The sequence below is a fragment of the Molothrus aeneus genome, chromosome 9, assembly GCF_037042795.1.
Source record: "Molothrus aeneus isolate 106 chromosome 9, BPBGC_Maene_1.0, whole genome shotgun sequence".
NCBI lineage: Eukaryota > Metazoa > Chordata > Aves > Passeriformes > Icteridae > Molothrus > Molothrus aeneus.
Window position 1 is genome coordinate 2,113,885 of NC_089654.1, and position 144,179 is coordinate 2,258,063.

At 46.1% G+C, this 144,179-nt stretch overlaps 1 protein-coding gene across 1 annotated transcript; it reads right to left on the reverse strand.

The window, feature by feature from the left end:
• Positions 1–6,249: 6,249 nt before the first annotated feature.
• On the reverse strand, positions 6,250–64,635 carry ROR1 (receptor tyrosine kinase like orphan receptor 1). Its single transcript, XM_066555973.1, has 9 exons — positions 64,611–64,635; positions 58,580–58,651; positions 44,957–45,244; positions 43,507–43,537; positions 20,075–20,202; positions 18,732–19,049; positions 17,107–17,352; positions 12,089–12,300; positions 6,250–9,246 (listed from the first exon to the last, which is right to left on the reverse strand). The coding sequence occupies exons 1-9, from the start codon at positions 64,633–64,635 to the stop codon at positions 7,822–7,824; spliced, it is 2,745 nt and encodes a 914-aa protein (XP_066412070.1). The 3' UTR covers positions 6,250–7,821.
• Positions 64,636–144,179: the final 79,544 nt, after the last annotated feature.

A 144,179-nucleotide genomic window follows, 5' to 3' on the forward strand; every position in this document is an offset into this window, starting at 1 on the left:
CAGCACTTCCCAAATCCCTGTTTTACCTCAGCCCTGACCTCCAGGACCCTGGGTCTGGTTCCCCACTACAACTTTTGCTTCCCAAACTCAACTTCTTGTTCTTGTTCATTCCAATAAACCCAACATTCAAATGTACAGGTTCAGCAGAATTCTGTGAATTGTACAGGTTCAGCAGGTTTAGAATGGTTTGGGAAGTCTGAATAATTCTTAACATTGATTTATGAATAATTGAATGTGTTGATTTTGTTTCTGAAAATATTTTAAATAATTTTAAAATATTAGTATTTAATAATAAATTTGTTAATAATTTTAAAACCAGACACTGTTACCTTCTGGGTGCAGACTCTTTCCAACACACTGCAAAGCTATTTCCCTAAATTAAATTATGGGGTTTTTTCCCCCCTTTCTGCTCTGCCTGTTTGCTGTATTTTCTGCCAATGTGTTTGAAATCACCCCCTGGAGAAACCAGAACACCCAAGGCTCTACAGACCCTCAAAGCCCTGATTTAATTCTTAATTAGTACAATTACACAGCCCTGGTGTGCTGCACTGGCTGCTTTCTGCCCACAGTAATCACAGTGAGCTCTTCATTTGGACCTGGATCTTCTTGCTCCTTTAATTTCCCCCTCACCCTGTTCTGATTCCCAAGAAAAAGCCAGGAATGGCAGAAAACTCCACAATTTCTTTTACTCATCATTAAAATGAAGTTGTTTGGAAAAATCCTGCAGACCTGGAGGGGAGAGGATCATTTCACGTGGTGGGAATGAGGGCAGGAAGAAAGGCCAAGAGTGTTCAGAGAAACAAATCTGGACCTTTTTGTCCTAAAACCCTCCAAACCCCACAAAACCAGAGGACAGGAAAGAACAGAGACCACGTGGCAAATTAAAACACTTTATCCCCCATCTTAAACCTCATCCCCATGCTCCTGATCAAGACTGACAATAGGAGAGGCCAGAAAAGTTGAAAGTGAAATTATCAGCTGCCTTAAAGCCCTTTCTGAAGTGCAGAGAGCTGGGGAGCAGCTGAGTCCCAGGAGATAATGGAGTGTAAATCCAGGGATCAAAGGAAGCCCTGGGTGTATCTGGGCCACGATGAGTCCTGGCCACAGCTCCAGCCCAGCCACTGCTGCATCCTCTGCTGTCCCTGGGCTCAGGAGGGAATGGGAATGGTTCCTGTGTGCACAGAGAATGGGAATGATTCCTGTGTGTACAGGGAATGGGAATGGTTCCTATCTGCACAGGGAATGGGAATGGTTCCTGTCTGCACAGAGAATGGGAATGGTTCCTGTGTGTACAGGAAATGGGAATGGTTCCTGTGTGCACAGGGAATGGGAATGGTTCTGTGTGCACAGGGAATGGGAATGATTCCTGTGTGTACAGGGAATGGGAATGGTTCCTGTCTGCACAGGGAATGGGAATGATTCCTGTCTGCAGATGGAAATGGGAATGGTTCCTGTGTGCACAGAGAATGGGAATGGTTCCTGTGTGTACAGGGAATGGGAATGATTCCTGTGTGTACAGGGAATGGGAATGGTTCCTATCTGCACAGGGAATGGGAATGATTCCTGTGTGCACAGAGAATGGGAATGATTCCTGTCTGTACAGGGAATGGGAATGATTGAATGATTCCTGTGTGCACAGGGAATGGGAATGGTTCCTGTCTGCAGATGGAAATGGGAATGATTCCTGTGTGTACAGGGAACACAGGGATGATTCCTGTCTGTACAGGGAACACAGGGATGATTCCTGTCTGCACAGGGAATGGGAATGATTCCTGTGTGCAAAGGGAACACAGGGATGATTCCTGTCTGCACAGGGAATGGGAATGATTCCTGTCTGCACAGGGAACACAGGGATGATTCCTGTCTGCACAGGGAACACAGGGATGATTCCTGTCTGCACAGGGAATGGGAATGATTCCTGTCTGTACAGGGAACACAGGGATGATTCCTGTCTGCACAGGGAACAGCCCAGACCCTGCTCATCCCAGCTCAGCAGTGTGGGTTTTTACAGCAATGTTGTGCAGCAATTGTTTTTACAGCAATGGTTTTTACACCCACAGCCACTACAGAAAACAAATCTCAATATTTTCCACTAGAGAAGACACAAATCTCCATCTGTTTCCTCACCTGGTCACAAGTGAAATATTGATTTTCTTCCTGCTTCTCAGAGCTGCTGAGGAAGTCAATCCATGGCTTCCCAAACTGATCCATGGTGTGAGGGGAAAACATCCAGCCCTCTGTGACTCCCAGATGGAGCAGCTTTGTCACCAGGCACCAAAGGGACCAGAGTTTGTTTGCTGTGCATATCTTGTATTTTTAAACAACTCAAACTTTCTACCTCTGGCGTGTTTGCCTGGTTTCCCAGATAAATCCCAGTTTTTCTGTGCAGAATAAATCTCTCCTGGCAGGAGCTGTTAAAATGTCTCACTTTATCCAAGCCTTTTGGACATTTAATGGCTCTGCAGGCCCCTGTTGTATTTCAGCAAATGCCGATGACAAATTCCCTGATAAAACAAACAGAAACATGGAACAAATCCTACCTGGAAGGTATCCCTGGGTCCTTATCCTGGATGGAGACACAGCAGCACCACCAGGGTTTGTTATTCCCAGGAATTCTTATTCCCATGGCTCTTTCCTACCCTGTTCTCCTCTGCTCTGGTTCTTCAGAAATTCCCAAATTCCTCCCTGAGGTTCCAGCTCAGCCTGGAGCAAAGGAGGCTCAGGGGGGCCCTTCTGGCTCTGCACAGCTCCTGACAGGAGGGGTTTGGGATCTGCTCCCAGGAACAGGAACAGGGACAGGAGGAGAGGGAACGGCCCCAGGCTGGGCCAGGGCAGCTCAGGGTGGAGATTTTGGAATTTGCTTTACAGAAAGGGTGGTCAGACATGGGCACAGTGGTGCTGATGCCTTGTGCAGGCTGCCCTGGAGCAGAGGCTGGGCAGAGCTCTAGAATAAAGCAGGGATTTATTCAAAGCATCTCCTCCATGGATGCACCTTGGGCAGCACCAGAGCCCAGCCAGGGCTGCACCCAAGATGAACCAAAATGGCCCCAAAATGCACGGCCGGGCACGGGCTCTGTCCCTGGGATCAGTTCTGCTCCATTTGCACCTTGCAGTTCATTGTCCCGTTCCAGCTTTAGCCCCTGCAGTCCCACCCTGCTTGTTTTTCTCTCTCCAGCCCACGGGGTTTGTGCTCTGGGGCTGAGATTTGGATCATTTGTCCTTGGTGCCCAGCTGGAGCAGGAATTGTTTTGTGTCCCTGCTCTGTGCACAGAGCTCAGCATCCCCTGGTGTGAGCCCAGCCCCACACACTAAAGCAGCACAGAATGGGAAAATAGAAAAGCCAAACCTGAGACATCAGTGGAGTCCCCATCTCTGCAGGGGTTTTAAATGCCTGTGGATGTGGCATTTGGGGACACGGGGCAGTGCTGCTGGGGCAGTGCAGGTGGAGCAGCTGGACTCGATGACCCCAGAGGACTTCACCCATCCCACCCACACCCTCCTCCCAGGGCTCTCTCCACCCCTTTGTGCTGGGGCTGCCCCCTCCCAGGGGCAGGAATTGGTGAGCACAGGCAGCTGAGCTCCCATTACAGGGTATTTTTTCCATGGATGGGATGTTCTGCCCATTCCCCAGTGGCCCCAACCACCTGGAGCCAGGGGCTGACCCACCCCAAAATCCAAATCCCAGACTCCAGCACTGCCCCTTCCATGGGGACCCCTCCCGTGGCTCTGCCTTGCACAGCTCTGGATGGACCCAGCACCCACTGAGGGGGATTGGGAATCCTCGTTGTCCCTGCTGCTCCAAAATGTGATTGGGGTTTTGATAAACTCTGGAAGTGCCCATAAAAACCCCACTGGATTGACACAGATATTCCCCAACAGATCCTGCTCCCAGCGCCACTCGTGGTTCATAAACCCACGTGTTCCTCATAAATCTAACAGAGGTTTCTGCTTTTAAATTCCATTAAAAGAACCCAAATCCTCCACACAGCTGAAGGTTACAGCGCTGCAGAATCCTCCTTTGTGTCTCAAGGTCAAAATTAATTTACCAAGAGCTGCTGTTCCCTCTGCAGGAGCAGATAAACCACAGGGTTTAGGGTAAAACTCAGCAAATTAGGGCCCAGCACCAGCCCAACACCATTCCCAAATGTGTTGCACTGTTAAATGGGAAATAAAGGACACCACAGATGCTTCCAATAATTCCAGTTTTGAGTCAATTTTCCCTCCTTTGTCTTAAAGAGCTTTTGATGTGCAGCCCCAATATTGTGTCTCTCTCTGTTTTTAATAATTTTCTATTACCTCAGCAATATAAACTGTCCTGCAATGGGCTGAACTTTAATCTGGGGGAGATCAAACAGGCAGAAATACCGTGGGCTGGAGAGTGACCAACTGGGGGGCAATATTCCCTCTCCTCCTATAAAAGATAGACCACATCAAGATAAAAAATTGCTGCTTGGATTGCACAGACATCACATCTTTGAGAGGCTCCAGGCCCATGGAAAGGGAATTTTCCCTTTTTTTCCATGGATGTTCTGCAGCAGAACCAGCTGCTCATTCCACCCCCTGACCACAGAACCATGAATTCATAAAGAAACACTGGTTAAAATATTGAAATACACAAGAAAGATGCTGTCAAATTTTTCTGCAAATGAAAAATTGACTCTTTTTTTTGTCTAGCGGTTTTGAAAAAATATTATTGTGCTGTTGTGCAAAAAATGTTCTTTAGAGCAACTCTATCCCAATGTTTCTTTTTGCTGGCTTAGGACTCTGCTTTATGGCCCCTGTGCTCACAGCAGAACCACCTGGGAGCTTGGGCTGCACCAGCAAATCCCTGAAATCCAACGGGATTTGGGGAAGGAATTGTTCCCTGGGAGGGGCTGGGATGGAATTCCCAGAGCAGCTGTGGCTGCCCCTGGATCCCTGCAGTGCCCAAGGCCAGGCTGGACACCCTGGGACAGTGGGAGGTGTCCCTGCCATGGAATGGGGTGGGATTGAAGGTCCCTCCCAAGCCAAAGCCTCTCCTTTGCATCCCTGACCCCGTGTGGAGGAGGCAAAGCCAAAGCTCAGGCACCCCAAAGAGGCTGAATCCCACCCAAAAGCCAAATTCCTCCTGCTGAGTGTGCAGGAATGAGAGCCAATGGATGTGGGAGGTAAGGCCACATTGCAGAGCCTTGGATCCAGCAGGGGTTTGTGCTTGGAGTGTTCTCCTGGCAGGCTGGAGCTGGGGGTGTTTCAGGGCTCTCCTGGTGAGCACAGACCACAGGACAAGGAAATGGGATCGAGGATTTCCAAACCTTCCTGGGAATCCTTGTTCCTACAAAGCAAGGCACAGATTCCCTCCTGACCTGATCCTTGAGTAAACACAAATCCTGGTGAGTTCTGAGCTTTCCAGCCCTCATTTCTGCACAGGCAGCTCTGGCCTTTTCCTCTCAACTCAGGGAATGCAGAATTCCAGCCCAGCCTCTCCTCTGTGGGAACAAAGGATCCAAATCCCCATTTCAGGCTCTGCCTCAGTGGTCTTTACATCAGCAAATATTTATTCTCTTTCACAGCAGCACAAGCAGCCTGGAGGGGGTGAGCTTGTCCAGACTGGAGGCTCAGTGAACGCCGTTTATCCAGAGTTTTATTCCCACTCCTCCAGAGCTCCTCCATCCAGCCAAGGCTGCTGCATTTCCAACAGCCCTGGCTCTGCTCTCTCCTTGAAGAAGGAAGGGATGATGGTTTAGCATCTGGAATATCCCCTCTCCTTTTGTTCGCCACAAAGCCAGCTTTCATCCCCTGTCTGCATTCCCACCTGAGGAGTGACTCCTCCATTTCTGGCAGCATTTCTTTTCCATAATGACCTCACCAGTTCCTGCCTCCCTGTGTCACCTCCCTGTGCATCAGGTGTGAGCCAGACTATGATTTCAGCCTCAGAATTCCCAGATCTCCCAGCTGAGAGGGAGGGAGGGCAGGGAGAGGTCCTCCCAAGGCTTTCCAGGTGTGCTGCTCAGAGCTGCTCCATACCCAAAAATACTCTGACCTCAAGGACCCAGCTTTGAAATAAAGGAGAAACCTCAAACTGAGCCTGAGCTGTTTGAACATAAAACCACAAAGTGTGTGAGGGATCATTTTATGATCCCACCGCTGCTCCTGAAGGATTTGGTTATTCCAAATTCCTGGTTAAAGCCAAGGATGCTTGGCTGATAGCAGCTCAGCTTCCCTGGAAACTGGGAGCCAGGGATCCTTCAGGATGGAGGAAATGCCGACGTGTTCGTGGTAAAACAATGTTTTAATAAACAGCAGCATAAAATAATCAGTGTTTAATATCATCTCTGGCACGTGAAATACAAAATGCACATATCTCAATTATAAAATAGCCTTTGTTATTACATTTTTTTTTTCATGCTTGCCTAATTGAAATGCCCGTAATTAATAACTCAATCATCAAGTAATACAGTGATTAAACGCATGCAGTGAAAACAAAGAAAGATATTTGTATAAGGTAGTGGCTGAGTATCACCATAATATATTTCAGGAACATCTACATCAGGGTAAAAATCAAAAGAAACAGCCCCAAGATATAAAATGCAGAGATGTATTTTCACTTCTGCTGTACAAAAACATCATCACACTTTTGTGCAAAAAAAGATAAAAATAGTCCTTTTATACAACATTGTCAACTGAGCAAAAAGATTGGGTTTTGTGGACAATAAAAATATTATTCAGTACAAAAAAAGAGTCTGTGGAAAATGTACCGTACACAGCACGTGTGTAACTCATTAAAGTGGTTTCAAATGAAGAATCTCGATTGGTTCTACCTGAATGGGTTTTTTAATGACACAAATGGTGCATTTCTAAGTGGAAAATCAGCACTAATTCACATTATTAGACACAATTGCTATCGATGGATTTGCTGCCTGATGGAATGTGAGCCTCCCTTTTTCCAGGGTTACTGGAGTCAGAGTCACTGAAATGACACAATAAATATTCCTGGGAAAGCTGATTGTCACTCTAAAATTGTGGTTTGGCGCTTTTCCATTACACAGTTGCATAGCAACAAAAGGATATAAAATTCCTGCTTGAGCGAATAGATCATGAAATGTTATCTTTGAAGAAGTTGATTCAGGTTCTGAAATTAAAGCCCTTTAATTTCATTTCCTTTAAGGCAATTCCTTAAGAGCTCCAGCTGTCCTCAGCAGCCAGCAGCAGATGAGGTTTGTAGACTGCAAGCTGATAACTCCAGCATTTGTGCTGTCACATAAATGACATTTTTTGGTACGAATCTGAGCTCAGACTCCCAACCAAACCAAAGACCAAAATCCCACCTGAAGTAACTGATTCAGCTCTCAGATCACACATTTGAAACACAATCCTCGACCGCAACATTTACAAATATTTTCCCTATTGGCACTGAAATTGCACACCCAGATCTCCGAATCTTTGCATCTCCTAAAAAAAGAGACAAATATTAAAATATGGTTTTCAGTATTACAAAAAAGTTCCCGTGATTCAAACCACGCTTCAAAAAGCTGTGAAAAAGCATCGGATAAAACGTTTTTATTTTAAAAAAACCCCTCAGATTCCCTCCGCCCCTCTTTGAGTTGTTGGTGGCACCTGGGGAATCGTGGCCAAGGCTGGGGATTCCCACCGTGAGGATCTGTCTGGCTGTGCCTGCCCATCCTGGCGAGCAGTGAAACTTCACAGAAGACACTTTGCTGCGACATCTGTCCAACAACCAGAAAAGGACCTCCAATAAAATATCTGAATAGGAAAAAAACCCCATCTCTCCTGCCCCCGCCGAGTCTGCGTCCGAAGGGTTCTCTGTACAAAGGCCTCGCGTATTTACAACTCCGCCGAGATCACCGAGTCGTTGGGTCCGTGCACGCTGGAGTCCCCCAGCAGGGAAGACTGCTTGGAGTCCATTTTGTAGGGTTTTTGAGTTTTGTTGCCAAACACCGTCATGCCCATGCCCGCCGGGTGGCTGGGGATGGCCATGTGGGACAGCAGGGGAATGTTGGCCTCCTGGTTGGAGCCCGACGAGGGCAGGCTGGTGACGTGGCCCGTGCTGGTGGAGCCGCTGGCGCTGCTGGGCGAGCGGCTCTTGGGAGGGGGGCAGTGCTGGATCACCCTGGGGGCGGCCTGCGGGGCGTAGTGGGGCGCGGGGAAGGCGGCGTAGCCCGGCGGGATGGGGAACCCGTTGATGGGGATGTAGCGCTGGTTCTGCGCCAGTGGCGGCCCCATGAACCCCGCCAGCTGGCCCTGGGGGATGCCCTGCGCCGGGAACATGTAGTTGGGGTACCGGGGGTTGCTGAGGTTGCTGACGGGGCTGGCGCTCAGCGAGGTGGTCTGGGTGGTGGCGTTGCCGCCCGAGGGGGTGGTGGAGCTGGTGTGGCTGGAGAGGCCCTCCCAGGAGCGCAGGCGCGCGTGGATCTCCTTGAAGCGCGGCCTGCGGGAGGGCAGGTCGTGCCAGCACTCCGTCATCAGGCTGTACATCCTGGGGGGACAGTCCTCGGAGCACGGCAGCAGCTGGCGCTTCCGGATCATCTCGATCACCTCCTGGTTGCTGAACCCATAGTAGGGCTGGAGGCCGAAGCTGAATATTTCCCACAAAACCACCCCGAAGGACCAGATGTCGGAGTCGGAGGAGAACTTGCCGTACATGATGGCCTCGGGGGGCATCCAGCGGATGGGCAGCAGGGACTTGTTCTGCACCCTGTAGTAATCGGCCGAGTAGATCTCCCTGGAGAGCCCCAGGTCGGAGATCTTCACGTGGAGCTGCTCCCCGATCAGGATGTTGCGGGCGGCCAGGTCCTTGTGCACGAAGAAGTGCCCGGCCAGGTACTCCATGCCGGCGGCGATCTGCACGGCGATGTGCAGGAAGTCCCCGTGGTCCAGGCTGGACTTGACCGTGCCGTCCTCATCGCTGCTGCAGCCCACGTCCGAGTGGGGCGAGCGCATCACCAGGAACTCGTGCAGGTCGCCCTGGTTGGTGTACTCGAACAGGAGGCACACGGGCTGCTCCTGCGTCACGCAGCCCAGCAGGCACACAATGTTGGGGTGGTGCAGCTCGGCCATCAGCGACGCCTCCTGCTGGAATTCCGCCCACTGCTGAGGGTTGTTGAAGTCTTTGAGGGTCTTGATGGCCACCAGCTGGGCGTGGTCCATGCCCGGCAGGTAGAGGTGGCCCTTGTAGATCTTCCCAAAAGCGCACTCGCCCAGCTCCTCCATGAAGCGGACGGCGGAGAGGGGCAGCTCCTTGGCTTTGCTCTGTGAGAGAAACACCAAGAACAGGTCAGGACTGAAAATGGCCTTTTTAAAGGGAAATCTCTTGGTGCAGGATGTGTGGGAGCCAAGGAGGAGGACACAGGAGCAGTGATCCCCCTGGTGGCAGGCACAGCCCGAGGGGCATCGGGAACCAAACAGGATCACCGGGATCCAAACGGGATCACCGGGATCCAAATGGGATCAGCATGCTCCCAAAGGTAACAAAAAGAATTCCCTTCCATCCTCTCCACAAGGTCAGATACAACAAGAATTGGATCCAAATATACCCAGGAACCATCAGCATCTCAGCATTTGGCCTTGGGCATTCCTGTACTTCCAATTGAATGTGACTAATTTCAGGAACTGAGGCAATTCCCATGCTCTAAGAGGTCCATGCTGAAGTGTTTTCTGGGCCAGGGCCTGGAGTTTTAGCAGGAAAAAATGATTTTGTTTTAAAAACCATGTTCTTGTAGCCAATTTTCCCTTGACTTTGCTGTTAACCCTTCCAGGTACAGCAGAGTCTGTGTCTGTTGCCACTTTTCTGTTCCATCCTGAAACGCTGACAGTGAGTTTCTCAAAGGAGAAAGGCAAACCTTTTAAACATTTATTGCCCTTTGGTGTGCAGATATTCACTCCTGGGCCATAAAGAACCTGCATTATTCCCAACTTCCACTTGTGCTTGTAACACCCAAACCCACTCATTTAGGGCCCTCAGTAAATCCACAGGTAGTAATTTAAGGTTAATGAGTTTGGGATCTAGGTTCTGTAAATTAGTGCAAACATTGGCGTTTGCATTCCTGAAATCATGCAAGGCCAGCTTTCCAGTGGCAATGTGGGAAAAAAACCTGACGTTTCAAATAATCATAGAAAAAAGCAGTTTTTGCATGAATTAATTCTAATTGTATTGATCACTTATGACTTTATACAAACACTGCATTAATAATCATAATAATGATGATAATAATAATAATAATAGTAAAGCCATTTAAGGAGGCAGCCCAGTAGACTGCACAGTGATGGCAGGAAATTAGCTATATTGTTGAGGAACAGATGGTTTATATTACCCAAATCCTTTAGGCTAAAACTTGTTTAGGTCTGGCATATTGTAAATTATATTTTAGTAATGAAAGTGAAATGACCTCTGTCTGACCTGAGCCTGGGTCCGTCTGTTTGAACCAACAGAGTGGAAAACTGGGGGAAGAAAATGAAGTCATAAAGTTTTGGCAGGAAGGGCTCATTTGGAGTGGAGCAGTTGTAAATCTGCTCAGCTTTTGTTTGACAAGTATTTGTCACACACGGGTGTCCAAAATGTAGGGAAGTGTAAAATACACAAGAGGCAGCAGGTCAGGGGAAAGGGAGAAGGAAACCCACCCCTTCCACCTCTTCTTCAGCTCCAGGACAAGATGTCCCTAATTTATTATATTTTTGAAGGCAATTAAAGTCCCTTAAAACTGGAGGAAATGCTAACATTCCTATTTATCCAAGCAAACAACTGCCTCAGTGGGAGCTCGAAGCTTAAATGTGTTTTCACCCAAAGCTGACATCAATTTTCAAAATAAGATTCCATTTCCTTTCCTTGAAAATATTGTTTGAAAGGCAATCAAAACACTGGAGACAAGGAGAGCTGGCTTTCCCAGTGGGAAAATCCTGAATTAGCATAAATAAATGAAAATACTCCTGCAGCACATGATTTGAAAATTGAAAGGAAAGAGAATGGTCAATATTTGCAAACATCTCCAGGAATTTCTGCTTTCCTGTGCTGTGAGTGCCAGCAGGAAAAGTGGGAATTGCATCCTCAAGAAAAGGATGCTGGCATTCCTATTATCTTCAGGCCTGAACCCCCAATTCCCAGCAGAACAAGGAGCAAGAGGCAACCCCAAATTTAACAAAATATTCCAGGAGGTTGGATGCAAGATACAGTTTGGACACTGACTTTATTAAATGCTTTTTTACTGCTACCAACATTTTGAGCTAAAACCACTCCAAGCTGTACAGGAAAGCTGGAATTGGGAACTTCCAAGGAAAATGAGGATAAATTCACCAGGCCAGTGTGTGTGGGATTGAGATACAGGTTTTCACTCTAAAAGAAATTCCACCAAATTCCAAAGGAGCAAAGCCCATCAAGTTCTTGAAGAACCATAAAATATCCCGAGTTGGAAGGGACTCCTGAGGATCAGGAGCCTTGGCATGGTGTGGGACACAGGGGAAATGCTCTTCCAGGGCATTCCTGTGCCTGTGGATGGCAGGAGGCACCTCCAGCCCTGCCCTGCCTGCACGTCCCACCAGGAGAAAGGAACACAAGGTTGGTCACACTTCCATCAAGATGATTTTTAAAATTCTTCCTGGATGTGGGGCTGTGCTGAAGCCAAACAGCAGCAGCAGGAGCTGTGCTGCAGGCAGAGCTTTGAGGCTGTTTTGGACATTTCTGCTTTTAGCTGAGGGAATGGGGAAGCCTGAAAACCCAAGGAACAAATCTTTCCCAAGGTGATTTGAGCTGAGTGAAAGGTGACAGATGAACTGAGCACAGCCATGAAAAGCTCTCCTGAGGAAATGCTGAACCACATCTTTACCTGCATTACCCTCTCACTTAAATGAGGTGTTTTGGAGATGCTTCAGGAAGGGCTTTCTTGCTTTATCCCACAAAAACTCCATTATTTCTCCAGAGACGCTGACACACAGGAATCCCCCCCTTGGTCCAGCACACGCTGCTGCTGCTGCTGCTGAGAAAACCCTCACAGAAATCACACAAATCCCAGGCTGGAAACCCCCTGAATGCCTCAGTGCTGGGTTGTTTGAAGCATTTCCCTCCCTGGCTGCAGGTGTGGGAGCAGAAACGAGGGTTCACCTTTGGTTTGTAGGCGTTGAGCATGGACATCTCCACGTTCTGCCCCCGGACGTGCTTGGGCTGCCTCTGCACCGGAGGGGACGAGGATTTCTGGTTGTTGCGACAGATGCAGATGAAGAAGAACAGCAAGGCTATGGCCAGGGGGATGGTGACACTTGGCACCAGGATGTACAGGATTTCCATTTTGTTCTTCTCCTTGGAATCCTTGTAATCTGGTTCAGAAAGGAAAAAAAAGAACCCAGAAGGAATGAAGCATCCCACGGAGTCAAACATATCCCTGGGTCAACTACAGTGTTAAAAATAATAAAACATCCTTTTAATCTTGCTGAAATCCACCTTGAATGCTGTTTTATTCAATTAATATTAAAAGGAGAAATTATTTTGTGGAGGAACAGTTCTGTGAGAACACACAGGAGCAGTCCCTGCCAGGTCAAACCTACTGATAGGCAGGAAAGACGTGGCCTTGGCTTGGGCTGAAATGAAGTCATGGCCTGACACAGACCCACAGAAAATGGAATTTCTAAAACATCTTATGGAAGAAGCTTGTGGGATGTGCCCCTTCCCCTGGCAGGGAGTTGGAGCTAAATGATTTTTAAGGTCCTTTCCAAGCATTCTGTGATTCCAGGAAAAGCTCTGGTGGGAATACAATCTCCTTATTTTGTGTCTTGGTTTGAGACAATTTAAAGGAGAACAGTCTGGATTGAGCTGTCTCCCTTTAAAGGTTCAACCAACCCCTTTCCACCAAAAAGGAATGGATGCAAGCAGATGGAGGTGAAAAAAGAACAGCTCAGTACAAGCAGAACCAGGCAAGCAGTGTGAGGTGTCAGGAGAGCTGGGATAAAAGGGAGGAATCCAGAAGAGCTGGGAAGGAGGATGGTGTAACACAGCCCAAAGGCTCCCTGCAACCCCTGCTCCCTCTCAGGGCTCTTCCCAGGGCATTTTGGAAATATTCTGGATCCCTCTTTGCCACTGCCCAGGACACCCAGCCCTGCATCCCTGGGCTGGGAGATGTGGGAGAGGGGAGAGGCTTTGGGAGGAGCTCAGGCAGCCCCACGGGGGGACAGGGACAGATCCCAAATCCGAGAGCCCCAGGGACAGGGACAGATCCCCCATCCTGAGAGCCCCAGGGACAGGGACAGATCCCAAATCTGAGAGCCCCAGGGACAGGAATACATCCCTCTCCTGAATACCCTGGGCACAGGGACAAGGACAGGGACAGATCCTCCATCCCAAGATCCCTGGGCACAGGGACAAGGACAGGGACAGATCCTCCATCCCAAGATCCCTGGGCACAGGGACAAGGACAGGGACAGATCCTCCATCCCAAGATCCTCAGGCACAGGGACAAGGACAGATCCCAAATCCCTAGAGCCCCAGGGACAGGGACAGATCCTCCATCCCAAGCACCCCAGGCACAGGGACAGGGACAGATCCTCCATCCCAAGATCCTCAGGCACAGGGACAAGGACAGGGACAGATCCTCCATCCCAAGATCCTGGGCACAGGGACAAGGACAGGGACAGATCCTCCATCCCAAGATCCCTAGGCACAGGGACAAGGACAGGGACAGATCCTCCATCCCAAGATCCCTGGGCACAGGGACAAGGACAGGGACAGATCCTCCATCCCAAGATCCTCAGGCACAGGGACAAGGACAGATCCCAAATCCCTAGAGCCCCAGGGACAGGGACAGATCCTCCATCCCAAGATCCTCAGGCACAGGGACAAGGACAGATCCCAAATCCCTAGAGCCCCAGGGACAGGGACAGATCCTCCATCCCAAGATCCTGGGCACAGGGACAAGGACAGGGACAGATCCCCCTCCCGAGTGCCCCAGGCAGGGCACACAGAGCCCTCCCTGCTCTGCCATTTCCCAGGAGCATTCCCAAGGCTTAGGGTGGAATTACACCTGGATTAACACGCTCACTCCAGGGGACTGGAGGATCCCTGGAGCCCTGGCTGTTTCCAAGGGACTTGGGAATGCCTGGGGCTGCCTTGGGGACCCTGGGAGAACAGGGAATGTTTTATTATCCCTGCAGGGTCACTCCAGTTTGTTTGTCTGTGTTTTCCAGGCTGGATTTGTACAAGTGCTTAGCGGCCCACACAGATCTCTTTTATGCACTTCATTAAACATGAACTTGATCTGAAGCTTGGGCTCGACTCAAATTGTGACAGAGGCAAAGTTCAAATGGTTCTGGATGTCACTTTGCATAACCCCTCTCCTCTTTCAGCTCACGCTGTCCTCTGCTCCCCTCACGTCCTCTCTGATCATTCCTTTCAGATTAAGTTGTGCCATCTGGTTTTTAATTGAGAGGAGAGGTAGCCCAAATATTCCTCCAGCCTTTGGGAAAGGAGACGGGACTAAAGCACCACCCCCATGGCGTTTTCCCTGTTCCCAGAGAGGTAGGGATTCACACACTGCCCTTCCCAACCTTCTTAGGCTGGGCTTTGCTAAGCCTCATGCTCGAATTACCCCGTGTTTCACCTCTCCCTGCAATCAGGTTGACAAACTTTGATGAAACAAATCTCTCACAGCTTGTGAGATACAGTTGAAGAAAGGAAAAGAAAGCAGCAGCACGAGGCAGAGGGAGACCTGGGCACCAGTTCATCACCTGAGCTATTCCAGTCAAAGGCAATTATTATTCTTATTAAGTAGCAGCCCCCACCGTGAAGCCTCATTAGGTTAATGAGCTTCTTGGGAGCCACCCTAATTAAATCCATTTCCCATCTAGGCATGTCCTGGTGGGGCAGAATGCACAATGCTGATTAAAACAGGCCTGAAATGGCTCTTTCAGCCAGTGCAAAACCAGCAGAATGCAAGTCCCACACAGTATTCTGGTTTTAATATGCAGATTAGCACTTAACAATTCAATTACTGCTCACCTGATCCAGCCCTGCTTGTATTTAGAATAATAAAGCCACAGAACAACCATTTAAGTAAGGCAGCAGTGAGAGGTTTTGGCAATTAAAAACTTTGTCAGGAATTCTCCAGCCCATAGCCAGCCTATCTCAGTTATTATCAAGCAAAGCCTGAAAATCAGAGTTTGGCTCCAAAAGAGTCCTGGTATCCCAGATCAAAAGCCTGAGGCAGGCCTGGCACCTCAGAGCCCATCTAGAGGGGACTGGCACAGGAATCTTCAGGATAGCTTTTTGTTATTCCTGTTGCAATAACAGCAGAAGAGGTACAGGACTCAAAAAGTGTGGGGGAAATTACAGAAAAGCCATCAGAGATCAGCAAGTCCAACTCCTAAACCAGCACTGCCAACGCAGCTCAGGCCTTGTGTCAAAAATAGAGGTGGCATTGCCAGGTCCTCTTAAATGGATTTGAAATTTGTGTTTATAGAACTGCCCTGGCTGCATTTTGGGTTTGCAAAATGAACAAAAAAGGAGATTCAGCTCTCATTTGATTCTGCTTTTCAGAGAGCTGGGGGGAAGTGAATGGAAGACCAGAACAAATGGGTCCTAATTGTTTTATCTGCATGTAGAAATAACAATATTGATAACAGGCCAAGAAAAAAACCACAGCTATTTGCATGGACATGCCAGAAATCCACCCAGAGATGTTGTGGAAATTCAAAGTTTCACACCAAATTTGATGCTGCCTACAAGTTGTCACAGTAACATTTACCTTTCCCCTTGGAAACGAGATACCTTTGATGTTCCTGCTCCAGAGCCAGAACCAAATCACATTTTTTCTGGTTATGGTTATGAACATTCCTGCAGGGAGACATGTTCTGAGTCTGCTCCAAAGTCTTTTTCAATTAATGGAAAGATGGAATCGATGCCAAAATGGGATCTAAATCATGTTCTTACTGAAAGGGTAGATCAGGGGGAAGGCAGATAGTCTGGCCTCTATCATGTGCATCTCAAACCCTCTCCCTGTTTTTGGGCCCCCCACAAGAAGAAAGCCATGGAGGGGCTGGAGCGTGTCCAGGGAAGGGAAAAAGGCTGGGCAGGGGCTCAGCCTGGAGCAGAGGAGGCTCAGGGGGCCCTTGTGGCTCTGCACAGCTCCTGCCAGGAGGGCACAGCCGGGGGGGTCGGGCTCTGCTCCAGGGAACAGGGACAGGAGCAGAGGGAACGGCCCCAAGTTACACCAGAGGAGACTGAGATTGGGTATTTAGGAAAATTTCTTCACTGAAAGGGTTGTCCAGCCTGGCACAGCTGCCCAGAGCAGTGGTGGGGTCTTAAAAGGGACTTTAAAAGGCATTTGAATGTGTGGATGTGGCACTTGGGGACATGGGGCAGTGGTGGCCTTGGCAGTGCTGGAGGTTGTTGGACTTGATGACCTTGGAGGGCTTTTCCAACCTAAACAATTCCATGTTTCTATGGTTTAATTTGGCCTAAGGAGTTGTATTGATTGGAACAACAACCTGGACAGTCAGGAACACCTGAGCTGGCAGTGCACAGCCATTCCCCAGGAAATTATTTTCATGCCACCACTTTGTCACTGCAGTGGCAGCAAGTGCTCAAAGGTGTCCTGGGAGCAGGGCCAGCCAGCCTTTCCTACAAACATTTTGTGCACCAAACTGATGCCTCAGGTTTGGCTTTTCTATTTTCCCATTCTGTGCTGCTTTAGTGTGTGGGGCTGGGCTCACATCAGGGGATGCTGAGCTCTGTGCACAGAGCAGGGAGACAAAACAATTCCTGCTCCAGCTGGGCACCAAGGACAAATGATCCAAATCTCAGCCCAAGAGCACAAACCCCATGGGCTGGAGAGAGAAAAACAAGCAGGGTGGGACTGCAGGGGCTAAAGCTGGAATGGGACAATGAACTGCAAGGTGCAAATGGAGCAGAACTGATCCCAGGGACAGAGCCCGTGCCCGCTCGTGCATTTTGGGGCCATTTTGGTTCATCTTGGGTGTTGCCCGAGGTGGATCCATTGGGGAGATCCATTCCTTTGAATGAATCCCTGCTTTATTCTGGAGCTCTGCCCAGCCTCTGCTCCAGGGCAGCCTGCACAAGGCACCAAAACCCATCCCCTTTCCCCCAGCTCCAGCCCACACCGGGTCAGGCATTACCACAGGCTGGGACATCGCAGAGCTCTGACTTGAGGTTCTCATCCAGGGTGAAGCACCACGGGGCGTCCTTCTGGTTGCCAGGGTTCCTGCAGTAGGAGTGGCCCCCGTTGAGCTCGGGGTACCTGGCAGCAGTGAAGGTGTGGGTGTGGGGGTACTGCGAGTTCCAGGGCTGGCACTGCCGCCCCGAGCGCGTCACGCTCACCGTGCCCCGGTAATCCACGCCCGTGCTGTTGTAGCACCTGTGATCTGCAAAGACAACACAAGACAAAGCCACTCTTCGTTTGTGTCTGAAGGACAAACAAGGCAAGATGTATTCTATTTGCCATCTGGATGGCAGTTGTCTTCTGTTAAGTGGGCAGTTTGCCTTATCTCTTCCACAGCCACTCCTCCCTCTGGGGAGACACCTGCTGATAACAGCTATGGAATGTCCCTGCATGGCTGATAAGAACTGCAGCATCCCACTGGGAGATGTGAGCCCAGAGGGAGGAGCCAAGCATTCCTGCCTGGATATAATCTGCAGATTCTGGGACACCAGCCCAGCATTCCTGCCTGGATATAATCTGAGATTCTGGAACACCAGCCCAGCATTCCTGCCTGGATATAATCTGGAGATTCTGGAACAGCAGCCAAGCATTCCTACCCAGATATAATCTGGAGATTCTGGAACAGCAGCCAAGCATTCCTACCTGGATATAATCTGGAGATTCTGGAACACCAGCCAAGCATTCCTACCCAGATATAATTTGGAGATTCTGGGACACCAGCCAAGCATTCCTGCCTGGATATAATCTGGAGATTCTGGAACACCAGCCAAGCATTCCTGCCTGGATATAATCTGCAGATTCTGGGACACCAGCCAAGCATTCCTACCCAGATATAATCTGGAGATTCTGGGACACCAGCCAAGCATTCCTGCCTGGATATAATCTGAGATTCAGGAACAGCAGCCAAGCATTCCTGCCTGGATATAATCTGAGATTCAGGAACAGCAGCCAAGCATTCCTGCCTGGATATAATCTGGAGATTCTGGAACACCAGCCAAGCATTCCTGCCTGGATATAATCTGGAGATTCTGGGACACCAGCCAAGCATTCCTGCCTGGATATAATCTGAGATTCAGGAACAGCAGCCAAGCATTCCTGCCTGGATATAATCTGAGATTCTGGAACACCAGCCAAGCATTCCTGCCTGGATATAATCTGGATATTCTGGAACACCAGCACAGCTTCTGCACTGGATTTCCCAGAGGAACAGCAGCTGCCTCTTGCCCTGGATCTTCAGAGGAAGACTCCACCCTTCTACAGGGAACCACCTCTGACACTCCAGGAGGACTGCAGCCACAATTCCAATGGGATTGCTACCAACACCCTGACCCACAGGGTGTCAGGTTGTGTTCTGACTCTGTCAGTGTTGTTTTAGTTTACTGCATTGTTTATTTTATCTTTTTATTTTCTTCTCTATTAGAGAACTGTTATTTCCTGCTCCCATATTTGTTGCCTGAGAGGCCCTTAACTTGAAATTTATAGCAATTTGGAGGAGGAAGGGGGTTCACATTCTCCATTTCAGGGGAGGCTCCTGCCTTCCTTAAGCCAGGCACCATGGCAAAGCAGGCACTCAGCACTCACTCTTGTTGATGGGGTCGGCCATGGGAATGCCGATGCGGATGCAGTTGACGGCCTCAGGGCTGTCGGGCTGGGGCAGATCTTCGCAGTTGGGCAGCTTGAGCCTCATCAGGATCATGGGGTTGGACCTGGCAAAGATGTACTCGGTCTGGCACAGCACGTTCTCCAGGATCTCACACTCATCCCGGCACAGGTCCCGCGGCTTGGGGACAGAGGAGGTCTCGTCGCAGTAGGGGAAGGCGTAGTGGCACAAGGAGGGGATGGCAAACTGGGAGCACTTGTCTGACAGGTGGCTGGAGGTGCCGATCATGGTGAAGGCAGCTGGAAAAAAACACAGGGGTTTGGCTTGGGAACCTTTTCCCTGGGCTTGGGAACCTTTTCCCTGAGAAAAACCCTCACTCCCCACTGCAGCTGTGCAGGTGATGAGCAGGAATGCACAGCACTAATTACACTGGAAGTTATTAACCATGCTGATTTCACTGACAAGGAAAATACATCAGGTTTTCATCATGGGATTAATGCTAAGCTCATTACCCAACCCCCCAAACATAATTATTCCTTTAATTATTCCTTTTTTCCTCCCAAATAACTTAGAATAATTTAAAGATTCATGTAATATTTGGAAGCCCAACAGGTAACCCCCTAATTCCTGCATCAGTTCCTTCATGAAGGTGACAATCCCAATGCAATCCCAAATAACTTTTCAAACGAAATGCTGGAAGATTATGAACTGGTGGCTCCACATTGCCCTTCTTGGGGAAATGAAGCCTTTTTTTGCAATGCTGACAGTGCTTGGAGACAAAAGGAAAAGAGAAATTTGGGATATTCTGACAGCAAGGAAAAAGAAATCTGAATATAGAGATGATTACCAGGCCTAGGATCAGACCAAGTTAATTTATATAAAAAATAGAGAATATCATGGTATCTATGATATCTATGAATTCAGCAACCCCATCAGCACATCCCACAAAAATAATGGCAACTGGTTCTCCCCTAAATCCAAAGGAATAATACTGCTTGCTGGATTATTTATGCAGCCCTTCCCAGCACCTAAATTATTCCAGCCATGTAAAATCAATTAAAGTTTGTCCCCCCTTTGCTTTCAAAACCTGCTGGGGTAAAGCAGCACTGAGTCTCCCAGAAGCTGTAAACACACAGCTCCTCGTCCTTGAAAAATCTTTTTTTTTCAGATGTTTTGGGGGGAGCTGGAGGAGCAGAGACCCTCAGACGAGCTCATAGCAGGAGGGAATAAAGCAAAGCAAAACAACATCACTGTTTATAAAAATCCAGCAGCTTTTTGGGAGCAGACAGCTGGGTAGGGAAGCAGCCAAGGTGTTTTTACCCACCTGTAATCTGATTTTCTATCTCCCCCTGCATGTGCAGGGACTCCATGTAGATGGTTCTGTTGCCAATGAAGCGGGCACAGGCGATGCCCCTGTAGGGCTGGCAAAACCCATCCTCCTCATACTCATCCCTGAAACAGCCAGAAACACAAAAAGGTGACTGCAAAATGTTGAAAACAATTAGGATTATTTCATTCTCTTCAACAAGATCTTGAGTATTTGTTTGTTTAAATAGACCCCTTTCATCTGCCTGGTAAAAAGTGGCATTTCAGCTTAGCCAAAATACACATTAATGTTGTATGAAATGAGTGCTTTTAAGGCTCTGCTCAGAAATACACCCAGCCTTGATTAGAAGAGAAATATAAACTGCCTGGAAAAATAGGATTGATGTTTATTTAAAGCAGCTAACACATAGTTTTCTATTTTTGAACCAAGCTTGTGCTTAATATTGATAAACACAGCAGGAAGAGTCATGCAGGCAGAATTTAAAGTGTATATAGAAAATCCAACCTCTGCCAGCACCGATACCCTGGAAATAGGAAATGTTTGCTCAGCCTTCTGCGTGTGGCAACATTTAGTGCTAAACCAGAACCAAAACTGAGACAGGAGTTCTACAGATGCATTTCTTTCATCTGGTGCTTTCTTTTAGGCAATATAGGAGACATTTAATCCAGAAATCCAGATGGGAAATTATTTGCCAATGCTCTTCAAACAAATCAAAGAGAGGAAATTGCTGAAGACCCAGGCAGACACTGGGTATTTTGAATATTCAGCACTGAACAGTTTCAGTGGGGTGTTGAGGAGGGGTTTGAGTACATGAACCCTGAAATCCCAACTGCATGAATCAGCCCTTTCAATCCCTTCCTTTAGGATCCACTGGCAGATATTTTGCACTGAGATTTCTGGGATGAACTTTCTGGACAGACACCTCGGCTCTGCTTGAGCTCCCAGCAAAAAACGAGGAGCTTAATGAAAATTTGCTGATATTTTCTTTGTTAGTCCTGCCCAGCCCAGCCATGGCTCTCAAAGTGGGATAAATGATAGTGGAATACCCCTAGGGATGATGACAGCCGGGTAGAGAACAGGTTACTCCCTTTGTGTGCGGAATTCTCCCTCCCCCAGATGGCAAAAACCCAACAGCGGAATCACACCACGCCTTAATAAGGGAAAAATCAGAGCTTTTTTTTTTAATCAACTCTGCCATTAAGTTTAACAAAAGCCACTTTCATCCCGTCCTGAAGACCTTGGCTGTGGGAGCTTGGAAATGCAAATCCCGGGGGGCTCTTTGAAGCCGCCCGTTCTTTGTGCGCTGCGCGGGGGCAGCGGCCGCTCCGCTCCCGTCACCGCGGCCAGCGGCAGCTAATGGGATTAACGGGAACAAGCGCTGGGATCGCCTTCCAGGGCATCCCAAACACCCCCCGGGCTCCCCAGCAGCATCCCGGGATTCCCGCAGAGCTTCAGGGAGAAGCCAAACCCCGCGGATTAAGCGCAGTAATTTATGAGTGTGAAGGAGAGGGGTGGGAAAGAGGGATGGGAGAGATGGAAACGGGGGCTGGGAACACAAACCCTGAGAGGAACCCCTGAGGGAGCTGGGGGTGCTCAGCCTGGAGAAAAGGAGACTCAGGGCTGCCCCCATCACTCTGCACAGCTCCTGAAAGGTGCCTGTGCTCAGCTGGGGCTGGGCTCTTTCTCCAGCAGCACTGACACAACCAGAGCACACAGCCTCGAGCTGCACCAAGGGAAATACAGGTTGGATATCAGGAAAAAGATTTTCCAGAAAGGTGATAAAGTTCTGGAATGGCTGCCCGGAGAGGTGGTGGAGTCCTCATGCCTGGGTGTGTTTAACAAAGCCTGGATGTGGCACTGGGTGCCAGGGTTGAGTTGGGGTGCTGGGGCTGGGCTGGACTCGATGATCTTGGAGGTCTCTTCCAACCCAGTCACTCTGTGAATTCTGTGAAACCTCCTCCACAGCCACCTCAGCACTGGGAAATCGGTGGGAAAGAGTCCAGGTTCCCCTGCATGATGTTCCTGAGGTATTCCCAAGCACCTTGGAAGCTGGGTTGCAAAAGCACAACCTTTAACTGACAATTAAACTCTTCATTACCAGCCCCAGGGAAGGCTGAGGTGCCTCGGGGATTCAGGTAACAAAGACACCTGAGCTGCAAGCAGGGATCCACAACCACAGCCTTGGTTCCTGCAGGGAGTCAGCTCTGGTGACAATATTTTTATTCTGTTGGGTCTTGAAGAGAAAAACTGAAACCTGAGCTTAAAAAACCCCAACAGCGACTGCAGGCTCTGGAGTTCAGTTCATCTTCTCATCATTAAATGCCCAGATAGGATATAATTAATTAGTTATAATCAACTATTAGTTTATTATTTTTTCTGGAATTATAGCATCATAAAATCCTTAAAGTTGGAAAAGTCCACTAAGATTCAGTTCGATCGTTCCCCAGCACTGCCAGGGCCACCACGGACCACGTCCCCAAGTGCCACATCCACAGGGATGGTAAATTCCTCCAGGGATGGGGAGGAATTGGGCACCCCTGTGCCCAAATCTGACCACCTTTTCTGTAAAGGAAATTCCCAAATCTCCACCCTGAGCTCCCCTGGCCCAGCCTGAGGCTGTTCCCTCTCCTCCTGTTGCTGTTCCTGGGAGCAGATCCCAAACCCCTCCTGGCAGGGGCTGTGCAGAGACACAGGGGCCCCCTGAGCCTCCTTTGCTCCAGGATAAATTTATCATGGAATTTCACTCAGGGACTGCACGGAAGGCTCCCCCAACGATGGGCAGTGAGCAGGGACACCAGCTCACCTGTCTGGAAATGCCCCGTGGAACGGGATTTGGCAGAAAATCCCAGGAGGGGAAGATTAGAGTAAAGAGGAAGGGCCAGGATGGCACCAGCTCTGCCCTGGGGCTGCATCCAGGGAATTCCCACAGGGAAAACAGCGGATTAGAAGCTCCTGAGGAGCAGGAACTACTTGGGATTGTTTTGGAAATCAGCCCCGTAATGGGGCAGAAGGGTCAAACAAATGAAAGGAACAGGAGCATCAGGGTAGGACAGAGGGACCCCGAGACCCCGCGGTGCCCAGGACACAGAAAGGGCCGGGAGGGTCCCCCGTGGAGCAGCAGCTCCGAGCCACTGCTCCCCACAACAGAGCGGGTCTGGGGGCAGCCGCAGCTCTCCAAACCCTTTCCCACCGAACAGATGCTGCCGGGGTGATCACCCTGTGCTTCCCAGACATTCCACCGAGCCCATCCAAACCCAGAGGAGCACGAGGGATGCTGCAGCTCGAACGCATTCCCCGCCTCCTGCTGCCCCCTGGCAGCGCTCTGCCTTTAAACACGGCTGCTTTCAGCTTTGGCTTTAAGCACAGACATCGGGCTTTGGCTTCAAACACACCTATCAGCTTTTGGCTTTAAACACAGCTGTTATCAGGTTTGGCTTTAAACACACCTATCAGGTTTTGGTTTTAAACACAGCAATCGGGTTTTGGTTTTGAACACAGCAATCACTTTTTGGCTTTGAACGCACCGATCACTTTTTGGCTTTAAACACACCTATCAGCTTTTGGCTTTAAACACACCTATCCCTTTTTGGTTTTAAACACAGCAATCGGGGTTTGGTTTTGAACACAGCCATCGGATTTTGGCTTTAAACACACCTATCACTTTTTGGTTTTAAACACAGCAATCGATTTTTAGCTTTAAACACACCTATCAGTTTTTGGTTTCAAACTCAGTGATCGGTTTTTGGTTTTAAATATACCTATCAGTTTTTGGTTTCAAACCCAGCAGGTTTTGGTTTTAAACACACCTATTTGTTTTTGGTTTTTAACACACCTATCAGTTTTTGGCTTTAGACACATCTACCAATCGGTTTTTGGCTTTAAACACAGTTATTATCGGTTTTTGGCTTTAAACACAGTTATTATCAGTTTTTGGCTTTAAACAGGCTCTCAGTTTCTCGGCTGAGCCCGCATTCCTTTCCCACAGTCCGTGCTGGGCATCCCTCCCCTGCTCGGTGTGAGGAATCACCTCACCCCTGCTCCGATGTGTTTGTGCTTCTTGTTCCTGATCCCGTTCAAGGAAAGGTCCCTTTGGCTCCAGCAGCATGGAGATTAGGCCCGACCCAGCAATTAACGTGTTAACACAGCCGAGCTTCAATCCTCCTGATTAAGCCCCAACGAACTGGAAGTCAGGGCAAGCTGGAGGCGTTTCTGGCTGAGGATGGGCTCGAATCGCTTGCGCAGACTGGGGAGGGCAGGAACAATCCCATCCCCAGCACGGCCAGGATTTGGGCTCTGGGAGCTGCCCCACACCTGACTCCTGCGCAGGCTTTGCTTCTTTTTTGCCAGGGATTAAATGCACAAGATGGAATTTCTTGCTGGGACTCAGATGTTTGTTAGTTCTTATCTCTGTCACAGTCTCACAAACCCTGACTTCTGCAGCACTTCACTCTCACCAACTGAAAATGGAGCCCCATCTCTCTCTCTGCAAGGCCTTTTGAGGATAAACTGTCCAATTAAGAAATGACACCTGAATTATTTTTACTTTTAACCCAATAACCAACCAGCCGTGCCTGCAATGTGGACTTTTTTATCCAATTACACAAAACCACCCAAACCCATGGAGAAGAAGGTGAAGAAAAAGATGAAGAAGGTAAAGAAGAAAGTGAAGATGAAGGACCAGCCCCTGCCCCAAAACCTCCATCTTATATATTAATATATATATAATATATCGTATAATAATATATAATATATTACATTATTAATAATATATAAAATATATAATATATTATATATATTATATAATATTATTATAATATATAACATATTATATATAATATTATTGTAATATATAATATATATTATATTTATATTATATATAATAGATATATATTACTATATATACCTAGTATTCTACTAATATATAAAACTTTAAACTCTATTATTCTATTAATATATAAAATGTAAAACTCTCAGTTTAAATAAATAAGTAAATTTTGAATATAATGTTAAATTTTAAATGAAATCAATTTAATAAATATATAAAACTTAAACTCTAAGTTTCCCACCATGTTATCTCACACACTTCTATTCAAACTCCACACTCACAATCCCAGTTCAGTCATTTAATTTTGGAAGTTTTCTCCACAGCCTCAGGTCAGTGCAGTGTTTTTCTCTTGGGGGCCAGTGCCTGGCAGCACAGAAAGTCTGAAATTCTCAGCACCCAGGCTCCAAGAGGTTCCTGTTCCTTGCCCTGCCTGCACCCCTGGGCCCCTCTGAGCACGGGGTGAAGGACCAAGAGCTGGATTTTAATGACCAACAGGTGACACAGCACTGTTCAGATTCTTCCTGTTCAGATTTGGTTTCCACTCTGTTTTCTGTTTCACTCTGTCAGTATTTCCAGCCTGGGTGTTTATTCTGGAGCTGGCCCACTGCTTTTGGATCCTGCTGCACCTCCCCTGTGGCAGCAGCTCCGGCTCGCTGTGATAACAGCACCAAGGATGAATTCACACTGTGCTCAGGTGTCCCTGAGGATCTCATTGCTCAAACTCACAGAAACCCAAGCAGGAGCTTTGAAGGGTGTCCACAGCCAAAATCTCTTTAGGATCCCCCCCAGCCCAGCCCATTCTCTGTTTCCATCCCTATCTCAGCTGCTCCTGCTGTGAGACTCCAGCGAATGCAGAGGCTGCTCCCCCTCCCAGGGCAGCTCCTTTCTGAAACGGGGCAGAATTTCTGCCTCTGCAGCTTTTTGGGCATCCCCATGCGGAGAAACACCAACAATCACATTGCAATATTGATTTTCTTGGTTCACACTGAGCCTGGAGGGGCTGCGTGGCACCACCTCCTCTGCAACTGGTTCCTGAACACAAACCAAAGTTCTCTGGAAAACTCCGCTTCCCAACATCCTGAATTTTCTTTGCCAGCCTTTTTCTAAGTTACCAGAAATTGCCCAGATTTAAACAACATTTCCAGCAAATGCCAACAACAAGTCCAGGGACTCAGTTCAGCAAAAGCTTTGTAGCCAGGCTTTCATGTGAGTTCATTTAGAAGAATTTCATATATTGATAGAAAAACTGAACCTGTGAGATCATGTTGTGTTTAATTTTACAATCCAGTATATTAAAAAAGCATATTCCAGAGATGCTGTAATTGTGTGGTCATTCCTACCACACCCCGTGGATTTCCTTTCCTTTCCTTTTTCCTTTCCTTTCTTGCCTTAAGAAGGATTTAAATGAGTACCCTGCAAGAAAGAATCATAAATACAGGACTAATTTGGGTATCTTGAGCAAAAGTGGCCAAAGGAGAGAACAGAGCAAGGCAAGACAAAGTCCCAAATGCTCTGAGTGTCCCCAAAGCCAGCATGAATTGAGGTGTACATGCAGAGAAAGTTGATTTATGAGAATTAACCAATCTGAAGAGCAAAAGCGAATCAATGTTGAATTATCTCCCAGATCTACCAAGTGGACATGGAGAAGTTTTGGCTCTGGGTGAAGACTGCAGACATTTTTTTCACTGACAAAGTGAAAGACATTTTGTCTTATCATTAATTACAAGGTGTAGTAATAAATTATTTTTATGGTTACGTACACCCCGTGCCCCCTCTCTGTATAAATTATTTGTACATTGTTAAATAATTTATATTTTGTTCCCTTCTTCTGTTCCAGCTTCACACAGGATGAAATTAAAGGGTTTTGACTTGGCAGATCTCCCTTAAAGCAAACAGATGAATAAAATTCCCTCATACTTTCCAAAGAGCAAAACCCAGCTCCTTGTGCCTCACTTGGAAAATGGGAACACCTTGGCTCTGTTTCACAGTAATATTTCAGCAAATTTCTGCATTTCACTTTGCAAAGAGAAGAGAACTGCCCAGACCTCCACATCATTGTGTAATTTAGGGAAAAATTCTGGGGAATAAAAGCTGTTGCTGTTTGACACCCCTTGAAAGGCACAGGGCAGCCAGGACTGAAATGGGTCACTGGGAAAGCAGAGGCAGACAGTAAAAAATTCATTATGCTGTGCTTTGACATCATTATAGAGTCCCATAGCACCTCTGAATAATAATAATAATAATAATAATAATAATAATAATAATAATAATAATAATAATAATAATAATAATAATAATAATAATAATAATAATAATAATACAGCCTGGGATAGCGGAAGGTGTCCCTGCTTCTGGCAGAGGTTGGAATAAAATGATCTTTAATGTCCTCCTCAACCCAAACCATTCTAGGACTCTAAGATTTAAAAAAAATTAATAATTAAATAATTTAATAAATAAATAAATAAAATCTGCTGAAGGAATGGCTTTACTTAGTTGTTACCTCTCTGCTCAGGCTGATGGCTGCTTTGAATGATGCCTCCAATCCAGGTATGGATAAATAATCCAGAATTCCTGTGGGTTTGGGATGCTGGCTGAATGGATTTGCAGCGGGATGGCAGCAGGGAGCCCAGGCCAGCACTGAGGCCATGTTAGGGCCACAAATTAGAGCTAAGTATTGATCAAAACTCAGTCAATCAGCCTGGAGGTTCAGCTGCAGGGATGTTTTTTCCTCCTAAATGTCCCTTTGCTGACACAGCTCCTGCAGGTGGGGTGGCGCAGCAGCTGCAGCTGCTTAGGGGAAAGCCTTGGGAGCAGGGCTTGGATGTTCCTGGCAGATTCCTGACACCATCACTCAGGATGAACTGCAAATCAGATCTGCAGAGTTCTGGCAATGGCAGAACTCCTGGCACTGGTGCTTTGTTTGACAGAGCCATCGTCAGGGCACCTTTGGAAGCTCAGCCCGTCCAAGTTTTAAATGCAGAGGGGGGAAAAAAAGGTGAAATATTTTTGAGGAGCAGTCAAGAGGGATAAGACAACACCTGCTGAATGTTGCCTCCTCTCTCAGAGGAGAAAACCCCCAGAAAAACCCCCTCATCCTGCTGGATTCCCTCCTGGAGCCACGGGGGTCTCACCCACCCTCGCCCACCTCTCACCGGGCACGGAGCTCCAGCTTGGGCTGGGGCTGCCAGTCCTTCATCCCAAAAAGGATGGATCCCAACAAAATCCCATAAATCTGCAGCTGCCCTGCTCTGAGTGATCCCAGACCCTGTGGTTGAGGGACTGAGGGGCCTTGGGAGGGGATGGAAGGGGCTGGAGCCCATCCCATCCCATCCTCATCCATGTCCCACACACTGCTGGGAACTGGACACCAAGGCCAAGGGAAGAGAATTCCTTTAAGGCTCGGCCACATCCTTCAGGTTTTTGTCCAAATCCCTCCTAGCTGGGAGGGAATATTCAGAATTTAAGGCCCAATTATGCACATTTTTGTTAGACTTGAGAAGGTTGCCCAGCCCTAAATTCTGAAAATTCAGATTCTGGTGTTCTAGAAAGCAACATCCCAATCCTTCCTGGGTATCAGGACATTGCAAATGCAGCTTTGAACTCTTCAAACTGACAGAAAAGCCTGCAATATTGAACCCCACAAAACGAATTTCAGCCTATTTTATCTCTCCCTAACTCTTTCCTGCCTTCCCTTATTTTCTGGAGTCACAGCTCTATTTCTGCTCCTCCCTCCCCTCTCCTTCCTCCTAACATTTAATTTGTCTTCTGTGCCTCAAATAGTTCTTTCTTCTGGTGACCTAATATTTTAACCTTAAGCATGATGAGAAACAGACTTCACAAACCTGACACTTGAATTAAAAGTGAAACACATGCCTCAGCACAAGTTAATTAAAAATAATACCTATAATGTTAGCTTGTCTAAGCCATTATTTGACCAGAAATTTGCACCCATCAATAAATGGAGCCCACAACTGCTGCAAAAATAACAGCAAGCTCCAGGTTACCAAAATTAGCTGGTTTAATTCTCATTTCACAGATAAAAAGATCTCCCTGATAGGAGAGGGCAGCCAGAGGGGGTCAGGCTGTGCTCCCAGAGAACAGGATGAGAGGAAACAACCTCAAGCTGTGCCAGGAGAGGTTTAGGATGGATATTGGGATTTTCTTTTTTCATGGAAAAGGTGATCAGGCATTGGGACTGGGAATGGTGGAGTCCCCATCCCTGCAGGGATTCAAAATCCCCGTGGATGTGGGGCAGTGCTGGGGGTGGCTGGACTCCATCTCCGAGGGCTTTTCCAAGCTAAGCAACCCCATGGCTCTGTGGAATTCCAGACTGCTTTAAGAAAATGGATTTTCCTCAAGAACCTTGCTGGGAGTCAGGCCTGGCTGGGATCACAGAGCTTTCCTCAGCAGTGGGGGATTGTTGGGTTTAGGAGCATCACAAACTTGAGCTGGGGCTAAATCCAAACCCACTTTAAGCACTTGGGCTCACTGAATTATTTGGTCAAGCCCCACAACTGTGAAAACATTGGAAGCTCACAAAAGCTGCAGCTCCATCATAAATCTGCCCCACAGATTCAGGCCCTGCCCCACAGATTCCTCATCTGGGAATGGCCAGAGCTCTACAGGGATCCCACACTGGGAATGGGCTCTGCAAAAGATCCCTTTGGAGATAAACTCCTCCTTAAGACAACAAACACCAGGGAAAATTGGCTCCAGTGGGGATGAGAGCTGTCCCTCTGTGCCCTCATGGAAATGGGATAAGGCACAGAGAAAAAAACCTGTTTGTTTTCCTTACAAACATTTTCCTTCTCTCCAGGGGCTGCTCAGACCTGAGTGAAGCAACCACACTCCAGGAGCCACCCTGGCACCAAACCTCTCACATTTCAGGAGGCTGGGATATTCAGAATTTAGGGCCCAATTATTCACATTTTAGTTAGCCTTGAGAAGGATGCCCAGCCTAAATCCTGAAAATCCTGCTTTGAGGAGAGAATTGTGAAAAAATGGCAGTTTTCTACTCCAAAATGGGACAAATCCCTCCCAAAACTTCGGTTTCTAGGAAAAAAAAACCCAGCCAGTCACTGCCTCTTCCTCATGTTAGCCCAAAAACAGTGAATATGTTCCAACACACCTTCCTGGCTGTTTTCTGGCAGCAGCATTAAAAGAATTATTAAGCACATTCTAAATATTTTTTTTTTCCCTTTGGTTGGAAACATCTAATTTTTCAAGGCCAACCAGTTTGAAACTCCACAAGTTTAAATTATTTGTCTGAGTCTGTAGAAAACATCTAAAATGCTGTCCCTTCACAGCCTTTTTACAGCCAATAATTGGTATTCAAGGTGAAAAAAAAAAAACCCTTTTCATCCCCCACAACAAGCACATTTTAAAATTCATGTGCACAAATTTTTTCTGGACCAAAGTTTTAGGATATGGAATTTATTGATATTTCCCAACACATAAAACTATCCCAATTGCTTTATTTAGTTTTATTTTATTATTCCTGTGTGCCAGCAATTGAGAATAGGAATCCCCTGGAGGTTTGCATTAGGAGGAATTATGTTAATGTGCTACTGGGACATAATTTAATGGACACTTTTGGACAAATTTATGGACAATTTTGGACAAAGTTATGGACAATTTTTAAGGCATTTTACACCTGATTATTGGGGTGTTTTGATGCAAATTAAACCATGTCTGCCAGACTTCCGACCTGTACCACTAACATTTCAGCTGCAAATCTGGAATTAATTGGTATTGATAAGCTCAAATGCATGATATGGCTGATATTAATCCATTCTCCCCATGGAAAAAATATTATTGAAGATAACAGGCTTGTTTCTAGAACCCTGTTTTAGCAACATCTGTTCTGGCACACTTGGCAGTTGCACTGGATCAAATTTTAAAGCTGGGTTTTATCTGGGAGTGGGTGAAATGCTCAGATCAATACTCACTCTTGTGGTGCTCTTGTAACATAAAACATGGATTTTGCAACTGCATAAAAACCTGGAGGATTAAGCCAAACATCATTTAAAAGGCAGGCACACCCCCCATGCATGCATTTAGAGCTGGGAATCAAAGGAAACCCGGATATTCCTCCCCTGCTGCTCCTTTGATCCAGCCTAGGAACTTTATTTTGGCAGGACCACGATTGCCTGTTTTGTCTGCAATGCCAAGGATGGAGTAACAATCCATGTTATTCATGGAAAATACAGAGCTGAAGCCCAGAGTTCCTCAGGTTTATCCCCACAGAGCTGAGATTGGACCCCAAAACACTCCCCAGAGCATTCCCTCATGTTTATCATTGCTGGAATAATGTTTTCTCTCATTATCTCTTGCTCCTTCCCAGTCACCAAAAGATGGGAACGCTCCTGGAAGGGCAAATCCTCATCTGATGCTCCTGGGCTAATTGGTACCCATTGGGGAGGAAAAACTGACACCACCAAATTTAAAATAAGTGCTGAAAAATTACCACAGGGAGCAAAAGCCAGACAAGGCCATTTCCAAAACTGTCAGAGCTGCCAACAGTGCAAAAGAGGCTTTGTGAGGCTTTCAAGTCCACGATGAAGAGTTTCTGCTGTAATTCACATTTGCTCCTCACAAGACGGAAATGATGGAAGCGTCACCAGAGTTAAAGGTGTTAAAAGAATGAAATTTATCAGTTAAATGCAATAAAATAGTTTCTGTTCCAAAAGTAGCTAAAGAAGACATGAGAGGGGAGTTGCTAAAGGAATTTAAACACAGGCAGGTTGAGGCAGTTTCCATCCCAGAGCTGTAGAAGAAACCTGTCCACGATCTCTGCAGGAGATCCTGGGCTGTCCATCCTGGGAAAACCCAAATCACTCCATGTCTGCTGGCCTTACAGCACCCAAACCAAGCCATGGAACGGCTGGAATGAAGCCCAAACAACTCAGGATTGAGATGGGGACAATTCCCAGAGGAGCTTGTGGAAAAGTGACCTCTGAGGGCCACCTTGGCAGAGTCAGGAGCTGGGCTGTAAAGGGAGGAGTGTTTGTACATTCAGGATCCTAAAGGGGCATCTGACCCCAGGCATGAGCATGTTCAGAAGTTAAAGACATCAAATCAACTTTCCTTTCCCCAAAGATGTGCCCCAGTTGATTGAAAATCCCCAGAACTGAGCCACACCCAAAGAGAGGAGTTCTACAGCAGTGGGGACTGCAATGGTCCTGATACCTCAGGGTTTGGCTTTTCTATTTTCACATTCTGTGCTGCTTTAGTGTGTGGGGCTGGGCTCACATCAGGGGATGCTGAGCTCGGTGCACAGAGCAGGGAGACAAAACAATTCCTGCTCCAGCTGGGCACCAAGGACAAATGATCCAAATCTCAGCCCCAGAGCACAAACCCCGTGGGCTGGAGAGAGAAAAACAAGCAGGGTGGGACTGCAGGGGCTAAAGCTGGAATGGGACAATGAACTGCAAGGTGCAAATGGAGCAGAACTGATCCCAGGGACAGAGCCCGTGCCCGGCCGTGCATTTTGGGGCCATTTTGGTTCATCTTGGGTGCAGCCCTGGCTGGGCTCTGGTGCTGCCCAAGGTGGATCCATGGAGGAGATGCTTGGAATAAATCCCTGCTTTATTCTGGATTTCTGTCCAGCCTGCACAAGGCATCAGTCCCTTCTCATTTTAAGTCCCCCGGATCCTTAAGCCAGCTGTGAACCTTGAAAGGGGACTGCCTTGCAAAGTGCTCTTGGTGCTAATTGCTGGGCAAAATAATGTGTCCATTCATCTGCAGCAGAATCAGGAGGGAGAGAAAATGTATTTGTTTAAAGTAAATTCACCCACACAAGAAATTTGGCTGGGGAACCACGGCAGGGTAACATTTGTGATTCATTTTTGCTGAGCACTGATCTTGGCAGGCTCAGGCACCAACAACAGCATCCAAACACCAGCTCAGCTGATAAGTGCTTTCCTTCCTCACCCAGGTAACCACACATGTTTTCCTGTTAACAAGATCAATAAACTTGACACACTCAGAAATGGATGATTAACTCCTTTTACAGTATTTGAGGTGGCCCAGGGTTATTGCTTTGAACAGCCCGAGCTGGAATGTCAGGAGTGGTTTTAATTATCAGGATAAATAATGTAACACCTTATAATCTTCTCCCTTGCACTGCAGGACTTTGTGATGGAGCTGCACACATTGGGGGTGAGTAGTAACTACACAGAGGCTGGCTGAGCAGTGATGTTATCCTTGCAGGAAAACTCACTCCCAAGGTTTTACACCCTACTGAAGTCATGAAAGCCCTCTGGGTCACTACAGGTTTACTCCCACTTTTAATGTTTTTACTAGGCTGAGTAAACACTTGCCCTAACAGTGGTTCTCCTGAAGGCTGCAGAAGCCTGGAGTAAAATCTTAAGTTGAGCTTGGGATGAGTTGAAATTGAAAAATAATGGGTTTAGATGGGATATTGGGAAGGAATTGTTCCCTGGGAGGGTGGGGAGGTCCTGGCACAGGGTGCCCAGAGCAGCTGTGGCTTGGAAGTGTCCAAGGCCAGGCTGGAGCACCCTGGGGTGGTGGAAGGTGTCCCTGCCATGGGATGAGCTCTGAGGTCCCTCCCAACCCAACCCATTCCATGACTGGGAGGGAGGGAAGCTCTGCAGCTGCCCAGCTCCCAGCTGGGACAGGGATCTCAGGGACCAGATGAGCTCCAGGACCCAGCTCTGGATGCTGATCCCAGCCTGGGATGTCCCAGCAGGCAAAGAGCAAAGGCTCTGAAGGGAGCAGAACCCCAAAGCGTCCAGGGAAAGGAAAGATTTCCATACAGACAGAGAGGACTTTTCATGTGGCTGAAAGAACGCCCAGGACAGGAAACAAATCCATCCCACAGAGCCACAGATGCTGCCTCTCCCCCTGCCAGTGCCCTGGGCTTGCAAGGCTGTAATTGTAATTATTGTTATTATTATTCCTACATTTTGTTCTCCTGAATAATTCCTACCACAAGCAACCTGCAGAGCTTTCACTGCAATTTTTGAAATGTTTCATCTTCAGTCCTTTTCCAGCCCACTGGAAGCAAGGCTGGCAGATAAACCAAAAACCTGCTGGAAGCTGTGCCCAGAGCTGAGCTTTGGATGTGCTGAACCTCCAGCAGATCCCTCAGTGCTCCTCCTTTCCCTGGTCCCCATCAACACAAAACCAAAAGAGCAGGAGAGGATTTGTTAAGGAACGTCAGCAACAGCTGGGCACTGAGGTAAAAGCACAAAATGAGACAGGGATTGAGATTTGCCCACTGAGATTTTACTGCTGGCTTGTGTGAGAGGTTTTACTGTGACCACAGAAACATTATAGGCCTTTAAATAGGATTTCCCTCCTAATTAAAGGCCTTATGGCCCAGGGGAACCTCAGGGATGACCTCAGATATTAAAAGTGAGCTCTGAAATGTGTGAGAAGTTCTTTATTCCCCCCCTTCCACCCAGCCACTCCCAGGAAAGTTCTAGAGCAGCATTTGGCCGCCAGACACTGCAGGGATCGAGGCAAAACAAGGACTCTGAAAGCCACTTGTTCCACCTGAGAGATGTTCCATTTGCTCTTCCAGAAAATCCTAATTAAGTCACAATTTCATTTGTCAGTTTGCTGACTCAGTTACACTGCACTCATGACAACCAAACACCATTTTACACATTTTACACCCAGGTTATAGAATTATTTCCCTTCTTCCCTCCTCCTCCACCTACAGCCCTTCCCACTCTTCCCCAGGAGTAAAACATTGGGCAACAGAGGCACTGGGGACAAGAAAAACTCAAATTATCTGTTCTCCTGCAGCACTGAAGCCTTGGAATGACTCTGAACCCACCACAGGCTGGTGGGGAGGGAAATCAAGGACCTTGATTTCAAATAATTTAAATTTTGGTTTATTTTATTTTTTAACTGCATAAGGTAGAGCAGCAAACACCCAAAACAGAAGAGAAAGCTCCCAAAGCCTGGGACTGAGGTGTATTTTCTACTGTAAAATACAATCTTTGTCCCCAAAACACCACCTCCCACCTCTGTTTTAGCAGCTCTGCAGTGACAGGACACTGAAGAAGGAGCTGGGTTGGGTTCACAAATCAGCCAACAGATCAGTGATTTTCCTGTGCTGCCCCAAGCAGAACAAAAGTCAGGTTTAATCTCACACGAATTAGAGACTCCCTAAAACATCATTTTTTATCTGTCCTCTTTGACATTCAGGCCAAGTCCTTCCAAAGCCAGGCTCTGCTGAGCCAGGCCAGCATGGCAGAAATCCATTGTCACTGCAATATTGTCAGCTCTTTCCTCACAGCCCTCAGGCTCAAAGAAATCCCTCTAAGCCACTTAAAATGTCCTTCTGATTAGAGCTAAACGAGAATTTTTTGATTAAACCTGCCTTAAAGAGCAAAGCCCAGCTCCTGAGCACTGGAACGCTTCACCAAAACCCAGTGGTTTGGCCCCAAGAGCTGCTGCAAGCTTTTAGCAGCTCCAGCAGGGATTTTGGGGTTGGCTTCAAAAGAGCTGTTACCTGGAATGACCACATGAAATATGGGAAAAGCAGATTATGCCTCTGCTCTGAAGCACTGCCAGCACCTCCCTGCTCTCTGCTGGCTTAGGGGCTCTGCAATTTTCATTTTCTGACACAAAGGCTTGATGGCCTCAGCTTGGTTTCAGCAAAAAGAAAATCAAAGTTTGCTTTTTATTAATAAACAATAAAATATTTGTTAAAATAATAAAAAATGACAATATTTATTAATAAATAAGAAAAGCAAAGTTTGGAAGCTCAGAATGTTTAATCTAATCCAGTAGCTTTGTTTCCAAGCAGACTTAGGATCAGCCTTAATGTGGAGTTTAGGAACACAGATCCCCTGTCCTGGGAGGTGAATTCCAACCCAGACAAAAAGGGTGACACCAAGGAAAAAGGCATTAATGGTTGTTGTGTTTGAACCTTTTTTGTTATGATTAAATGTGTGAGATGTAGTTTTTGTTTGGACTTAGATGTTTATTAGGTTTTATTTATATTACAGTTTTATAAACTCTGAGTTTTATAGTATTGTACATTCATAAACTAAAAAATGAAGTTGTATTTCTTTTTTTATAAGGCTTTTTAAGGATAAACTGCTTAATTAAGAAATGATACTTAAATTATCTTTATTTTTAACTTAATAACTAATTACTTGTTGTTTGTAATGTGGACTTTTTATTTAATTATAAAATATTACTTAAACTTACGAAGAAGAAGGATTAGCTTCTATTCTAAAACTTTCATTTTGTTTTATATACATTACTGTATTTTAAAACTTTAAGTTTTCTACCATGTGATATTATACACTTCTATTTAAACAACACACTTGCAATTTGAGTTTTATTATTTAATTTTGGGAGCTTCCTTTAGAGTTTTAGGCTAAATGCAGTGTTAGTGTTCGTCAGTACAGAAAGTCTAAAATTCTCAGTAACCAGGGTTCCAACAAATGGGAACAATATTTGCAGGTTGGGCTTTTTGGTTTAACTCACAAGACTGGGTTTGTTATTGGTCAGACCCAGACTGCCAACTGGGCTCAATGATATTTATTATTTTTTACAGGAGTTGAAGAATATCTCCATGAACACACAACAGCCTGGAGGAAATGATCAGCAGAAATAATGCAACTTTCCAGCCTTTCCTGATTTTTTTTTTTTTGCCTTTCTGTTGTCAAAAACTTCAAAATGATCTTCATTTTGCCCCTTTTTAAATAAATCAGGAAAACAGGCAGAGAGTCTGTAACTCAGGGTCAAATTATGTCATCACAGGATTTCTTTAGTGCTGTGGAAAGGCTGATAACTGAGATATCCAATTAGAGAAAGGAAAGTTTATCCATATCTGTACTTCACTTATCAGTCCCCTTGGAATCATAGATTTATAAAGGTTGGGAAAAATCATTGAGTCCAATAAAAAACCAGGACCCTGGGAGGGATTTGAGAATTTCCTGGATCCAGGGTTAAAAAAGGCAGTAAGGTCTTAATGTATATATATATAAATATGAATATAAATAAAGTCTGATATGTAAATAAAGGCAATAAAGATGGAATGACAGCACAAATGCCTCTTTCAATGTAATCCTCACTCTCAACTCCCCCAGTCCCCAGGATCTGGCCACAAATCCCACATGCCAGGCCAGGGAATCCTTTCCTGATGGAAATGGAAACCCCAAACGCTCAAACCCAGACTGGAGCATTCCACAAGGGCCACCCCCACCCCAAACATTTCTCCCCATCAGAGCTGCTCTGGTGAGCCCGCACAGAGGGAACACCAAACATCAATGGCACATTGGCTGCCCCTTGTGCTCCCCATGCCCCAGCCCTAATGCACTTCACTCCCTGCCTAAAAAAAAAATATTGACACCTCTGTAATTAATTTGTTTTCAGATAACGCAGCTCTGTCTGCTGGGCCTTTCCCCGTGCCACATGTGGGCAGGAGGGGAGGGTTTTGTTTGCACTGCCCACAGATAAGGGAGCACTCCAGCTGGCATCTGCAGAAATGCTTATCAGACACCTTTTAAAAGCCAAAAGCACTTTCTAAGGTCAGTCTTTCACCAAACTCCAGGCCAATTTCTTTTCTGTATGTTTGCCACAGCCTAACAAAACACAATTTAAAGCTTTTCCTGGCAAAGAACTTGGCTGTTAGCAGCACTGCTCACATGAACATCAGCGGGTGATGCAGGGCCACAGCAGTCAGGAGGAGGTGGATTTTGGGATGGAATTCCTGCCTGGGAGGGTGGGGAGAGGCTGGGATGGAATTCCCAGAGCAGCTGTGGCTGCCCCTGGATCCCTGGCAGTGCCCAAGGCCAGGCTGGACACCCTGGGACAGTGGGAGGTGTCCCTGCCATGGCAGGGGTGGCACTGGGTGGGATTTGAGGTCCTCTCCAGCCCAGCCCATTCTTTGATCCCATTCCCTTTCCTGTCCCTTTTCCCTTGCCACTCCTGCAATAGTTTGGGCTGCTCCCCCACACCAGGTGCCCAGGTGCCCTCCAGCTGCAGCAGCTCCAGTTCAGGCCCCTCTAACACACCTTAAACCTGACTTCGGCTCAGCTTCCCACGTGTCTGGGAGATAAGGGGAGGTGGAGAGGCAAAGGAGCCTGGGATTCCCAGATAAGGTGTATATTTAGCTACCTAAGTACCCTGAGGTGATAAAACACCCTGGAATAGGCCCTGCAGCCAATTCACTTCATACAGGACCTGACTGTGGCTTCCCAAATTCTGTGTTACATTTACCCAGAGGTTTTCAGTTCTTTCTGCTCACTCAGGAAAACCCAAGAGCACAAATCCCAATAAAATCCCAAAAGCCTGAGCACCCTCAGCAGCCACTCCATTGTCCCCAGTGCCAGAGCAGAACAGTCCAGGGGAAAGATGAGACAGTGGTGGTGCCTTGTGCAGGCTGAGCTGGAGCAGAGGCTGGGCAGAGCTCCAGAATAAAGCAGGGTTTTATTCAAAGCATCTCCTCCATGGATGCACCTTGGGCAGCACCAGAGCCCAGCCAGGCCTGCACCCAAGATGAACCAAAATGGCCCCAAAATGCACGGCCGGGCACGGGCTCTGTCCCTGGGATCAGTTCTGCTCCATTTGCACCTTGCAGTTCATTGTCCCATTCCAGCTTTAGCCCCTGCAGTCCCACCCTGCTTGTTTTTCTCTCTCCAGCCCACGGGGTTTGTGCTCTGGGGCTGAGATTTGGATCATTTGTCCTTGGTGCCCAGCTGGAGCAGGAATTGTTTTGTCTCCCTGCTCTGTGCACAGAGCTCAGCATCCCCTCATGTGAAGCTCAGAACTGCACACTAAAGCAGCACAGAGTCTGAAGATATAAAAGCCAAACCTGAGGCATCAGTGGCATGAGAGAGATAAGTGTGCAGCAGATCAAAGAGCCCATGGAGAGGACAAGGGCAGCTCTCCCTGGGAACGTTCCCCCTGCAGCCCTGGCAGATAACCTGCCTGAGCCCCTGGCAAACTGAGGGGGGATTATTTGCCCTGGGATGAAGTCATGCAGCAGGATGAACATGGTTTGTGTCAGCATCAGCCCCTCAGGCTCCAGTCTCGCCCCACGTGGGGCTTTTTTCCCCCCCAGATATATTTATGTTGGCCTCTGCATGGAATATCCCACCTCAGGGCTGTGTCTCACATCCCACAGGGCTCTAGGAACGAGCTGCTGCACCAGCACACAGTGGGACTGTAAAAGATCCCACAGAAAAGCACCTGGGAATTGTGTCCAGCCTTCATTCAAAATTTCCATCACTGAACAGCAGGAGGGAGTTTCTGTGCCAGCCACAAAATGTGGGACAGGCTGGAATTCCAGGATTCCAGGAGCCAAACCTGGCACCAGAGTGCAGGGACATCACTCCCAGGATGCTGCTGGAGCAGTGAATCTGTTCTGGCCTCTGGATTGGCATTTCTTCTTCTCTAAATTTTACCTTCTGTGGCCAAAAGAGGAGAGTCTCTGTGTTCCTCTTTGAAATCCACAATCACACACACACAGTTGGCCAAGCCTCACCTGGATGCTGGCCAGTGCTTACACATTTTCTTGTTGCTGGCACACAGAGCAACCGTACAAAAAGATCTGTTTTACTAAAAAACCCAGATGTGTTTAGCTGAAAGTTAAAAAAAGAAAAAGAAAAAAAGAAAAAAAAATCATCTCAATGACTGAAAAAGATGGGAAAATCCAAGGGGGGGGGTTGTGGTTTCTCAAGCCTTGCAAGCTATTTATTTCTGGGAATCACAAACCCCATTTCATTTTATGAATCAGATGCTCCTTAAAGTTACAGCCCTCTTGTCTCCTCTTTTCCCCTCTCCTCGTTCCCAGTGGTTAAATAAAGAACAAACAATGCCATATTTAGGGTATTTATATATAGAAGAGGCTCCATGAAGAACAAAAGGACTGTTCCAGAGGAATATTGGCAGCAGCATGTACACATTCCACTTGGGAATATATCCCTGCTGTACACATCCAGGTTAAACCTCTTCAGAACATGCTCACTACACAATAAATAATAAATACAGAGCATTTTCCTGCACTCTTCCCACTGGATTCCACTCCAGCAGGGTTTTTCCAGCTCATTTTTACACCAGCCCATGCAAACTGGCATTTTCCTTTTCTTCCTCACTGCAGCTCTTGTGGAAGTTCTTGCCCCAGATTTCGGTGATTTGTGCCCAAGATTTCTCCTGCAGTGTCAAAGTTTGGGCTAAGCACGAAGCCAAGGCTCAGGGGAAGGGGAACAATGGAGAATGAGAGAAGAAGAACAGAAAGATTGGGCACAGAACATTTCCCAGGCCACAGGATCTCTGTTGTGACATTAAATCCTCTCCTCCCCAGGACTCTGCTGTGCTCTGACCTTGTTCTGGTTCTGATCCCTGAGGTGAAAACACATTTCTGTGTCCTTCAGGGACCAGCCTTGCCGTGCATGATGAATAAAAGTGACTTTCAGAGGGATATGCAGCACAGGAACTTCAAAAATAATGTTAACAATCTGGGGTTTGGGGGAAATTTTGAGAAGCAATGGGTACAGCGCAAATTCCTGGTTTAGAGGAAGGTGTCCATGGCAGGGGGTGGGAATCAGGGGATCTCTGGGGTCCCTTCCAAACCAAACCCTCCTGGGATTCTGGGACAAATTTGTGTGCACGACACACAGACACAGAGCAATGCACAAATACACCGGTGAACCACCAAAATGCTGCCTTTGATCTCCCTAAAAATAAACTAAAAACATTAAATCAACCCAATTTGCCTTTGAATTTGGAAGTTCATGGCTGAAAGAAGGAGATCAGCTGAGGGTGGTGCATCCAGCTTTTCCAGCCACGGCTCCCTGACCTCTCTGCCCCTCCCAGGCTGCTCTGGAGGTGCCCTTGACTCCATCCATGGAAGTTCTTCCAGAAGTTCTTCCCATCCACACCGTGGAAAGGATTCCAGCAGCTGGAGAGCCTGAGCTGTCTCCTGGGGACACATCCAGCTGTGGGACATGGACATCCACAGCACCCCCACATCCCCTGAGCTGCCTGGAGCTGGCCCTGCAGCTGTAGCACCCAAAGATACAATAATACAATATATTATATTAAAATTATTATTATTTTAAATATATTAAATATAATATAATATAATATAATATAATATAATATAATATAATATAATATAATATAATATAATATTCATTTATATTATATACATTTATATTATATTTTAAAATACTATTTTAAAATTTATATTAAAATAATATATATATATTATATTTCTATATTGTATCCACACATTATATATTTATATAATAAAAATTAAATATATTGCATTTTATATTTCTGTATTATATCTAAATAACATTATATATTTATATAAACTTTGCTATAGTTTATATTGTTTTTATAATTTCAAATGTGTATATTATATTTTATATTAAATATTTTATATTCTTTTTATAATTTTATTACTTTTTATATTATATATTATATTTTACTCTAAATAATTTTATATTATATTCTATATTATTTTAAATAATATTTATATATTATATTATATTTTATTCTAAACATTTTATATATTTATATTATATTTTTATTGTTATATAATATAAATAATTATTTCTTTCTAAAGCACAATTAGGGCTTGTTGGGCTTTTTTTTTTTTTTTAACAAAAGAAGCTTCTCCCAGCTGAGTCAGAGCAGCAGAGCAGCACCATGGAATGTGATCCCAGGGGTTTCACCTCCTGTCCAGCAGGGCAGAGTTAAAGGAAGGATGCTCAGGGCAGGCAGTGCTGCCCACCCAGCAGCACTTTGCTTCAGACTGATTTCCAAATCAGACTTTTGGCCATTTCTCTTAGGGAAAGCAGCAAAAATAACCCACAAGAATTATTGTGTTATCTGTCCCTTTCACAGAAATCATCATCTGGCGTTCCCACTCACACTTGGCCCATCTGTCTTTCTATAAATTATGGAGGGAAAAGGGCTGAGTGGGTGGATATTTTTAAGAACAGGATCCTCAAATGAAATCTGGAAATGAAGAGCACCTTGCACTCATGGGTGACTGATAAAGACATGGCAACAGCAGGCCCAGGAATTTGCATCAGGTTCTTTCCTGATTTTATGGCCCAGCTTCCAGACTGTTCCCAAGGAAAGCATTTCCCCAGAGGGAGGATGATGAGGGAGGACAGCCAGGTACTTCATCTCACCCTGCAGCTTGACAACTGCCACAGATGGGCTTGGTTTGCACGGAAAAAAGAGGAGAAAAATGAATTTCATAGCTACAAGTGAATTTTTCAACTTGTACAGGGAGAAGGTGACACGAGGGTCACACAGTCCAGTTCCCAGGACATTCTTTTCCATGCAAGGAGCAGCAAACACAAAGAACCAGAATTCGAGGTAATTTCCCTCCTGCATTTCACAAAATGCAACTGAAGTGTGATTCAATTTCTTTTTTGGTTACAAAATCAACTATTAAAGCGAACATCTCCCTTTCTTTTCACCTTTCCACATCCTTTGTGTGTATTTTAGCTGGTTAAGTTGTGGGGTTTTTTTTGGAAGGGGAGCAAAAAAACCACCAAACCCCTTGCCAGAAAGAAAAAATGGGAAAAAAGATTCCCAAATGTATCTTGTTTTAAAAAGTGAGGCAATCCTGAGTGGCCCAGACAGTGAAATTCCAGCCCAGCTCTCTGTGCTCACACTGCTCTCTGTGGGCTCTGACCACCAAGAAGGTGTTGTTTAACCCACAAATTTCAGAAACCCCAAACTAGGTGGGAGCAGCACAAAATCCCCATTTTCTCACCTCATTGATTTATTCTCCAAACTGCTGGAGAGCCCATCAGCCCCCAAATCCCAGAGCAGCAGGAGACGTTCCCTCCCCAGAACCCCAGAGAATCACCAAACAGGGCTGAACCCCCTGAAACCCCAGCAAAGAGCTCCCCTTCCAAAGCAAACTCCAGGATCCAAACCCCAGCAAAGAGCTCCCCTTCCAAAGCAAAAACCAGAGATCACACTTGAGAACAGCGAGGCACCGGAAAGGTGAGCAGGTTTGATCAGCTATTTTGAAATTAGAGTTAGAAGTGAATATTCTCAAAAACTGCCCCAGACAGAAGCTCCACTGCCAAAATACAACGTGGGGAGTGCTCAGAGCCTGCAGCAGGAGCCAAACCTGGGCTCCAGGACACAGGGAGCTCTGGTACAAACAGCCACTGCTCCCACCCACCTACTCAATCTTTAAAAAAAATCTTCAAAAAATCTTTTCAGGCAGTTTATTAATACAGGTACAGAGAGACAGACACAGTTTACGACCCTTAAAATCAGCAAGAAGCCCCTGGGCAGTAAAATCTGCTTGTAGTGATAAATATTTCCCTGACTGGGCTGTGACATGGATGAAGTACCTGTAGGTGCACTGGAATCACTCCACAGACTGAAGGCACCAGAGGATCCAAAGGTAATAATATTGCAAATTAAGAAGTCTGGGGTAAGAAACAGGAGTTGACACGATAACATGAAAACATCACTGCGAGACAGATAACTCAGTTACAATAAATTACCATCCCATCTGACTTAAAAAGCAGAATGGAAAAGTGCTCCTGTCACACCACATGACAAATGAACTTCTGACTGCTGAAATGCAAGATTAATGAAGGCACAGAAGAGACATGAAAGGACTTACGAGGATCCTGGGCTCGCTGTTGGCGGGGGACCTGGAAAAGTGACAGAAGAAAAACAGCAGGATGAGTTACGGTGAGGTAGCAAGCAGGAAGCTTTTGAAAGCCTTTTAAAAAGATAAAAGCACCAGTCTGTGGTGCTGGCTGTGGTTTATGGAGTTGAACAGAGGAGTGGCAGCCCCTCAGCACCAAAGACAAGGCTGTATTGCCTGCAGAACATGACACAAGGACAAAAAACAGGTGAGCAGCTCACCCTCCTCTTGAAACTGCCTTAGGAGAACACCTAATGATTAATTTCTTATCAGAAATCAGAAAACATGGGAGATTTATGAAAAAAAGAAGATGAAACTCATCACATCCATCATTCCCTGTGTGTTATTTGTCCAGTTCCAAAGAGGATTAACCAGGACTGTGTGCAAATATCTTCATCTCAGTGAATTATTTCCCCTTGACCGTGGAGGAGGAGGGGGAGAAGACACACAAAACCTGTTTCTTGTTTGGAATTTTCTGAGTGGTAAGACCAGCTTTGAAGGCAGTTATCTCAATATAAACTTGGGGCAATGAGTGCTTATTTTCCCTGACAGGTATATATGGGTCTCATCTCAGGCCCTCAGCCTGCAGTGCCAGCTGAAGTTTCTCACTCACCAGACACAGAGGTCGCTCACAATAAAGGAGTTTTTCTCCTCTGGTCTGAATCTACCCAGGTACCCCATTAATGGGGGCTCAGCCTGGAGCAAAGGAGGCTCAGGGGGCCCTTGTGGCTCTGCACAGCTCCTGACAGGAGGGCACAGCCGGGGGGGTCGGGCTCTGCTCCAGGGACAGGACAGGAGGAAACAGCTTCAAGCTGTTCCAAGGGAGGTTTGGATTGGATATTGGGAAAATTTCTCCTCCAAAAAATGTTGGGACAGTCTGCTTAAGGCAGTCACCATCCCTACAACTGAAGCTGTGGCACTTTGGACATGGTTTAATGGTGAACATGGTTTAGCAGTGTGCTGGGTGCTGGTTGGACTGGATGACCTTGGAGGTCCTTTCCAACCTGAACATTCCACAATTCTATGAAAATACAGCTGTTCCTACACTCCCATGGATCCAATTATTTAGGAAACCTGTGGATGGGGGTTAAAAGGGCAGGGATCCCAGCCCTGCAGGACAGACAGCATGGTCAAAGTCTCTCTCAGGGGTGTCCCATGGCTCCTCAGCTCCCCAGGAGCATTTCTCCAGCTCCACCCAAGGCATGTTTCTGCCCTACCATCCTAACACCTTCTCTGGGAAGCCCATTTTGAGTCAGCTCATGGATTCCTGGGCTCTCTGCATAACCTAAGTTCAATAAGTTTGACAACAATTCCACAAGCCTCAACAATTCCACGCCGCCGCTGCACCAGCGCGCTGCCTTCCCCCGGCCGAACCCTTTCTCCTAAAGCAGGAGCTGGGTCAGTTTCTGAGGAGCAGGCTCACCAAACTTGACGAAGAGCACGCCGGTGGTGGACACGGTCCTCCTGCCGTTGGTGGCCACGCACTGGAAGTAGCCGGTGTCGGTGGTGTCCAGGTTGCGGATGCGCAGGCGGGAGCCGTAGGGGGTGGCTCGGAAGGAGATCCTGCGCGGCTCCTGCACCACGGGCGCGTCGTTCTTCAGCCACCTCACCGTGGGAGGGGGGTTCCCTGACACCTTGCAGTGCAGCTCTGCCGTCTGGCCCAGCGTGGTGGTGATGTTGTTCATGGGCTCGTCCAGCGTCAGGAAATAATCTGGGGTTGGGGAGAAAAGAAGGGGGATGAAGGGCTCCAGAGCAGGGATGGCATTGTGGAGAAAGCTCCTGCTTGTCTTTGGAAGTGAGACAAAGGAGGATTTTTCCTCCTGAGAAGCTGAGAGGCCTCAGGAACAAAATGCAAACAATGGTTATCTGCTGCTGTGGAATGCAACAGGTGCATCTGGGATTGGTCTCATGAGGTTGTTTCTAATTAATGGCCAATCACAGCCCAGCTGACTTGGACTCTCTGTCCCAGACAGAAGCTTTTGTTATCATTCCTTCTTTTTCTATTCTTACGTAGCCTTCTGATGAAATCCTTTCTTCTATTCTTTTAGTATAGTTTTAATATAATATATATCATAAAATAATAACCCAGCCTTCTGAAACATGGAGTCAGATCCTCATCTCTTCCCTCATCCTCAGACCCCTGTGAACACTGTCACAGTGGATAGCAGGGTTCCCTCTGCTGTTTCAACATCTCCTATTTGGCTTCATTTAGCACAGAAAAAAAAAACACTGCTACTTTTTTTCTTTTCTTTTTCCTAACCAAAACACAGGAAAAACATCTCAGCACTCCAGTTGTTCATTTTGATGCTGACCTGCTTCTGCTCATGCCAGAATCCACCAAATGTAGGAACATGTGAAAGGAACCATTCAGAAGTGCAAATCCTGTGACCCAGAGAAGCTGGGGCTGTCCCTGGATCCCTGGCAGTGTCCAAGGCCAGGCTGGACAGGGTTTGGAGCAGCCTGGGACAGTGGAAGGTGTCCCTGCCATGGCAGGGCTGGCACTGGATGAGATTTAAGAACCCAAACCATTCCAGGATTCTGTGATCCTGTCTCCAAGCCATTCTGAGTGACTCGCAGGCAGAGCAGAGAGTGTGTTATCTATAATTTTGTAAGCACCAGCTGCAGAGAGGAGGAATAAGGATCATATCTGGGAAAGGAGACTTTATTCTCACTCAGTATTTCCATGGCTAAGAGTACTGAAGATTACCTCCACTCTGAAATAGGGCTCATGACTGAAAAATCAAATGACATTAAAATTATGAAGATGAATCTCTCCTAATCCATTCCTGAGCACTGCCTTCTGTCCAGGGCTATTTCACTGGGCATCCCTCAGGAAGAGGCCCATTCCTCATTCACTGTATTCACCACTTCATTCAATCCTTTAAAGGCAGGGAGGGAGATGGCTTGGGGATGGGGAATGGAATCCTCAGGCTCTCCTCTCCATGTCAGAGGTTCAAAACTAATGGTGGCCACCATCAACTGCTGGCTGTCCCATCAGCAGGGTGGCCAAGGAATGGGAAATCCTGACTGTATCTGGCTCCTGAACTCTCAGAGCCAGACCAGGAGGTCAAGAAAAGCCAAAATCAGTCAGTGAACTTGGAATCCCAGAATTATTTGGATTGGAAGGGACCTTGGAGTTCATCCATTTCCACCCCCTGCCACAGGCAGGGGCACCTTCCACTGTCCCAGGTTGCTCCAAGCCCTGTCCAACCTGGCCTTGGACGTTTCCATCCCCAAACTGGTGCCATGCTGCTTTGTGCTCCATCACTCTCAAGTCCACCTGCAGTTCACTCCAGCAAGAAACCTTCCTGAAAGTGTGAAAAAACCCTCCAGCACGTTCCAAACCAGCTCAGCCACCCAGCCTGCCTAAGTAAGCCACTTCCCTAATTATTCCTGTAATCTTGGCTTGCCCAGCTCCTCCCTTCATTATGGTTTGTGGAGAGCAGTATCTCTTGCCTTTGTTTTTAATCTGTTTAGCACACAACTTACTCTGTGTTTGCACAGCACTTTGAACAAAGCCTCCCTGTCCTCACCTGGTCCCAGGAGCCATTTGGGACAAACATTTGGCACCCAGGCCCTGTCCACAGATAATTTTTTTCCACGTGTATTTTTTCAATTAAGTTCTAATGTGCAGGTGTGAAACTGTGCTTCTCTCAGGGAGCAAGGGACAGCATGAGAGGGGATGGCCTCAAGTTGCACCCAGAGAGGTTTAGATTGGGAATCAGGGGAAAAAATGTCCTGGGAAGAGCTGTAAAGTGTTTAAATAAGGTGCCCAGGACAGTGGTAGAGTCACCATCCCTGGAAACATTCAAAAAACATGTGGAGTGGCACTTGGGGATGTGGCTTAGTGGTGAACATGGTGCTGGTTGGACTTGGTGATCTTAAAGGGCTTTTCCAACCTGAACATTCCATGATTCTATGAAAATACAGCTGTTCTGGCACCCTCACGGATCCAATTATTTAGGGAACCTGTGGATGGGTTAAAAGGGCAGAGATCCCAGCCCTGCAGGACGGACAGCAGGGTCCAGAGTCCCTCAGGGGTGTCCCATGGCTCCTCAGCTCCCCAGGACCATTTCTCCAAGCTCCATCCCAAGGCACATTTCTGCCCTGCCATCCTGACACCTTCTCTGGGAAGCAGAGCTCCAGCCAGCTCTTGGATTCCTGGGCTCTCTGCACAATCTGGGTTTAATAAGGCCCCACTAATGGCCTGGGACCAGAGAACCACAGTTAATTACCCAATGTAGCATTTCTGAACCACAGCCATTTCTTTAATTCCTGATAATGCTCCTTCAGCCATCTCCAGCCCAACAGGGAGGGAAACAGCCCTGGATGGGCTGCCTGACAAACAGCACAGTGAACAGGATGGTTTGAAGGTCCTGAGGAATACAGGAGAGGCAAATAAAGGACTGAGGATGTAGGGAACGTTTCCAAAGGCTAGAAAAGGATTTTGAGGTATCAATAGAAATCGTAAGTCAGTGAAAAAGTGTGGCTGCAACTTCTCTCTAAGTACCAACACAAGTGGCCTCAGGAGCTGCTGACTCCTCTGGTTGTTCTCAACCTTCCTCCAGGAGCTACTGCAGAAAAACTAAAACAAATTCATCTCCTAAATTCACCCTAGATTAGTCCTCAAATCTGTACATTTAGCATCTGAATCATAAACCAGATCAAGCAGCTCACCTGAGATGAGATTTAAACAGGGCAGGTTTCAAGCCATTGGGAGATCTGGGAAATGTTTCTCACAGATAAAGCAGTTTTGGAATTGAAGATGAACTCCCCAAAAACCTTGGATTGCTGCTGAGGCACACAGAATTATGAGCATCCCTTCCCTGGCACGCACCAAACTCCTCCATTGCTGCCCTTGCCTGGTGTGGAGGGGTTGGAGAGAAGCCCAGTTGTATTTTTATTGTCTCTCACCTTCCAAAACCCATCAAAAGGAGAAATTCTTCCCTGTGACAGGGGTGAGGCCCTGGCATGGTTTTCCCAAAGAAGCTGTGGCTGCCCCTGCATCCCTGGAAGTGTCCAAGGCCAGGTTGGAGCAGCCTGGGACAGTGAGAGGTGTCCCATGGCAGGGGTGGAATGGGATGGGATTTAAGGTCCCTTCCAATCCAAACCATCTCACCATAATTCATCTGCCCCTCTCCTACCATCCAGGAGCCCTCCAGATGGAGTTGACTCCCTCTGACCTAAAGAACAGTTTCTTAGAAGAAAGGAATGGGTTTTGTGTACTGGGAATGATCCAGTCTGGTGGCACTGGCCTTTGGAAAGTCTGAGTTTAATCCTGGCTCGGAGCAGCCTGGAGTGAATCAGCTCAGTTGTGATTTTTAGAAGAGCCAAAGGGAAGTAGACACCCAAAGCCAATCAAAGCTCACATGGGATTTGTGCAACTAAGGCCTTTTAAAAACAGCCTTAAACCTTTTGGCTTGATGTCTCCAGCCATAAAGTGAGGATAATAATCCCTCTTACATCATGGGGAGGCTGCTATGTACATTAATGAGATAATGCTCATAAAGCACTTTGAAGGTGAAAAGTGCTATGCTGGGATAAGCACTGTTATTATATTTTAAGTTAAATCTCAGGGTTTCGAGCACACAACAAAAGCCTGTCCATATTTTAGAGTAGCACTCTATAAAAACATTTGGGAAACATTTTAATTTACAGAAGTACGGGAGAATAGCCTGAAAGAGTTCTAAATAAAATTTAGCCCACCTATAATTTAATAATAGCCAAACTGATTTTTTTTTAATTTGTAAAAACAATTTACTGCTGGGCCTAGACCCCGAATGCCAAGTTTCAGCCCACAGAGAGGGTTTTTTTTAATGGCTGAGTTATAAACCCTTGAAAAATGCTGACAGCCCCTTTACTAGAGCAGCACTAGCGGGTGCCCTATAATGAACTTTTAAATGACTTGAGATAATATCTGGAAAGCCAAGCCTGAAATATATTTCTGGGTTTGAGCCATTGCCAAGGCAAACACAACACATCATAAGTCATCCTCATGATTCTGAGCGCGTAAATTGGAGACACTGCATATAAAACCCAAATATTAGGTATCCTTCATGGCCAAACTTTGTGCTGGTTTGATGTTACAGAGCAGCAACAGCTGTGCAAGGATGAAATGTAGAGCGTTGCGTGTCTCCTAAGAAGAAAAGTGTCTGTATTTCCACAGCTCTGCCTTGACATTGTTAAATAGGAGCCTGCCCAGTCCTAATAAATCCTCCACTATTCTACTACTTTTAAGTGGAACCCAGGTGGCTTTCAAAATAAAAGCTCGTCCTGGCCGGCCAAGGAATGTTAATCTGCTCTGTGACCACATGGTTACTCTATCTTAAATTACCAAAGACACAGCTTAGAGCAGTAACACCCTCTTGGCTTGCAGGAGGATTTTGCTGGCCACAGGGAGACCTTTCCCCCCAGCACCGTGTGTGCTGCATGTTTCTGATTTCACAAGGTGTTTAAAGCACGACGGGGATGCATGATTGGACCCTGGAAGGGTCATTTTATGAGAAGAGTTGTTGTTTCATTTATCCTTCTCTTTCTGCCCTTCTGATCTTTTGGAATATTCAAAGAAAAGCTAAAATTAAAGTCTCTGCTCAAGCTTAAGCCAGCTTTAATCCAGGTGCACAAGACAGGCTGGTGAGCCAAGTTCCTTCCACTGCAGATGGGGAACAACACAGTTCTCTGCAAACATCTCCAGACCTTTCCTCAGGCAGCTGTGGGGACACCTTTTCCAGCTGCTGGCCTGGAGAAGTTGCTTAATTCTGGATTTGAAGATTCAAACCTGCACTGCAGCACAGAAAGCAGAACCTCTCCTGGCTGGAGTAAGGCACTGGGACACCAACATTCCAGTGCTTATTGCATTTATGGAATCCTGGAATGGTCTGGGCTGGGAGGGACCTCAGCCCTCAGCTCATTCCAAACCCTGCCATGGGCAGGGACCATTCCACTAGAGCAGGCTGATCAAGCCCCATCCAACCTGGGTGTGTTTAACAAAGCCTGGATGTGGCACTGGGTGCCAGGGTTTAGCTGAGGTGTTGGGGCTGGGTTGGACTCAATGATCTTTAAGGTCTCTTCCAACCCGGTCATTCTGTGATTCTGTGAACCTGGCCTTGAATTATGTTTGTGAACTGAAAGGTTTGGCAGGTCCCTGGTTCTTTGTCACTGCACACACTGGAAAAATGCCCAAAAGTGTCTCAGGGAAAGCTGCATTTTCATTCATTCAGAGCCCTGGATCATCCATGAATCCATTGTGGTGCCACACCTGGATGTGCTCCACACCCCCAAACATCGGCACCGCCACCAAGCTCACTCCACTGAGAATCTTCCATGAGGAATAATTGTCTTTGGAGAAGGTCAAACACAGAGTCCACCAAGAGTGAAGATGCTGGAGAGGCTTGCTGGCTGCTCCATGCAAAGGAAGGAAGCAGCAGGATGTCTGATGGAAGCATGGCCACACACATCCCTTGGAAAAAGGATTCCCCGTGGATTGCTGAATCTGCCCATCACTCACAGAGGAAGACAACTCCCCGTGGGTCTGATCACCAGACCTTGTTATTTACAGGGTAAAAGGAAAACTCCCACTTGGAATTTCACTTATTTTAAATGAATAAACAAGAGGAATGACAGTGGGAGGGAAGAGATGCTGCACTCAAGTCATGATCTGGCAACTCTTGGAGAGTATCAGGGTTAAAGAAATCCAGATAATCACATGGAAATATCCAATGTCTTGGAACAAAGGAAACGTTCTGCTGCCTCAGTTTGCCCAGCTTTACCTCCAGCGGGTTTCCCAGAGATGTGCAGGAGTCAGTTTGGGATGCACATGGAAGCTCTGTCCTGGACTTTCCCTTCCCAGACTCCATCCAGAGGGTTCAGCGCCAGCCAGGATAACTCCCTGACCTCAACCAGGCAGGGCACAGCTTGAGGCCTGATGGCTTTTCAGATCTCCATGTGTGACTGTCACTGGGATTCTCAGATTTAATTTTGATATTCTGATAGTTGGCAGCTCAGAGACGGCGCTGGGCTCGTGGAGGGAAGCCAGACTTCCAAAAAATTATCTGGAACCTGAATCCCACTGCTTTTGGGTGGGAACTGGGCAACTCCCTGCCCTCCATGAACTCTTGGATGCATTTGAGAGTTGTTTCTGCCCCTCCTTTCATCAGACAGCTCTGAGCTTTAAGGACAGATGTCTCAGAGGTCACTTTGAGGGGAAATGAAGCTTTTCTTTACTCAGGAACCAGTTTTATAGCCCAAGTAGGAAACCTCTAAACTTTATCGCCAAAAAAAAAAGTGATTTGGAATAGGTAAACAAATGTCCACATCCAGCTATAAAGCCAACTACTGAAAACCATCAAGGGATTTTGTTGTCACTTTAGAAGCTGCTCCGCAGTAAAGAGCCACAAAGAAAAACCCAAGCATTAAAGGGAGGGTGTATGGAAAGGTATGTGCCTCAAGATTAATGCTGTGGAGTCAAAGAAAAGCTGTTATTTCTGACATTTTGACATAGCATCACTTTAGGATCTGGTTCTTATTACCCCTTTCTGTGCCTTTTAAAGGTCTATTTTTTTTTTTTTTCAACCAAAAATGTCAGGAAATTTGGAACAGAAACGTACAATAAAACACGTCCCTTGACCCTCTGATCTATCAATCTTTCAAATAAACAAAGATAGCTGGATGAGCCAGGAAAAGGTTATTATATATAGTTACCTTATGTATAATGGTCAATATTCACTGTGCACACTCGGATTATACAAAGAATTTGATGTAAGTGCAGCTTTTTGTGGAAGATTTTTGCCATGAAAGCCCAAAGTTACTCAGGGCGGTTTCATTTTCAGCCTGTGTTCTGTGACCTTCGAATTTCACACCCTGTATTATTTATAAATGAGACATTCAAGAAACACAAATTCTCAAATAAAAACGTGCACTCCGTCAGTGGAAAAGCAAACAAAAGGAGCTAATGTACTGTGGCTAAAAAAATTTTCAAACAAAGTAGCAGTAATTTACTGCCCTGCTACTAACGGGACCCCACAAATCGAATCAGAACCCTGAGCCCCACCAGGGGAGCTTGATTTACCCCATATCCCCCAGATAATAAAGGAAAATAGAAAGGTAAATTGTGCATGAATGTGAAAGCTGTAATTCTTCCCCTTTCAGCACAGGGATCAAATTCGCATCCAGTGATTTCAAAGGAGAATCTGGAATCTCTGAAGGACTGGGGCCAAAGGCAGGAGGCCTCGACCCACCTGGTTTTCCCCACGTTCGGGTGTGTTTATGTTGTTTGGGATGTAGTTTGCCTAAGAGTCCAATCCTCCCTGGGAGATCACTGAGATTTTCCCTCACAGTACTCCCAGGCAGGTCCTTTCCCTGCCAAGGTGGCTGGGTTTGTCAGTGAAGGTGAGCCAAAGGCTGCACCCCTATGTCCTGCAGACCTTCCTGTCTGCATTTCCCTCCTGCTGTGCTGGAGCTGTTGTCCAGCCCTTCCAGGGAATGTTCTGCCCCCACCAGGATCTCCAGGAAGTTCAGGACATGCAGTCCCAAACACTGCACCTCTCCCACGCCTTTTTTGGACCCTCCAATCTCATTTTGGGCTGTGCATCCCCAGATCACTGATATCAAGTGATCCTTGATATGCCTTTGAATGTTCAGGATAAATCCCAGCTGAATCTTCTGCCAAGCTCTCCAGGGAATGTTTGTTCCAGGCACTGGGAAGGGCTGTGCCCACAGAGGCTGTGGGGAGCTCAGAGTCTGGGCTTGGCATGGTGGATGTCTGGAAATGGAAATGGTTCCCAAGCTCCAAGGCTTTATACTTGTTTGCCAGAGCTGATAGGCCATGAAAGGAAAAGGGAAACAGGCAAAAAACTCACAGCAATGGTTTTCTTTGGAAGGACCAGGACCAAGGAAGAGATCCTGGGAGGAGGAGGAGGAACCAACAGAAGAAATGAGCCCCATCTCAAGCACAGGCAGGACACATCCCTGTGCCTCTGAAGGAGGCTGCAGGTGGGCATGGGGCACTGGGGGGACCCATTCCAGGGCAGAATGAACAGCCACTCTCTTATCAGCCCTGCAGAATGAACAGCCACTGAAGCTGAACCCTACTCACAGTCACAATAATATTCCAAATAATATATTTGTCTCTTTCCTGGCAAGGGCTCCAATATTATCTTTGCCTAAGGATGAAGAGATCCCAAACAATTCCTCCAGTGTAACAGATGTAAATAGGCTCCCATTCCAATTCAGGCCTATTGCTTTGTAAATAAACTGACACGGGATGGAAGGAAGAAGGAAAAGCCTCTCCTTCCATGATCTGTTTTGTGGGATAGGAGCAGCTGAATGCAGGGCTCTTCACCTTTCTAAAGAAGGAAAAGAAGATGGGAAACTGGGAGCTTTCCAAGACAAAGAGCTGGAGGAGGACTGGTGGTGAGAGGGGACAGAAGGGAAGGAGAAATCCAAGGAGAAATCCCAGTGCCACATCCTGGGGCTGTGCAGGAGCACATGGATGAGGCTTTTCCAGCCTCTTGAATCACAGCCCCATGGGAGATCTCCCACCTGGGGCTGCTCCAGGCTCTCCACACCAAAGGGAATCTCAAAAAACCTGCAAGTGAAAAGCTCCATGTGCTGCCACCAGCCCCCCGGAATGGGGCTTTTCCTACCACCACAGCCCCCTTTTTCCCCCAAACTTCACTTATTTCTCCTTACAGAATTAAATATTTATAGAAACATATTTTCATTTCTCTTTCTCCCTCGTGGCATTCCCTCTGCACACCATGGTTTACTAGTGGGGAGAGAGAGAGAAATGCTCATAGCTAAATCTCCCCTGTTTTAAAAGTGATTATTTTTTTATTTTTTATGCCCAGTTTGTTTGTTTTTTTAAGGTTTTGGTGAGAAACCACCTCCTCCCTCCCATCAATCGTTGCTTTCAACAGCTCTTCACGGGTGGCTGCGTCTCTTTTAAATTAATTTCCTGCTAAAAAGAATAAACAGGCAACTGTTTAATGCTGTCGATTTAGCTTATTTAATAGAAATTGAAACCTGAATAGGGCTCAGTTGTAAGATAATCACTGCAGAACTCACCCAGCGAGGGAAAGCACCAAATTAAGTCATTATTTCAAAATGCAGAATATTATTATCAAGCTGTTCCTCCTTCCCCAACATGAAGCACACGCTGGAGGAGGAGATGCTCATTTCCAAAAGGCAGCAGGTAGAGTTGGAGCCACTTAGAGTAGGCAGGGATTTAATTGGGAAATCTGCTTGGAAACCACTTTCATGTGGTGAACTTAACAGGCTTTAAAATGAGTTTTACTGTGACGCTGGAGTACTGCAACCTCCTGGAAAACAAGTAGATTTTGACTCCCTGTCTTGGTTGGAAATGCAAGATGTGGCTGGGGCTGTGTGTTCTATCCCCATCTGTAGAGGTGGGGCGGTTATCTCTGTTCATGGGGCAGCTTTCTTTATCTCTTCCACAGCCAATCCTCCCTCCAGGAGATATCGGCTGTTAATGAGCCATTCATTATTAATTATCTTCTGTTCATGGCCAGTGAGTGTCCCTGCATGGTTGATAGAATTACACCATCCCATGGGGAGATGCTGTGCCCAGGGGAGGAGCCAAGCATTCCTACCTGGGTACAATCTGAGCTTTGGGACACTGTCACGGTTTGACGCTGGCGCAATGCCAGTGCCCCCATGAAAATATATGCTCCCTGGTGTCTGCTGTGAGATGTGACCAGGAACAAGCAAAGCAGGCCCCCACTTAGAAATAAAGAAAAGAAAACTTTATTAACTAAACTACAACTCTAAGTAACAAGAAATACACAGGGAAAATGAAAACATCCCAAAAACATTTCCTCCTCCCCCCACCAGATTTCCAATACATCCATTCCCCAAATCACCAACTCCCGGTCCTTCACCACCCTTTAGGTAATCAATCCTCAGTTCATCAAGAGGAGAGGAGTCCTTGTACCATGGGCTTCCCCAGGAAACACCATTGAGACCTTGTGTGTTTCTGTGTCACTCGTGGCACTGCCTGGAGAACATTTGCCTTTGTGACCTCTCCCTTCCATGCCCAGTGCTCTCACCACTGCACAAGGACCAGAGCTGCTCCTAGGGTCGTCCTTTTAAGGATGCTTCGTCCCGTTCCAAAAAGAGCACAGTCTCACCTTGGGGACACCTGTCCCCCCCAGATTTCACCCCCTGGGGCCGAGGGGTACCAACACTGAACCCTCTTGGCTCTGAGCCATTGCCTCCCCCTGGATGCAGTCCCTGTGTCACAAGGAACATGGTTCTGTCCATGGCTATAACAAGAAGAGTCCAGCTAAGGCCACTCCATCATCTCTTCCCACCTAAGATTCTTCTCTACTCTTCCGACATCTCTCACTTGCACCAACCTCCATCACACTTGCCCATTTCCCATTTCATCTCTATCTCTCTTCTAGGAAAGGTTAATGTTCTGTAAAGTTTTCATTGTCCAAAAAGGGGTTAAAAACTTGGGCTCTGCCTGCCCAGAGCTCCCACAATGGCTGGATACCCCTGTGTTCTCAGAGGCGTATCCAATGTCTCCAGTGGCCACACCAGGCGTCAATATTAAAATCTGGACACCTACTGGTGACCACAGCATATCCCAGAAAACTTACTTCCTCTCAAACCAGGACAGACACCACAGCAGCCTTTGCCCACTGCATTCCCAGAGGAGCAGCTTCCTTCTCCCCTGCATTCCCAGAGGAGCAGCTTTCCTCTCCCCTGCATTGCCAGAGGGAGCCCAGGCCCATCTCCAGCAGCCCTGGAGCTGCAGAGGAAAACTCCCCCCTTGTGCAGGATCCCTGCTCCAGCAGAACCACAGCTGGCACTGCAGGAGGGCTGAGCCCCCATGGGATGGGGCTGTGCCACCCCCTGACACACAGCGTGTGAGGTTGAATTCTGACCCTGTCAGTGGCTTTTTTCGCTTGTTTGTACTATTGCATTTGTATTTTAACTTTCCTAATAAAATAAAATGTTATTCCTATTCCCCTATCTTTGCCTGAGAGCCCCTTAATTTCAAAACTATAACAATTCTGGAGGGAGGGCGTTTCCATTCTCCATTTCAGGGGAGGCTCCTGCCTTCCTTAGCAGACACCTGTCTTTTCAAACCAAGACACTCCTTGAGATGCAAAACAAACGGGAGCCGAGCCTCATTTTCCCCTCGGAGGTTTCCAGTGCCCAGCTCAGCGTGTGCTGCCCAGGGCTTGGCTTGGTCCAAGCTGCAGTTTCAGGGCTTTGAGGGGAGCAGCAGCAGCTCCCACATGAAAGCCCAGGTGAGACAAGACAAAACCTGCGTGCCTCTGCTGGCAGAAGCCGCCCCTCTGACGAAGCTTTTCGGGCATAAAGGCTTTGTTTTAATCCCGTATGTAAATCCGAGTTGAGGTGTGGCAGCTGCCAGCGCTGTAAATGCTAATGAGCCGCAGCAAAGGGCCGGTAATCCCCCAGGAATGCGGGACTCAGCCCAAACCCTGCTAATTGCCACATTCCAGGTGGATTAGAAGCCGGGAAGTTCATTTTACCTGTTCCTGACAATATCTGCAGCTCAGCAACAGGTGCCATGGAGGTAACTGAGAGATGGTTCAATCACACAGTGCTTGGACTCTCCAAAGTCAAAGTTTTGCCTTCTCTGGCTTTTCCAAACTTTTAAGTTTTATTTTCTAGGCCACTTAATTATTTCCTGCTTTCTGAAAAACCAAAGAAAGCTGCCAAACAGGGAAGAAACGTGGAAAGAGAGGAGGTTTAGATGGGATATCAGGAATAAATCCTTCCCTGGGAGGGTGGGGAAGCCTGGCACAGGTGCCCCAGAGCAGCTGTGGCTGCCCCAGGATCCCTGGAAGTGCCCAAGGCCAGGCTGGATGGAACTTGGAGCAGCCTGGGGCAGTGGGAGGTGTCCCTGGGGTGGCACTGGATGGGCTTTAAGGTCCCTCCCAACCCAAAGCACTCTGTGATTCCATGCTCCTGCCTGGGACAAGCAGCAGCTTCACTTCTGCCCAGCTCTGGGATGTTCCCTGAGCACAGCCCAGCCAGCACGTGGGTGAATCCCTACAGTGGGATAGGAACTCCATTCTGTCAACTCCTTCCCTCAGCAAAATTTGCTGGGATTTGGGAATTCTCTGCTGGATGACCACAAGCTTTCCTCCCTTTCCCACCAGCAAGCACCAGACCTTTGACTTTCATCTTCCCCACTGTGTCCTGGATCACCACAAAGTCCTGCTCCTTCCCTGCTGGGAAGGCAGATGTGAAAGGATCAACCCAGAGTACCCAGAATCACATATTCTCCTCATCCCTAAGCACAGAAAACATATTTATGCATAAACATCAAACATTATCAACACATGTTCAAAAAAACCAGTAACAAAACAGACAAAAACAGTTGGGAAAACCATCTGGGGCAGAATTCCACTGTGGGAAATTTCCATCTCAGCAGTAAATGGCTGGCAAATGAAAAGTGGTTGACAAATTGCACAGTGAGGGTGGCTAAGAGCATCCTGAAAGATGCACAGGTTTGACTCAGGAGCTGCAGCCACTGCCTTGCAATGAGGGAACCTCAGCAATTTGCCTTAAATTACCAGTGCTTAATTTACAAAATTAAGGAGAATGATAAACCTCTCATTTTTTTACAATATATAACCCTTGGAGAGCTCCAAATTACACCTAATTACCACCTGCAAATGTATTTTGTATTATTAAAGCCGCAAAATTTCGGAATAAAACACGAGAGCAAACTATATAGAGCAAACTCAGTGCCTGATGCTTGTGAATTTTGAGTTCAAATCCCAAGATCCACCAGAAAAAAATGTGTGACAGAACATCTTGAAATATTTTTGCCCTGTGGAACATTTTCTTGGTACAAGAAATGAACACAGCAATCTCCAGAAATCCCAGAACCACATGGAATTAAATGTCAAAAGATCCCGAGGCAAATGAGGTTTATCTTGGATACCCCCTTATCCCCTTTGTTTGCTGATTTGGTCAAGTCAAGAAAAACGGAGATTTTTAAATCTGAATTCAGGTGATTTAGGGTTTTTTTCTGCCTGCTTACCTTTATCTAATTCACTTGAGATGTTCCATGAGGACGTGGGCATGAAATCAGCAACAAGCGAGGAATTCACTCCTGGAAGGGGAAAAGAGAAAAACCACGAGATGCTGTTAATATATGGATCCTATATCATCAGGAATCAAGTTGCTGTCATAGGAATAAAATGATTTGATGCTCTGTGCTGGCAGGCTGAGCCATCTGGGCAGCAGGAGCAGCCAAGGGGGAAAAGGCAGCGGGCCAGGGCTGGAGTTTGTTTGGCAATGCTGATCCCTGCAAGGCCTCCTGCTAATTAAACAGTTACAGGTTCCAGAATAAAGCAGGGATTCATTCCAAGGATCTCCTCCATGGATCCACCTTGGGCAGCACCAGAGCCCAGCCAGGGCTGCACCCAAGATGAACCAAAATGGCCCCAAAATGCACGGCCGGGCACGGGCTCTGTCCCTGGGATCAGTTCTGCTCCATTTGCACCTTGCAGTTCATTGTCCCATTCCAGCTTTAGCCCCTGCAGTCCCACCCTGCTTGTTTTTCTCTCTCCAGCCCACGGGGTTTGTGCTCTGGGGCTGAGATTTGGATCATTTGTCCTTGGTGCCCAGCTGGAGCAGGAATTGTTTTGTGTCCCTGCTCTGTGCACCGAGCTCAGCATCCCCTGATATGAATCACAGAATTACACACTAAAGCAGCACAGAGTCTGAAAATGGAAAAGCCAAAACCTGAGGTATCACAGCCAATCTTTGGGATGGTCTTGACCCACCCTAAAATCTCCCCAGAGGCTTTAGAGAGGCAGAATGACTCTGCAGTGGTAGAGCCGAGGGAAACACGGTGCTGAGAGGCTGCTGAAGGTGTTATCTATGGTGTTATCTATTAATATTTCCAATTAATTGAATCCTGCAAACTCATGTGCATGAGAAGGGATGTGGTTTATACACTGAAGTTAGCAGGGCTGGAAGGATTGATCTGAACCCCAGCAGCACCTGCTCATTGCCGGGAGAATTCCTTCCTCTTCAGGAAAAAGCTGCATGGAGATTTAAGTCTGTACTTTATATTTTAAACAGCAAATCACAGGGAGGGTGGTGTTAAGCCAGCATGTCCTGCCTCAGCTCTAGATCAAGTAGAACATTTCCTGTATCCAAACTTCATCCAGGATTTAGTGTCTCCCTCTAAGGGCAGGTCCACCTGCAGCCTGTGAGGCTGCTCAGGCATCAGGGAAGGCTTTTGGGGTCATCCCCCAGGGAGAAATAGATTTGATATGAGCTTTAGAGAGTGATGGTGGGAGGGTGGGAAGAAGGGGTGTGTACACACATTCCAGGGCATGGGAAAGCAGAGCACCTCCCAATTCCCTGTGTCCAGCCAGCCCTGAGACACCTGACCAGGAGAAGGAGGAGAGTGGTGTTGGACAGCACTGAGTGTGGGATGGGGAAGGTGAAATCAAACCAAGCAGTGCTCAGGGTGCCAATCATGGAAAATTCATGAAAATGAGCATCCCACAGCCCAATCCTGCACCCTGGATGGGTGCTGGGTTGTGGGAATCCATAAAAACCAGAGGGTTTTGGGAAGGTGGTAAAAAAGACAGGCCTCAGATGCAGCAGGAATTGTGGAGTGCTGAATCAATTAAGTCAGGCCCATTTTGGGAATCGCCAATGACGAACTGAGTTCACTTTTCCATTTACTGAGAAGAAGCTGTGACATCACTTCTCCAAGAACCTTAACACCTGAAGCTCGTGCAGGTGATCTCAGAGGTGCCCAGGGAAGGCAGAGTTGGGATCTGAGTTAGAGAACAGGAATGCTCTGAAGTGCATTCATTTTGCTTTGACACCATCCTTTAGCTGATTCTGAGATTTCACTCATAAAACACGGCATGCAAGGATATGCAATGATGTTCTGCCTTTATTTGATGTGTTGGCAACTCTTCTGTTTCATTAAAAAATCACAAGGAATTGTAAACACCAGGTCACACAAACCCACGGAGCCCTTTGGTTCAGACACAGCCCCGTGCCCTCTTCATAAATAAAGCCTGGCTTAAAAGCTCACCTGGCAGCTCTGCTTATCCAGTGCTCTGCCAAGTATTCCCAGTGTAAACATGGGGTTTGAAGGCATTACAACTCCCCCAGGAGCACAGCCTGGCCTGTGCAGGTCCCCAGGGCAGAGCCCCCTGGTGGGGACAGCCCTGGGCAGTGGCACAGCCAGCGGTGGCACCCGATGGCACCAGCTGAGATTTTGGCCCACTGGGCCCATCCCTTCTCATTCTCTGCTTTTAATTAACAGCTGAGCTTTTCTAACCCACATAACCCTTCATTAACCCACATTTTTGGGACCACATGGCTTAAATTTGCAGGGTTTAAGGACAAAAGAGCAGATCCAGCGCCAGTATTGCTGTCATGGGGGGTAGGTGACAAATAACCAGTGACCAGACACTGCCCAGGGGCTGGGGGGTGTCAGGCTGTGCCTGAGGTTGGGATGCTTGGTTCCCTGTCCCTCCTCACCCTTCCAGCTCTCCTGGCCAAGAAATGGGACAACCCCTGTGGGAAAACCCCTCCAAGAGTGGGAGCTGAGGTGGCATCACTGGGACCCAAGCGGTTCCTCCCTGTGTCCACAGGCCCAGCTCAAACCCATAGACAATGCTTTCCTCAGTCACACACTCGTGTTTGGCACTCCACAATGGATTTTCTGTGGCTACTCTGGCTCACCTGGAAATATTTCAGTGTGAAGAGCCCACAAAACAACTGAATTCTGCCAACAGGTACCACACACTAACCAAAATTAAACAGAAAGTACTACCAACACTGTGACCACATGCAGCATTTGTTATTTAAAACTCCAGAACTGACAACACAATGACCACACGCAGTATTTTGGTTTCTAAAACTCCAGAGTGTTCATATTGATGTTTTCTTAACCAGGCTTTGAAAACATGACCGTGAATCTCACAGAGCAGACACCCCTCAGCTCAGCTGCAGGAGAAACCACATTAGATAACCAAAGTTTCCTGTTTGTGGGAGTTCTGCAGGCTGGTGACTGGTGATTTTCTGATATTCCTCAATTAAAGTTCCAAAGAAGAGCAAAGCATCACTGTGCCCATAATAAGCACTTTATTTGATTGAAGGGAACTCACAGAGCAGCTACACCATGTAGGAACAAACCACCCTAATGCAGGAGAGGAAAACATCCCAGAAAAAAGGTGCAGGAGACATCCCTGAATTCCATTTCTACCTGTGATGACTCAGGATTGCTGGGCACGAAAGTGAGAGTGGTGCCACCTCCCCTTGGAAAGGCTCTGGGATAGCTCCAGGTGAGTTCCAGCCAGCCCTGGGAAGGGATGAGTCAGGGATTTGCTCACAGCATTTGGGGCACTGGCACAGACTTGCCCATTGGCTGTCACCCCCTCAAAACAGGGGGAAAAAATCTGCCTAATATCAGATCACAGAACCACAGGATGACTGAGGCTGGAAAAGCCCTCCAAGGTCATCAATTCCAAGTCCCCACCTTGTCACCAGCCCTTGCTCCTTGGACACCTCCAGGGATGGGGACTCCAGCCCCTGCCAGGGCCTGACCCTTTCCATGAGGAAACTCCTCGGGGTGTCCAACCTGGCCCTTCCCTGGCACAGCCTGAGGCCGTTTCTTCTTGTCCTGTCAATATTGCAACTGAATTTTGAATTCAGTTAATTAAAAACTCATTCTTACTTCTTAAAATTCCCTAATGCCCATCTTCACCCTGAACAATTAGATTTGTTTGGAAGAAGAGTCAGCCTGAGAAATGTGATCAGCAAACAGAGCCATTATCCTGTTAAGGTTTTATCCATGGAATAATTCCAGATGAATGATGACTCTTCTTAACACTGGCAAGATAATTATCTGTTCCAACCTATGAAGAAACATTGGGTTTAAGTTAATGAGAAGTCACAACAGGCTGTGAAAAGCCAAGTAAAGTGTATTCAAACACACTTCCCACAGAGGAGTTGGCCAAGATCTGATTTTATCACCCTATTGCACAAGTGTGGAGTGAATTTCACACGTCAGGCCTTGTAAAGCCTTTGTGATTAAATAAACGTCAGTTAGGTTTACAAAAAGCTGTACCTGCATATGTAAGATGAGACAATAAGTCAAAGAAAGAAGATAACTGAGATGACATCAAGCCCAGAAATAATTGAAAACTTGAATGGGGAATCTGAAATCTGTTGTGCAGAAAAAAGGAGAGAGCAAAGTAAGTCTAGAAATGAGGATATCCTGCTTGCCAGACTCCAGGGCACCAGGAATGGATGGACGCTAAGAGGAGAAATGGACACATCCAGTGGAAGCATGGCCTGGATGGACCTTCTTGTGGGGCAGAGATGGAAATCCCACCCTTTTTAAGGTGCAAAATAAGTCCTGTTAAAACATGCAAACAAAATATTCAAAGTGTCTTCCTCGTGGACATCCTTTGTATTCTCTAATCTGATATACCAAATTGATACAATTATTTCTAGAATCAGGAGTCATTTCTTTTTTCTGATAGAAAAATGAATGTGATTGCAAGTCAGGTCTCACTGCAGGATACCCACAACAGCAAAAAGAACAAGGAGGTGTTTGGAGAAGAAGTCAGAATAATATGCAGAATTCATGTTTAACATAAGGAAAAGTTTTCCATTTGCAAGCCTCTCTCGCTGAGCAGAAATCCTTCCCCAAGTGAGCTTTGTTATCCAGTCGAGGAATTTGCCTAAGGAAGTGATAAAAGCCCAATTTCCCGAGACATTAAAAACAAGATTGGGCAAGACAGGACTGCAGACACACACGGGGAGTTATCCCACGCTGGCAGCAGGGTCAGGGCAGGACAACTTCACAGGGGATTGAGGCACAGGGGATTGAGGCACAGCTCTTTTGGCCCAAATCACCCATGAACGTTTTATAGCTGCAGATGCACCAGAAACATCAATCCCCCCCTTAAAGGGGGGAATAAAATCTCCAGCAAACAAACTCCTCAGCTCTCCCACTTGGATAGAACTCCAGGAAAACAAGAATGGCAGATAAAGCTATACAGACTCAGAGAAAAGCTAATTATCCTAAGTGCTCGGTATTTTTTTGCTTTTCTGCACATTCCAGACCAACACTTCATCTTTCCCTCTGTCTGGTTCCTACCTGACTGATCCCTTCCAGGATCTTCCCACAGATCTGCCTCCTGGCTGTTTTTCCTCTCAGTTCTATCTCCCTCATCTTCCTTTTCTGCCTTTTGCATTCTCTGCTCCCCTGATCCTTTGTGAGCTCCCCACACGTTTCCATCTGATCTCCCAGATATTCCATTTTGCAATCAGCCACTTTCCAGCCTCTTCACAGCCCACCCCGGAGCTGCTGAAGGAAATTTAGACAGACTGCAATGGGTACAACCCATTATTTACTAATTTTCTTGTCTGTTTAAAAGCTGGCACCATCCTGAAATTTCTATCATATTTCTCAAATTTTGCTTATACCTTTAACCTGTAGAAGGATTTTCAGGACATCGGTTCCTCTCTGTCTGCATTAGAATTCTCCCGTTTCCAAAGGAGGTGAGAATTTTGAATACTTCAATCAGTTGAATGAAGGGAAAGTGCAAGAAGATGGGGAATTGTTGAGCATTTCTGCTCTTTGGGTAAGGCAGGCATCTCTCAAGGAGAATCTGCTGCCTTTAATAGTCTGTGATAGCACAGATACTAATCCTCATCCCACAGGACAAAGCTTCCATGGATTATTAAAAAAAAAAAGTCCATGTTAAAATATACTCCTGCAAGATGCCTCCACCTTCCATGCTCAGATGAAGCTGCTATTTTGAATATTTTAGACGACAAGAGCCTACAATTACACACAATAAAATCTGCCCCAGAGCAGACCTGATAAAGCTGTCCCTGGTGAGGAGGTGGAATGCTGCACGATGGCATTTCCCCACTTAGCTGTGCTCCTTGAATCCCCTGATTCCATGGCTGAGACAGCAAAGGGAAAGCTGGTTCTGCCAGAACCTCGCCTGGGCAGACCCAGAGGGTAGGAGTTTACCAGATCACAGAATCCCAGACTCCCAGAGCTTGGAAAATACCTGGAGCATCCTCCGAGTGCCCCATGGCCACCTTGTCCCCAGCCCAGAGCTCTGAGTGCCACCGCCAGGAATTCCTGGGACACCTGCAGGGATGGGCACTGCAACCCTCCCTGGGCAGCCCCTGCCAGTGCTGACCACCTTTTCCCCTTCCCATGGGGAAATTCTTTCCAATATCCAACCCGAGCCTCCCCTGGCACAGCCTGAGGCCGTTCCCCGTCCTGTCCCTGTCCCTTCCTGCCAGGAGTTGTGCAGAGCCTGAAGGACCCTCCTTTTCTCCAGGCTGAGCCTCCTTTTCTCCAGGCTGAGCCTCCTTTTCTCCAGGCTGAGCCCCCCCTCAGGTCCCTCAGCTGCTCCTCACAGGGTTGAAATCATTCCTCCAGAGTTCCAAACTGTCATCACCACGTCCAAAATGCATTTCCTGCTGGTGAAGGACCCTCTGGAGCTCCCCAGGCTGCTCCATGCAGAGATGAATTTGTGGGGTGCCAACAGCCTTCAAATGGTTAATTTTGTTCCAGCTCTTAAAATGTGAAACTCCTGCACATCTACTTGTTCTTTATCTGCAGTGTTATCATTATTGATAGCCCTGGGCAGGTTAATAATTGGCATTAGATAGGGAAATTTTCAACACCAGTGAACAATTCAGGCTCTGTGGATTTCAAATCCACGAGACATTCATTTCCAGCTTCAAAAGGGAGACGTGCAGAGGGATGATTTCATTTAGTGCAGGACTGGAAATTGTTAGGAACTTCATTTACATCCCACCCCTTCCATCGATCAGAGCACCTCAGCACTGCTGCTGGCACTGTCATCAGCAGGACCTCTCTGCCTGGGAGTCCTTCTAAACCCTCCAGCTCACCGGGGCTGGAGATAAAGGCAAGGATTAACCCGTTTAGGAGGAATCCCAGTGCCCTGTTTATGGTTTCAGGGCAGGGAGCCAAAGTGCTTTGTGCACCTGAGCCCTCTGCCTTCCCTCTTCCTGCAGATCTGCTCGCTCCCATGAGGACACGCCAGCTTTTGGCCCAGAGGGGGGCAGTCACTGGGGCTTCCAATAAAACCCACCCCAAAAGGCTAATGGGGAGATGAAAACTCCTTCTCAAAAACGTGATTCTTGAATCTCAAAGTCATCAGAAAATGATTTGATTGCTATGTCTGAGTCTCTGCAAACTCTTCAAATACCTTCAGATGTTCTGGCAGCAGCCTGGTGCCTTCCTCAAATCAGTATTTTTAGCAGCTTGATCTTTGGCTAAGGTCATATCAGTTAAAAATTGTTTTCTTCCGCGGGATGGGAGCCATCTCTTGGAAGAAGAGGTTTTTAAGAGGCCCGTTTTATATGCTAATACCTTAATCCTAAATTTCTAATTACTGCCCTACAATTCCTTTTGATTGCAGCTATTAATTACAGATTATCATTAATGTTGGATGGATTTAGAAGTCACTGTGGAATCTGGGTGCACTTTACATTACTCCAAATTGGGTCGTTAACAGTTCCACTTAAGAAGAGCAAAACACTGCGCCCTGGAGCAAGCCACAGCTTTAATGACAGGGAGTGAAGAAAAGAAATGGCCACTTGGCCGAGGGCCAGCATTTCCCAGCTCACAGTGGAGCCTTTGTGCCTCTGAGCTGCAGAAATGTGGCCAGGATGGCTCTTCAGGGCACTTCAGGCAGACCTGGAGCACCAACATTCCTGGGATGGCACCGCGCAGGTGGAGCCAGAGCCATCCTGCACTGCACCGACTCACAGAATTTTCACAGGGGTTTTCTAGGAGTTATTATAATAATAATATCCCCTGAAATATGAGGGATGTGGAAGGAAGATGTTGAAGGAACACCGTGTTTTCCTGCCCATAAAAAAGAGGTTTTAATGGATATGGATCCAGTTGGAGTTGTAACGCTGGAAGAGGGCACAGCAGAGCTGCTAGTTAGGCGAGTTTACAAAGACGTGGAATTTGCATATTAAATGCAAATTTAATCTCTCCAAACCTACCTGGATTTTTTTTTTCCATGCCCTGATCTTTTCTGGGCATCTCAGACTGGCAGAGAGAACAGAAAGTGAAAATGGGAAGCACCCAAAGAAAACTGCAAGAGAAGGAAGCAAAAAGCTGACAAAGGCAGGAAGAAATGACTGGATAGGGGTCGTCCAGAGGTGGATGTGAAAAGAAACAGAGGAGTCACAAAAACCCACCAGAATGTCACAAGGGAATGGAGAAGGAGAAGGATGTCCTGGGGCCCTGTTAAGTGAAGATTCTTCAGTGCCAGGAGTGGTGGGGAAGAGTCCAGGGAGGGATGGAAGGAGCACTGGGAGGCAACACCTTGGCACAGCAACAGCTGGGCTGTCCCAGATGAAGAACGATTCCCTCCCAAAAGTTCTGGAGCCTGAAAAGGGCTGAGATCCCTCCAGAGCCTCCCTTGCAAAGCCTGCTGTGATCAATGAGTAACGCAACGGTTGACTCTCATAATTAAAAAGGCAAATATCATGTGTATGTGGAGAACTTTTATATACTTTATATATATGGGAGAAGTTTTATAGATGTATTGTTATGTTTCCCCCCCTTGTGTTGTTATCAGGGGGTGGCCTGGGTTTGGGACATTTGGGAGGGTCAGCTCATCACTGTGGCAGCAGCTGACCTCCAATCAAGATGTCAGGAAGGGATCTCCACCACTGCAGAGCAAAGAAGGAGTTGATGGACAAAACTTTGGGAAGGGCTAAAGGGTTAAAAGGTGAAACCTCCATTGTGTGGGTGAGCACATGGTGGGAAAAATCCTCTGCTCCCAGCACTGTAATATTTTCTCTATTCAGTTTTCTGTTGTATTTTTGATAAGGGTTTAAAAATCCTTTAAAATTTTTTGAAAGTGAGTATGGTTTCTCACACCTACACATCCTCGTGACTCCAAGTGGTCCACAGCCCACATTTACTTGTGGAATTTGCTCTCCTGAAGGCACCAATGCCATGCACAAGCACCCTGGGGGCCTCTCCTGGCACAGGTTCCCGTGTATTTCCCTCCCCACCAGCAGAACGTGCTGGGGACGAGGATGAAGAGGCTGGACAGGGCTGCACCTGCTGGCTTGTCCCTGGCTTCCATCAGTGCCACTGCACTAAATCCACCCACAAAGGCTCGAAAGAAGGCAGAGGCAGCCAAGCCCAGGGAGGGCAAACAAGAAATCATTTACATCCCCCATAAATCGCAGCACGCTGTAACTCCTCGCGCCTCAGCGCTCGGGGGCCGCAGCCGACTGCAGAGGATGAGGAGACCAGCAAGCCACAATTAAACCCTTATAACCTGGGCAGAAAATTACAGCAGAAGGCTGCCACGTGCAAATCCACGATGACTTTTTCGAGCCCGATAATTATTTTTGTTGCGGCGACGAAAAACGGGGCTCGTGTCAGCTGATGAATTAATGGAGGGCCTGAAACAATTACTGCTTAAATCCACAGCAGCCTCCCCAGTGTAAACACGCTGCCTTTTCTTGCAGATCCTCGTGGTACGGGGCAGACGTTGCCCCATGACTTATTGGCTGCCCATGATGGAGCAGTAAATGCTGCCTGTTTGATGGCTGCAGCTCCTGCCTCAGGTTTTACATGGCTCGATGGTGATTAATGCACAAACTGCCAACTGCAGCCAGAGGCTGAAAGACAAGGCCACACTGTGAAACATATGCTAATAGAGCACAATTTATATAAAAAGGGGGGAATGTAAATATTTAACTGATGCCAGAGCTGGATGCTTCGGCCAAGCTGGGACTGAGCTACATTGATTGTTCAGGAGGAGCTTACACCCTAAAACCCACACAGGCCTGATCTCAGACAGGCTTGGAAGGTGGATTTAGAACTTCATTTCTTCTGCTAAAAGGCTGTTTTCTTAAATTTTGCTTCGAGTGGAGCAGATGCCACTTGTAAGAGCTGCTCTGTGGAGAGCTGGGCCCAGCTCAGGGCTCCCTGGGAGCTTGACCCACATCCCCCAGAGACAACGGCGAACCAAGGCCCTCCAGCTAATTAGCGTTTATTAGCAGCCTCCGGAGAGGGCAGGGGCTCTGGGAGGTGAAGACTGAACTCCCTGCTCATGGCTCTGGGTTGGGTTTCAATCACAGCACAGGCTGTCCTTGTCCTGCCCCGTGTCCTGCCCTCATGGCACTCCTGATCCAGGCTGTCCTCACACAGCCAACAAAAGCAATTATGCAGGTAATTAGTCTGCACAAAAGGTTTACATCAATGCTCCAGAGGTTTCTTTTTAATCCCTTCATTGATGGAAGGAGTGAATTGATTTAGCCACAGTTACAACTTATTTACTGTAAGAAGGTTTCCTAAATCCAAGGTTCAGTGGGACCTTCTGGATTCAGGTACTCACTAACATCAAGAAAAATTAAATCCAAACTTAACCAAATTTATTTTCACTGCTGCTTTTGGGGGGGGGGGGTCTTGAGCCTCATCAGTGGCTGAAGCATCCTGCACTGCATTCCCCCTGATTTCCAAGGATATTCCGGGGAATCCCATCCCATCCTGGGCACGCAGAGCTCAGCACTGCCAGCCTCATGCTGGCAGCCTAACAACAGCCACCAAATCCAAAAGTTTGACCAAATCAATCTCCTGAATCCTCACATTAGGCACCAATCCTTCTGCATTCCCAAAGCTCAGCCAGGGCTGCTTTTGTGGGTGCAAAAGAGCCACTTGTAAAAAACACAATTAAGACGTCGCTGAGCCTTCACCTTAATTGCACCCAGCAGCACAAACGTCTGTGGGCTCCGTGACCCCGAAGTGGCTCTGCCACAAAAACCCAGCCCACGGTTTCCAAAAGTTAACAGCCTGTACAATGGAGAATCAACAGGAGCAGGGCAGAGCCGGCTTGCTCAGCCCTGACTGCTCCAGCAGGCGCGGAAGCCTCACGGAAGGATAAACCACTGATGATTTTTTTATTAGCTCCACAAACAAGGAGCTCAGCATTTGGTGTGGTGCTACTGCAGAGCCACGGGGATTAGGTTTCAAAGCCGTGGCAACTGCCATGCTTTAAGGAACTCGTTAGGCTGGAAATGGATATGGGCTCCCTCTGGAAGGCAAGGCAATCCAAATAAACACACAGCACAGCAGCACGTCCAGATGAACTTCCAGGGGACCCCCTGTTCCTTCCCCAGGAGCAAAGCCCACAGCAGTGCCAGGGTTTAGGAAATTCAAGGGGATCCCCTGTTCCTTCCCCAGGAGCAAAGCCCACAGCAGTGCCAGGGTTTAGGAAATTCAAGGGGATCCCCTGTTCCTTCCCCAGGAGCAAAGCCCACAGCAGTGCCAGGGTTTAGGAAATTCAAGGGGATCTCCCTGAGGAGAAAATCCCAGAGCAGTTCCAGGGTTATGAAGTTCCAGGGGACCCCTTGTTCCTTCCCCAGGAGAAAATCCCAGAGCAATGCCAAGGTTTAGGAAATTCCCTGTTCCTTCCCCAGGAGCAAAGCCCACAGCAGTGCCAGGGTTTAGGAAATTCAAGGGGATCTCCCTGAGGAGAAAATCCCAGAGCAGTTCCAGGGTTATGAAGTTCCAGGGGACCCCTTGTTCCTTCCCCAGGAGAAAATCCCAGAGCAATGCCAAGGTCTAGGAAATTCCCTGTTCCTTCCCCAGGAGCAAAGCCCAGAGCAGGGCCAGGGATTTCCCACCCTTGCTCCCCAGGAAAAGGAGAGCAGCAATCCCAAGCGCAGCAGGAGATCAGAGCCAGTGGCTGCCAAAGCCCGGCCTAGGGATAGTGCTGGGCTCAAATGCTCACACACTCATTCCAGGGCTCCATTTCACTGCTGCTTCATTGCCATCCCTCAGCTCTGGGAGCATCCAGGAGGATTTTGTATGGACTATTTACAGGGCAAGGGAAACACAGCTTCTCCTTGGAGGCTCCGGGGCAAACATGACACCGGGAACTGGAGATGGTGGAATTCTCCCTCATTTCGTAGGGAATATTTACAGCCTGCTCCTCCAGCCTTTCTCCACTCATCTGTAACGAGTTCCCAAAGCACTCCTTGTGGTCAAGACAGATTTTTGTGCTGTTTGGCTTTTCAAGTTTCCCAAAGTTCATTCCCAGGTCCTTTCCCCATGCTGCCAGGAGCTTCAGCCTCTGCTTTGCCCCACTCACCATCGTGTGCAAGACTCCATTTTCCCAAAATAGAAAACCTTGATGGATAAAGGATGGAGACAGACCTTTCCCAAGTGCAATTCTGATCTTTTGAGGGAGGATTTTTGGGAGGATTCCAGCCTGAGAGATACAGAGCGCTGATTGAACAAAGTCTAAACACTCCATCAGTGATAGGAGAAATATGTTGGAAACATGCATTTTTTATTCTGGCAATTCCCTTATCATGCTCAGGATTCTGGTCAAATATCACAATCTAACACCTGTTTAATTTAAATTAAAGTGCTGAAGTAACCAAACTCCTTCCCCTGTGGCATTAAAAGACTAAAATCTTTCCACTGTTTAACACATGGATGTTCGAGGAATATTTGAACCTTATCCAGATTTTACTGAGATACTCAGAAAATCCAGCATCAGTTAATGATTTTGGATGCTGTTTCAGGTTTGTGCATGTCTTTAATCCTCCTGAAGCACAGCACTGCCAAGCTGTGTATTTTCTCACCCAAATTCCCAAATTAATTACCTCTGACAGGGGGTTTGTGTGCTGCTGTTACCCATAGTGTTTATAGAAGGCCAGGGACAGCAGATTAGAGCATTACAATAATCTTTAAAAAAACTAGCTATTAAAGACTCGGGGGGAGGGCATGAGAGATGAGATTTAAACTGAAAGAGGGCAGGTTTAGATTAAAAATGAGGGAGAAATTGTCACCTGTGAGGGTGGTGAGGCCCTGGCATGGTTTTCCCAGAGCAGCTGTGGCTGCCTTTGGATCCCTGGAAGTGCCCAAGGCCAGGCTGGAGCACCCTGGGATAGTGGAAGTGGAATAGCAAAAAAATCAGAGAATCCCAAACAGATTTGGATTGGAAGAAGCTTTGAAGTTCATCCTGTTCCACCCTCTCCCATGGGCAGGGAACTTTCCACTACCCCAGGCTGCTCCAAGCCCCAGTGTCCAACCTGGCCTTGGACACTTCCAGGGATGAGGAGCCCACAACCTGTCAGAAATATTCTCAATTTGTGCCAAAGGCAGGGTGCAAAATACCTGCAGTAGGAGCCATATTCACCAAAAGATGTGTTTAAACCAGGACTGGGATCTACAGGGAGGAATATCTTGGGTAAAGGGATCAAATTATTCCTGCCACATCCAGGGCCACTGGGATGGTGCAAAGGCAGACAAACTGCAAATCTCAGTCATGCAAAAGTGCCTTTTTTCACCACGTTTCCCAGCACACTGGCTCTTGTTTGGGAAGCCTGGGCTGGGCCTGCTGAAGGTGGGAATTCTTGGGAGATGTGGTTCCCTCCAAACCACGAGCAAATCGTGCCCTGTGATTTTGGTTTCCTGGCATTACTGCCTTGGAGCTTTGGGAGCATTTGATCCCTACCCAAACACACTCCCACAGACACAGTGCTCACAAAGCTGAGCAGAGCCAGCTTTGGGGCTGGGATACAGAGTCTGGGATGCTGTCACATCCCAAACTTCTCACCATTGTTCACTGAGAAGCATTTCCTGTGCCCAGAAGCTCTGACTGGCACAAAGTGCCTTTTTATTATGTGACTGATGCAGAGACTGTGCAGATTTTTGCTATCACGGCTTTGCTGCTGCTTCTTCAAGCTAAAATTAATTAGGAAAAAAAAGGAGTTATTGCACCAGCTTTGTCCAGATCTACCTGAGCCCCCCCAAGACATGGAGTTTTAGTCACCTGCAGTGCCATATCTAAAGCAATAAATGTAATTGTTATTTATTGTCAGCAACGAGCAGAACCTCTGTTATACCCTTCCAGGATGGAATTATTTATTAAACATATTTGGGCACTTCTATACTAATGCAAAGCTGAGCACAGGGGTGTAAGAGGAGCAATTTTTGCAGTGGGGTGTGTGAATCCAAGAGACCAATCTGGAAATAAGTGACATGAGCTGACAGAGCTGCTGTGAGCAAATCCAGTCCCCTGTGACCCCTGGACATTGCCCTTCCCAGTTTTACCTTCCAAGAAAGAACCCAAACTCCTCTGAACACTTTACTGTGTTTAAACAGACTTTGAGAAATGGAATCAGAGATATCCTGCCCACTCTGTATCAGCCTTAAGATAAGCTCCTACTCCCAGGAATGGGAGGGGATGGAAGTGGGGAATGGGAAGAGGCACCTGGCAATTTTCCAGCCTCCTTCTGCCCCTTGCAAGGCTCTCCCTGTGTATCTGAAGCTCTTTAATTGTGGCAGAGGAAAAGGAACTCTCTCTACTCATTGCATTTCCACACTGTGGAGCACAAACAGCAGCACCTCAAACACGCTGCTGGCTCCTCAGAACAAAAAGCTGGGTTTTTTTCCTAGCCCAACCTCCAGACAGGAGCACGGTGACCTCCTGGGGGCAGGGCCACCTCTCCGGCTCTGGGTGCAGAGCCACCAGCTCTGCCCCTGGAGCTCCTGCCCAGATCCTTGCGCTGCTTCCCAGTTCTGGGAGGGTTGAGGGAGCTCTGACCAACAGGCATGGGTCCAGGAGTGCCACCAGCTTTCAGATTTGGCTCCCTGAGTGCCACTATCCCTGAGTGCCACTATCCCTGGCTTTGTGCCAGGCCCAGAGAGTCTGCTGTCAGCTCCAGTGGATAAACACCGAGCTGCAGACGCAGCAGTCCTGGCCACCTCGGCTTGTATTTATGGAAGGCAGTGCAGGTGGGTTTACATTTCAAATAAATAAATACAAAAATACTTCAGAAGCCTTGGAAGTCAGCAGAGAGCAGCGTGGTGGGACTGGCTTCTCTTGTGCTGGGGTCAGAAGAAAGCCCCAGCGGTCCCCAGTGTCACTGGGATGGGAAAGAGCCAGGCTGGAGAGGGGCCAGGAGATTCCCTGCCCTGAGGGATTAAACTTGGAGCAAACCCAACAGACAGTGGGAGAAAAGAGGAATTTTCCCAGGGACATGTTTGATTCAAGCAGCGATTTCTCCTCAGCAATTAACTCTTAACAACAAATTAACATTCGTGTGTCCCTGCCCTGACTGCAGCCCCGTGGAAGGGAGGGGCTGGTGGCACTGGGATCAAACAGACACCCAGGAATGGGCTGGAATTGAGACTGGTTCAACTGTCCCTGGTGATGCTGCTGCCCTTATCGTGTGAAGACAAACAGGAGTCCAGGAGAGCAGTGTGGTTTTTCAAGAGGCACTTGGGCTCGCTGCTGCTGCTGCTGCTGCCATTGAAGCCTCCAGGAAAGCTGCCACTGGGTTAGGAAATGCTGAGCACTTCTGAGAGCTGCACAAGTGCCTTACAAAGCCATTAGCTCAAACTGCTCTAAAGCTACAAGCAAGGAAAATAAAGGCAGCAAAGTAAAAGCAAAGAAAGGCACAGAAATGTTTGAAAGCCCTTCCAAGCCGTCACAGGCTGACAGCCTGCAGCCCCTTTCATCTGCTGCAGGCCACTTCAGCAGGCTCCAGGATTTAATTAAGTGGAATGTTTATTTACACAGCTCAGGAGAGGGGCTCGGCAGCCACCAGAGCCACCTCACTGAGCTTTATGGACTGAAAGAGGTGGGACTTGGGCAGCCTGGGACATAAAATAAGGCCAGGATTGATGGAATTCTGTGTGATCTGGGCTGGTGATGTGGGCAGGAAGCACAGCTTTGACTGACTCTTGGTTGGGAATCTTCTGGGACATCAAGAACCTCCTGCTGTGGCCTAAGAGGCACAAAAGGACCAGAGAGCAAAACCCTGAAGCACCCACAGAGCCAGGGCACGAGGCAGAGGGGCTGGTCCTGATCCCACTGCGGAGCTTGGGGAAATGGGATGGGAGGGGATGGGATGGGATGGAATGGGATGGGATGGAATGGAATGGAATGGAATGGGATGGGATGGGATGGGATGGGATGGGATGGGATGGAATGGGATGGGATGGGATGGGATGGGATGGGATGGGATGGGATGGGATGGGATGGGATGGGATGGGATGGAATTAAACTGAATGGGATGGGATGGGATGGGATGGAATTAAACAGAATGGGATGGGATGGGATGGGATGGGATGGGATGGGATGGGATGGGATGGAATTAAACAGAATGGGATGGGATGGGATGGGATGGGATGGGATGGGATGGGATGGGATGGGATGGAATTAAACAGAATGCAATGCAATGGAATTAAACAGAATGGAATGGAATGGAATGGAATGGAATGGAATGGAATGGAATGGAATGGAATGGAATGGGATAGGATGGGATAGGATGGAATGGAATGGAACAGAATGGAATGGAATTAAACTAAATGGAATGGAATGGAATGGAATGGAATGGAATGGAATGGAATGGAATGGAATGGAATGGAATGGAATTAAATGACGTGACATGACGTGACATGAAATGAAATGAAATGAAATGAAATGAAATGAAATTAAATTAAATTAAATTAAATTAAATCCAAGGCCACAGAGTCTGCTGGTGTCACCTTGCTAACCTGCAGAGATTACCTGTGAGCTCCTCCTACAAGCAGCTCAGCCCCAGCAAAGGCTCCAGCCCATTCAAACACGGAGCAGAATTGCTCAACTGCAGGATTTGCTTTGGCACGGGGCGAGGACGCCGTGGCACCGCTCGTGTGTACTCAGCAGTTTCAGAATCCCAGGATTTCTCCTGGAGATCTAATAAGAGCAGTTTCTGGCTGGTTACAAAGCAGACAAATGAGGAAAATGAAGGCTTTTGTTTTCATTGGGCTGTCAGTTCCCATTTAGCAGCGGGGCTCGGGTTCCCTTGCGCAGGGTGCTCTGCTCCATCCTGGTTCTTATGTGAAAAATGACACAAGGTGCTGGGATTCCAGCAGCAACCCAGCCCCTAAGGACCCTACACACACAAACATTTGTATTCCTCCAGAGGTGCCCTGGAAGGCCAGGAAGGAAGGAGCTCTCCCTTCACACAGCTCAGACCTGCAGCTGCCAGAGCCCACACAGAGCTGCTGGAGCTCCCCAGCACCTGAGCAGCCCAAATTCCTTTATCCATTTACAGATTCTGCTTTCACTGCCTCAGACTGAGGGAGCTGTGACTCCAAGGGCTGTTCTTCACTAAACCTGGCTTTAAGGAAGGACCCTAAGCATGGTTATACCCAGGCTAAGGGGAGGCCCAAGGTTTGTTCAAAAAGGAGCAGAATTGGTGCTTTACTTCACTGAGTGACTCCTTCACTCAGCTCAGACAGGAGAAAAATCTGCCATGACTGCAGAAATATCTGGCATTCTTTGCTGTCCAGAACACAGAAAAGAAAGGATGGATTTCAGGAAATCATTTTAAACCCAGGGAGCTGCTGTACAAGAACAATTATTGTTGTACAAGAGCAATTCTTGGCTATTTCCTCGTGCTCATCTTCACCCTAAATGAGGAAATTCCTGAAGTAAAGGCAGACACTGGAGCAAAGCTTTTCTGTCTCTTTTCCATGCCCTGCTGGAGCAGAGTCAGCTGGTGGCACAGAGAGGGGGATCTGTAATGAAGAATGCTTTAAGTGCAGGCTCTGGAAAACCCTACACAGACATTTTTTTGTTGAAAAAGGTCAGGGGGAAAAAAAAAGAGAAAGCTAATCCTTGAAAAATAATCTTCCAAATAAACAGAGCAGCCTATGGAGAAGGGATCAGCACAGAGTTTGGAGGGAACACCAGAGATAGACTGAGAATGATCCTTTCTTTAACAGCATGCGACCTTCCACCTTAATTCTTTCTTTATTAATCATTGACTTTCTGTCTTTGAGAGTGATAAAAATGGCAAATACCCCCAGAAATAAAGGAAAACGGAGATGAGACCCAGAGCAAAGTTGTAATTTTAGCAGAATATCTGCCCATCATCTGTGTTGAGGAGCTGTGACCCTGGTTTTGTGTCAGCAGCTCTCACCTTAAAATATCCTCCCACAGCCCCACAATCTCCTGATGTCTGATTGCACAACCCCTTACTAACACAAGCTTTTGGGAATATGTATTTTAAATCCTGGGAAGGCAAATCAGGGTTTCCATCTTGCTTTGCTGTTGCACGTTTCCACCCACTCAGAAACACGGTGAGAGATACAAAGAATCAGCATAAAAATGGGAACTGCAGGTAAGTCACACAAAGAGAGGGGGAAAACCCAACAAAAACAGGTCCAAAATTGGAGTGATAACTGCAGAGCTAAACAAAAAAAAACAAAAAACCAAAGATTTAGTTGAAGATGAGAAGAGAAAAAAACCAACCTGCAAACCAGATTATGCAACTTTTGTGCCAAACGCCTCATTTTGGAATGAGATCAGCCCTGACTGCTGAAAACCCTGCACGGTCCAAGCCCCCAGTGAGCTCCAGAGATATCTGGCCCCCTGATTCCCCAGCAAGGATGATTTATAGGCTCACTCTGGAATTGCCCCCTTGGAGCAGGGCCCATTTTGAACCCCTTGCTAACGAGCTGATTGGGGGCTGGAATTCTCCTAGCGCCGGCTGGCAGAGCTTGGAAGTGAAAATCTTTAAAAGTGCTCAATTTTTAAAAGATTTACTGGGAACATAATAGCAAATATGGTTGGAATCAGGAGCCAAAGGAGTTTTTTTTTTTTTTGTTTCAGCCTGGAGAGAGCAAGTAGTCTGTTGTTCCTTACATCTGGAACAGTAGTAATCTATTCCTTAAGCCTGAGCAATCAAATTACTCTAATTTTCTGTTGTCTTGGCTTGAATAAATATTTTCAAGACAAGTTATGTTAAAAATATGCACACGCTGACTGCACAGTGAAATGTGCTTAACATCTGTGCTGCAGTTTAGTGGGGCAAGATGGAAAGGTATCCCAATGGAAAGGGACTGCAGAAAAATCACTCCCTTTCCACTGGAATTAATAACCTACTAAAGAATAACTGCTGGACAAAATAGGGGAATTTAAATGAATGATAGAGAAATAGATGTATGAATAGAATATATAGAATTAGGGAGAAAATATATATAGGAATAGGGGGGAAATTAAGGGAAAATTAGACTAAAAGGGAGGCTGGAATTGCTGTGGCAGCTGCACAGGAATAAATCTCAGAGGGGTGGTGGGCTGAAAATAAGAATTTTCCATCATTTCATGGGAGCCAGCTCTGGTTGGGCTGATTGGGCAACTGGGGAAAAAAGAAGTGAGAAAAATTTTAGGGGTTTTCTGCCTCTGGAATCCCCTCACAGCACCTGCAGGTCTCACTCCCCTCGCGAGGAAGGGATTTGGGTTTTTAGGGAAAAAAATGGAAAATTGGGAGTTTCTCATTGCACTACCCAGAACTGAAAACTTCTGAGACGTTGAGTGAAAAAACAAGGGGCAATAATTATAATTCTTATTCAATGACAATTAATTCTGGCCACAAGTAGCAGGGAAATGCTCCCAACTTTTGGGAAAGCACAGGCTGCAAGGCTCCCACCCTGAGCACCTCCAAGGGCAGGGGATGAGGGGGAAAAAACGGTGTCAGATTTGGGATCAAAGCCCCATGTGCTTCTCATTTTCCCCCTCTGCATCAGGGATGGGCTGACAGGCGTTTCTTAAACTGCCATAGCACTTCCAGGCTGCACCAGGTCACTAAAGAGAAGTTATTTTTCATTTCCAAGGCCCCACTTACATTCCAACGGAAGGAACAAAATGAAGGCACTCAACTCTTTTTCACTAAAGCAGTTTTTTCCCCTCCCATCACTTTTCCCTGCACTGTTAGGACACTAGGAATAGATCTGGGATGAAGATCTTTTCCAAAGAATTGTCTTCTGCCATTTTTCATTGGAAGGAGTCAAGACTTGGAATGGTTTTCCCCTAATGGGCAATGCCTGGTGGAGCGGGGAGCTCTGGGTTGGAATGCAGATGTGCACATCTGTAGGTATTTATTCCTGCTGTGCAGGTTTAAGAAAATAAAGAGTTGATGGCCTCCCTTCAACTGAAACTCTTAAAAGTGGTTTAAAATCTTGGCATTTGGAAAGCCTTTGCCCTCTCCTGCTCTCCCATTTAGATGTTTGAGCTTCCACCACAATTCCAGCTCCTTCCTACCAACACAAACATGGGTTTGCTGTCAGCTTCTGGAGCAGCATTCCAGCAGAACACCAGGAAACCCCAAATCCCCCTGGAGCAGGGACCCTTCCCATTGATGCCTTTGCAGCTGCTCAGATCCACACTCCCAGAGCAGAGGGAGGGAAGGGGATGAGGAAAGCCAAGGGCTGCAGAGTTCTCCCTGTGCTTTGAAGAGAGAATTATGTCTGTTGAGATAGAGAGTAATTGATGTTGAAAATGCACCAATAAATTAATATCACAGCAAAGCTGAATGCCAGGATTTATGGGGATGCAATGCAGGCCCTTTGGTAAACAGATCTGAAGTGCAGACGAGTGGGGAGGATAAGAAATACGGGAGTTTGGGTGGCTTCCAACTCAGCAGATTAATGTCAATATTTCAGAAAAGCCCCAGAGAAAAGGGGGGAAAAATAATATTCAGCCATCTGAAACAAAATATGGGCCTTGGTACCAGGGCTGGAGGATTATCCAAAGAGCAAAGGTTCACCCTGCTGCTTTTGATGTGTTTGTGGAAGTGCCTCTCTTTGGGAAGAGTGGGACCAGAAGTGCTCACCTCTGGCATCTTCCAAGGCTGGAGAGGCCATCCCAAAGATTATTGCCTGAAATCGAGTTGTGCTGAGATAAGAGCACTGAACCCAATCTCACCAGTTTGGGCACGACTTGGGTGAGTTTTGATGAAAGCCAAAGCGGGCTCTTCATTAGAAGCAGCTCCCACATCCCAGTTTTGCAGTGGCTGTCCTGTGGATTCCTGCATTTATCCCAGGTCCCTTCAGTTCCTGGCTGCTCCAGATTGTCTTCAACTTGTCACCCTGGAGTATTTTATTTAATACACAGTTTCATACCCTGTTCCACAATGTGTGGAAATGATTAAAAAATTCTATGTGAACCTATTCAGACAATATTTAAACTCCACTTAAAAACCTTCTGAATTTCTCAAATATTTCATTTCTCCTTTCTTGAGCGTTTCTGCTCTTTGAAACACACCACAGCTTTGAAAGAAGCTGCCCATCATTTTATTTTTCTAGCTTTATTTTGCCAATATCTTTGTTTAGTTGGGGCTGAGCTGAGCTAATTCTCTGTAACTGATCTGGGTATCATTTAACTCCTGTGGGTGTAAACTTTTCCCCTTAAGACAATTTTAAAATTATATTTCTAATCCTCTTATCTCTCCCCTGCATCATCCATCTTGCTTGTAGGTTTTCTGGAGACAATGATTTAATGATGAATGAATTCTTTCCATTTGGATTTGTTTATTTCTAGGAGAGATAAGTTATCTTCCTCTCCATGAGAGACAGCAATTAAAATATTTCTAATTATAAATTTGAGACTGGTGCAATTCCAAGGACTTCACTGATTGTTGGCTGGAGTGGCAGAAATAGAACTGATGGAATCATATTGGAGAATTGATGAGCCTGTGAATTTGAACATCTTGATGAAGGGATAGGAGCAGGGAAAGTAAGAGAAATGCAGAATTTGTGGAATAAATCCCAGAGGGCCTGTGGAGAATTACTAAGGATGAGCAAAGCAGTATGTGAGGGGCCCCACATCAAGCTTCTCCCACTTTTTTCCCATTTTAAGAATTTTGGTTTTATTTGGAGCCTCTTTTTAGTGCAAGAAAGGTTTCTGCTCTGTGCTCCTGCATGGGGCTCCTGCCTTGGCATCCGGCAGGAAATCCCAATTTTCCACCCTCACCCTGTGCTCACAGGGAACCAACACCCCACCAGCAGCACTGGCTACCAAAAGCTTTGGAACAGAGTGGGAATCTTCTTCCCAGCCCACACCAAGGGAAAGCATTTCACTGGATGTGAAAAGTTCAGTTTTTCCGAGCTGTTTTTCAGCTGAGGACGCTGTTTTTGCTGGTGCCATCATCCCACGAATTCACTGGCCACGTTCTGATCGTCCCTCCCTGAAAAACTTGGGAAGGAGTGGCTGGAGCAGGGGCTGTCCACCAAAAGGGTTCCAAGTTTCCGAGCTGGCTTCACTTGAAAAGGAGGAGAAGCACGGCTGCCCTGGCATTTGGGATTTATTTGGGATTTACTGCAACGCCACTTCTGACCGTCCTCTGGAAAAATAACTCCAGGATGTTTTGTCTGCTTTTGCTGATACACCTTGAGGAAAGTTTGAGCCCTTTCAAGGTGGTGATGTATTAATTACATGGTGAAAACTTTTAGTTATTCATGGTTTATTTCTCAAAAAAAAAAAAAAAGGAAAAAAGCAGTATTTGTGTTGTTAATGGAAAAGGAATTTAAACAGGAACTTCTGAGACAAACTGTCTGAAGTTCTCCTATAATCAATATTTTTTTACATAAACAAGAACCTAGAAATAACTCATATTTATAAATATGAAGCATTTTGGAAGAGAGGCATGGACTGTGTATGTCATGGATTTTCAATTGACATGGTCCATTTACCTAACAAATACACTGTAAGATGCTCCTAAAACAGATAAATATGAACAGGCATTCACAATAGTTCTTCCCTTCAAGCTCAGGAGCTTGGGATCATTTGGTGTCCTTGGCATTTTGGGCTGGGTTTTTGTGGTTCTAGTCCCTTTTTGATATGGACCCTCTTACAGCTGAGTATTTAAGCACAAACTTAAGCCTCAACTCAACTCAACTTAACTTTCCTAAAGTTACTTAAAATCTCTGCTGGACTGGGCTGGAACACGTTCAGAAAAAAAATGGCTTTGAGGGTTTTTATTAAAGTTTTACTGTGTGCACAACACATAAAGTGTGTTCCATGTGTGACTCTGCTCAATTAACATTCCTGCTGGGATTCCCTGAGAAGTTCAGCAATGTGGGATTCTTCAAAGGACTGCCTTCAACCTTTGACCCTCCAGAGGATTTCTAAGGAGTTACAGGGATGGACACACTTAAACCATTCCAAGTTGCTCCTTCCACAGTGAAATGTGTTTTGTTGATCTGGGTGTCCCTCAGAGCTTGCTTTTGGGGAGAAACAGCATCAAAAAGGACTTTGGTGATGGAAAAAAGGTCCTGGGAAGGTTCTTTATGGTGGGTGCCTTCCAGTGGAGGAGAGAAAGGAGAAGTCTGGAAGATCTTGTGCTTCATCTGTGCCTCAGGGAAGTTATTCCATCCCTGGAAGTGTCCAAGGTCAGGGCTTGGAGCACCCTGGGATAGTGGAAGGTGTCCCTGAACATGGCAGGGGTGGGATGGGATGATGTTTAAGGTCCCTCCCACCCAAACCATTCCATGATTCCATGATCCTACTCTCACTGGGGTTTCTGTGGCACACAGAGCATTCCCAGTGGTTGCCAAACCCTTCCCCATGGGCCTTTTTTCCATCACCCAACTCCTCCTGGGGAGTTAGGAACTGTGGACACTCCACAGCACAGAATTATCCTGTGCCAAAAAACAAGAATGAGCTTCTCCTGTTCACCTGGAGCGTTGGGTGTCGTAGACATCTTTTGTGAAAATCCTTTCTTAGGATTTTTTCCCTTCTGAGAAGCTGAAACCTCAGGAACAAAATGTAAACATTGATTATCTGCTGCTCTAGAATGCAACAGGTCCATCTGTGATTGGTCTCCTGTGGATGTTTAGATTTAGAGACCAGTCACAGCAGAGCTGGCTCTCTCTCTCTGTCTGAGCCAGCTGCCTTTGTTATCATTCTTTTCTATTCTATTCTTAGCTTAGCCAGCCTTCTGAGATGAAGCTTTTCCTTCTATTCTTTTCTAGTATAGTTATAATGTAATATATATATATATAATAAAATAAGAAATCAAGCCCTCTGAAACATGGAGTCAACATTCTGGTCTCTTCCCTCATCCAAGAACCCCCATGAACACTGTCACAGTTGGGTTGTCCCATCCAAGGACTTCACTGATCCTTGGCTGGGGTGGCAGAAATAGAACTGATGGAATCATACTGGAAAACTGATGAGCCTGTGAATTTGAACACCTTGACAAAGGGATAGGAGCAGGAAAAGTAAGAGAAATGCAGAATTTGTGGAGTAAATCCCAGAGGTGCCATCCAGAGACCTGCTTTTCCAGAGGCAACTTAAATCATGAACAACCTTCTCCTTTTCCCTGCAGCATCAGAAAAAGCCCAAATTCTCGGAATAAAACACATGGACAGGCCCTGCAGCTGTCAGCACAGGCTGGCTCTGAGGTGTGACGTTTTCCTTGCTGTCACCTGTGCTGTGTGCCACATTTCCCAACAGCTCCAAGTGCTCCTTCCCAGGGCATTTACAGAGTGAGGGGGCTTTGGAGCCTTTGCCACCCTTCCTGCTGGGATCTTGGTGGCACACTCCAGCCAGCCGGTCCCTCTCTATCACCGGTGTCCTTCCCTCTTTGTGTGATCCCTTCTGGAAAGTTCCCAGTGTCCCTTGGTGACTGCTGTGACTTCAGCAGGGCTGGGATATGAATTACATTTTATTAAATGTCACGCTAAAGTGCTCAGGCACTGATGCACAGCCTATTAGTAGCTTTAAGACTTCAGTGTTTTGGTGGGAAGGCTTCAAAACTGAAGTATGTTTTCTTTGGCCAAAGCTGCCCCATTAGATGCAGTTTCTCCTGACATTTTCAGAATTGTTTTATGGCTGTTTCCATGGAGGTCGAGAAGGAAATGACTGTTCCAGGAATGCTTCGATAGCATCCAGGGCAACACAAAAGGCTGAGTTATGGAGCTGCACTCTGGCCAGGCTGATGGTGTGATGATTAACAAGTTGTGCTGCCACCAGGGCCTGAGCTGGGAATGCTGCTGGGAATACCCTCCCTAAGCCCAGCTCCAGTGATTGATCCAGCATCTTCCACTTCATACATTTCCCTGCATGCCCAATTATCAGATTTTCTTCCTCTCTGTTCCATCAGTCCCAGTCATTATTTGCATTGTTTCCCTACCAGCTGCCAGACATCCAGAGATCAAACGATGAACCACCCCCCCTCCTTTTTTTATTTTATTTTAAAGAAAGTGACTCTGCTTAAGACTTCTCTAAGAATGGGGATTGTAAATTTATTACCTTCACTTGCTCTGAGGAAGCTGTTAAAGGCATCAGGAAGCAGCCAGATAACCAAGGCCATAAAATACTTTAGAAATTAATGAATGAAAGATGGGCTGAAGCCACAAAGTGTGGGTCTGGTTCTGGTTTTTGAACTTGTGCAGAGTTCACAGATGCTCATGGGCACGGCTTTTATTCCAGAGAGTAAAGCACCAGTCCTCAGGCTTAGAGCAGAATCAAACTTTTCCCAAAGCTCAGAGTTATCCCAAATCCTCGGGTTTTGTTCTGATACATGGCTGCAATGATTCAGAAATGCTGTGAGCTGGGAACTGCTACAGCTGCCTTTTGTCAAGCATTTCCTGAGACAAGGCTGGAGAAAATATCCCTGGTGCTGCTGCCACCAGAACTGAGAGAATGGGATTGATCCCTGCCTGAAAGCACCCAGGATCTGAATGGATAAACCACAGGAAGGGGAATGGATGGATGGATGGATGGATGGATGGATGGATGGATGGATGGATGGATGGATGATGGATGGATGGATGGATGGATGGATGGATGGATGGATGGATGGATGATGGATGGATGGATGGATGGATGGATGGATGGATGGATGGATGGATGGATGATGGATGGATGGATGGATGGATGGATGGATGGATGGATGGATGATGGATGGATGGATGGATGGATGATGGATGGATGATGGATGGATGGATGGATGGATGGATGGATGGATGGATGATGTATGGATGGATGGATGGATGGATGGATGGATGGATGGATGGATGGATGGATGGATGATGGATGGATGGATGGATGGATGGATGGATGGATGGATGGATGGATGATGGATGGATGGATGGATGGATGGATGGATGGATGGATGGATGGATGATGGATGGATGGATGGATGGATGGATGGATGGATGGATGGATGATGGATGGATGGATGGATGGATGGATGGATGATGGATGGATGGATGGATGGATGATGGATGGATGATGGATGGATGGATGGATGGATGGATGATGTATGTATGGATGGATGGATGGATGGATGGATGGATGGATGGATGGATGGATGATGGATGGATGGATGGATGGATGGATGGATGGATGGATGGATGGATGATGGATGGATGGATGGATGGATGATGGATGATGGATGGATGATGGATGGATGATGAATGGATGGATGGATGGATGGATGGATGGATGGATGGATGGATGGATGGATGGATGGATGGAGGGAGCAGTGGTCAGGCAAAATGTTGGATTTAAAAGCAGTGCCCACCCTTTAGTCCTCCTGAGCTGAGCCCTCCAAGAGCACCTTTCCCAAAAACCACCGCATCTTTCCCAAAAAATTCCCAAGAATTTGAAATCTTACCCAAGTTCTGCTGAATTCAGAGAATTCTTTACTGATTTCACAGAATTAGAGAATCCCAGACTGATTTGGGTTGGGAGAGACCCTAAAAGCCCACCCAGTGCCACCCCATCATGGGCAGGGACACCTCCCACCGTGCCAGGTGCTCCAGCCTGGCCCTGGGCACTGCAGGGATCCGGGGGCAGCCACAGCTGCTCCTTGTTGGAGCCCTGGGTGCTGAGAATTTCAGACTTTCTGTGCTGACAGGCACTGACTCCCAAGAGAACACTGCATTTGATCTAAAGCCGTAGAGAAAACTTCCAAAATTAAAGAATAGAACGAAGATTATGAGTGTGTATTTTAAATAGAAGTGTGTAATATCACATGGTAAAACACTTAGAGTTTAAGGTTTTAAAAGAAAATAATATATATAAAGCAAGATAGAAATTTTAAGAAACTAGTCCTTCTTCTTGACCTTCTTCTTCATGAATTTAAGTAGTATTATATAATTAAATTAAAAATCCACATTACAAACCATGAGTAATTAGTTATTAATATAAATAATATAAAAAATAATATATTAATATAAATAATATAAAATAAAAATAATTTGTGTCATTTCTTAATTAAACAGTTTATCCTTAATAAACCTCATGGAGAGATACAACTCCATTTCTAATTTATTAGTGTAAAATACTGTAGAGCTCACAGTTTATAAGAATATAATATAAATAAAAACTAATAAACAACTAAGTCCAAACAAAAAACCATCTCACACATTTAATCCCAACCCTAACAAAAAAAAAAATTAAAACTCCACACACCTCAGGACAACAGTTTAACAAGATTCCTTGAAATTGAAATCCATATTTTTTAAACTGGATCCTCTATTGACACCTTTTGTTTGGGCAGGGAGAAACAAAGTCTTTGTGTCTCTCCCTGTCTCATCATGCAGAAAGAGAAATTCCCCAGAGGAAAGGATGGGGATGAGGGAGCTCAGGGCCATCCCACACCCAGATGTGTCAATCCATCATTCCCATCATCCCTACATTCCACCTCCTCAAGGTGCATTCTCTCCTAAAAAATGAAAATTTCCTTTTTCAGAATAAAACTTTTTTTTTTCTTTTCCACACCAGACTCAGGATCCATTTTTTTTTCCCTGCAGTTCCTGTCTCCAAGCTCTGCTGGCTAACTGGGAATTGTCCACTCCAGAGGCTCCAGTTTCCCTCAGCACAGCCCACGGGACCAGCAGAGACGGCCAAGGACCACCCAGAGCTCAACGAGGCAACTCAAACAGCTTCCACATACACAAAATAATGCTCCAGAACTATTTGATGTATTTTTAGCCTCTTTTAAGGCACTTCAGCAGCTGGGAACAAGGTGGGAAGCCAGAACCGTGGGCCAAGATCCAAAATCCATTGAAGCTACTGGGGCTTTTCCATGGATCAGGATTGCTCCAGCTCCCAGCTCCTCCACTAAACTGGTTTGGGGATTGTATTCATCTTCCTTCACATTTCATATGTGAGCTTTAAAGAACTGCATCCTAGGAAATGAAGATTTCTTCCCAGAAAAACCTGTGTAATAATAAATCTTCTTAAATGTGCAGAGCAGAGGATGGAGATGAGAAGAATTATTTTATACTTTATAGTGCTTTGAGCTATAATGTTATTTATAGCATTATTTGAACTGAGATTGTCCCAGAGAGGGAAAAGGACAGCTCAGCTCCAGCTTTAGATAAAAAGTCAGGCTTTCCAAGCACTGAGACTTTTAAAAATAAAATTAAATACCAGGCTCCAGTCTGGCCCTCTCCACTCTTTACGAATAATTACAGAAATAAAGGACTTGTTATTAAATCACTGATAGAAACCTGGGGAAAAACTGTAAAAGCAAAAATAATTCTGATTAAACTAAAAATGCCATTTTTAATGAAGCTTGGATTGGGCTGCAATATGGGAGTGTTGAGTAAGAGGGTTAAAGGGGATATTGGGAAGGAGCTGGGATGGAATTCCCAGAGGAGCTGTGGCCATCCCTGGCAGTGCCCAAGGCCAGGCTGGACAGGGCTTGGGGCACCCTGGGACAGTGGAAGGTGTCCCTGGATGGGCTCTAAATCCCCTCCACCCCAAACCAGTTTGGGATTTACACAGAGCTCATGCAGTGCACAATGGGCTTTCTGTGGTTACTCAGATTTGTTTAATTGATGCAGGGCATCCTTAGGAATCCCACTCTCACAGTGACTGCTCATCATTCCAGGTTTGCACAGAGCCCCAGCATTAACCCCACCTGCAGAAAAAGCACCTTTTTCTTATTGGCCAACAATCACTAAAATTTGTGAGGCAATCCATCCCCACCTTAAAAGAGCTTTCCAGGCTGCCCACACCAGCAGCACAATAATTCATATTTAGGGGGAAAAAATTCTCCTGAACCGAGGAGAATGCTTATTTTTCCATCTGAATAAAAAAAAAATAAAATTCCTGTGAGACTGAATCAAGTGAAATGGTTTAGCAAAAGCTGTTAGAAGAAACCACCTCCTTGAGGTGACTCCTTTCTGTGACAGAAGCCATTCTCACCCTCCAACAATGAGATTTTTGGCAGCACACCCTCTGGAATAACTGTCCATTCTCCTGACAGCCTTCTTCCTGGACTTTCTTCCCTCAAATCCCATGAATGAAGGATTACCAGGATTTATGTGGCTATTTAATACCTCCAGGAAAGAAAAAGCACACAGTACAGGAAGAGAAACAACAGGTATGGAATGGATCTATCATAATTTCAGTTCAACTCGCCAATAAATTTACCCTGACACTGACTGATAAATATTGGGACTATTTGAACTTGTTTCCTGGATTGTGAAAATTATCCTGCAGCTGCTTCCTCTGGCTGCTCCAAAATGCTGCATTTTAGGGAGAATGGATGCAGTGCTGAGGGGGTCAAGGCAACAAGAGGGACAAATCAGAACAATTGGTAACAATTCACCCCTTTTGCATCACAAAAAGTTTTCATTTGGCTTTTGAGAAGTCAGGATTAAATGCCACTTGTCTTGCTGGATGTTCATACTTCTGGGTAGTTTTTTAAAATATGTTTTTAATATATAAATATTAAATAAATCTATTTTAATATATTATTGTATATATTAATATAGACACAATATATGTTAATGTACACAATAATATTGTATACACAATAATAATACGGTATACACAATATTAACATATACACAGTAATAGGATAATAATATATTTTTATTATAGTCTATATTATGATATTAATAATATCATATGTTATTATAGATCATATATATTATAAAATAATATATTTTTATAATAAATTGGGAAGAAGAGAAGAGAAGAGAAGAGAAGAGAAGAGAAGAGAAGAGAAGAGAAGAGAAGAGAAGAGAAGAGAAGAGAAGAGAAGAGAAGAGGAGAGAAGAGAAGAGAAGAGAAGAGAAGAGAAGAGAAGAGAAGAGAAGAGAAGAGGAGAACTTGGATGCAGCTGAGGAAAACACATGGAGAGGATGGAGCAGGGCAAAGCAGGCTGAAAAAATAATTTTTGCCCTACTGCAGTGTCCCAGCCCTATTTAACCCCTTCTGGGTTGGCTCTGTATCCCCAAGGAGCAGAAGGGATTCCTGAGGAAATTCCTGCCTGCTGATCTAAATGTGTGGATGAAGGAGACAAATCCTCCTTGTGCTGTGGCAGAACTGTGAGCTCAGCCCTGACCACCACCCCAGAGTGTCCACAGTGGCACAAAGTGGTTTTTAAAGGCTCCAGATGTGAAAAGGGCTCTCCATTCGAGGCTGCAGAGGATGCCATAAGGAATCACTCCCTAGGAGAGCCAGCTCATGGCTCGCTCTGGGTTCTGCCTCTCACTGCTCATGCTGGACAATTCCTGGGGGAGGGAAGGGTTAAACCTGGCCAGAAGGGAAGAGCAGAGCGCTCTGGTGATGCCCTGGCTCCAGCTGAAACCCAGCAAGGGCTGGGGGATGTGGCTCCAAGGGAGGCCACCCTGCTGTCCTTATCCCCGCTGGTGCCAAGGATTTCCTGCAGAGCAGGAGCACAGCTGGGTTTTGGGGCATTTTTTGGTTCCTCCAAACCCCATTAATTCCAATGTTGCCTGTCTGTAGCCAGGATATTTTCTGAAAAATCCCTTTGCCTGAGAAGCTGAGAGGCCTCAAAAATTAAATGCAAACAATGGTTATCTGCTGCTGTGGGATGCAACAGGTGGGTCTGTGATTGGCTCATGTGGTTGTTTCTCATTAATGGCCAATCACAGCCCAGCTGGCTCGGACTGTCTGGTCAATCACAAGATTTTTTAATCATTCCACTCTTTTTCTATTGCTTGCAAGCCTCTTGATGAAATCCTTTTCTTCTATTCTTTTAGTATAGTTTTGATATATAATTTACTTTTAATATAATATATATCATAAAATAATAAACCAGCCTTCTGAAACATGGAGTGAGATTCTCATCTCTTCCCTCGTCCTGGGACCCCTGTGAGCACCACCACACCTGTCAGCCTGTGCAGAGCAGGAGGAGCACAAACCTCCACGTGCCAGCTTTTCTGTTCCTATTATTTATTATCTATAAATATATTATTTAGAAATATATATATTATATATATGTCCGTGTATTAGATATAATATATCATATGTTATATATATAATATATATAATATAATAGAGAATATATAATATATTATATATATAATGTATGATATATGATATATGATATATGATATATGATATATTATATATTATATATTATATATTATATATTATGTATTATATATTATATATTATATATTATATATTATATTATATATATTTATGGATATTAATAGTAATTAAATACTATGAATATATTAATTATTGTTTATATTTATAGGTTTTTACAGGTAAAGAGATGCTTAAGCACTAGTTGTGTTTAACAGCAAAGGGAGGAATGCTGGAAAATGTCCCTCTGGGTGCCATCTGTGCCTGGAGATGGAAAGAGAGATGTGCTGACCCAACCCTGGGATCAAAGCAGGCAGGAGGGAGGCTGGGCTCATTTCCCCACAATGGACACGCTGTTCCAGAGGGAGCTGGGGAGGGAAGGAGCCCCTGGCACATCCCCTGAGCGCTGCCCTGGGGGAGCTGCTGACTTTTGATGTCCCACTTGGAGCAAGGCTTCAAGCCAGCCTTTGATCTGCAGGTCAGGGGCTCTGCAGCCCCCTCTGCACAGGGCTTTGGATGCTCCACACTTGGACTCCAAGGTCTCTGAAGATTGGTTTGTGCTGCCTAAAGAGCTCATCTGCTTTTGAATGGTTCTTCTGGCTGAAGCCACTCCACCTTTGTAGCCATGATATTTTCTGAAAAAGCCTTTCCTTAGGATTTTTCCTCCTGAGAAGCTGAGAGGCCTCAGGAACAAAATGCAAACAATGGTTATCTGCTGCTGTGGAATGCAACAAGTGGGTCTGGGATTGGTCTCATGTGGCTGTTTCTAATTAATGGCCAATCACAGTCCGGCTGGCTCGGACTCTCTGTCTGTGACACAAGCCTTCGTTATCATTCTTTCTTTTTCTATTCTTAGCCAGCCTTCTGATGAAATCCTTTCTTCTATTCTTTTAGTCTAGTTTTAATATAATATATATCATAAAATAATAAATCAGCCTTCTGAACCATGGAGTCAGATCCTCATCTCTTCCCTCTTCCTTGGACCCCTGTGAACACCATCACACACCTTCAGGTGGCAATGTGTGATTTTTGAACCTAAAACCAACAAATCCGTGCCTGGCACAGGCATTGTGTTGATTCTTCACTGCTGGGGAGTAAGAGGTTAAATCCCTCTCCATTTTAACTGACCCCAACACTCCTAGTTAACATTAGAAAAAGGAATGGGCATGCTGTGCTCTAATAAATTTTTCCTTGGCTCCCTTTTCTTTGAGTCTTGGGGAGGGGGAAGAGAGAGAGAGAGACAGATTAACTATTTGGGCTGAGTGCTTTTTAAATTGGCAAAAAGCTTCCAAAATGCATGAGCCTGCTGTGCTGACAGTCCCAGCGAGGCAGGTCAGACCCTCGGGCTCTCAGAGGCTCACATCAGCCCATCTGCGCCTCCAAGGATGTCAGAATCTCATTTAACACCTTATAAAAAGCCCCCGAATGGTGACATGGTCAGACCTGGCCAGAAGAATGCTTTTCAGTTTGTTTAATCAACAATTGCTGGTTAACCTGGCAACAAGCATGGAGTGAAATCATGTTGAAACTTCAATGAACCAGCCTGAGTGTCTCACTTTCCCCTCTTCTGTTGGGAAATCAGCAACATTTCCATCCACTCCTGCCTCTTCCCTATGCGAAATTATTCCCTCCTGCACTCTGAAAAGTTTATTTCATGTTGCTGCAACTAAACCAAACACAGAATTCCCACCACCCACTTTTATGGTTAATAATTGAGGCCACCAAATCCTGCAATGAGGGTTTTTCATTCCTGACACTTGCTCTGTGTTTTCCATTTCTCAGTTTCACCCTTGGACTACATTAAACCAGCTCCTCTCTCCCCTTGGCTTTTTCCTTTCCTGTCCAACACCACCCACTTCAAGGGAATCAGCACTTCCCACAGAGCTGAGCTTGGAGGGGAGAAATCTCAAATGACACCCTGTGGTAACCATTAGCAAAGGCTGAATCATAATACATAATACTTACAATTATATATATAATAATATATATACATAATACTTACAATTATATATATAATAATATATATACATAATACTTGCAATTATATAGATAATATTATATATATAATATATATTATATACATACAATTATATCTATAACATAGTATATACATAATATATATATTATATATACATAATACTTATAATTATAGATATAATATTATATATATAAAATATATTATATACATACAATTATATCTATGACATAGTATATACATAATATATATAATATTATATATACATAATACTTACAATTATAGATATTATATATAAAATATATAATTACATATAATACATAATAATTACAAATATACTTTGAGGTAACACATCCCTGTACATCCCTTCGTGCTCTCCAAGTCCTTGGAGTGCTGGAAAACTGTGTGGTCTTGAGGCCTAGGGACAGGTGTTGATTTAGGGGGTTTATTTTATTCATTTCTTGAATTCAAGGGAGTTTCTCAAAGCTTACAGATTGATTTGGGAAGTATTTTAAGTGATTTTAAGGAAAAAGAGGAAAAATGTGTGATTTTTGCAGCAAATTTCAGGATATTTTACATGCAGAATCAGGGAATAGCCTAGGTTAGAAGGGATCCACAAGGATCATTGAGTCCAACTTCAGGCCCTGCACAGAGACCCCAAAATCCCACCCTGGGCATCCCTGGAGCTGCTCTGGCAGCCTCAGGGCTGTGCCCATTCCCTGGGGATCCGGGCAGTGCCAAGGAAGCCCAAAATCCACCCTGACCCTCCCCTGGCACAGCTCCAGCCACTCCTTGTGTTTGTTTATTGTTTATATCTATCACTTTATTTATAGTGCAGTAGCACCCCAAAGCATGATAGGAATCTATTAGCTCATGTTTATTTATAGTTCATGTGTCTCACTTTTGAGCATGTCTGAAGGCATTATTAGTAAGACTGCAGTATAATCTCCTTCTTCCTTCCTTCCTTCCTCCCTCCAGAGTTTAGCTTGGAAATTCTGGTGTTCTTCTCTGCTGACCACCTACCTGCTAATCCAATTCCCAAATCAAGGCCTGGCACCTGACCAAAAGACAGCAGAACTACAGGATGTGAAAATGTAAAATGCTTCAGGAGGGGAAAAATATTAAAAGGTTGGAATCCAAACCTCTGCTGTTCAAGGGGCCAGAAGGATTCCTACAGAACTCCCAGGACCAGAGGAGGCTCCATCACAATGAGAAGCAAACACAAAGGATGTGCTGAACCCACCCTGTCCTAAGCCAGGAATTCAGAGAGTTAAAAACCCACCGGGGCAGGAGAAACCTTCATTCCTGGCTTCCCAAATCCCAGTGGCCAAGAGCACAAAAAGCTCTTTCACCTGCTTGTTTCTCAACAGGGTCTAATCAAGAGGGGCTGCTGAGTGGCACAGGCTTGCTGAGAGAATGGCAGGGGGACAGGAGAGGTGCCTGAATAATAACATTTAATGACTTTGAAACCTGAGAGTTACCTACAAAATAAAGTCATGGCTGGGAACAATGGTATTCCAGGAGCTCCTCAGCAAATGACTGAATGCATTGTTGAAATCCACGGGACATTTTATTATAAAAACGTGCTGGTGGTGTTCAGTAATGCAGAAAAGTCTCCTCAGTGGAGTGGTATTGTCGAAATATTTATCTTTCACTATTTTTTATATTTTAATTCTAATGCTGTGTTTAGCTGGCAAATGAGATTTGAGGTTTTTGAGTACAATAATCTGGTGTATTCACCTCAGAGCTTTTCTTTTACAGCTTCCTGAGTTAGCTGGAGCTCTCCCTTAGCAGGATCTGTGAGGGATGGATGGAAAACAAATGCAGAGACCTCTGGAGTTAACAGCCACCTCAGCCACCCTGTCTTTATCAGGACTGTGCATTTTGGGCTATGCCAAGTGTTAATAAAAACAAATGCACACCTCCAGGCTCTCTTTAAATGCAGAGTTTAAGAGCAAAAGTAAACTGCAGCCACTTATGTTGTCTGGGGGGCTCTGAGATAACCAGAATGAATCTGGAAGGTCTTAGAAGTAAAACTGCCTAAACCTAATTCAACAAAATGAAATTACTGCTTTAAAAGTCTGAGGTGAAATGAATTCTAAAGTGAAATGACTGCTTTAAAAGTCTCTACATCCTTGAGGGTCTCAGCATCCCCATGCTGAGGCTCCAGGGTTCATTTCCCTACAAGTCCTAAAGCTCCTCCAGCCCCGGATCACGTTACGGGGTTGTGTGGTGGAGCTTGGACCCTGCCAAGAAAATGTCTTCAGCTTTGCTTTTACAAATGTGGCAATGATCAACCCCAAGCATGATGGGGAGCTTGCCTGTGTTTAAAGCAATTTAACATGTTGCAACAACGTGGTGCTCGGCCCTGCTCCGTGGAGCCATCCCGGGACCCTGGAAACACCAAACCTGATCCACAGCAGCAACCTTCACCCCATGAGTCATCTCCCCGAGGTGAAGATAATGGATGGAAAGGAAAAACTGAGAGGCTGCTTGCAAAACTTGGCTCCAGCAGTGCAATTCAGCACTTGGGCTTTGCTCTGCAGCCATGCCCAGCCTCAGCTGGACTCCAGATCCTCCCATGCTTTCAGAGATGGCTGCAGGACACCAAAAAGTGACTGTGCTGTTGGTAAATTCTGCCAGAGCGATTTCCTCTTTCCAAACATCTCCCTGCAGAAACCAGGTAGAGCCATAAAGATTCCAGAAGATTCCATGGGTTGGGGTTGAGGATTTGGGTTCAGCTGCCCAAACACTTCCACTCCAAGCACTCCTGCAGAGCAGAAGGATGAACATATTCCCCAAAATCCCCTTCCCAGGCAGCACTGTGTGTGAGGGGAGCTCTGACAGCGTTAGAGCAGAGATGTGATCAGCTGGGCTCCATTTGCATCACAGAATTCCAGAATGCTTTGGGTTGGAATCTCCTTCCACCATCCCAGGAATTATCTGACTACAATTCACTCCTGCCTTTTTTACATATCCAGGACACATTAAAACCACATAAATGTACTTTACAAGAGCCAGCAGTGCAATACAATAGCAAAGATAACAACTGGAGAATAATTGGTAGATCAGTGGCCACAAGAGCTCTACAAATAACAGCTGCTGTATTTACATGTTAACAGATTGGATATTCCCTGATGATCCAGATAAACAGCTCCACATCTCTGGGAAACAAACAGGCACGTGAGATGCAAAGCAAACAAAACCACAAAAGACCAAAGGATGCCAAAGGGAGCTCTGAAGGCAATCCCAGGGCTTCCAGAACAGGTATTCCACAGGGAACTCCAGCTTAGAGCTCACAAGGATCCTCGTGGATCCCTTCTAAACTCAGGATATTCCCTGATTCTGCATGTAAAATATCCTGAAATTCGCTGCAAAAAACCACATTTTTCTTCTTTTTCCTTAAAATCACTTAAAAGACTTCCCAAATCTGTCTGGAAGCTCTGAGAAACTCCTTTGAATGAAATGTCCCAAATGCCCCCAATGTCCCAAATCACCTGGGACATTTCAGGGACAGCAGAGGCCTCTCCCTCATATTCCACAATATTGTAAGAAGAGCACAGCAGTAAATTATTCTCAATGGGAAAGTCATTTTCCTTGTTTCCACACATGCTGGTCCACAGAAAACATTTCCCATTACTCAGTCCAGGTTTTTAAAGCTGTGGATTCCAAACCTTGTTCCTACTTCCTTAGACCCTCTCTACCAAGCTTTTATGTGGACCATGAGAACCATGGGATTCCTGAATTCCTGATTCCTCACAGCCTCCCTCTGTACCACAGGCAGGGTTTGCTGATGAGTTGTTAAAAATTATCCATTTTAAAATGCAGGTAAAGGTTCCTGTCAGTCCTGACAGTGGTTTCAGGCTCTAGAAGATGAAGCCAGAGTTGCACCAGGGACAGCTGCTCCTGGTGGCACCACAGGCTACAAATATTCGTGTGTCCTGAGGAACCACAAACCACTTGAACACTTTGATTCTGGATTGGAAAACCTACCAAAGCATGGCCAGACACCTGGACAGGGCTGGGAGGGGTTTTGCACAGCAAAATGGATAATTTTTAACAACTTCTTCAACCCTGTGCTTGGAGGTGTGAATTCAGCTGGTGTGTGACACAAACTTTACTGAAATCAGTTTAAAAAGTGAGCAGCCCTCCAAGAAACAACCTTTAAACTACAACTGTAGGTATATTTAAATCATTTACACTCTATTTAATGTTTGAAGTAAATCAAAATAGAGAGGGAAGATGTCACTGCAGCATTAACAGGATGTGTGTATGAGATGCTCATCACCTTGGTTTATCTGAGCTTCAAGCACAGACTAAATGTCACTACAAAAGCCATCAAGATTTGTAGGTAAAGCACCAGCACTGTTTTATTTTCTCCATCTTGATTCTGCAAATAGATTTTTCTCAAGGAGTTCAACATCTCTTTGTAGATATAAAAGCCCTTTTTGAGGGGAGGAAAAACATAAAAGCACAGCCTGAGAGCTATCAAAGTTGAAGCTGAGCTTTCACTGTGGGGATCTGACCTATTCCCTCAGTAACAGACCTAATCAATCTCAGTATCTCCCACCACAGACCCATCAGGGCAGGGCCTTATCTCTGCATCAGGCAAGAAGAAAGGCAGAGGCTGCTATCAGGAAATGCTTTCCCTCTCCCTGATCCATGAGCTGTGCATAGCTGGAATACCAGCACTGATAATAAGTTGGACACTCTGAGCCCCATGTACACTTAATCACTCATTTCCTTCCCTGCCTAAGAATAATGCTGGGATTTACCCCTGCTTCCTGCAGCCACTGGCACACAGCCAGGCAGTGCCACTGCTGCAGGAGCTCAGAGGATGGGGAAGGCTGTGGAACTGGTGGGAACATTAGTGCACAGCTGATGGACATGATGCCTCAGGTTTGGCTTTTCTATTTTCCCATTCTGTGCTGCTTTAGTGTGTGGGGCTGGGCTTCACATCAGGGGATGCTGAGCTCTGTGCACAGAGCAGGGAGACAAAACAATTCCTGCTCCAGCTGGGCACCAAGGACAAATGATCCAAATCTCAGCCCCAGAGCACAAACCCCGTGGGCTGGAGAGAGAAAAACAAGCAGGGTGGGACTGCAGGGGCTAAAGCTGGGATGGGACAATGAACTGCAAGGTGCAAATGGAGCAGAACTGATCCCAGGGACAGAGCCCGTGCCCGGCCGTGCATTTTGGGCCATTTTGGTTCATCTTGGGTGCAGCCCTGGCTGGGCTCTGGTGCTGCCCAAGGTGGATCCATGGAGGAGATGCTTTGAATAAATCCCTGCTTTATTCTGGAGCTCTGCCCAGCCTCTGCTCCAGGGCAGCCTGCACAAGGCATCAGAGACAAAACTTCCTGGGATTTTGGAGCTGGGGAGGCTCAGGGAACTCTGCATGCCCAGGGCTGATCTGCAGAGCCAGCCAAGGCCAAGGCTCTGCTCATCCAAGTCATGCAGGGCCTCATTCTCAGTCCCATCTGAATCCTTGCAGAGCTTGGATAATCAGAGGAAAAGCCCATTTTCACCTCCAGCCTGGCTGGGAGGCCTCACCCCTCTTTCCAGAGGGGATTCTGCTGGGAACAGGGATGTCAGGGTCATGTCTTGGTGCCCAGGCTGGCCCTGGCTCTCCTGCTCTCTCCCAGTCAGAGATGCACATCTGGCCAGCTGCTGTGCCAGACAGATGTGAGGTGCTGGAAGGACTCACCCTGATAAATATCATATCTGCTGGGGATATGATATTAAATATAAAATCATCATTTCCCCACAGCTCCAGAGTGGAGCTGACCCACAATCAAGGATTTGCAGTGCCCAGAAGCATCCCAGCTTTGAGGTTTTCCCCCAAATGTACAAAATGTTTTTTTTCTACCATCATTTAGTCGTTACCAGTTTCTCAAATGCAAAGGGACAGGCAGATATTTGTCACCTGGAGGACACTTGTCACTTCTCACCCATTTTCTGCTGGCAGTTCCTCTCTCTCTGAGTGCAGACACTGGGCTGTGGCAGCCCAGGGCCATAAATCACCATCCCAAAGCCCTACTGACTATGCCCCTTCCACGGTGTCCCAGGGAGCAGAGTGGGAGGGAAGCACTCCACACCTCTAACAGCAACATTTTATTTACAAACCTGACATTTTCATGGTCTACCTCAGAAAAAACCAAACCCTAACCTCACCACCCTGAGTTTCGTGCATGCAGCCCTCAGGAACACCATGTCCCATTCCATCATGTCCAGGGAGGGGCGACATCTCTGCTGGTCCAGTTTCCATTCAGAATTCAGGAACTGATCTGAATAAACCAAGAGCACTGAGCACTTTGGGTGCTTTATTGCCTTTACTACTGTGTGCACCTGCACAAGCCTAGCACTGCACTCCCTCAAGGCCCAAGACTCAGATTTATACACTCTTAGCACATCTTAAAAATTAAGGAAATGATGCTTTTCTTTTTTTTTTTTCCTCAGAAAGATTGATTTCTAAAAATCCTCAAGACCTGTTCACTGTCATTCCTGTTATTTAGGCAAGAAAGGAGGTACAAGAGTGGTCTGTGCTTAAAACAACAGGCTTTTACCACCTCTGTATGCAGAAAATACTGACAAAACCGTATTTAGCCATTTTGTGCCCAAGATACAAATTCTGGGCTGCTCCCCTGCCTGGCTTCTGCTGGCCCCAACTCACAGGAGATGCATTTCCACTTGCTGGCTCTCTGAAAACCTCGGGAATGGGAATTTGAGTTGGGTCTGGCCACGTGCAAATGAAGTTGGGGCCATTTTCAAATTCGTTCCGCCGTTTTCAGAAAGAACATTTGCAATTTGCTTGCAAGCACCACGAGGGTGTCTGAAATCTCGCTTTTAAATTACAGAGCCGTGAATTTCTGAAGCACAAACAGCACAACAACTGCTCTTTCCCTTGCTTTCCTAACCTTTTCTGTGGAGTGACAGGAAAAGTTGGCTTTTCCCCCTGGAGACTTTACACAAGTGTCAGCCCCAGTCGGTGCAGTTTTACAAGACTATAAAGTTAGCAGCCCCTAACTCCCAATTAGCAGTTCCCTATATAAAGGAAAACCACTTCCATACCATTGTATTCCCAATAACCTCAGGCTGACTGTATCTTTTGCCTCACCAGCTTCCAAAGCATTTTCCTTAGAAAAGGGAAATTAGAAGGATTAACGCTCCTAATCACCAGTGATGAGATGGAGCTTCATAAATCTGCCATATTAAAAACAAAAAAGAAAAAAAAAAAAAAAAGGAAAACATTTCGATGTTTAGAACATGCAGTTAAAGAATTTGACACCGAACAACTCAGGGCATTTTCAGCTCATCTCCAAAATATTTGCACAACTTTTCTGTCTTTGTTGCTGTCACTTCGGATCAGTCTGTACCTGAGGATGGCTGCTGGAGCCCTGGCCACTGTCTGAACACATTAACAGACAATTCCTGAGCTTGCAGCTTAATGGAGGGTACAAAAAAGGAATGAAGGGTCCAAAAAAGGAATGAAGGGTCATTAGCAGGTTTGCAGAGGCACCAGGGAGGCCCAGGAAAAGCGAGACCCTTCCCCAGGTCCCCAGGGTTTGCATGGGGAATGGTAGGAGTCCCTGTGGCCAGCATTTAATCCCAAAGGCCATTTGTCCTCAGCAGCTGAGTTGGAATTGGGGCCCAGGGAGGCTGGAGCAGCTCCAGCTTTGCAGTTTTTACAGCCTGGGCCAGGTGAGAGCGCTCTGAAGTCAGCCCTGCCAGGAGGTCAGGGGAGGTGACTTCCCGTGGCTCATTCCCACTGTCATTTTCCATGATTTCTGCCTTCTCCTCAGCATTTCATTATAAAACCACAGAATCAGGAAATGCTAAGATTGGAAAAGCCCTCCAAGATCACCCAGTCCAAGCCACCGCGGTGCCCACCTTGTCCCCAGCCTGGAGCACTCAGTGCCACCTCCAGGAACTCCTTGGGCAGCTCCAGGGATGGGCACTCCAACCCTCCCTGGGCAGTTCCAGTGCCTGAGCCCCCTTTCCATGGGGAGATTGTCCTAAAGATCCAATCTAAACCTGCCCTGGCCCAGCCTGGGGCCGTTCCCTCTGCTCCTGTCCCTGTGCCCTGGAGCAGAGCCCGACCTGGGGCTGTGCCCTCCTGGCAGGGGCTGTGCAGAGCCACAAGGGCCCCTGAGCCTCCTTTGCTCCAGGACAAAGGTGCACAGGTTAGACAGGAAGCAGGCTGGACTGGCAGACAGGTCCCTGAGCAATGTGACACTTTCGTTGTCACTTGCTCATCCTCCATCATCCTCCCACAGCAGCACCAAGGGTTGGTTTTGGCCCAGTCCCTGGCACAGGCACAGCTCACAGCCACGGGTTTGGGATTTGTGCTCCTGTGAGGAAATGTCCACTATTTCAGGACATATCTGGATGACACACACTGTCATGTGGTGATGGTACTATTTTCTCTTGCTTGTTCTTCGTGTAATTAGAAACCTCTTGTTATTTTAATGTTCTTTACATAAGATCTAGATTCACTTGAGTAAATCTAGCACTTCAGATTTACTTCAGATATACTCAGATTTGAGTAAATCTGAGCACACTTTATAATTACTTTTCTAGAGAGGAAGCATGACAAAAAAAATTGAAAGATTTAGAATACACACACATAGTTCTGACTGATTGAATCCCCAATCAAAACCAGGAAATAAAGAAGTGATTTTAGAGCAGATAATAAATGAATAACATGACTAGACTATCATATGAGGAATCCTGAAGTTGCCTTACAGATGTCATCTACACGTTTAAAACTAAACAGAAAGAGGAGCTACCACAAATCTCCTCAAGCTTCTTCATGCAGCCTCAAGCTGCACCAAGGGAAATACAGGTTGGATATTAGGAAAAAGTTTTTTCCAGAAAGGTGATAAAGTTCTGGAATGGCTGCCCAGGGAGGTGGTGCAGTCCCCATCCCTGGGTGTGTTTAACAAAGCCTGGATGTGGCACTGGGTGCCAGGGTTGAGTTGGGGTGCTGGGCTGGGCTCGATGGTCTTGAAGGTCTCTTCCAACCCAGTGATTCTGTGAATTCTACAGAGCTACATATTTATATTTATCTATATCTTTCTATCTATCTATCTATCTATCTATCTATCTATCTATCTATCTATCTATCTATCTATCCATCTATCTATCCATCTATCTATTTATCTCTCTCTCTCTCTCTCTCTCTCTCTCCATATATACATATATATATACACACACACACTCCTAGCACAGTGTTATCCCCATCCTATGGATCTCTTCCAGGAGAAAAGCTTTTTCAGCTGAAAGGATCTCCAGAAATGCCTTTCAGTGAGCCCTGTAGCTCTGGCAGGGAATATCAGCTTCCAGAGAGCTGCAGGGCTGCCATCCCACACAGCTTTCAACAGCAGCAGCCTCCCAAACCCTTCCAGGGCAAGGAAAGGGATCCATGCAGCTCCTCTGTGCCTCCCAAACCCTTCCAGGACAAGGAAAGGGATCCATGCAGCTCCCTGTGCCTCCCAAACCCTTCCAGGACAAGGAAAGGGATCCATGCAGCTCCCTGTGCCTCCCAAACCCTTCCAGGGCACAGAAAGGGATCCATGCAGCTCCTCTGTGCCTCCCAAACCCTTCCAGGACAAGGAAAGGGATCCATGCAGCTCCCTGTGCCTCCCAAACCCTTCCAGGACACAGAAAGGGATCCATGCAGCTCTCTGTGCCTCCCAAACCCTTCCAGGGCAGGGAAAGGGATCCATGCAGCTCCCTGTGCCTCCCAAACCCTTCCAGGACACAGAAAGGGATCCATGCAGCTCCCTGTGCCTCCCAAACCCTTCCAGGACACAGAAAGGGATCCATGCAGCTCCCTGTGCCTCCCAAACCCTTCCAGGGCACAGAAAGGGATCCATGCAGCTCCTCTGTGCCTCCCAAACCCTTCCAGGACACAGAAAGGGATCCATGCAGCTCCCTGTGCCTCCCAAACCCTTCCAGGGCATGGAAAGGGATCCATGCAGCTCCTCTGTGCCTCCCAAACCCTTCCAGGGCAGGGAAAGGGATCCATGCAGCTCCCTGTGCCTCCCAAACCCTTCCAGGGCAGGGAAAGGGATCCATGCAGCTCCCTGTGCCTCCCAAACCCTTCCAGGGCAGGGAAAGGGATCCATGCAGCTCCCTGTGCCTCCCAAACCCTTCCAGGACACAGAAAGGGATCCATGCAGCTCCCTGTGCCTCCCAAACCCTTCCAAGGCATGGAAAGGGATCCATGCAGCTCCCTGTGCCTCCCTGGGCTGGCTGTGCCAGCAGCCCATGTCACCAGGCTGTGACATCAGCTGGCCCTGTGTGTCACACAGATGCCTGGGACACCCAGCTGTATGTGCACCCCAAAGTACAATTCCCTGCCTCTGACTTTCAAACAACAAACAAGTAGGAATACAACACATCCAACAAAATATTGTAAAATAATTATTATTAAAATAAAATATTTCACCCAAAAGCAAGACAGAAGTCAGTTGTTTTACCTACAAACCTGTCCTAGTTGTAAATTTATTTTTTTTACAAGTCAAAACCAGCCAGACTGGTTTAAAAAGCCAGACTGCAAACCTGTATCACTTATTTACAAAAATAACCCTAAAATACATCATTTTTTTTTTTTCTCATAAATTCACATTTGGAATTTTCTCAAGATGGAAACACACTCATTTAAATGGTCCTATTTTGTAAAAATAAAGTTGGATTATTTATCCTTAAGTGTGGGGATTTATCCTACCCTTTCTCTCCACTTGGACTGCTCTGGTTTTGCCAGGTTCCCTTTTTCCACGCATCTTTCAGCACTAGAAGGAGTTTCCTAAGCAGGAGTGAGCCCAGCCCAGCTGATCCCGGAGGATTCCCAGGTTTTTGCCCCAGAGGGTGACTCCAGGTGCCTTCCCCCTGCACACAGAGTGTCCAGCAGAGGAAATCCTGGAAACAGGGGAGGCAGGAATGGGAATGGGAATTACAGAGTGACAGCTCTGCCCCTCCTGCCCCACACTGACCTGCCCAGGTGGGCAGAGCTGCCTGAGCTCTGCTGGGAGCCCAGTTTGGGAGCACATCCCAATTTCCCAATTTCCCTGCAGCCAAACTCCTTCCTCACTTGGCCAGCACCCCACAGGCCCCACCCAGCCCTGGAAAGGCCTTCCCAAGTTTAACAAACTCTGCTGCTTCTCCTTGGCAAACCCTGCCCCAGCTGAGGAACTCCCAAGTACTGACTCAGCCTCCAGAAGGAAAAGTCACCTTGGTTTAGTTCTGGCCTCACAGATCCAGTGGAAAATGGGATTTGGCCACCTGGAAGTCTGTGTGAGCTGGAGGAAAGATAAGGAGTCAAGTGGGGGAAATAAAATGAGTTTAATTGAAAGGGAGGTTTGGGAAAGGCTGAAGTAAGGATTTATTGCCAGGATTACATTCCCAGGAAGGGGAGATGGGGCGGGGGGGGAATATTTGGGAGAGGTTCCCCACTCTGTGCTGTGTGAGCTCTGTTCTCCTGCCCTTTCAGGCAGGACAGGAGCAGCCAGGGCTGGAGTCCCCATCCCTGGAGGTGCCCAAGAACACCTGGAGGTGGCACTCAGTGCTCTGGGCTGGGGACAAGGCGGGCACCAGGCACACCTGGACTCGAAGATCTTGGAGGCCTTTTCCAACTTTAAATAATTCTGGGATTCTGTGCTCACATTTCCACAGCCACTTGTTCTCTCCAAATAATTCAGGCCCACAGGTGACCACACAAGCTGATGAAAATCAGTTCCTTTGCTGCCTTTTAGACCTAAAATTTCCCCTGATCTACTGCTCTTGCTCATGCTTTAGGCTTCCAGGATCCTCCATCCTAAACCTCTTTTCCACTGCAGCAACACTGTCCTTGGACCTGGGACAAGGTTTGACTGGGGAGAAGGAGGGAAGGGGGGAAAAAAGTAAAGATATTTCAGTCCCTTCTGAGAGTTATGAGATGAAATTTGTGCCAGCTTCAAGCACAAATGAAGAGTGTGAAGGGTCAGGAAAAGTTCACAAATTTTTTTTTCATAGATATAAAACAGAATTAACTTCAAAATTTTACTATGATTTCTGCTCCAAAAAAAAAAAAAAAAAAGCTTCTGGGAATATCTGAATCAGCCTGATAAAAAGCTACAGCACAGTTCCCATGGTTCCTGAGATTCTTTCAGAGCAGAACCTGCAGGGCTTGTTAACAAAACCTCTTTTAGAAGAAGGAGGGCACTGCCATGAGTGCAGCTCCAAGCAGCACGGGTTTTTCCTAGGAATGAACACTGGGTTGAAAGAAAAGTATTGATAATTTTTAGGATTCTTTGAAATGAAGATTAAACATAAATCTCCAATAAACAGTAGAACCATCAACCTCCAGGAAATAATGACTGCACGTAAAAGCTGAAAAACATTCCAAGGAAAAATCAGCGGGAGATATCTATAAAAACACACTGCAGTTCACTCTGATTTAAGAAAATCATTATGATTTAAGAAAAAAACAAGTATCTTTGGCTATATGAACAAATATTAAGAAATTGAACAATGAGAAATAACACAGAGAATGTTTCCATGCCCAATTTAAAGCAATAAAGCTTCTCTTCCTCCAGTATCTGTGGGTGAGATCAACCACGAGCATTATCTGAAACAAAACCAAGCCAAACTCTCAAATTTGGAGTTTCTTTGACCTGGATATGCAACCCAAGCAGACCAGGTACAGGGATTTCAATTCTCCCTGCAGAGAAAGTCGTTCAGGGTGGGTTTATTAAACCAGGAGGGAAGAAGCAGCTCAGGGGCCAGCACACCAATTTCAAAAGCTTTTGTCTCTCCCAAAAGTTTAGTCGGGACTGGCATGAGAAATGACCTTTCTCAAAGGCAAAACTTTGAAAAACATTTTCGTTTTGCTTAATAGAGGAGCAAAGCTGGGGAGGAAGGAATTTTTTGGGAGTCTAGACAGGACTCCAAACAAACTTCAAAGAGCAGCCCACTCCCAGAGCAGCTCATCCAGGCAAGCAGATGGGCTGAGAGGGGGGAAAAGCCCTGCAAGCCCTCCCAGACATCCTGGCTGCTGCTCCGAGGAGGTGCAGCCCCGGGACACAGCAGATAATATCCTGCTACTCAAGGCTTACAAAAATAACTCCAAGTTATTAATTAATTCCCAGCTGAAGGCAGCACGGGCAAGGAACAGAGCCCACGTCTCTCACCGTTTGTGCTGGTTTTATTAAACAAAGCTACAAAAAGCCTCTTTGGGATGTGGCAGGCAGTCTCTGAAGGGCACTCCAAGATTTCCTGCTCCTGTCCATGGGACACACAAGCCTGAGCAGGATCCAGCCTGGCCCCTCACTCCTGCAGGAGACCCTCCAAGCCCAGCATTTGAACAAGAGCAGCATTATCACTCCTTTACAGCTTGGGAGGGGGAAGCTGATTTACAGCCACCCATAAATCTGGGCTGGTGCAAAATAATCAACCCACATCTCTTGGTTTGGTTTGAACAGGATTTTTTTTCTTTTTTTCTTTTTTTTTTTTTTTAAGCAAAAACACATGTTGATTGATGGCACTTTTTTTTTTGCAGGTTCATGTTGATCTTAATGAATTGTTTATGTAAAAACAAAAGCTTCATACCATTGTGAATCCTTTTTAGATGGCTTCAGGGGAAAAGTCATTATTTCTACTGAAATGACCTTTCATTTCAAATTGTTGAATACAATTGAAAAGTTAAAACAGTCAGAACCCAGCAAGATGGTTTGGTTTGCTCTAATAAAATGCTCTGAGTCAAAGTGAATCTTTTTTTCCAGTGTTTTAACAATTATTTTTACATTTTCCATTGGTTCCACGCTCAAAGCTTTACATCTCAAAAAAAGCTGCCAGCTGCCAGCTCTCAGCTGTGTGCTTTGCTCAAAGAACAAGATGAGGGATCCAAGTCGAGATCCAAACCTCCAACTCCACGAGTGATTTGTTATTGTAGCTGATCCCAGCACAGCATCCTTCAGCTGAGCCACAGCAGGGAGCAAACAGGGATGGAGGGAAAGGGAACGGCCTGGAGAGTCAAGGAATTACAGGATGGTTTAGAAAGGACCTTAAAGCTCATCCATTCCACCCCTGCCATGGCAGGGACACCTCCCTCTGTTCCAGGTGCTCCAGCCCCAGTGTCCAGCCTGGCCTTGGGCACTGCCAGGGATCCAGGGGCACCCCCAGCTGCTCTGGGAATTCCATCCCAGCCCCTCCCCACCCTCCCAGTCAGGAATTCCTTCCCAATTTCCCATTCTCTTCCATTGCCCCCTGTCCTGGCACACTCTGCCCATATAAAAATGCCCCGTGCTGGGGTTGGCTGGGGACAGAAACTTCAGCACTCGAGGAGCACTTGGATCCATCAGATGGTTTTGTGTGGTGACACCTGAGCCACATCCACCAAAGGATCCCTGGGCTTTCTCCTTGTGCTCACTCTGGAGCATGTCCAGGGAAGGGAAAAGGGCTGGGAAGGGTCTGGAGAACCAGGAGAGGCTGAGGGAGCTGGGCAGGGGCTGCAGAATCCCTGAGGGAGCTGGGCAGGGGCTGCAGAATCCCTGAGGGAGCTGGGCAGGGGCTGCAGAATCCCTGAGGGAGCCGGGCAGGGGCTGCAGAATCCCTGAGGGAGCTGGGCAGGGGCTCAGCCTGGAGCAAAGGAGGCTCAGGGGCCCTTGTGGCTCTGCACAGCTCCTGCCAGGAGGGCACAGCCGGGGGGGTCGGGCTCTGCTCCAGGGAACAGGGACAGGAGCAGAGGGAACGGCCCCAGGCTGGGCCAGGGCAGGTTTAGATTGGATATTTGGGAATATTTCTCCATGGAAAGGACTGTCCAGCCCTGGCACAGCTGCCCAGGGCAGTGGTGGAGTCACATCCCTGTAGGGATTTAAAAGCCCTGTGGATGTGGCACTTGGGACCACAGTTTAATGTTCACCATGGTGGTGCTGCTGGTTCATGGCTGGACTTGATGATCTTAAAGGTCTTTTCCAACCTTAACAATTCTGTGATGACATTTACTATTATTATTTTACTTAAATATAAATATATTAATTTAAAGTAAAGTGAGGAAAGAGGAGAGGGATTGAAGGAATGCAGAGAGCAGCTCCAGGACCAACCCTCACCCCAAACCCCACAGGGTCATGGGCACGATCAGAGGCTGCAGATCCAAGAGAGCTTCTGGAAATGTCCCCAGGGCAGTCCCCTAAGGCACCCTGGGCATTCCCAGCCCTCAGAGGCTCCTGAGAGCAGCAGGATTTGGGGGATTTGGCACAGGGGAAAGCCTGGCTTTAACACCCCAGCAAACTCCTCCCTGCTTCCTTTGGTGAACGTGGCATTCATCTGGGATTTCTTTCTATTTAGTCTGGGCAGGAAAATGATACAAACCAGACCTGGCAACCTCTGATCTAGGGGGGGTTATACCTCCTTGGAAAAGGGGCAGCTGCAGCCCCTGCCAATGTCCTTGTGATGCCACATCCCTTCCCACCTGCACAACCCTGGATTTACCCGCACTTTCCAAAGAAATCACAGGGAATTCCAGGCTTTATTTGCCTTTTAAATTAGAGACTGGACAAATCATTTTCTCTGTGCCAGACAGGATTTTTATTCGAAGGAATATCCAGTATTTCATTTTGTTTTGCTAATAACTCAACTGCCAAGGCTCTGCAGTGGCTGAAGACCTGCACACTCATGGTGTTTATTTGCATCACAAATAAAAGCACCTTCTAGTGGTGGAATCCCGTTAAAAATAAACAGTCTGGGAAAACTTGGCTTTTCAAACTGTCTTGTACATTTGGTTCATTATTGTCCTTCCCCAGCTCTTATCCAAACATTGCTGACAGTTTGTTTATGGAGAGCTCTGCAGAGCTCTGCCTACCCTCACAGTGCTGGGGACAGAACCTCGGGGAAGCTCTCACTGTGCCCTGACCTTACAAATAACACCAAAATTAAAAATAAATAAGTAAAACAAACTCACAAGAGTAAACTGTTTCATTTGGGGACAACGCTGGAAACCATTCTCTGGTGACTCACTGGAAAATAATCAGAATTTCTACCTGAAATACTACATGCGACATCTTTTAATTTGACATTATACCACCAAATATATCAGGAAATATAAAATTGACCCTTAAAACCTTCTGTTTGTGGGATTTTTAGGTAGAACTCATGATTTCTTCTGCTGAAGTGCCATGAAAGCAGCAATATAAATGTTGATGTACTCAGTGAAGCACTGAAGTCCCATGTTTTTATGTTCTATATAACAGTCTATATATATTTGTATAACAACATACACATGTTGTTTTCTAGACAGCTAAACTCCTTTTTTTTAATGAAGTTTGGTTCTGGGAAACTGTTCAGTCCATTTTTATCCAGGATAGATTAAAAGCACAAGTTGCAGCAGCTCAGCTTTGTTAAGCACTGCTCCATTAACATGCTCAGTTTTCCCCAGGAAGGCTGGAAGATGAAAGGGAGCTCCATTTCCAGGCCTTTTCCCAAAGGAAAAGCTCAGTGCCACGTGGAGCTGGTTCAGGAAAATATGGAATGAAGAGAAGCCCAGAGTCACTTGAGATGTGTCATCACATCTGGGATTCACTGAAAGCTCTGCAATCAACAGCCACCTCCTAAAATCCCAAAATCCCGTGGCAGCCTCTCCAAGGTGTTATTCCTCAGGGGAAGCTCACCTGGACACTTCCCTTAACAACACTTTTAAACACAGGTGTAAACACTGAGGGAAATCCTCACCTTGTTGGACTCCCTCAAGAATTCCTACAGAGCATAGCATGGAAGCATGATTATTAAATATAATAAGTAAAGCCAGCTTTTTAAAGGCAATTTAGGGGCTTTTTAAGAGCTCCACATGAAATGGAGGCTTTGAAATGAGAGCAGAATTTATAGCTCAGCACCATGATAACGAGCACACGCCAGGACCTGGAAATTCTGTCCTGAATCCACATTAAATACAGTGCTAGAACACTGCTGCAGGACCCCAAGGAAATGCAGCAGCCAGAGAATTCCAGAGCTAAAACTGTGCCATGAATTGCCCAGGAATGTGCTTTACCTTTGCTTCCTGCCTGTCACCCAGCACCGACCTTGCCTTCATCCCTGTGACAGCAAAACTCTCCCTGCATCCCTGTGAGGATGCAGCACAGGGCATCACCTGAAAACCCTGGAACTGCAGAGCTGATGCTGCAGCTGCAGTTGATTCTGCTGGAATTCATTCCTGTGAACAAGCTATGAAAAAATCCAGGTCCACTTTCCAGTCTGCAGTGGTTTTGTTGAGCTCAAACAAGCTCAACCTTTCTTACACCTTTCAATTTGAAAACGTGGTGAAGTGGATGTGACTCCAAACCTGCTTCTGGGGAAGAATGCTGGAAAAGAAACAGGTAGAGAAATGTTTCTGCCTTGTTGGACATGCATCAGCTGTGCCCTTGCATTATTTGGATCCAGTCAAAAAGCTCCTGAGGGTCAGCTGGGCTTCAAGGAAGTTTTACTGCATCTTCTGTATGGAAAAATTGTGACAAGGGAAAAAAGGGTGAGCTGGCTCTCCAGAGAGAGGAGCCAGGGGTTATTCCTGTTGCTGGGCTGTTCCTGGGCTGTTGCTGGGCTGTTCCCTCTCAGTGTGAGGCAGACAGGCTCCGGCAGTGACCTGTGACTCCTTGGAGTCAGCAGGAACAGCCCCGGCCTGGGGAATCCCCCCGGCCCAGCTGCACCAGCAGGGATCTCCTCCCAGCTTGTATTTAGCCAGAGGACATCCAAAATTCTGGCCTGCCAGCCTGCTCTAGGGATTTTTCTAAGGACAATTAGCCTGTCACACCAATGAGTATTTGGGGAGTCTCAAATCCAGCACCTCTCTGGCTGTTTGGGGCTCGCAGGAGCCCCAAATCCTGGTGAAATGCTTGCTGAACAGCAGGAATGCCACATGGCTCCATGAAGGAGAGGACAGCAGCCTCCTGTCCACATTAGCTCACAGGAGCCCCAAATCCTGATGAAATGCTTGCTGAACAGCAGGAATGCCACATGGCTCCATGAAGGAGAGGACAGCAGCCTCCTGTCCACATTAGCTCACAGGAGCCCCAAATCCTGATGAAATGCTTGCTGAAAAGCAGGAATGACACGTGGCTCCATGAAGGAGAGGACAGCAGCTCAGCCTCCTGTCCACATTAGCCAAAATCCATGCAGTGAGGTAAACCTGGAAAACCTTTCCTGAAAATAACCCAATTTTTTGTGCTCCCCATGCACAGCTTGCTTTTTCCCAGCATTTTCCATTCCCAACTTTCCTTTTTTCTGACCATAAACAACAAATGTGCAAGTCCAGGGTTAACAATTATTCTGGGAGCAGTGGGACTTCTCTTCCAGGATGCATTTGGAAGCACATGAAGGATCCCCACCAACTGCTCTGCTAAATTTAGTAGCACCACGACAATTTATGTTCACCACCAGCTTCCATGTCAAATGTTGTCCCAGTCTTGCAGATTTTTCCCATCTTCGTCTGAAATTTTCTTTTCACAAGGTGCCAAACAAAGCAATGTTTCCTCTGTTGCTAACACAGGAAGCATTGTTATCCAACAAGCCAAAGAAGCTGACTGCACTTAATGTTTTTTGGCTGAAGCACACCGAGTTTAATTGCTGAAATACCCTTAAAATTTGATAAAAAGGAAAAATAACATTCTGTATTGCTAGAGGAATTTCAAAGCATAAAAAAAGGGCTGTAAAATAACATTAGAGGCTCAATTTCAGAAGTGTCTTTCAAAAAATGTAACCCCAAATGTCAACTCTGGTGAGCCCTGCCATTAATCAGCTTATGCCACTGCTTTCCATCAGTTGTAAGATCTAATACTCTGAGGAGGGACAGAGAGGGCACCTCTCCCTCAGAGACAGGGAAATCACTGCCTGGAGAAAATGCTGTGTTTTCTTAAGACATTAAAGAGCTCCTCCAATGCTGCAGCTGGCAGAATGGAAAGGAAGCAGCAGGACAATTTTGGTAAATAGAAGCTGGGGAGCATCTGTGCCATGAAATGCCACCTCACTGGTCATTTACAGCCTGAAATGTGTCTGAGCACCCCCCAGCAGAGCCACCTTCCCCAAATGCCTCCTGAGTCTCAGTTATGAAAGGTATGAAATAAATAAATAAAGCCCAGCCCACATCTGGAATAAATATCAATCAACAAGCTTAAAAAAAACAAACAAACAAAAAAAAAAACTTATTCAAGAGGCATTTGTATCAAGCTTTTAAATTCTCACTTGGTAGGAGAGGAACACACAGAGTGAAGCAATGCAATAAAAATGTCTGGGCCCAGATATGGGATTTAAGGGTTAAGGGTACAACCTGTTGATTGCTTTCCCTCACCTAAAACAGATGGATTTGCACTTCAGGGCAAACCTGCAGAGGAAGCTGTGCCCAGAGCGGGTGTGGAATTCTTGGAAAGGTCACTGCAAGGCAGAATGTGCCTAAACATGGCCTGCAGACCCTGCTGCTCCAGGGAGCAAAGATTTCTCAGCTCCACAGCCTGGGCCAGAAATGAAAAATTATTCATTTACCAGCAAAGGACTGGGCAGTCACTGGTTTACAAGCATAAAAATCAGCCAAATACTCTTATTTTACCATTGGATTCCAACATATTTTCATTGAATGATAATGAAGGAAAGGGTATCTAAAAGTGTAAGCAGAGCAAGAATTATCAATATGCAAAGGCCCAGACTGTTCAGTGCTCCAAAGTTCTCCTTTCCTCCCAAATGAGCTCCTTCCAAGTGCAGAATTCCCATTAATTCTCTCCAGAAATGTATTGGGAAGAACAGGAAGGAACAAGAAAGAATAAAGCATAAAAGTGGAGTTAAAAACCTCCAGAAAACAAAGCTGGATGCAGCTACCAGACAAATATGAGGAGGTTTGAACACCCTCCTTTCTCACATCAGAAGTTGGGATATTACAAATATGGGGATTTTATAGGGTATAGATCTGGGGATTTTAGAGCAGAAATTATTCAGGTTTCTAATTAAAAGGACACCACTCCTTCCTTGAGAACCAGGGGCATGAGCAGTTTCCGTGGTGAATGTTTTGGTGAATTTGACAGATTTGTGGATGAAAAAGCCAAACCAAGCAGGTGTGACAGAAAAGAAACTGTGTCATTATTGCATGGGAGCTCTGATGGGAATGAACCAGCCATGAAAGATAAACTTACAAAAACCACACAAAGAAATACATTTTCCCTGTGTAGTCACCAAAAGGTCTCTTGGAAGTGAGTAATATTTATCCTCAAACAAAAAAAAAACCCATTTCAATGGAAGTATATGAAAGCTAATTTATCCAAGCCTGCTAAATTCAGCACTTAAATTCACATCTCACGTTCCTGTGTGCTGCTCTCCACGCTGGATGATGTGGTGACAGACATGGAGGAGTGAAATCAGAGCACTGTCTCTTGAAAATTGCCCCAAAAAAGTGATTTCTCACCAGATGGGACCTGTACCAACCCTGAAGTGTTCCAGCCCTCTCCCAGTTGAGTGCTTTTCCCCTTGCCCAGTGTGACACAGCTAAAATCCACCAGCTCAGCACTTCCACAGTGATCCTTATCCAAAGGGGTTTTATCTCTACTCTGACATGAAATTAAAAGCTATATTAATAACACCACCTATCAAGATGATTTTTTTAAAAAATAGAAATGTACTTAAGGCTGTTTAATGTTGGCTCTGGCCAAGCCTTAAAGCAGAACTCATGTCTGGAAGTTTTATCTGAGAATTCCTGCCCCAGCATTAAAAGCCTGAGCTAAACATTCTGAAGACCATCTCCACATTTCACCATTTTCTACATCTTGAAGTAGAACTTTTGATGTTTAACCCTTTCCCAAAAGCAAATTACCCTCCTTGATTCCTCTTCAACTGGGCTCTTGTCCTTCAGGACCCCATTGGCACAAATCTTTTCCCCAAGAGCATTTAATGCCCAAGATAAAGAGGGGAAAGCTTGGTTTTCCAGCCTAGTTGTCCCTTTCCCAGGAGGATTGTAGGACTGTGCTTCACTGAGGGAATCAGAGACCCAAGGCACGGTGGGAGTGTGTTCCCAAAAAGAATGAGTGCACTGTTTATTCCAAAGCTCCAAAATTAATCATTTCTAGCGTTACTTTATCTAAATCTGTGCTCAAGGAATCTGCTATTTATCATGCTATGATCTCACTGCTGCCAGTTTCATCACAAGAGACTTTGCTGAAGTTTATTTCTCCACAGAAATAGTAATATTTTTTTAAAAAAACGGGATCGAGGATAGGGCAGTAATGAAAATGTTGTCTACAGCAAGATTAGCTGGCAAGTTCCATTTTTGAGGTCAGCAGTATCACTGTTACACATGAATTTATATCCTTCAGTGATTTGTTGGATTGGAGTGTTTGTCTACCTCTCCTCTTGGAAGTTGGACAATCATTACAAGCTGGATTTGGAGACAACCTCGTGGGTTTTATGTCATATATTTCTCCAAAGTTAAATTGTCTGATTTTTTTTTTTTTTTCCTAGCTGGAAAAATGAGAGAAGCGCAAAAATCTTTGTACTTAACCCTTCACTTTGACTGGGATGTGCAGCCCAGAGCTCACTTAATGCAAAGCCCCTATTTATAATTACCCTAAAATTCAGCCATTCCCTCATTGTGGAGGACAAATCCCCCAGTGATTAAGAGCAGAGGAGGAAAACGAGGCGTCAGTTTGAGGTTTTCTCCCTGGATGTGCTCATTTAGTCATCTTTTCCTGCTCCTTATTTTTCATGGCAAGCTCGGAATTTTCACCTGGGGTCCATCAAAGCCGTGCTCAGTTTTGTGTGTACAAAGGGAGAGGGAAGATGATGAGGTTCCTGTGCCTCCTGCTCCGGAGGCAGCTTTGGGGTGGTCTGTTTAGATCCAAGAAATTTCTTAAAGGAGCAACAGCAGCACCAGGACCGGCTCCTCCCGGCCGGCTCGGGAGGCAAAAGCTGGAGTGGAATGGATGAATTCCTGCCCAGGGCAAGGCTGAGCTTAGGCAGCACCCCTGGAAGCTTTTGCAGGCTGCTCTGGAGCTTTCCCAGGCCGTGTTTCACCTGGGGTGAACACAGGGCTGCAGTCTCTGGCCTTGTCAATCCAGAGCCTTTAACGAGCGAGGAGCTCGGGCTGGGCAAGGAGGAAAAACGCACATTTCCATCACTCCTTATAAAAGAGCAAGAAAATGTCAAACATGGAGGTAAAAGTCATATTTCACAAGGGCTCAGGCCCAAAGTCACTCTCCCCCTGCACCTGCAGGGTGAGGAACATGTGCTGGACTGCTCTGTGCTGGCTCAGTGCTCAACATTTGAACTGGACCCGCTCCAGCTTCTGAATAAATATCTCTTTGCGGGGAGAGGGAATTGCATTCCTTCCTCCAAACACAGTTTTTCTTCTCTGAAATTCTGAAAGAAACGTGTACTTGTGAACCATTAGGAACTGAAATCCTTTCTACCTCCAGCCTGGGCAAAGAGCCCTCCCTGCTCCTTGGGCACCACATCCGTGAGCCCAGGTGGGAGGGCTGCACTCAGAACAGGGTTCCTGGGTTTGTCCTGGGGTTCCTGGGCTTTGTCCTGGGGTTCCTGGGCTTTTTCCTGGGCTTTTTTTCCTAAAGAATGCTGGTTTCCAACAGGGCCACTTTTGGGAATGATATGAGGGGAATTCAGAGGGATATAAAAGCCCTCTTGGGATCAAGAGTTGTGGATTCCCCCATCCCCGGAAGCACCCAAGGCCAGGTTGGACAGGGCTTGGAGCAGCCTGGGATGGTGGGAGGTGGCCCTGCATGGGTTTTAAGGTCCAACCCAAACCATTCCAGGATTCTGTGATTTTACCCCAATATCAGGATCAGTTGGCTCCACACAGCAGCAACAGCAGATGCTGGGAAAAGGGAGCTGGGAAAGCTGCCTGGGGAGAACCAGCTGCTGCTGGAAGTGCCCTCAGATGGTTCTCCTGTCACATCAGATGTGCCCAAAAACTCTGTACAAGTGGTGGTAGAATTAACATTGGGAATAATAAGAGCAACTTCAAATTCTACAAAAACTCTTTACCATCCACATTTTAGGTGTATTGTATAAAGAACCCAAGAATTACCATGTTTGAGAACAAAGAGAGCTCTGGAGAAGCATAATGAAGGAAGCTGAACAGAGCAGAAGAAAGGAACAGATGTCAGATTATCCTTAAAGTTACCAGTTTATTTTCCCACTGATTTGAATATCTAAAATATACATTTTTTGCCAAGGCAAACAGGTGATTAAAATACATGAAAAATCCCAGTGAGCAAAGGGCCACACTTGCATTTGCCTGACATTTGTCAGCCATTCCCCAAGTGTCAGCACACGCAGGGCAGAGCAACAATAATATTAATTTTACCAAGGCTGACTGTTTAATTGCAATTAACTGTGGCCTCACAAAAGGCAAGCTGCACTCTGGAGTGCACATAAGCCTCATTTATCCTGCAAGGACAGCGAGATGAAGCTGGCATGAAATATTAAGATCACAATTGCTGTTGGCAAACCTTCTGACGGGAAGCTGCTGACTCGGATGAGCAGGGATTACACAAAGGAGCAACGAGGGAAAACATGGCCGTGAATCAGCCCACAGAATGTCCTTTCACTGAGCTGCACAGGGAGCGGGTGGGCTGCTGGCAGCAGGGATGGACAGGATGCTGTGGATGGCTGGAATGTGCCAGGATAACCTCTGGAGGGGGGAAGGCTGCAGGATGGCTCAGCACAGCCTCCTTTATTGCAGGCACTGCTGATGAACTGAACGGGTGCCATCCTCGAGCTAATTACGGGTCTTGCCCAAACTTCTCCTGCTGGAAAGCTATCCCAGTGCCTCACAGCTCTTCCACTTGGAAAACATCAACTCCAAGCTACTGATGGCCAGTTTAGACAAATTTAACTTTGCATCAGCATTACTGCGTGCCTGGGTTGTGCTCCCTGCCTTCCTGGGGTTCCTGAGGATAAACGCCGTGCTCACAGAGCAGGAGCATTCCCTTGGCCTGACTGAACAAGCCCAACCTGCAGCCTCACCAAGGAGCCTGGCCACATCCGTGGTGGTCTCCAGAATCATAAAGCACAGCTGTGCAGAGAATTCCTGAGGTCTTTCCAGAACCTTTTACTTCCCTTGCTCCACTGGTTTAATATCAGTTCCCTGCTACACCCCAGACATCATTTTCCTGCTCATCTGCCTGCCCACAGGGATGATTCCCAGTTTCCCTTCCTTTTTCCCATTTCTCTTCCTTTTCCCCATTTCTCTTCCTTTTTCCCATTTCCCTTCCTTTTTCCCATTTCCCTTCCTTTTTGCCATGTTCTCCATGAGTGCCAAAATGGAAAAAGCACAGAGGACAGAATGTTACCTTAGAGAAATCCAGCAAACGTTCCAAGGGGCAAAAAGCAGGCAAAGGAAAAGTTGTACTTAGGAACTGTGAGGAATAAAAAGCTTCTTTCAGAGGGCCAGAACTGAGACTGGACCAGTAATTTCCATCAAGAATCACCAACTTCCATGGTGGGCACAAGTGGGAATTAGAGTTTGGTTATGAGGAGAGAAAAATCAGGATGGGGACAAGAAGAGCATGAAAGGGGGAGAGGGATCCCATTGCTAAAGGAGAAGGTGTGGGATGGGCTGGGCAGGGCACAAGGGCCACACATGAAGAAAAGCAGCCAGGATCATAATATTGGCCCTGGGAAAGAACTCTGCAGCCTTGGGAAGTCTGTCCATCCCAAAAACGAGCAAATACATTCCATGTGAGGAGTTTCCCAACTCCTGCTCTGGCTGAAGAGCCAGCAAAGTCCCTGGGAAGATGTGAGCATCCCTGTGGTATGAGCTGCTCCAAGAAATATTGCAAGGACGTGTCTGAGTGTTTTGCTAACAGTGCAGCTGTTGTGCAATGTGTTTATCCAACAACTGCGAACAATCAGGAGCTCTTGGAATAGGAGTTTACAGAGGTTTGCAAAGGTAGTGGTTTGTTTGCCCTGGATCCTTGGGGTTTTTTGGTTTTGGGGTTGGTTTTGTTTTGCTCTCCCCATTCAGGTGCAATTTCTTGATCTAATGACAGGTGGTGACAAGCAGTGCTGCCAACACACCTTCCAAGTGAGGATGCATCTTCTCTATCACATTTTAAAGGACTAAATTCCATTACATGGAATTTGATGACGTAATTAGGGCCTAATTTCTATTCCTGGCGTGCTGCAGTAAAGTTAATTTCCCTGAAATTTGTCCTGACTGTTGTGGGAAGCAGCTTTTCCCCACGTTGTAGGTGACTGAATTTATTCTCTGTTGTAGGAAAGATGCATTTAACACCCTCCTGGAGATTTGCAATGGAAAACTAATCAGAAATCCCCAAAAACAAACAGCAACAACTGCACAAAGGAAGGGAAAAAAACCCCAGGTGATTGAACTGCCACCAAAGCAAGGATTTAATCAACAGAATTAATTTGTTTGAAAAGGAAAAAAGTCATTGGATTTTAGAAACGCTGACCAGAAATTCTTTCAGAGAGCGAGTTTCCACTGGAGAATGCCAAAGCTGCACAATCCAAACATCACCTGGAGAGGGTTCAGCACTGCCAGACCCTCTCACTGCAGACCCTCCCTGCTGACACCAACCCCAGCAACAGCACTGGGGGTAACTGGGATTTGGGGGAACTGGGATTTGGGGGAACTGGGATTTGGGGGAACTGGGATTTGGGATAGCTGGGACTTGGGGTAACTGAGGTTTGGGATAGCTGGGATTTGGGGTAACTGAGGTTTGGGGTAACTGGGATTTATGATAACTGGGATTTGGGGTAACTGGGACTTGGGAAAACTGGGATTTGGGGTAACTGGGACTTGGGGTAATTGGGATTTGGGGTAACTGAGGAGGTTTGGGATAACTGGGACTTGAAGTAACTGGGATTTGGGATAACTGGGATTTGGGGTAACTGGGACTTGGGGTAACTGGGATTTGGGATACCTGGGATTTGGGGTAACTGCGATTTGGAATAACTGAGATTTGGGATAGCTGGGATTTGGAGTAACTGGGATTTGGGATAGCTGGGATTTGGAGTAACTGGGATTTGGAGTAACTGGGATTTGGCCCTTCTGTTCCTCAGAGGCTGCAGTTTTCAGCTGGCCCCTGCAGAGCTGGCTGCAGGGTGCTGGGAGCAGGGCTGGAGCTGCTGCACAGGCAGAGCCTGCAGCCCTGGCTCAGGCAGACACTTTGGAGCCGTGGCTCTGACATTCCCGCTTTCCTGGCTCGCCTTCAGCCCACCTGGCAGATTAAAGGGCAGCCCAGAGCTGGGAGCCTCATTCCCAGGACTGTGAGTGTCAGAGGGAGCCCCAGCTCCACACGCCCTGAGTGAGGGCCCCGCTCCCTTTACAGGGAATTTCACAGGGTTTGGCTTCCCCTGCAACCCCCAACAACCCCACAGCTCTGCAGGGCTCGAGCCCTCCCTCAGTGGAAATCATGGTTCCCTGCACAACTCACTTTGAATCCTTTAAAAACACAAATAACTTAATCCATGGGGAGAGCAGGAGGCGGCAGTTCCCACTTTTGGGGATTACAGAGATTCCCTGCTTGCGTTGGTGCCCCTGCAGATTTCATGGAGCTGCTCCCAGCGATGCCCTTAGGAGCTGGAGCAGAGGCTAGCTGGAGTTAAGAGGAATAAAGAGGATATTTATTGAAGTGCCTTCAAAGGCCACACCCTGGCAGCACAGGAGCCACAGTCCTGGCTCTGCCTGGATGGCTCCAAGGTGGAAGCAAAAGAGGATTTGGCCACAAGATCTCACATTTTTATAAGTTCTGCTCCATTTGCACCTTGCAGTTCATTGTCCCATTCCAGCTTTAGCCCCTGCAGTCCCACCCTGCTTGTTTTTCTCTCTCCAGCCCACGGGGTTTGTGCTCCTGGGCTGAGATTTGGATCATTTGTCCTTGGTGCCCAGCTGGAGCAGGAATTGTTTTGTCTCCCTGCTCTGTGCACAGAGCTCAGCATCCCCTGATGTGAGCCCAGACCCACACACTAAAGCAGCACAGAATGGGAAAATAGAAAAGCCAAAACCTGAGGCACCAGCAGGATGTGGATGCAGCACTGCCTGTGCTGCTGCCCTGCTGAAGCCCTGCCCAAGGGGTCTTGGGAGCAATGCTGTGCTGCCCTGGGAGCAACAATTCCCACAGGAGCTCCCAGAAGTGGAAAAAGATCCAGGAGAGAAAACAGCAGATGGAGTTTTACAACCAACACAGGTTTGTATGGAACAAAGAATGAAATTAAGAAACAAAACAAAACTTTAAAACAAGAAAGTAGCCCTGAAGCAGCTTTAAAACTTCATCCCCCAAAGCTTTCAGATCAGCCCTGAGGTCTCCTCTCCAGATGGATGCTCTGTTTAAGCAGTTTAACTGGAGCCCTACAGCTCCATCAAGAGATCTCACCCTGATTTTGTTTTCAATTATCAGCCAGAGCCCTGTGCACATCCTTTGAAGCCAGTGGATGCAGATGGGCTTTAACAAGATTCCCTTCAACAGGACAGGACCTATCAACTGTCCCTTGGAATACTGAAAGAAAAACACAGGCGTTCCTGTGGCCCCAGGAAGAGGAAATACCACACTGATTAAAACTTGAACCACACTCCAGGACAGACCTGAGCCTCCTCCTGCCCTCCCCTCCCCGGTTCTTCCAGTCTGGTGCACAGGAAAATGGGAACACATCATGTGCAGCCCAGCTCAGGATCTGCACGTGTAATTCAATAACCTCTAATGAGAGCCAGGGAGAGCTGGGCAGGAGCAGGGCTGGCCCAGAGGAGTGGGCTGAGGGTAGGGCATCTACAGAAATCACAATTCTCCATTTCATGTCAGAAAAAACCACCTTAATTATAACATTAAAACATCACCATGTGCTTAAAACATCACCCAGAGGCCCAAGACACTGTTTCTGATCCCTAGGAGCTCTTCCAAAAAGCCCTTCTCAAAGTCCTTTCTCTTCAGTAGTGAGATTTCATCCTGCTCCCGCTCTCCCTTCCCTTTCCCTACCCAGGCTTCATTTCTTGCAGCAAGGCTGAAACACACCCTTGAGCACTTCAGAGCTCCACACCCTGGCTTATATTAAAAGAGAGAAACTACTTTAAAAGAATCCCAGCTCACTGTTTCCAAAGATCTTCCCTCCTGACTGGGAGCTGCTGGGGATTGGTCCAAGCTGGGAGAGCCAGGCACTGCCTCAGCCCCCAGGCTGGGAGCCCTGACCTGCTGGGAAAGCCACAGAGAGACAGGAAGCATCCTCTGGAGCTGAGCCAGACCTGCTTCTCCGGCTGCAGAACGCCTGTGGAGCAGCAGGAGAGGCTTTGGAGCAGGAGGAGAAGCTTTGGGACAGGAGAAGCTTTGGAGCAGGAGAAGAAGCTTTGGAGGAGGAGGAGAAGCTTTGGGACAGGAGGAGAAGCTTTGGGACAGGAGGAGAAGCTTTGGAGGAGAAGGAGAATCCTTGGATCAGCAGGAGAAGGGGTCATGTGAGGGCTCTGCCTCCTGTGTCCTCTGCAGACACTCCCAGATCCCAAATGCATCGTGGTGTGCAGGGAAAGTGTTAAATAAAGGATTCTCTTAATGCTTAAATCTCAATGAAACCACAGCAGCTTTTTTTTTTTTTTTTTTTGCCTTCCCCAAGATCAGGCCCACCAATGCTTGCTTTCTTTAGGAGCCAAACAACATTCTTGGAGAGCAGCTCAATATCTCCAGAGGTGTAAATCACCACCCTCTATCTTATTAGAAACATTTGAAAGAGGGCAAGTGCTTTCAAAGCCATAAACTTGGGATTCCATACATGTTCCAAAGCTGCAGTGAACACACATTCCTGACTCACACTGGTTTTAATTTGCAGTCCCTTGAAAGCACAAATGCAAAAGTCTAAATACTGAGTCAACTTAACTAACAATAACAAACCATTGAAAAAGTTGTCCCTTTGCAACTTCTTAAAATAAACTGGAAATAGGAATCACTCAAATGCCAAAGACATCGCCGTGGGTGGATGTCCAGTGCAAAGGCAGCCAGAGCTCCCAGGAAAATGCAATTCCCTGCTCCACTGTGGATAATTTATGGTCACAAAGCTGACAGAGCACTGGAAATAAAAAGCACCAATTCTCCCTGCTAAAAATCCCAGGACACAATGAGAACAGAGGAAGAAAACCACATGAGGGCTGAAGAGAAAGGAGGAACTGCCACATCCTTTGTAGTCCCGAGGAGATAAATCCATACCTGGAAGCAGGGGGTGGGCAGGCACAGCCCAGTTGTGCCTGAAATGGAATTTCTGGCCACTGGCAGGGTGCCCTTGGCTCTCCAGCAAGTCTTTAATTAAAGATATTGATATTATCTCCAACCACATTGTCCCAGTGATCCCTAAGGAGATCACAGCAGCAGCTTTGGAAGGAGCAGAGCTTCCAAATGCACCTGAAATACACCAAAATTCCTGCTCCAAGGTGCATGGGATAAATGCATTCCCTGCTGCAGAAATCCCTGTGCTTGCAAATGCCTCATTAAATACATCTGTCCTTTGGGGAAATCCTCAGGGAGCAGGGACTGCTGTGGAACATGAGCTTTGGGAATTGGGGAAGTGCAGATTTAAATCATAACTGGGCAGGAAATGCTTTCCTTCCCTTGTAGAATCTGCAAAAATGGAAATACTTCCAAGTAGTTTTCAGTGCTTTGTTAAAATTCATAATCAAAATTACACACTTGAAAAGGAAAAATGGCCAAAAAACCACTTTAAAATGTATCATTTCCTACAAAACTTTGCTTTTTAATGAAGAAGTAGATGTTTTCCCTGAATGTAATGCTTCAGGCAAGTTTATGTGCCAGGCATGAGGAATGTACAGTAGTTCACCAGCTCAGCTTGCTGCTCTGCATTCAGAGAAAGCACCTTTTGTCAGCAGCTGGGGAAGAGCTGAATAAAGAGCACAGAATAAGTGACATTTAATCACTGGGGAGCTGCCTTTCCTCCCTGATCCATTGTCAGGAGAAAAAGCTGCATTATGGAAAGCTGATTAGGGACAATATGGACTCCAAGTGGAACATGGGGCACGTCCAGAAGGTTTGCTCCAGGCTACCAAGGGGTCAGGAAATATTATTAACCTCAAGTCTTGGCACCTCTCAAATGGATTTTAGCTCAGAGACTGAAAGTGCTCAACCTATGAGCATCCAAAAGTGAATCCTCACCTCTGGAAGTGTCCAAGGCCAGGTTGGACAGGGCTTGGAGCAGCCTGAGACACTGGAAGGTGTCCCTGGGTGGAACTGGATGAGTTTAAGGTCCCTTCCAACCCAAACTATTCAGGGATTGAGCCTCAGTTGCTCTGTGATTTTATTCATCAGAATCTTTAAAGACATTGAATATATAAGATATGCAAACCACAGCTCTTTAATAATAAACTTTCCAAATGCTGCTCATCAGTTTAGCTTGGTTTAATGCAGGAAAAAAGTAGTGGAACTATAAATAAGGTGTCAAAATTAATAATGCCATGCAATTATGCCTTGCATCCATAGATATGTATATAAAATATATTATATTAAGTATAATGACCTCCCACTGGCCAGCAAACATCAGAGGCAAGAACAACAAGAACAACTTCCAAGCAGGCATTAAAATCCTGAGTTCTCTAACAAGTTGGAACAAGGATCAAACATGCCATGACCTTCCACAGGTACAAGTCTTGTGCCTCTCTGAGTACCCAGGGACTTACAAAAATATTCCAAAAATCCTGGAAGAGGAGGCAATAAATTCTGTCAAGTGAATCTTTATTAAATCTTGAGTGCTACCCTTGGAAGCAAAATGAAGTAATTTCCAATTATTGCCTCTGAAATGATGAAATTCTGGTGCTTAGATGGAATTAGTGTGGAAAAAAGAAGCCAAGTGTTTGTTGGGTTTTTTTTTTTTTTCCAGTAGGAAAAGCAAAAGCATGGCCCAGGTGTTCCTGCAATAGTAACACCTGAGGCTGTGTGGGGGTCAGAGGAGGTGATGGGGTCAGACCAGGGCACAGGAGAGCTCAGGATGCCCCAGGGAATGCTGAAGGTGACCCAGCACAGGGGGCAGCTGGGGAGGTTCAGGACTCCATGGAAAAAGCAAATCCACAGCACAGGGAGTGAGACTTGGGTGCTTCTGCAGAGACAGGGGCTCAACCACTTGTGGCTATTCCAGAAGCCAGGAGGGAGCTCTGAACTCAGGGAAATGCAGCCTTTCATTCACAAAACAAACCCAAGGCAAAAAAACAGCGGAGCAGAACAAACAAAAACCCACAAAGCTGAGAAAACCTCGGGAAAACCCCTCTGAGGAAGCAGCAGAAAGGAGGAAAACCTGGCCAGGCTCTGGACACAAAATGAGTGCCAAGGCGAGCGAGGAGGGGCTGGCTCCCTGTCAGGAGCCGCTCCTGCCCATACTCTGATCCCCAAAATGATGAGGAACTCATTGCCTGTACCTCATCCCTCTGGACTGAGCTCCAGGCACAGCTGGGATCAAAGGCTCTGCTATCTGCAGCAAAGGAAGTTTCCTGATGGTTCCCATCTCCACTCTTCAATCAAAACGAGGAAAAGCTTTGGCAGGGCAGAAATAAAATCAAATCCTCCTAAAGCACTGTGCCCTTCAAGTTCTTCTTTTGTTGGGTTTCTCAGCACCCCACCCTTTACATTTTTCTGTGATATCCCAGTTTCTGTGGTTTAGCCATGGGATAAGTCTCCCAAACCTATGGATTAGCAGGCACTGGGATACAGGAATAAAGACCTGGTTTTCCCTTTGAAGTGAGTGACTAAAGGCTGCCAGCTTGGAAAGAGGAAAAATACCTTGGCCTCGTGTGCCAACACAGCTCCTGTGGATCCCTTCCCATGAGGAACTCTGCAGGCAGAGTAACTTATATTTTAATGTTTTATATATATGTAAATATATACCACATGTACATACTAATTGATCCTTGTATAAATGGACACCCAGGCCACATCTGCCCTGTATGACACCCCCACATTGCAGCTCTTCCCTGAACACCCCAAAAGAAGATAATGTTATTATTATTATTATTATTTCCAGGAATAAATAGATTTTAAGGGATTTAATTTTTTTTTCAAAGTTTCAATAGAGTTAGAGGAAGTTACTCTGAAACAAGACACAAAAAAAATCCATGTGAATTTTCCAGGCATTAATACGACTTTCCACACTTCCCAACCAAGAGCTCAAGCTTTTTTTTTTTTTTTTTTTTTAAATTTTATTTTGCAGCAAGACATTTTTAGGAGCCAAGTTCTGAAGGAGCAGCACAGGAATGGTGTCTCCATGAAAGCACAGCACAGCAGAGGCACAGGCAGCGCAAGGAAGGACCGGAGCTCTTTTCCCTGGTTTTGCCCAGCGTGCAGCCACATTTCCACTGGATATTCTCATTTCTGCCACAACCTGCACGTGTCTTTGGCACAGGATTCCAGTCTGGGAGTTCCTCTGGGAACTTTGCAGGGGAGAAAGAGAATAGCAGGGAAATCACTTGATAAATGGAGTGTCACTGATCAAAACCCTCTGCAGTTCAATGCCAGCCTCATGCTGACCCAACAGACTTTGGGTCAAGCTCAGCTTGCAAGCCCACACTTAATTCCAGTGCTGGAATTTGGAGTGCCTGCATTTTTCAATAGGAAAATACCAAATTTCTGATGTTTGCTGGCATCTCTGTTTGGCTCAGGCTGGGAGAGCTGGGAATGTTCACCTGGAGAAGGATCCAGGGGGAGCTCAGAGCCCCTGGCAGGGCCTGGAGGGGCTCCAGGAGAGCTGCAGAGGGACTGGGGACAGGGGATGGAGGGACAGGACACAGGGAATGGCTGGAAGTGAAAGAAGGCAGATTGAGGTGGGATTTGGGAAGGAATTCCTGGCTGGGATGGAATTCCCAGATTTGCTGTGGCTGCCCTGGATCCCTGGCAGTGTCCCAGGCCAGGCTGTGGTTTGGAGCAGCCTGGGACAGGGGAAGGTCTCTGCCATGGCAGGGTGGCATTGGATGACCTTTAGAGCCCCTCCCAACCAAAACCATTCCATGATTCTGTGATTTCCAGTCCCATGACAGATTTAAAATGTATAAATTATCAAAGCTGAGACCAGAACAAGCAAGGAAAACACATTTCTTTCCAAATAGAAAAAGCATGGAGCAAATCCTGGAATGCCATTGCCACAAGAAGCAAAATCTGGACATTTGCTTGAGCTCTGGATTATCAGCAGGTCCCAGGGCTGCAGTTTAAGCCCATTTTTGCTGGGCCTGGGCTGGAGTTTAAGGGCAGGCAGGGTGACAGGGCTCAGCTCTCTCTGGGCACTCAGGTGCATCCTTACAGCACATTTCACTCCAGTGCTGCAGCCACAAACAAAGCCATGAATCATTAACTGGCTGAGAAATTAAAACCACCTCTCTCTTGAGCAGGACACTGCTTTCTGTGCCTATTTTTTCATTATTTCTGCAACAGATGGAAATAAAAAGTAACACAAAGCCCACTGCTGCCTCAGCACAACACTGAAAATAGGGAAAATTGCCAGAATATTCTGTGTGTGGTACAGAAATAGAGGAGCCAGGTGCTGATTACTGGAGGCCATAAAGATTCACTAATTAACACCTACAGCAAATGTGGCCCTATCAAAGCAAGCACTGGCAAAAACAAGAATTACAAGAAGAAAATCAATTTAAATCAATTACCATTGTTCACATACAAAGGAGCCAGTGACTGAGTCACATTCCTAGAAATCATGCTGCTCATCCAATGGGGAAAAACCATTCCCCCCAGCCACGAGCCCAGCAGTCACACAATTATTACTATTTTATTATCACAATGCTGAATTATCACAATTATTACTCATTTATTATAATGTTCATTTAAAAATTATTAAGAAAATAATTAATTTAAAACAATTTTCATTTTAATTTTCACCATTTTTAGCATATTGCTCATTTATTATATTTGTTGCTCATTTATTATAATCTTCAGTTAAAGCCTTAAGATTTTTAGCCTACGGTTTGCAAATGAATCCTTAAAATTTTCAACTTAAAAATTCCTGAGATCAAATGGAAATTTGAATCTTCCTACTTGCACTGCTGTCACAGAAGCAGCAAATAAAGAAAGGCTTTGACAGGATAGAAGTTTGCCAACAGTTTCATGCACAGACTTAATAATATGGGAATCACCTCTCAAGCTCAACAACCTCCATGTGACCACATGGGAGCTAAAAAGTAGAAGAAAACCAAAAATATTTCCCACATTTAGGCAGGAGAGAAAAATCTGCTCCCCACTCGCCCCACCTGCACAGTGCAGAGGCCAATGTGAGATGGTTAAAGCAAAATGGAAGAGAAATAATAAAAATATGAATGTAATCAATAATAATGTAAATAATATATTTAAATAATTTAATAGAAATAAAGTAAATAGAGAATAAATAATAGAAATAAATAACATAAATAAACCCAGGGAATGGCTGGAGATGTTCAGCCCAACATGAGTGGAGCAGATCTGCAAATCCATTACGGCATAACCCCCAAAAAAATCCTGTATTTAACTAAAAGATGTTCTAAAAATCCTGTATTTAACTAAAAGATGTTCTAAAAATTCTGTATTTAACTAAAATATGGCCAAAATATCTGCTAAAAGTAAACCCAGCCTGGGCTGGACTTCAAGGGCTCACCTGCTGTCCAGACATTTTCCATTAGGAAGCAACTAAAATCCAGGATAACCGCCCAGTGGAAGTTGAATCAGTTGATATTTTCTGGGTTTTTCTGAGCCCTCAAGAATCCCCTCTGCATTTTCACCTTTGAGGAAGGAACTACTGAAAACTAAATACCAAACAGAGCTGTTTGAAAGCTTAAAAATGAGAACAAGCTGCCGGGCAGAAAGTAAATAATTTAGAATAGATTCAAACAATTAGGATTAAGCAGCTTGGTTTTGATTCTTTTTGTAAAAAGGACTGTTTGATTATTCTGGGCTGTGTTTTGGAAACCATTTCTACCTTGTTTTTCTTGGGAAAACAATTTTATGCTACAAAAAAAGGCATTGAGCGATGAAAAGCATTTGTTTCTTTCTAGTTCTTAAGTAAAACCAGCAATGTTGAGCAGGTCAGATATAATAAATACAGCTATTTCAAGGCAAAAGAAAAATGCTTTCCTGGCCTAACGTTGAGTGACAGGAGAAAATTTTTCCCAGCTTGAAACTCCCCTTTATTAAAAGTGCTCAATTTGATTTAATTGGATATATATGGATATGTTATATTGGGCTGCTTTGTTGCGTTTTTCAAATTAATCCTCCACCACTGAAGCAACATTTTCAAGTGAGTGGATGTTCTGGACACCTTTAGAAGTTCTGCTCTGTGGCAGCCCCAGCCTCTGTAGCCCATATTTTTGAATTTTGGGTCCTTGGATTACGCCAGCAGGAAGGCGATGGGCCTTGAATGGAGCTTTTTGTTCAGCCCTTTAATCGCTTCCAGCACTTGCCCCAGCCCACAAGATCCACACCAAATTTAGTCAGACATCCAGGCCAGACGTGAGGGATCCCTCTGCAGGTCCACTCAATTCCACCAGTTGGACAATTTGGTTTCTTGAGGGGGAGGAGGGGACGGTGAGGCAGCTTAAAAGTTAATAATTATGGCTACAAACCTCCCCAGGTCCTGGGAAATTCCTATTTTAATTAAAAAAAAATAAGAATCATCCATCCTTAGCTGTTTCCAACCCTATATCCTGGGAATGCAGGCTGCTAGGAGATAGACACAGAAATACAGATATTTTTCAGTCCAGTTTGCCATGTAACAACCCTGGAGCTCAAATCCTCTGTGTTTCCTGATGAAGACACTAAAATATTTCAGTCAGCTTGAAGCAATTCCTCTCCTCCCAAAGCAACTCCTCTCCTCGCCATTTGTCTCAGATTTGTTACTCAAACTTCCCAGAAGGAGCTGGTAGGCAATTTGTACTCTTGCATTAAATTATTGTGGTTTAAAGCCACTCAGTTTGATCTTGTCACACTGATCATGTCCCACACACAAAGGGAATTCTTTCTGTGCCCCAAAATGATCAGGGAAGGGCAGAGAGGGTGCTGGGAGATCCCCTGGCCTTGCCTCGTGCTGAAGGTGAGACCCCACTGTTTCCAACCCTATATCCTGGGAATGCAGGCTGCTAGGAGAGAGACACACAAATACAGATATTTTTGAGTCCAGTTTGCCATGTAACAACTCCAGAGCTCAAATCTTCTGTATGATTCTTATTTTTTTTAATTAAAATAGAAAAATTCCCAGGACTTGGGGAGGTTTGTCTGGAGGCACAGCACGGATGGATGCTCCAGGCAGGAATCTCCTGACGGGCTTTGCCTTCCCCACTCTGCAGAGGGATGGAGATTTGGAAGACAAACCCCACTCTGCTGAGGGATGGAGATTTGGAAGACAAACCCCACTCTGCTGAGGGATGGAGATTTTGGAAGACAAACCCCATCCTGAGGGATGGAGATTTTGGAAGACAAATCCCACTCTACAGAGGGATGGAGATTTTGGAAGACAAACCCCACTCTGCAGAGGGATGGAGATTTTGGAAGACAAACCCCACTCTGCAGAGGGATGGAGAGTTTGGAAGACAAACCCCATCCTGAGGGATGGAGATTTTGGAAAACAAACCCCATCCTGAGGGATGGAGATTTTGGAAGACAAACCCCACTCTGAGGGCTGGGCAGTACCTCGTGGGAGGATGTGGAGAGGTTTGGGTTGGAGCTGCTGAGAACCACACCAGATTCCAGCCCCAAATTCCAGCCCCACGCTCCTCATTTGGAAGCAATTGCCCCCTGCAATCCATCAGGAGGGGCCACAGCAGATAGCTTTGTGAAGTGGAAAAAAATGAGTTCTTAATTTATATATGACAATTAAACCAAAATGGATTGATTTCTTCTTTTTTTCCTTTTTTTTTTTTTTTTTTGGAAGACTTTAAAATGAACTGTATTCAGAAGATCTGCCAAGGCTCCCTTCCCTAATTAAACACATAACTGGGATTAAAAACCTTTTTAATACAGCTGCTGAGAGCCTGTGGAATTGTGGAGATGTATGTTTGTGGGAAACATTGTGTTCCTTCTTGGATTCTTCAGCTTTCAGAAAAGACAGCATGTGAAAACTTTCCATAAATACAAACTGGGGTTTCCAATTAAACTACTGTCACTTCTATGGAATAAGCGAGAAGCCAAATGAAAGCTCAGACAAATATTTTTAAAGTTAAAGTAACCAGCCTCAAATGAAATACACGACTGCTCACTGCAGCCATACCTTTAGTAACTCAGGCAACACTTTTTTTAAATAAGTAATAAAATATTCCTGATTTAGACACGACATTGCCACCAAGAGATTGCAAAACACCAAGGGTGTAGGTAATAAAAGAGATAAATCTGAACTTTAGAAGGAAATTCCTTCTCTAGCTCAGAGTTCAGACCAAGATATGGATATTTCTCACCAAAAGCTCCTTTTTGCCCTCCAGTTTAGGGGTTTATTTGTCACTGTTGATTATTAGAGAAGAGACAAGGCAAGAGTTTGATCCTGAACTCCCTCCATCCTACTGGAAGTGCACAATATGATAGAAATAATAGAATAATAGAATATTATTCTATTACTAATATAAATTAAAAGAATAGAAATACTAATAATAGAAATTAAAAGAATAGAATATTTCACATTGCTTGCCCAAGGATCTGAAGTGTTTCCTGTGCAGCATTTCTTGGTTTATTGCTCTCAGATTGGCTCTGCAAGAACACAGCTCTGCAGGTATTACACGCTCAAAGCTCTCCAGCTTGGAAAAACAGAACAACTGAGAAATATCAAAGGCCTAATCCTGTGGAAACAGCCCTGTCTTTGAAAAATCCAAGTGTTTCCAGCCCTCAAGTAGCCAATTTAGGGTACATTTGTAAGGCCCCGCTGGGGTCAGGCTGACTCACACTTACATCACCTCGTTCCCAGCATCCCCAGCCAGGCTCTGTCAAACATCTCTGGAATCCAGCCCGAGCCGGGGAATGCCTTGTGCACAAAATCCTTCCGACCTGCTTGGGATCGTTTTAAATTAATGGATGGGGCAGCCAGCGGCTCCTGCAGTCCCCAGTGAAGCCATTTCCCCCTTTCACCCCAACTCTGTCACAATAGGTTCATTGTAGGATCTCTTACATTAAAACCTAAAGTTAATAACCTGGTTCCAGCTCCAGGAGTTCAGTGCCTGTGTCCCAAGTGGGGTGTCCTGGCCATCCATCACCTGAGCCGAGTGACACTCTGGGGGTCTCCACTTCCACCCAATCCACAGGGAAGAGCAGGTCTTTAGCAGGGAATCGCCTTTGGCATTCCCTGATGTGGATCCGGGTGTCTGCCACTGTCCCAGAGGTAGCCAGAGGGGTTTTCACCTCTTGTCCAAGCAGCTGGAGGCCCCTTTGTGCTGCTCACACCTCTGGGAAGGACCGAGGCACTAAGGGGAAATGGGCTCTTCATTCCCATTAACACCTCCTGCCTTTGTCATGGAAGCACCTGGGGATTCACAAAGCCACAGAACAGAGGTGCCTGTGAGCTCCAGGGGCCTTTGGAGACCTCACCTGCTCCCCGGATCACAGCTAAGGAATTAAAATGACATTATGGCTTTTCTGATTTCAGCATGAAATTCCCCAAACTGGCTCCCAGCTCATCTCCTGTGCACAACTCCCTGCTGGGAGAGATCCTTCCCATCTTCCCTTTGATGCCTTGTGCAGGCTGCCCTGGAGCAGAGGCTGGGCAGAGCTCCAGAGTAAAGCAGGGATTCATTCCAAGCACCTCCTCCATGGATGCACCTTGGGCAGCACCAGAGCCCAGCCAGGCCTGCACCCAAGATGAACCAAAATGGCCCCAAAATGCACGGCCGGGCACGGGCTCTGTCCCTGGGATCAGTTCTGCTCCATTTGCACCTTGCAGTTCATTGTCCCATTCCAGCTTTAGCCCCTGCAGTCCCACCCTGCTTGTTTTTCTCTCTCCAGCCCACGGGGTTTGTGCTCTGGGGCTGAGATTTGGGTCATTTGTCCTTGGTGCCCAGCTGGAGCAGGAATTGTTTTGTCTCCCTGCTCTGTGCACAGAGCTCAGCATCCCCTGATGTGAAGCCCAGCCCCACACACTAAAGCAGCACAGAATGTGAAAATAGAAAAGCCAAAACCTGAGGCATCACCACACTTGACACCCTGTGAAGCCTTTATCAAAGCAGATTCCCTCTGGGATTCTCACAGTCCCAAATGGATGTAGCAAAGGCTACTGGAATTCCCTGGTGCACGAGCTGCTGTAGCCATTCTGCAAAGCTCAATATTTGTTTTACAGACATCTCCCGAGGTGAAAAATGGCTCTACTTCATTGTTAAAAGACAATGTCGCAGGCAGTTAATCTCCACCATTTATTTTATATCATCCAAACCAAAATATTGACACATCTGGACAAACTCAGTGCAAAGAAAGAGCACATTCCCAAAGCATTCATGAACACAAGCAGCAGATCATAAATTGTAACTATCCAGAACTGACCCCAATTAAGGGCTCTGCCCAGGGAGGAGGCAGGCAGCCACTCAGGCTGGCTTCATTCAGCACGTCCATAGAAATTCAAAAGGTTAAATTAGAAATATCATCAGCTTGTTGGATTGGCCTCTCCTGAGTCCCAGAGTTAAGACAGTCTAAGCTACAATAAACCCCGCCAGGGTAGGTCAAATATTCATTCAATTGTTGTGCCCAAGAGACTCCCAGAAACTCAGGAAAAAGCATTTAACTGTTTCACTCAGACTGAGCTCAGGATTGCACATTCCTAAGAGGCTCCTGCTGGGATTCAGTGGCAGGGAGATTCAGGATGAGTCCATCCAGGAGCTCAGCTGGGGTTTTATTCCATCCACTCTGCTGCTCATGGTGAAAAGGTGAGTTCTGCCAATCCTTCCTGAAGGGAATTTGTGCTGCAAGGCCCAGAACTGCCAGCTGTGCACTGGGAGTCATATGAGATTATTAACTCTAGTTTTAAACCCAGAAATACTTAAGAGACAATGAAAAAAAAATCCAACAATAAAATGCAGAAATATTTTTAAAGAATCCTCCACCACCTCCACATTTTTCTCTCCTTTACCTTAAATAAATCCTGCCATGTTGATGACTGTGAGATTCCTGGCTCTGAGAGCAGGATCAGGGCAGGAAGTGATCACCCAGTTCAAGACAATGAACATCATCACTATTTCAAAACAGCACAGAGAAGGAAAAAGAAATTTCGAGACAGAAACTTCCAGCTGAGCTGGGATGTCTCCTGCATGGCAAAGACAAGCACACAAGTAACACAACATTTGAGTTTATCCTCTCTGCACCTCTAAATGACATTAATGGGATCCATGACCTTGACATTTCCATTGCAGTGCTCTTTTAAAAGCCAACACAAAAGCAGGGATTCCTTTAGTTTATCTTTATTTTTAGGAAAATACTTCTTTGCCATCAGTAATAAGATCTCACCACTGTCTGACCTCAAAGGAAACCTAAACAATGATTTCTGCACCATTGTGCAAATGATTAAAAAAATCAGCAGCATTCCTTCCCATCATGTGTTATTTTCCAATAAAGAGGTGCTTTCCTGGCATCAAAAACCCCTCAATATTTAACATTCCCTTTAAAATAACTCCAGCAAGTCACTCAACCTGAACATAAAGGCTGGGCATTAACTGACTTTAGCCATCTTCCTTTCTCTGTAAATAAATGAAAGGAAACAACCTCTGAGTGAGGAAAACCCCATGCAGCTGAATTACAAATTCAGATTTTGGGACTGTAGGCTCACACAAAGCTGTGTGTGTTACACAGCCCTTATCTGTAATTAATATCAGCTCTGGATTGGGTTATGCTTATTGACACAAACAGCCTCCAAGCAAACCTCAGGTAATGGTTAATAATTAAATACAAGCATCTGGAACAACAAATTGATAGAACAAAATCACATCATTATACATTGAAAACTCCATCTGAATAATGTAAGGAAAAATTCTCTGTCTGAAAACATCAAATTAATTTATGCTAAGAAAGAGAGGCATGTCCAAATCATTCTGTGGGTTTCATCATTCTTGAATTTACCTAACTGAAAAAAATTAGGAAAAGCACAGGTAGTAACCATACTACCAAATTCAGAACTATTGGTAGCAATGTTAGGGTAAAAGGTTCTAAACAATGTTATTCCTTTAATTGGAAGTATCATTTTAAAATGCTGTCTTTCAAAACTTCCAGATTATTTTTTCCCATTGACACAACTTCAGCAAAAGCCACAGCGTGTGACATTTAATATCATTTAATTTAATATCTTTATCTACAAATTCATATATAGTCTTGCAGGGAACTACAGCTTTTCTATCCCTTAGAAATTCCCAGGCCAGCTTTGGAAAAAGCACTGGGAGAATCCCTGAAGAGGCACATGGTTGGATTTTTATGGAAAGCCATTTGAATTCCATGTGCTCCTGACAGAACAGATCAGCTCAGCGAGCTCCTGGGAATGAATGGAGTTATGAACCAAGTAACAAACAACCACTGTCCCAGGAGCTTCACAGATCTTATCACTGGGAGATCATGCTTGGAATGTGGCTTACCCTCCTTTTGCTGCCTCTGTCACTCCTTAGGATGGTTCAGGTCAGACTCAGGTGTTTATTATTATTATTATTTCTTACCTATGTTGCAGTCTCACAGCAATGAGTTCTGCAGTTCTTTCACTAACAAGGCACAAAGTGACCAACTGTCTTTTGTTACAAAGCTTTTGAAGGCTAAACTATCCAATTAAGAAAAGACACTTAAATTATTTTTTCACTGTTAACCCAATAACTGATCACTTGCAGCCTGCAGTGTGGACTTTTCCATCCACTTACAAAACACCACCCAAAGTCATGGAGAAGAAGGTGAAGAAGAACAACAGCCTCCACCCTAAAACCTCCATCCTGCCCCATATATATTGCTATATTCTAAAACCCCAAGCTCTAAGTTTGAACCCAGAGCTCCAAGAGTGGCTCATCCCAGCCGGGCAGGGAGCACAGAGCAGCCCCTCCTGGCTCCCTGCAAGGGTTAAAGCCCAGGCAGAGCTGCCCAGGCCAGCAGGGCTTTGGCCCAGGCACTCACTTGGATAAAATCAGATTTATTCTCAGCAGTTACTGGAGCCACTTGCAGCTTTCAGGCAGCAAATAAAGGAAAGCAAATCCATAGGCTGCTGGAGTGAGACTAATGATGATCTATGCCTGACACTGCAAGTGCCAGAACTGGGCTGCTTGGGGAATCCTGCCCTGTGCCTGAGTCTGGCACTGCCCTGCACCAGGAGCCTCCAGTTGCTGTAGCTGCTGCTCATAATCATTTCTTTTGTTGCCCAGATTTTGTTGTTTGGCCAAGTCCTTGCTCAGCTTCTGCTGGGGAGAGAAGAGGCCAACACTCAGCCACCATTCAGAGGTCGTGTGGGCTTCAATTTCTGTGTGCAACAGGCTTTAGAAACTGCAAGCTCATCAGGCAGGCCCTTGGATTTATTGCTCTGACACCAGCACTGCAGTCAGGCAATGAAATGAGCAGAAGAAAAGAACAGATTCCAGGGCTATGACATTTTGCCCAACTTCCCTGACACAAGCACAGCAAAGAAAAAAAAAATCTCAGTGCTGATGTTCATGTTCTTGTTGGGTGAATATCCACTGCTTTCTTCTGGAAAATGAACAGCAGAGGAAAACGCTGTGGTGAGCAGATATTACAACACAAACTCTGCTGCACAATTCAGAGGATCACTTCAGTGAGCAGGCAGAGAAATGAGTCTGCAGATGAGAAATTTCCCACTCCAAAGAGTGGGAAAAGCCACAGTTATCCTGCAGATATGGTCTCCAGCAGCACAGCCAACAAAAATGAGCAGGACAAACACAGAGAAGAGAATCCTTATCTTTCTGCTGCCCACCTCAATCATATCACTTGTGTTTTTTCTTGATCAAATTGCAATTACTTAAAAATATTTAATTCATTCTAAAAGCAGCTTACCCTAACACCCCAAAAACTCAGCACTGAGCAGTTCATCCAGCAGATTTTGGGAGAGGATGTGTGAAATCTCAGAGCTGCTGGATTGCTGGGTACTGTGCACATTCGGTGGCATCCAGATCTCCTCTCCCATGGACTTACAGCTGTGCAGTGTGTGGATACCAGTCCAGATTCCACGTGTTTCAAACAGATTTAGAAGGTAAAATGCCATGTAAGCCAGCAAAAAGAAAGCAGCTTCTTATTTGCTCTTTTTAACAGCAACTCGAAGGAATTGCAGTTTTTACAAAAAGCAGCTGTGGGGAAACAGAATAAAGTGCAGAATTTCTCAGAAAAAACCCCAAAGGCTTCCACTATGGGGGTGTCTTATCAGAGAACAGGCTGACCTGGAAGGAACCCATCAGGATCAGAGTCCAGCTCCTGTCCCTGCCCTGGACACTCCAAGAATGCCACCCTGAGCCTGTCCATCCCCTGAGCAGAGAGCACAGCAAATAACAGCACAGAGGAATCACAACTAGGAATCACAAGTCTGCATTCAAGCATTTCCCAAATTAAACATGTATAATTTTTAAAAAAGGAGGAAAGGGAATAAGCCCAGAGAAATAATGGCCTCTCTGCAGAGGCCACTGGGATCTGTGCTGCAGTCCCTGGGGTGAGGGGTGACCTGCTCACTGGGACACCAGTACAAGGAGCACTCGCACCGTGCCAGACTCGGGGAGGCTGCTGGGTTTTTGTTCTTGTCGTTCCTTTTCAACCATAACCCAGAGAGCTGGGTTCAAAAGCTGCCACCTCCAACCCTATGCCCCGTTCCTGCATTGTCCCTTCCCCATTCGCCCAAACAGGGAAGGCAGAGCGCCCTCAGCACCGTCCCGCGGCCATCGCTGATCAGCAGCGGCCAGGGGCAGAAGTGCCGCTCCAAGTGCTCTAATTACAAGACAAAAAGCCCACCAGCAGCAGAACCACCACGTTACAGGCACACTCTGCTCCCTCCCGGAGCAGCCCCAACAATGGGCCCATTGTTCTGCAGCCTCATCTCTGCCCAGGCCCACCCACATCTTCCCCACTCCAGGGAGAACTCGGAATCTTCCAGCTCAATAGACAGCCAGGCAGAGGAGAAAGCATCTTTTACAAGGCTTGTTCATTTTTCTTGGATAAGAGCAAGAGCTCAGCCTTTGCCTCCAAGCCAAAGCCCTGAAAGGAAGAGAATGAGTTTGAAGTTTTGAGGATGGACAAGCCCCCGACGCTCAGAAATTCTGTATCGCACAAGATTGATTTCCTCCAAGTACAAGAGGCCTCGGGTGAAAACGATCCTTCACAGCCCCGTGGCCCGGAGCCAGCAGGAGGCTGAGGCACAAAGGAGGCATCGTGCTTGCCTCGAGATGTCAGGAGCTTTTGATAAATTCAGATTCATTCTGGTAAATGAAAAATTCCTGGGATCTTTCCTTCATGTTAACATGAGCAGTCATATTTCAAATTTATATAAATTACACTAAAAACAGTTTTTAAAAAAATGAGTCAGTCCTTCCTTCTTTTTTTTTTTTTTTAAGTTTAAAATGTTCTATTTCTTTTTACCAGGCCTGCTAAAGGAAAACTAAATGCAACCAGCCCTAAAAATGCAGGAGAGGAAAACAACAGAAATAATGTGCCATACCAGATAAAGTCCAAACAAGCTCTGTCCAAAATCCAAGTACACAGCACCAAATATCTGCTGTAAGCAGGGAACAGAGCAGACCTAGGAAGTTTTAAGCCTTTCCAGGATTCACCTACAGACCAAAAGAGGTTGTGGAAATAAGATTTGCCAGATGTCCCAATATAAATCAGGATTTTTAATATTCCTCCTAACGTCCCATTAACCTCACCAAGGTTTCCTCACATGCCATGTGGCAAAGTTGTCATAAAACTCAGACACACGTGGGCAGAGGAGGACAAGGGAGAAGCTGAATTCAGCTCCCTCAGCTTCCCATGCCTGAAGAGAGGCAGGAGAACAAGGAGCCAAAGAAAACCAGGTTGGATGTAAAATGAAGAAAGAAATGGTGAATTGAGCCCAGATGGGTGAGGTAGCACAGATCCTGCAGGTTGCTCCAGGAGAAAAGCTCAGGACTCTGAGCTTGTCTAGAGGGGAAAGGAAAAAAAAAAAGGATATTTTTTTATCATGCTCACTTCAAGATAAACTTTCTGTAGCCTAAAATAAGCCCTCCTGTTGAAATGCATTGAAATCAAAGTTCTGATAGTGTCATGTGGAAGGGACACAGGCTTGTCCTGGATGTAAGGTCACTGCTCTCCAAGAAATTCCCTTCTCCTTACACTAAAAACAATATTCCCCACCCTCTAATCAGTGAGCACTTAGCCCTCAGAAGAAAGCTTTTTCTTTTCTTTCTTTTTTTTTTTCTTTTTAAATGAGAATATTTACAACAGGTAATAGGGAAATTTAATCAGCCCTTGGAAAGCATTTAGGCATAAAGAGGTGCACAGAGTGAGTGCTCTCCCCACTGCCCAGCAGAAATGGGATATTTCTGCAGAGCTGAAAGGCAGAGAGTTTATCATGTCCACTGAACACCTGCCTCCACTTAACCCTTTGGGGACTTTCTGCTTCAGCTGCTTTTTTCAATGGGGTGAGTAGATCAACAAGGCTCTAAATTCTTCAGAAACTGTCTTCCCCCTGCCTCTTTTCAACAATATCTTACCAGACAGTCTTTCAACACAGGGTCTCCATCCTTGTGGTTTTCCAAAAGACTCCAGCTGAGGGATCACAGAAAGTCAGGACAAGGCAGTTTTGTTCCTGCCAAGTATTTGAGCTCAGATCCCCCCGTTCATTGTGTCAATCACTTGGCTGGGCTGGGTCAAGAGTTATTCCCAGCTCCAGATGCTATCCAGGTTTTTGCAGTCTCTGCTCCTGAGCCTCCATGCTCCACACACTGCTCTGTATCCAGGCACAAATGTGCAAAATTCTTGCAATATACAGTTATGCAAGTGTATTACCAATATTCATACAATTCATCCTCATCTCTGGGTGTATGTAAAATTTACAGCAGATTTCTTTGGGTACTTATGTTTTTAAAAAAAGTTCAAAAGCAATGAGTTTACTGAGAAAAAAAAAATAGGGGAAACACCACAAAGGAAAATGAGCATGGGGCTCCATTAATATGAAAGTCAAATATTTTGTGTTTTATTGGGAGGTTCATGTAAAATACTTGAACTAAATGAACAGCAGCAGCAAGAAGCTGACAGCAGAAATCAGGTCCTCTGCCTTTGCTGTTTGCACAGAGCACCACCACAAGACCAGAGGTGCTTTAAAGAGAGATAAAAATGACATTCACCCCACTCCAAACTTCCCTTCTCAAGAAAAGTCGAGATAAGGTTATCTCAGCACACAAGTGTAAGCGTGCCCTATTTATTTACACACTTTATTCTGAAACATATTGAATGCTCTTAGTTGCAAGCAGCAAAGCTCCTTTCCCCCAGCCTTGTTTAAATAAAACTGGTATTGTTACAGATTATTTTAATTTTTTAAGCCTAAATGCAGGGTAGTTGGAATTGGAAGGATATTTGTCTTGTGGAGCTCAGTGCTACAGAAATCTGCCATCAAAAGTACAATAGAAAACAGAGTTTGGTGGGAAGTTCAGCTGCTTCACTACCCTGCTTTGAATAGAGCAGAAAACTTCCATTAATTCCCTGCTGTTCCAGCCAGGGCAGGTCAATTCCCCCAGCACCAGCCTGGAGACTCTTCCAGCAGGGCTGGGATTAACCCTGTTGGTGCTGCTCCAGTCCCCAGGCAGCAGTGCCAGCAAGCAGTGTGGCTTTCCAAAACTAAAATCTATTTTATTCTAAAATCTGGCCTGATCTGCAGCTTCTCAGGCCTGAGATCTGGCCATGATCAGTGCATTTACAGGGACAGTGTGGGAGTTTTGTCATAAAAACACAACCTGGATTTCCACTCTGTGTTGGCAGAGCGGCAGCAGCTGAAAGCTCCTTGGAAAAATTCATTGCAGAAAAGGCATGTAAAGCACAAAGTGCTCAGAACAGGGACAGTTAACCGAAAATACATGAAAAAAACTGCTTCAACCACACCCCATGGGAAATTATTTGATAAACACCAATTCAGGTCTAACACAACATTTTTTGCCATGTCAGATTTAAAAGCTGAATCACAAACCTGGCATTTTAACAACAGTATCAGGGCAGGTACCTGCTGAAAGCACTGCAAAAAAATATGTTGCTGTTAATTCAAAAGGCAATAACTAAGCAAGTGAAAGAGGATTTCCTAACAAGAGTTTGAAGCCACCCTGGAAGGGAGTGGAGTTGAGCTCCTTGTTCCTTGCAGAGTTTGGAGTAAGGGGAGAGCGGGAGAAAGAAGGAGGAGACAAAATGATTCCTTCATCGCAGTGCCCAGGCTGGAAAAGCTCTGCTCATTGCTGAGTTCAAGGTGCCAGCCCACACAGAGTTATTTCACCTGTGCAGGGATCCATCTCCAGCTGTGCCAGGGGAATAGCACTTTTTGCCTGCCTAAGGAGAAACATAACAAGGAAAATTATGGCAATGTCATGAGGTTTTGGGGTATTTGCAGTGATGAGAACTGTGAGGGCCAGAAAATTGGACAAAATGGAGGTTTAGTCAAAAATCAGTATGGAAACCACTCCACAGTGCTTTGAAGTTCAGCTCAGCAGCAATATTGAATAAAATGGATGGATACTAAACCAAGTTCATCCCTCCTTGTGGTGTCAGCAACCAAATACCTGCACAGAGAGAGACCTGCCCCTGAGCAATGCTCCCTTTCTGGGCTGGGACTCTGAACAAGCCCTCATTTGGCTCGTTTGAGTGGAATGATGGCAGCCCAGTGCTCAGAGATGCAGAGCTTTTGGCATCCCAAGTGCCAGCCAGGGTTCTGTCTAGAACCTCAGGACAATCTGAAATGAGTCTGCTGTGCCCAGCTAAAATCCCTTCTCTCCTCAGTGAGGATGACACTCCAAGCACATGTTTAATATCCAAATGTGTCTTTCCAATGGAAAAAAAACACATTTAGAAATGCTTAACTGGCTGTGGGAAAGAATTCATGCTCAGGAGAGGATCCAAAAGGGTGGCCACAAATGTGCCCTGTGGATTTTGGGCAAGGCAGAAAGAAGAAGGGTCCAGGCTGTCTCCTTTTCTGTGCAGCTGCCCCGTGCTGTGCAAGGACTGAAAAATCTCTTCCCACTTACCACAGAAAGAAGTAGGAAAGTGTCAACAGTGCCAAAGCTCAGAGGATGACAAAGAAACCAACAAAACCCAACAAAACCGAAAGAAAAAAAAAAATCAGTTGCTATTTTCCCAAACAATTCTAGGAACACAAATATGGTTTTATAGATTTAAGTAATTTTTTTCTTAATGGAAACAAAAAATAAAAGAGAGCTGTAATACCAAAAAGTTATATAAGCTCCAACAAAAGCTGGTTATTAAGAGGAAAGCTTGAACTACCTAAGGACCAGAATTTTTTGCCAAGAAGCCAAGTGGCAGGCGGCTGCCACATGCCAGCAGGAGGAATTCATGGATCCAGGAGGAACTTGCTCCATTGTTTAAGCAACTGATTTGCTAAGAAATGGGCACTGGAAAAGCCAAAGGGCCTGAAACTTCCCTCCAGTGGTGGCTGCATCCAGGCCCAGGCATCCCACCCACTCTTACTCGATTAACTGCAGATGGCAGGGAAATGAGGGAGGAAAAACACAATATGCCACAGCTCTTTCCCACAGAGACTGAGCAATGTCAGGGGATCACACTGTGTTATTTAAATCTGGGAGACTAAAAATACAGCTCTTTATTGCTCTGGAATGTGAAGCCCAAGAGCAGTTCCACAATCTGAGGTAACAAAGCTAAGGATGTCCCACAGTTCCTCCCTGTGCCCTGGGTTTGGTGTGCATTATGTTACTGCAGACCTTTTCCCCTCAGTAAAACAAACAAACAAACAGGCAAGCACATGCTACTAATTTTATTTACATTACACATTATCGACCAAATCTATATTTGGGGTTCTTCCCAGACCACCAAGGCTCTCGTTACAGGGACTTTGCACTGAGCAGAGAAACAAAAAAACCCAGAAAAATCTTGTCATTTCAGAATGGAATAGATGCAGGTTAAGAATATGTTTATGAAAATCCAGGGGTGGGAAAGACACACCCTCATCTCCAAAGCAGAATGTCTATTATCCATAGATTAAAAAATACCCATGCAGCAGACTCAGATCATTATAGTGACAGCAAATTTGGTCCTATCACTCATCCCCCCCTCCAGCTGAGGAAACCTGGAAATCAGCAGCGACATTAAAGCTGACAGGGATCCCAGAAACAGCAGAGACATCTTCAGTCAGCCAAGGCTGCTCCAGGGCGAGCTCAAAGGCTCCCATTGACTTCCCAAGGGCTGGACCAACCTGTGCAGGCAGCCCAGTGCCAGGCAGGCCGTGCTGCCAGGAATGTAATCCCCCCCAGCTCTGGCCTGTCCAACTTAAACATCTCCAGCACTGCAGCATCAATACCCTCCCTTGCAGGATTATTCACTCCCAGGGATTTTACTCATAGGAAACTCTGGAATTTAGCTGAGGTTTCCTTGTCTGCATTGGTTCCCTCCTATTTACAGTCATGGCTTGCTCTAAATAACACCCCTGTCCCTGCTGGTAGCACAAAGATGTGCACAAAGCATCATCCCCTTCACTGCACCAGGCCTTCATTACCCCAAAATAAAAACACAGAATTGATTTTGAACATTTTCCTCCGGGGCTTCAGGCCAGTTTGTTGAAATCTTTTCTTGGATATTAGAGGTGTGCTCCCAGGGCAGTGCAGTGCCAGCCCCTGACCTTGCTGCTCCTGTGTCTCCTCCTCTTCACGTTCCTTTCAGGAGAAATCAGGTTTGGGGGATGTTTTTAGGAACAAATATCTATTTATTGCTGCCTAAATCCCTTTTCCTTCCTTTGTGACAGAACCACAGAGAAGGGAAAACAGGCAGAGGTTGGAATAGGTGACCCCAGGTTCCCTGGGGCAGCATTACAAGGATTCCACAATTGATAAAATTCAGGCATTCTGCATCCTGGAAAACAGCAGGATTCTGGCACAACTAACTGACACCATTACACAGGACACAAACCTCCTTACCTAAAGTCTGATTATAAATATTAAAAGGCTGAGTTTGATCTCTCCAGAACAGCAGCAGACTTCATAAACAGGGTGATGTCAGATGGAGATTACTGGGGCAAAAAAACCCCCCAAAACTGCCATGGAAAGAAGAAAAGCTAAACACAGCCTCGGACTCCTGAGATTACAGGTCAGCCCATTTGAATAAAAAACTGAGTATTAAAAAAGGGGTGGGCTGTATGTGTCTCCATGTATTTTGGGGGAAAGGAGGAAGGAGAAAGGGGAAAGCAACACTCGTTATTTGAGCAGGGCATGCCTTTTTTCTTGGCAATCTCTAACTTCTCTTTTCAACAGACACATCCTTTGGGGCCTGAATTGTGAGTTAGACACATGTCCAGAGAGAAACAGGCCTCTGTTTTCTGTAGAACAACAGACTACTTATTTTTCAGTACAGACAACCCCTCCTATCTGGTATTTAACTTAGATGTAAACTAGTCCCAGCAGAGCTACTCCTCTTAATGGCTCACACAACCCTGCAAAACAGACTTTTTTCTGCTCTTGGACTGGACTCATCCCTGATGCATTAACTCAAAACGACAGTGAACCCAAGTCCACTCAGTTTTGTGGGCTGGTGTGGAGTGATGAGGCTTCTTGGCAGACTTGAACTTCTTGGGAAGGCAGAAGTGAATCAAAGCCTATGACACAGATAGAGCAGAAACATGAGAGAGATTCTGACATGCTCAATCCTTTCAGAATGCTTGATGTTCTGCTGTTCTCCAGTGACTCATGTGATTAATAAAGTAGATACATTTGTCATCTCCTTGGACAGAACTAGAGATGTACTTTGCTAGGGGCAAAAACAAATAGGCTTTGAGAGAAACACCACAGGTGAGCGAATACCACCCACAGCAGCAGGGACGTGCACTGCAGGAACTCCCTTTTTAATGGGAATTCCCAGGAGCAAGGGCAGCAGGAGGCCTCAGGATCATGGAACACGGTTTAGGTCTGAATCATGTTAGTTTCCTGTGAATGTTCATATCAAAAAACATTTTATACTCCAGGAGAAAAAACTAAGCTATGATACCATTATTGCTTTAATTAAGGAGTATATTTGTTAAGGTCACAATAAACAGGTGAAGTATTGACAAAGACTAAATGGAAGCTTTGGTTTCTCCAGGATCCCTTTAGAGTCACCAAGATATCCAGGGTGAAAGAGATGGGGCCATGCCCCTCCCAAACTGTGTCCTAACAGATGTAAATCTAATTTCTTGTTAAAACACAGCCCTCACAGCCTCCCAGGACTATGAAAGGCTTTACTCTCCTCACCCTGGCAAGTTTTCTCTCTCATATCTAAATTAAGCCCATTCTGCTTTAAATTAAGTCAAATATCTTTTGTCTTAGCAATCACTCCCATTGGGAATAAGCTGTTTTCTTCTTCCTTGAAACAGCTTATGTAATAACAACTCACAGTGTATCCTGTTTTTTTCTTTTTTCTCCATTTTGGTGATGCAATCAATATACTTTTTTTCCCTTTTTTCTCTGTTTTGGTGATCTAATCACTATCCTTTTTTTTTCCTTTTTGGTGATACAATCAATACCTTTTTTTTCCTTTTTCCTCCTTTTTGGTGATGTAAACAATATCTTTTTTTACCTTTCTGGTGATGCAATCAATACTCTTTTTTTCCGTTTTCCTCCGTTTTGGTGATGTAAACAATATCCTCTTTTACCTTTCTGGTGATGCAATCAATATCCTTTTTTGCCTTTTTGGTGAATAATCAATATCCTTTTTTTTTTTTCCATTTTCCTCCTTTTTGGTCAAAGCTCATCCATCCTTACCAGCGAGGTTTTGATTCCCCCTGGCCGTTCTCCAGCTGTCCCTGCCTTTCTCCAGACCCACTTCCCAAAGGCAGTTTTCCTGCTGCTGGGGTCTGTCCCATGCTGAGCAGAGGGACAGAGCCTTTCTGTGTCCTGCTGCTTGTGCTGCTGCCTGCCCAGCCAAACACAACGTTTGCCTTCCCCTCACACTGCAGCTCTGCTGCCTTGGCTCCCTTCCCCTTCCAGCACAGCTCCCAAATCCCTTCCAAAGAGCTGCAACCCAACCGGCTCCTGCTCTGTCATTTACACAGGTGGCTTCTCCTTCAGGACTTCTACACATTGCACTTAGTCCATCTTCGTATTTCTTCTATTTCTCCAGTTTAGCAATGTAATAGATACATATATTATAATACTGGCTTTTTGCAAATGTTAAAATGGATTTTATATGTGTGATGTTAAAGTGACTTTGTTATAAAGATACAGTTTTTATTTCTGCTGTTAATTAAGCTTAGACATAGTAGTGCAATAGCTGATATCAGTGTGCTTGTGTTAAAATGCCTGTTTGGATGGGATAACATCCAGTGCACACAGGATGACACCTGGACAGAGCTGCCAACATTCAGCACTCACCCTCTGTAGGCAGTGCAGACCAAGGCCCAAAAAGTGGAAGTGATAAGGAG

What these genes read in the sequence shown, in the direction of transcription:
- ROR1 (XM_066555973.1), bottom strand. Translation starts at nt 64,635, where the DNA reads ATGGGGCACTCGGAGGATGCTCCAG. An exon ending in CGTGCTCTTCGTCAAGTTTG is followed by an intron (nt 43,538 to 44,956) that starts GTGAGCCTGCTC and finishes TCACTTTTCCAG; the next exon opens with GTCCCCCGCCAACAGCGAGC. An exon ending in TCAACGCCTACAAACCAAAG is followed by an intron (nt 9,247 to 12,088) that starts GTGAACCCTCGT and finishes TTTCTCTCACAG; the next exon opens with AGCAAAGCCAAGGAGCTGCC.